The sequence below is a fragment of the Acomys minous genome (assembly GCF_964271855.1).
Source record: "Acomys minous genome assembly, chromosome: 15".
Taxonomy (NCBI): domain Eukaryota; kingdom Metazoa; phylum Chordata; class Mammalia; order Rodentia; family Muridae; genus Acomys; species Acomys minous.
In genome coordinates, this window is record NC_140497.1 from 25,672,354 (window position 1) to 25,794,834 (window position 122,481).

Below are 122,481 nucleotides of genomic sequence, written 5' to 3' on the forward strand. Positions count from 1 at the left end.
TCGTCACTTCTCTTTGAGTATAATTTAGTGCTTTTTTGTTTCCCCACAGAAGAGGAGCACTTGGCATTAGCAAAGGCACTTGGATAATTTAAACAAACAAACTCCTGACGGGAGGATGAGAGCTTAATTCCCCCACCCTGCCCCTTTCCTCACTGGGAACTTCACTGCCAGCTTCCGAGGAGCCGAGAGCAAGGGCTACGTGAGTACTTGCACGTCTCTGCAACCCTGTACGTCTGGGCACTCCCGCTTAGGTCCCTCATCTCCTGACTGGAGTCTGCTCTGACTTAGAACGCCTTCTCTATAGCCTATAGTTCCCTCAGAGAATTTATGGGGGGGACAATTCAGGTATTTACACATCCTTCTCTGCGCCTCGAGCTATGTCACCTAGTTTCTCAGCATTTCCCAAGACTTTCTTTCCCCGGTGCCTCATAAAGATACTCAGCCTTTCCTTGCATTGCCATTCTCCCTCTTCCTGCACATTCTCCCCAAGCCTGAAAGGTGGTCTCGCCTGTGGCTGATGTGTTTGCAACTAGAGGATTGTTCTGCATTCACACCATCCCCCCCCCCACAAGTCTCTTTAGGAACAACGGACCTGAAAGGCACTTGTAAGAAGTCCCTGCCCCTAATCACAGTGTTGGTGATATTCCATGCCAAGGCAGTACTCCGTACGCTCTGTGAATAAGCCCCATCGTCTACTGTCCATGAATATACCCCCTCAGAAGTAAAAGACCCTTTGTAATTATTTCATTGGTAGTACTCAGAAAACTTTCCATCTTAGCCAGGCAATGGTGGCGCATGTCTTTAATCCCAGGCAGAGGCAGGCTGATCCAGGCCAGCCTGGTCTACAGAGTGAATCCCGGGACAGCCAGGGCTACATAGAGACCCCACTACCTTATCCTCAATCCCTGAACTTTGAAGGTATTTTTTCTAAGTAGGCGTCTCCCTCCCTTCCTCGCAGCAGACATCACAGGAATCCAGGGGCTAAGGACAGCTTGGCTCTTCCCTCTGTGAGAAAACATGTTTCACTTTCAGTACAGAAGCAGAGGGTCACTCTGAGCTTGGCTGATGACACACAAGGCTTTTGCTCCGATAAAGCTTTCCTTGGATGCAACACTGCCTTGTAGTTAGAAGGTTACTCAGAGTCATTTGTGAAACAAATTTTATTGACTGTGACTCAGTGGAAAGAATGTCATGTGCTGGCTTTGCGACGCTCACTGAGCAGGAAGGTGTTTTTTTTTTTTTTTTTTTTTTTTTTTTTTTTTTTTTTGCCAGCTAAGGCTCCTGGCTCAGATGGGATTCAGGGAGGAAAAAATATACATGCGTGGGAAACCTAACCAAGCACGTATCGGCAGCACATGGTGCCCTTTGCCACACTCCTGATCACTTCCCGTGTCGCTCTCAGGATTCTGAAGATGAATAAGCAACACTGCTTTTCCCCAACAGTGATTGAGATCACCACTGAGGGCTTCATGCCCTGTTAATGATGGCTTTGGGGCTTTTTAAGAAGGTACTAATACAAGAAGCACCCAGCTATATATGGGCACATCTAGTATGTACCGAATAATGGTGTTTCATGAGGTTTCTAAAGAGTGGGCTCCTTCATAAAGAGAAACAGTAATGAGTGGGCGATCCTAAAATACAGGCTTTTTATCATTTTGCTCCCATCAGTAGAGCGCTGGTTACGTCAGTGGGGGAGGGGGAGCGGCAGAGGTGTGGACCAGCCTGTTTAAGGAATAAGAGGTTTTCCCATAGCACATATTTTTGTGTCATTAGAATTGCAATTCTTCAGCATCATTTGTTGTTGTTGTTATTGTTGTTGTTGCTGTTGTTGTTGTTTGAGATAGAGTTTCTCTGTGTAGCCATGGCTATCCTGGCACTCACTCTGTAGGCCAGGATGGTCTTGAACTCTCTGAGATCCAGTTGCCTCTGCCTCCCCAAGGGCTGGGATTAAAGGTGTGAGCCTTCACGCCTGGCTAGCATTTTTTAGAGGTCTTCCGACTTGGATCATTAGAATAAAGTTTGAATGTGGTTAAACCCTTGTAATCATGTAAACACACACACACTCACACACATACACACAAACATTTAAAAATAAAAAGAATAAAATCTTGCTTTAAACCTTAACCTGGAAAGCCAAATGCAGATTCAAAGTCTACTTGTTATCCTATAAAGAACCCAATACATGGTCTCCTCTGCCAACCTCTGGTCTCTGAGAACCCACTAGGGCAGCACACCGAACCCCTGAAAAGCCTTACAAAGTCCTACTCCTGTGTTTACCTCTTTTGGAAGCAACTGGGAAGCAAAGCTGAGACTCTTTCCTAGATAGAGGGTGTCTCAGATTTCCGTGGTGTCGGTGCCTTGCATCCCTGGAATGAGCTGATAGATTATCACTTGTGAGGCACTTGTGAGATAGTTTAGATACTGCCTTTGGCAAAGATAAATAATAAGAATCAACATTATTCTTATTATTTATTCTTATAAATAACTCTTGATTCTAAACCAAGGATGCAGTCAGTGAGATAAGGTCAAGAAATGAGGTTTATGGCCCCAAAGGCAACGGACATTCAAACTGACTGACAGCAGAAACTCGAAGGAGGACTGCACATTTTCTTCTTGGTGAGAGTAGTGAACAGAAATGTGAATTTTGAAGGTCAGACAAGTGTGAATTCCAGGCAAGCACAGGGATGGTGGGCAGCTGGCTAACACATCCGTCTTATAGCTGAGAAGAGGGAGGGAGGCAAAGTTGTGTGTGGATCTTAATGCAAAGGCCAGGGCCATCTCCGGAGGCCAAATCACGGTGTGTGCTCCCCCGGAAGACTGCAGACTCAAACCCAGTGGCTCTCAACCTTCCTGATGCTGTCACCCTTTAGTGCAGTTCCTCATAGTGCGGTGACCCCCAACTCTAAAATCATTTTGTTGCTACTTCATTACTGTAATCTTGCTACTGTTATGAATCATACTGTAACTATCTATCTGCTATGCACGATAGTTAATATGTCACAACCGATGTGTTGAAAACCATTGGTCTAGCCTTGGCTTCTCTCGCCGGTGCTGCTTTATCTGGGCTTCCTATGTCCTGACACGCTGACTCTGAAGAACACACAGAAAATGGAAGATCTGGGGAAGGACTGAATCTCTGATTCACTCAGGTAGAGTGAGAAAGAGATTTACATCATAATGCTCATTCTGGAATCTTCCAGAGTTTAGTTTGTTTATAAGAGGCAAAACGTCACCCAGTGTGAACTCAAATTCCAGGCCTTCAGGGATCTTCTTGCCTCAGCCTTCCAAGCAGCTGGGTGTACAGAAGTAGTCCTGGCTGGCCCAGCTGGGTCTGTGTTTGTGTTTGTTTCTTTTAAAGAATGTAGATTAGTGGTAACTCAGGAAAAGAGACAATAACATTTCCATTCCCTGAGGGGATGGAAATACCCTGATTGGCTGCAGTGAAAGTTGCATGTCATGTATATGAATTATGTATTTTTAAAAATTGGGTGTTCTGACTGAACAGATTATACTTTAATGAGAAAACTGTACTAGTATTTCATGCAGGATGAAACATTTTCAACATAATAGAAAGTTTCCAGATCTAAGAGTGTTGAATTTAGGGATGAATAACGCAGCCTTCGATGTAAACTTCTCACTTTAAAAATAAGTCCATAAAGAATTAGCTATCATGTTATATTATTGAGTTGTCTTAACACTTTAATTTCCTTGGGAGACAATTTTATTTTACAACGCAAAACCACAATAAAGTCACTTGTCCATTAAGAAAAAAATAATTGGGTCTTGTCAGGGGTTCTGTTTGGCTTTAGTCTCCGGCCCCTGGAGGGAAGGAGAGGGTGTGGCCCCTGGAGGGAAGGTGGGGGGGGGGCGGTGAACTAGGAAGAACTTTGGCATAGCATCAGCACAGAGCCAAGAGATGAGGACCAGAAAGTGACCTTCAGAAAGAAAGACATCACCAGAACTTAACGAAACAACCATGGGAAACTCAGTGTGTGCACGCATATGCTCACACATTCACACTCACACCCACCTCTCTACCCCCACACAGACCCCACATCTACAGCCCCTGGATGCTGCCATTTCTTCAATTATGTGGATCTTTTGTCTGATGCAGCTCACAAAGGGACAGTGGCCCATGGAGTGTGTGGCTGTTTAAGCACCCTGGGAGACACTGGCCTTCTTGAGTCTCTGTAGAAGGGGAGAGCTGACCAAGAGCCTGACCGGTCCGAGAAATGCCTTCCTGTGGGCGGATTGGGAGCTGATTAGTAGGAGATTTTTCTATTCCTTTGCATAATTAGGACATACTGACTATACTTAAACTCTTAGGTGTCCCTCAGATTGAGCACACAAGAGCCAGCACTCTCAGGAACTTCGCAAGTACCCGTTGCCTTTAATTATGTCAAAGAGAGAGCTTATAAATTGGGCATTTTGTGACGGGTGCACATCCTACTTCCAATGTAATAACTAGACTATGAATTCCAGAAAAGGAAAGGAATTTCTCCGAGACCGAAGCTTCATTTAGTAATGACTGTGTCGACTCCACTGATTAGTATTCATTTAACTAAGATGGCTAAGAAACATTTGCTTAGCAGAGGTCCACAACAGAGCAACCTTCTGCTGAAAACAATGCCCTGCATCACACTGTGTAAATGCAAGGACTTTCTCTTGTGAGGGCCAGTAATTGTAGCAACAAATGTGCCAGGAAAGATGTGTTGCTTTAGGTTACAGACACTGGAAAATCAACAGACCAAAACACCCAGGAGAAGTAGGCAGAGAAAGGGTTGAGTTTGGTTACCACGAAGTCCCTGGGGAGCCGCAAAGTAACAGAGTACACAGTGGTACCCAGGCAAGGTTGCCTCCCCATTCCCAGCCAAGCTGCCCAGATCACCAGGCTCCCCTGCCCAGCCCTTCACACTAGTCTACCAGTGTGTTAAGAGGAACTCCAAATGAACTCAGCTCCAAGTTAGAAACATAGCTACAGAGCCATGGTGTTGTTTTAAAAACTAACTTCGGTCCATCGCCATGTCACCCACTGGAGCCAAATTCTTCCAGATGTCAAGCATTCACTTTCTGTGTGCATTAGCAGGGATGGAACACGCTGATTAAGTGGGTTAATTGGTCCTCGTGTGTACTCATTATAAATGCTCTCTGGGTGTAAAAAAAAAAAAAAAGTGGTCGGGAAAGGCGCCAACTGATCTTGTCCTCCTTGTCCCTTGTTGCTACTTCTGAACACAGCCAGCATCCTGCTTGGCATCTTAAAGCAGAGCACAACAGAACACTTGGGTGTCCTCCACTTAGACTCAGCCACCATTGTCTCTTTCACTTCCATCTAGACAAGCAAATTTTTGGCTTGATAACTTGTTCCCACTAATCAAAATCCTTTTCTGTATGTGTGTGTGTGTGTGCATGATCCTCACAACCAAAGGAGGCTGACCTGGTGACCTTCACTCTCTCTGGAATTCTTAGGGAACATGACTCAAGAAGGAACTTCAAGTGCCCATAACATCCCAACCCATAGGGTCATGTTCTATACAACTACAAATAACATGGATTAAATAAGGTTTGTTTTTTTAATTAAAACACACCACAGTAAAGAAATATAAGTTAAAATAAGAACTAGTTTTTAAAATTCTTATTATAACAATTAACTAATTTTATATATATGGGTATTTTTGTTGGCATATATGTCTATGCACCGTGTGCATGCAAGCCTGGTGCCCATGGCAGCCAGAAGAGGGTACCAGATACCCTGAAACTGGAGTTACAAAAAGTTGTCAGCCTCTGTGTGGGTGCTGAGAACCAAACCTGGGTCCTCTGGAAGAACAGCCTTGTGCTCTTAATCAACAGACCATCCCTCTCCAGTTATATAACAAAATATTTTAAATTAGGTTATTACACCCAGGTTCAGAAACGATGTACATGGCATTCTAACATTTGGAGAAGCAACTTTTTATTTTTCTATTTCTTATTTTTAGTCAGTTCTTTACTTTCATCATTTGAGTCCCAAGGATCAAACTCATCAAAGGTCATCAGACTTAGCAGCAAGTACCTTTACCCACTGAGCTATCACACTGGCCCATGATTGCCAAACTTTCTATAGGAAGACATTGGGCACAAATCTCTTATGAGCCCACAGTGTTTGCCAAGACAGCAAACACTTACTTGAACCAATAAGTAAAATTTGACAGCAATGAAGGTTATTGAAGGTTATATAAGGATAGACCAAATGCTATAAATGATTGTTTTTATTTGCCATTTCTTAAAATGGATGAAAGTACTACTGTTGTGTGTTCTTGTTTTGTTATGTGTGTTGTGTGTTGTATATGTTGAGGTATGTGTTTGCTGGGGCTCTGTCTTAGGGTTTCTATTGCTGAAAAGAGACACCATGACCATGGCAGTTCATATAAGGAAAACATTTGATTGGGGCTGGCTTACAATTTCAGAAGGTTTGTCCATTATTATCATAGTGGGAAGCATGGCAGCATCTAGGCAGGCATGGTGCTGGAAAAGGAGCTGAGAGTTCTACATCTTGATCCCCAGGCAGCAGGAGACTGTGTGACCCACTGGGCATAGCTTGAGCATATGAGACCTCAAATCTCCCCCACAGTGACACACTTCCTCCAACAAGGCCATACCTCTATTTAAATTTTTTAAATTTTAATTTATTTAGTTTTTTTGAAACAGGGTTTCTGTGTATAACAGCCCTGGCTATCCTAGACTTGATTTGTAGACCAGGCTGGGCTTGTAATCACAGAGATCCACCTGCCTCTGTCTCCCAAGTGCTGGGATTAAAGGCATGTGCCACCACGCCCAGTGAGGGCCACACCCCTTAATAGTGCCACTCCCTATGGGGAAGCATTCAAACAAATGAGTTTATGGGGCCATTACTATGAAAGGACCACAGGCTCCAGTCCAGAGTTTGCACATGGTAGCTAAGTTCTCTACCACTGAGATACACCTCCAGCCTGATAACCCCGTCTGCACTCTCATGGGTAAAGCTGATTCTAATTTTAAGTCTCGATATGTTCAGAAACACTAATGAGAGCCCTTTGTGTATGGAGTAAGCCCTGAGATCGTAAAAAGAAACTGATCCTGCCACATCAAAGACATGTTAATGAGGATGGGGAAGGGGTGCTCACGAGGCCTCAAACCTAGACAGAAATCTACAGGCAACTAAGGAACGCTGAGGAGAGAACTAGTCCTCCTCAGGGAAGAAAAGCACACCAACTAGCTCTCCAAATACCAAATAGTCATTTCTGAAAACATACCTTTGAATAACAATATACATACTGAGCAAGCAATATATATATCATAGTAATTATACACAATTTGAAAGAGAGCCAGAAGGAAAGGGAAAGCTATGTAATTATATCATAATCTAAAACAAGTAATTTAAAAAAGAACAATTAAAAATTGAAAAAGAAAGAAACTAAGAGAAAAGAGAGAAAGGAAGATAGAGAAAGAAAGAAAGAAAGAAAGAAAGAAAGAAAGAAAGAAAGAAATTGGTCCTTGACCCTCCCTCTTCCCCATCTCACACTCCTACTCTCAGGAAATCTCAGAGACCCTGGGCTTTCTCACTCACCACCTCTAGCAGCGAGGGCTTGGAGTATTTGAAGCATTCTATCCATCCTGCTCTGTCCTTGACCCCTCTCTGGCCTTTTTATGATGCAGCAGGTAGCCAGGAGGCTCTTCTTAACAAGAGGCAGGGCTCAGCACACCAGAGCCATCTCCATCTCACTTTGAGAAATGGTCCAAATTCCTACTGCGCCTCCAGGGACCCTACGCAGTCACCCATCTGCCCTCTTGGAGCTCAATTCTTCTCCCTGTGTCTGTGTCTCCCACTCTGGCTTCTTTGTTTCTTTTCCTACTCAGAAACTATACCCTGGTCAAGACCTCTGCTGAACCACCAATCCAGGCCTCACTCCGCACTGTCTCACATCTTTCACGTCTCTGCTCAAGTGTCCCCTTCTCACTAAGATGCCTTCTGACCTCCCCCATTTAAATCTGCAGCCTCTGTACTCCCTGGGGCCCTCTGGCCTCCTTACTCAGCTCTCCTCTTTCCCTTAAGACCTACATCTTTTCATTTACTACACAGCAGCGTATTGTATTCACTTTATTCCTCTCCTGACTAGGTGGGATACTTCAGAAAAGGAACATGTTTTGTGCGTTGTTTTTCCCTTTTCCTGAAAGAGTACCAGATATACAGAGAGCCAGTAGGAAATGATTGTTGAGTGGATAAGTATGAACAGAAGCCAAAGAAAAGATTTTCTCTCCTCTCTCTCTCTCTCTCTCTCTCTCTCTCTCTCTCTCTCTCTCTCTCTCACACACACACACACACACACACACACACACATATGCTCTCTCTCCTGGATTTGTAGACCAGGCTGGCCTTGAACTCACAGAGATCTGCCTGCCTCTGCCTCCCAAGTACAGGGATTAAAGGTGTGTGCCACCACGCCCAGTGATAAAGTCTGATCTTTAAGACTAGATACTAAGTTACTGCATTTCCAACATATAAGTAAGTTATTATGTGGCTATAAAGTTTTTTTTTTTCAAATCTGTTACTCAGTGCTATCAGGGCTTCCTTTGCAGTGAGGGTAAGAGACTACAGCAAGTGGAGGGGATAAAGAAATATGTTTCAGTGAGTCTGTGGTCACAAAGTGCTTCATGTGAAGAGTGAATCTGCAAAATGGGTGTCAAAGTGGCAAGATAACCTTTAACCATGAAGGCAGCAAAGGTTTTACACAATTATAGCCCTCAATGTTGACAAAAGAACAGAGGAAAAAACACACTGTCAGCAAATGCAACTCTTCCAGAAAATAACTTAACTAACAGGTCAAAAGTCTTAAAAATTTCAAGAACTTGTGGGAATGTTTCTTACGTGTGCAAAAAGAAAAGCTAAATGAACAAACATTTTTCTTCTATTAGTGCTTCTAAGAGAAAAACTTGGTGTCAGGAGAGGTGGCACACATTGTAATCCCTGCACTTCCGGGGCAGAGTTCAAGGGTACCCTTGACTCCCTAGGAGGCCAGTCAGGGCTACATGTTCCAGAAAAACAAATTCCACAAAAAACAATGACAGTGCAAGACTTGAAAACAACTTGAGTAATTGACAATAAGAATACAATTAATCAAACTGTGTTTCTTAAAGTTGATCTGTTTTAATGACTCACTGATAGCTTAACAACACAGAGAACTCTAATGTGGTGCTATGTGATAACTCCCTGCCTTTGACTTTAGGCGGAAGGATGGGAAGGAAGGAAGTCAAACATAAACATATGCACCAGGCCAGAGCTGAGACCACACACTCTTGGCTTTCTGACTAAAAAAAGAACATCCTTCTGATGTCAAATGCCCAGGAACCCAAGTATAACAAGTCAAAGCGACCTACCTTGAGACCCCAGAGCGCCAGAGAACACTGATGAAGTAGGTCCATGAGTGATCCTTATTTCAATCAACCTAAACCATGTATAGAGCCAAACGTGTAAAAGTGGACCTGGGGGAGGAAGAGTGCCTTGAAGAACAGGTGGAGGCATAAGAAGGTACTGTAGGCATCATCCAAGTGTGTAAAACCCACAACTCCCAGGCACCCTGACCCTAAGCTGGAAGGTTGGACAGACTGGGCAGATGAGCTGAACTGGAGGCTATCAAGGTCAAGGCACAGAACGAGAGGCGAGAGAGCCAACGGAGAAGAAGAAGGCCAGGGAAAGCACCAAGGAGACAATGCATAAAAGAGGAGTCCAGCTGGCACACATGGGCTAAGGCACCAGGATGTACTGTAGAGATCATGCCAAGGAAACAGCAGAGGGGCAGCGAGATGACTCAGCGGCTGAGGGCACTTGCCTTGCAATCCTGGAAATGTGAGTTCAAAACTCACATAAAGGTGGAAGAAGAGAACCAACTCCACAAGAAGTTGTGCTCTGACCTCTTCGCCTGCCCCCATATGTATTGCCATGTGCTTACACACACACACACACACACACACACACACACACACACACACACCACATCTCACACACTATTTAGCTTAAAAAGAAACATCAAGAATTCTTTCAAAGCTCCTACCATACTATGACCATGAAAACCAAAAGATTTTGTCAACGTAAATTATCTAACTAATGCCTTCTCTGAGTTCTGATTTAGTGTCTGCCCAATCAAATTCAGATACAGTGTTGACTACAGGGGCATTTTATGGGTCTTCATACATGTGTAAGTCTGTTCAAGCATAAAACCAGGAAAAGCATCTCTCTCCAGTTAAACACGCAGTCCCCTGCCTCAGCTCTTTTGGTGTACCAAAGTAGAACATAAGGGTTCATATATACGAAGCAAGCCATCTACTGTGGGCCATATGTCAAACACCCAGCCAATGCATGCTTCCCAGGCTCCTAAGACTTGCCAAAATTAAAATCATTTGATTTAAAACTTTTATAAATACACAAAGGTATAGTGTACAAACACGGAGATTTCAGAACCAAAAATGGCCCAAACTCTCAGTTTTACAGCTAAGTGTTTCTAGGAGGACAGATTTTGAAACTTTTCATGACTATCATGTATCCTTTTTTTATTTACTTGCTTATGCATACTTGCTTGCGATCACCCTAGGTAGCCCAGACTGGTCTCAAAGGTAGAATCCTCTTGCTTCCGTCTTCCAAGTATTCAGATTACAGGTATGAACCACTATGCCCAACCTGTCGTATTTTCTTTTAAAAATCAAATAGAATTCTACAGTGTGATTTGCATTCGGCTGAAGGTTTGATCTTTGTTGGGTCTAAGAAGGCAAAAGGCCTTCTGTGTTTTACTTCTATAACATTTCAGGGAAATAGGGTGACCTGGGTTTTGGTTAGAAAATTGTGGGAAGTTAGCATTGGGGAGTCTAACTGGGCCCTCTATCTTGTTTACTTCTTAGTTTAAGACTAGAACTATGCAGGCATCTGCCCTTGGGCCTCTCTAATGAGTTCTGGTTTTTTGTTGGTTTGTTTTGTTTTTGTTTTTTTTGTCTTGAACCATCAAGGGAGATTTTTCTGGTTTTGTTTTAACCTTTCAATGGTGAAATTGAGCACACATACAAATGGGAATGTACAAAATAAGAACACATAGCACGGTAATGCCCTTGAGAGGTGTATAATCACCATGAAGGTCAGTAGATAGGAGTCGACAGCACTCCAAAAGCCTTGTTACCCGGCCCCCCCAAACACCATGCATCCTCCTTTCTTGATATTTGCCCCAGCAGTGTGGCTTCCAAGCCAGCCATTGTTTTCACCCCCACATCATTATTTCCTGGAGTGGTCTTCCAGTTCCACGCTTAGTGTTGAGGTCTTTATTTTAACTGTGACATGAAAGGAAGTGTGTACTATATAGTCTTGGTGACTGGTTACTTTCACAATAGCCCATTTAAGACACGTACAGTCCACGTGATTGCATTTGAAGTTCATGGACTTTTCCCATTTGAATGATTGATCTGTGACTACACCACACTCTGGCACATCTTTTCTTCTAGGGCAATGAGGATGTTTTTTATTTTATTTTCCTTGTTTAAAAATGTGGTCATGTGTCTTTTCATATACTGTGGGTTATCTAGAAATCCTTTGGAACCATGGATTTTTTGTTTGTTTGTTTTTGTTTTGTTTTTTACATGGTTGTCAAATTTTCTTTTTTTAAATTTCTTTTATTGTATTTTGTACATATACAATTATATTATTACACATATATACAATAGATTACCTATAGCAAGAAGAACCATGACACAATCAGGAATTACATAAAAATGTTATGTTCTTAGTGTTTTGGCTATTTCTATTTAAAGAAGACATCTTTCCTATCTTGATGCATCTAAATTTTCTGACTGTAAATCAATCTCCATCACATGCCATTATCAACTTAGAACACCTATCTAGACCTAAAAACATCTTAGCCCCTAAACAGTTAAGCTTCATTGTAAAACTAAGCTATCTGGTCTTCAACTCCCTCAGAGACTTGAGAAGGAATAAACTTGATTATCTGAGTATGCTGGGAGTACAGGTTAGTGGCTTTCCAAATGAAAAGATGACAGGGACAGTTTTCTACCTGAATAGAAACCCAAAATGTTGGAGCATCTTCTTCAGCCATTCTGGCCCAATATATCTGATAGAGGTATTTGTGAGGCAGGAACTATCGAGGACTTGCTTACCCTGTCTTGGTAGAGTTTGGCTATCCATGCTGCCTACATCCAAGCTTGCTCTTTTTTTTAGGCAGAATTTTGTCTGTGGTAGAAATGAGGACCTTTTGCGCAGTGGCTAGTTTGTCACATTTGAAGCCATCTCCATAAGGAGGTTCTTTGATGCTCATCATCCTCTTTGAAGTAGGCTGGGTGTTGCCAGAACTTAACCTATCTCGTTGTCAATGAATCTTTAAAGTAATAAAAATGTTTTAAAATGCCATATTCTGTATGTCTCTGGGGTTTTTTGAAGACCTTATCGTTCTATGGAGTCATATCTATCTGCTGCACCTAAAATGTATATTCTTGTGATAAAAGTAGACTAGCAATTGACATGACCATGATTTAATCTACTAACATTTAATTTGTATAACTTATTTGGAACCATGTTTTTTGTTGTTTTTGTTGTTGCTGCTGTTGCTGTCACTGCTGTTCTTTGATCATGGCCTCACTAAGTAGCCAAGGCTATCCTTAAACCAATTATTTCCTCACTTTTACCTCCTACGTGCTGGGAATCCATGCTTGTGCTAAACAGAAATAGTTCAGAACCATCTTCTTTTCCCTTTTTTTTTTTTTAAAGACATAAAGTCTCACTACATAGCCCAAACTGGCTTCAAATTCATTATTTTCCCACTTAGCCAAGGCTAGCCTCATACACATGAGGCTGTTTCTACCCTGAATGTAGGGACTCTATGCTTGTACCACTATAATCAACCCAGAACATTTTGAACTGTCTTTAATTTTTTTCTTTTAGATTTTATTTACTTTTACTTTGTGTGTATAAGTGTGTCTGTGAAAAAACATTCATGTAGTGTCCAAGGAGGCCAGAACAGAGCAGTGGAGCCTCTGCAACTGGAGTTATAGACAGTTGTAAGCTATGCCATGTGGGTGCTGGGAACAAAACATAAGTCCTCTAGAAGACAGTCAGTGCTCTTTATAGTTGAGCCATCTCTCCAGCCCCTTGAACTATCTTTTAAAGCAATATGATGATGATGTGATGATGATGATGATGATGATGATGATGATGATGATGATGGAGGAACCAAGCAAAGGACCCTGTCTCAGATTCTCCAGAAAGAGTCAGCCTTGTCCACACCCTGATTTTAACTCAGTGAGACCCATATTGGGCTTGTGAGTCCAGAAGTATGAGATGAGCACCCCACATGGCCTCCAGCACCAGGTGTGAGGAAAGTTGTCATCTCAACAGAAAGAACTCATTTTGATTATACAAATACTTTGTTTCAGATTGAGGTATAATTTCCCTGTGATGTTATGCATAGTTCCTAAGCCTATAGTTTGATGACTTTTGACATCCAACCCCTCAGCTCAAGACAGGGAGCATTCCAACTACTCCATAAGCTCTCCTCATGTCTTCCTACTTACTCTCACACCTCCTTGCCTCCAATGTGGGAAAACACTTTTTTAGTTTCTAGTCTCAGACATTTGTTTTGCATCTTGGGAAACTTCACATAAAAGAATCACACAATATCTACTCTGTGCTCGACAAGAACGTCAAACATGAATTTACAAGGACTTTACAAACGTGAAATACAAGGTTCCAGGACAAATTTCGGTTCTTCTACTCACCAACTTCGAGCTTCTCCAAGGGTCAGCCTTTCAGAGACTATAGACTGTCTACCCCACTACCATGTAATGAAGATCACAGATGAAAAACAAACAAACAAAACACCCCATTTTGTTATTTTTGAAATGGTACATACTTATAAACACTAATTTCCAACTCAAAAGATAAATCAGATGCTAGCAGTCTTTGGGCAATGAGATAATGAGTGATTTTTCATTTCAAAACATTTTTCTTTGCTTCCTAAATTTACACATTAACATCAGAGTTTCTGAAAGAGAGATTTTCATAGTAAATCAGTACAGGAGTATTTAACAACTCATAGTTTATACCATGTCTTCCAGCTTTACTAGGGTATAAGGAAAGGAAAACTGCACACATTTAGAGTGTACAGCATGATGTTTTCATTTATAACACAAGTTGCCATGATCAAGCTACAAGCTACTTAGCATATGTCGCCTCACACAGTTGTTCCCTGTATGTGAACATTTATAATCTAGGCCCACCAAATTTCAAGTACGCAATTACGGTTATCAAGGGCTGCCATTACGTGATAAGCTAGCCCTGCAAAATGGATCCTGCATCCTCCGATCAGCCCTGCTCATGTCCTCACTCTCATGCCCGCCCCATCCCCAGCACCACTCTCTCTGCTTCTATGGCTCTGGCTGCTCTAGATGCCTGTGGATGTGAGCTTATGTCTCATTCCACTTAGCACAATAGCTTTCATGCCTCTTGCATCTTGCATCTTATGAGATTTTTGATTCATTGTTTTGTTTCCAATTTGGGAAGGGTCTTGCTATTATATACAGGCCAGATTGGCCTCAGACTCACAGACCTACATACTCTAGGTGATAGGACTATGGGTAGCAAGCTCTTTTTTTTTTTTTTTTTTTTTTTTTAAGGCTGAACAACTTCTTTTCTTCTATTAGAACTTTAGATGAAATAATTATAGATTTAGTTTTTTTTTCAGTTAACAATTTCAAGTATGAATTGGTGCAAACTAAGGGATTATGTTCACGTCTACAGTAGAAACTTCACAATGGGGGATCTTGGACTATGGTCTTGTTATTGTAAATTTTTTAGATTGGTATATTTTATTTTATGTGTATGAGCATTTTGCCTCCATGTATGTATGTGCCCCTCACGTGTGCCTCAGAGGGCAGAAGAGAGCATCAGATTCTCTGGAACTAGAGTTAAGGAAGGTTGGGAATCCACCATGTGGGTGCTTTTGACCACTGAGACACATCTCTAGTTCCTTATTTTGTAATTTTATAAAGAGTAACTAAACTGTGATGAAAGTGTTGTTTCCGTAATGCTATATAAGAATAAGACATACTTCCAGGCCCAGGACATCAAACTGTTCACAGTAAAAATCAAGGGTAAGCTCCATGGCCCTCTTGTTTATAGTTCAAAGAGCCTACACTGGTAGCTAAGCCACAGCAATTAGATACACATTTTCACATGGGTCACAATGGCACACACCCTCTGTCTTGTCATCCTGAACCAATTAGCCCTCCAAGTGCACATTCTGATGGTATAGAACGTCACAACCACCCCTATTACTCTACTTAACAAATACCACTTAAGAACTGTCTCTATGGAGCTGGGCCTAGGGGTGCTCACTTATAACCCCGGTGCTTGCAAGGCTGAGGGAGGAAGCTTGTTAGTTCAAAAGGATCCTGGGCTTCAAGGCAGGGCCCTGCCTCAAAGTGAGCAGACAAACAAAATAGACTTTTTAAGATGACCGAATAGTAATCCTTTAACCTTATAAAAATAATTTGTCTTTATAGCACAAATAGCTGGATATTAGTGATACCAACCCAACAGCAACTACTAAATGAAGACTTTACTCTGTAATTTATGGCGCTCGCTTGCTGGTCATGCATCACACACTCAGTACCGCACAATGCAGAGCTGTCTGTGCCTGCAGCAAGCGGAGGGCACTGTGGAAAGAGGAAGAAGGCAGAGGCATGGTGCGATGACCCAAGAGGAAAAGACTCCCTGGGAGGGGGCTGTCTGTATTGCCCCTCTCCTCATCTAAAGAAGCCAGACAGAGACCAATCATTTGCCAAGAAGTGTAGAAGGCAGGAGTTCAAACCCTTAAGAGTCTGTACCCAGAGCAGCTCCAAGTCTGCTCTCTGGACAGAGGTCGGTACAATAAAAGCCAGCACTAATGGGGGTTGCCATAGCAGTGGTAGGCACTTCCTGGGTGGTTACTATCCACTAGGTGCTGTTTTAAGTCCCTTATAAACATCAATCTTTCATTTCTCATTCTAAGGCTCTCAGATGGAAGCTATTGCATCCTTTTTTTGGTGAGCCTGGCCTCTCAATCACTGCAGCACTCTCTCTTTCAATGGACAGAAAATGACTGACTGCATTTACAACTGGCATTCTGAACAATGGGGGAAAGAAAGGGTTGAAAATTCTCATGATCAGTATACTATATCACTCGAGAGAAAGAAGTGACCATTCAAACACACACAGAACATGTGTAGGTGAACAGAACACGTGAGGAAAAAAAAAAAAGCATCTAAATCAGGTATGCAAACTGAAGGGCTCCAGGCAGAACTAAGAGAGAGCCCTGCCCTAGACAGGAAGGTCACCGGATTCCCCATTCCCCATGGAAGGCAATGGAGTTTACATAACTACCATCTAGCTATACCACACACTTAAAGCAACAGTATAGCTAGGGACATATAGCTCCTTACACAGCCCTCGTAGAGCAGCATTAGCCAAAAGGTCTGCCACTCAAAAGCCCCAAGAAAAGAAGCCACATGCAAAGATTATTAAAGTGTTGTATCAGAACCAAGTGAACCAGGTCGGACCGGAAGTGAGGCCATTCAGAGAATTGCACGTCACCTCGTCACCTCGAGTGCCGCCTCCTACAGCTCTGTAGCTGCCAACAGGGAAGCTAGGGCTCTTGTGAAGGAAGAGAGAGGCTTAGACTTGTGAGTGCTCATGGGGAAAAAGTCCTAAAGCTCAGGATCCAGGCTTCCCTGCCTCCTGCAACTCTGACCTGCTTGAATGACAATTTCTCATAACTGACTGGTTTGCCCCTACCCTCTGGGAGTCAGGAGTTTTCAGGGTTGGGTCCCATGAACAAACAAGCAGACAAGGCTTTTAGAAATTAGAAAATGTTACCCTGATGTGAGAATGGCTTTAGTTTTTGGGCACTCAGGACATCCTAGGCAAGGGCACATCTACCTACTTATCTGTCATCTCTCCGCTCACTGTCTATTATTTACCAACACACTATCATCTACCTCTTATCTGCCTTTACGTACTTATTGTCTGTCTTCGCTTCCTGGCTCATTCATCCTTAAAACATCCTTCCCGCGAGGGACACACTATGAGCTCTATTTTACTAATGAGAACCGTGGGAGGTGAGGCAGGTTACCAAGGCAACAGTGAGTGTTCTGGTATGAAAGCGGGTCCAGAACTCACCCCAACCACATGAATCAGGCAACACTTGCATTTCACGGGCCGTCTTCGGTGACACATGCTGGAGATGGTTACCTCTCGTCCTCTATTCTCCTGCCAACTCTCAGAACCTAGGTTATCTCCGCCAAGATCTTCCGTTTGATACAGGACATCCAACAGGCCTTTGTAAGGCTTAGTGTTCTGCCGCTTTATGAACGGCTTGCTTTCAGTATTTCAGTATTTTCCCCTCCTCCAGTTAAGAAGGATCAGCAACCCAGAAGAAGTATCTCCTGGGGCTCAGAAATTAAGAAAAAAATCAAACATCTTGCTGCCTGGGAGTTTGGCTTGGGAGGTGAAGACACTAGCCGCATAGGCCCTGATAACCTGAGTTCCATTCCCAGAACCCATGTAAAAAGCTGTATGTGGTGGCACACATCAGTAACCCCAGCAGCACGACTACAGCAGGATGGTGGGTAGAGTCAGGAGAATCATCTGGAAGCTCAAGAGCCAGCAAGCCTGGAACACGCAGCCCAGCGGGGAGGCGAGATCCTGCCTCAGCGAGGTAGAAGGCAAGTATGTTAGGTTTTCACCCCTGACCTCCACTCACATGTTGTGGCATGTGAGTTCTCTCTCTCCCTCCCTCCCTCCCTTCTCCTCCCCCAAAGAATATTTCAATATATTTTTAGGAATCAAATTAGGGCCTAAGTTCCACCCATAGGACTGCAAACAAGTAAAACCAAAATCCATCTAAAAATATATATATATATATCTGCTTTAAATAAAGACGTGCCCCAACCCTTTATTTGCACAACACGCCCCCTCCCTCACTGTGATCCCTGGATTCTCATGACTGCTCTTCCAATGCAGAGCTTCCCAATATTTACAGAATGAACCTCTGATCCTCCTGGGATCAATTAAATGGATGGCTCTGACAGGAAGGCCTGCCATCAGTCCTGGTCACAGCTGCCCGGGAGACCCTAGAGTGCAGGCGAGGCTAAGACAGCCGCTTTTCAGAAAGACTAAACCTTGTGTTTCCTTGCTCACATCAGTTTCCCTGTGGCCCTTACGGACACTTCCACGTGGTGCTCTAGAGCCAGAGGAATCTCCGTTCAATGCCCAGCGGTTCCACTTCCAGCTTTGTGAGTTTAAAGAACATACTTGTCTTTGGTTTTTCTGACTGCTAGGGTATTGAGGACAAATTCTCCTCTTGGACTTCTATGAAGGAGTCAAGCTAAGACCTTTGAAGCATATAGCAGGGTACCAGGTGTACCTGTGCTCTCATATATGCACTCATACACCCTCAAACACCATTTAAATCTCAAGCATCAGTTATTATGAATCTATTCTTCAAACGAAACATGAGCCCAGTTATTACAGAAAGCTGCTTTGAAGCCAGATGATGGAGAATGATGCAAACCGACTCCCCCTTTCTCCGAGTGCTCTGCAGGATCCTCACAGTTCCCGGAGAATGACACTGAAGACCCACCTATGACCTGGGATGCAGAGACATGCTGAAACCAATATGGCTGCTTGAGTTACTTTTTTTCTGTCTCAGAATTGCTCTGTTCATTTCCCATCTCTCTTCAGGCATCTGCCAGCCAGCTGGCTGCCTGGGCTCAGGGCCATCGTGTCATCGCCATAACAAGCAAGGCAGGGCTGGTTGATCCAAGCGCTATTTCTGGCCTCCAGGTTATAAGAGGAATAAGCAGCTACCACCTGTGCTAACCTGGAAGCTGCTCCCATACATTTCCAGCCCTCTGCAGGGATGAGTTTGGGTTTTAGGTGTGTGGCAGTGGCCACAGGTTTGCACGTGGCATGCTTCTTTTGCAATAGTAGAAAATACTAAAGTGCCCTGTGCAGGAAGACCCTAGGGCATCCTAGCCTGACAAAGATCACCCTTTATGGGACTGTGACTTCCCTGCTCCCACCAGGGAACAGATGTGCTTTATCTTTTTCTTAGCAGGGTTGATTGTTTTTGCCATAAGGCAAACCCAAGTAATGAAAAAGCCCAGCTCAGCCATGTGAGACCTCTGCCAGCCTCGGGCTGATTCAGAGGGGCGGCAGCAGCAGGCACATATTGAGATCAGCGTGAGTAAAGCTGGCTCTGCCTCCAAACTCTGATGCCACAGAATTGGCTGTTTCTGTTTCCTGTGGGAAGGCTGATTTGAGCCTCGCTTATGTGTACGTAGCCTCCACTGCCTCTTTTCATTTCTTCCCAATACAGCATCTTTAATTCTCCCTTTTCACAATGGACTACTCTGTGTACCAAGCTAGTAAACTACTCCACAGCAAGAGTATTTTGGTTTTGCTTCTGAGTGAGAGGCCATTCCCGGCCTTGTTTGTGAAGAGAGCTGGTTATTTCCTACCATTGAGTGTTTAAAGTGTATGCTGCGAGCGTTCTTCATGGATGTTTTAGTAGAGCTTGGAGTAGTTGGCTCTTTGTCCACATGTAACAGGAGCCAGTCTGGCCTGGTTGTAGCTACAGAGGGGATTTGTCGCAGGATAAAGGAACACACTATGGAAGCCAGGAGAGGAGTGTGGCCAACTCTGGGAAGGCACCAGGCCCTGCATGCTGTCCAGGCATCTCTGCCACAGCCTGTCTTTACTTCTGCCTGTGCTCTGCTTTTTTTCTGTGTGCTCACTGGCATTTACTGCCTGTCTGCAAGTAGAAATGTCACTCAGAGAGTACTATCGTGTCCATTGAAAATGTGTTACGCATGCCTAGAATCTTCCAGCACTGACTGCCAGGGGTGTGGGTGTGGGTGGCGACTCAAGATGCGTCCTACTGACTGCCAGGGGCAGGGTGGGGATCTGACTGGCCAGATCCCATCAGCAACGGGTAATGGCAGTGGGTAATAGCTCAGAGGCTGCCCATGCAAACACAGGTTCTAGATTTGGCCCGTTTTCAAATTCACCTACTCCTCACTCTGCCTGGAACTCTGAAATAAAATTCCTCCAGGGCTTCTCATGATAAATTAGATAAAAGCCACAGAGTGGTACCAGGGAATTTTCCCCTTAAGGCCCAAGACAGATTGCCCTTTAAGCTGTCTTCTGCTTGTAGATGATACTTACTATGATAGGGCCATGAACAACTCATTTCACTGCAGATGTACATTAGCGGGGAGACGTTCCTTAGAGAGTGGGCTGTAGAACCAGTCTAGTCGGCATGTGGGCAGCCAGCTCACAGTCAGAGCTGATGTTCCGAAGTCATAGAGGCTTCCTGGTTCAGGACTCTGATGCCAGAGTTCAGGTATGGGTCTCACCAAGGGAGTCTGGCTTCATGTCAGCCAAGTAGATGATGACGCAGGTGCGGGTCAGCCTGAGTCCTGACAGGCTCAGAATCTATGCCCTCACACGGGAAGAAAGGCAGGCCTCCCCTGGGAAAATACTTTATTAGAGAATCCAGTTGTGTTTGTTCTCCCATGGTTCTATGTCCTCAAAATGCTATTTTAGCTGCATGGTAAATTATTATCCTTTCTTCTTCTAGTATTTATTGGCATGTTTCTCAAGATTCAGTTTGTATTTCTACTCAGAAGTTGCTCTGCTGACAACTTGGCCTGCCAAATACTGCTTCTGTCCCACCAATGTCCTGAGTTCTTAATCACCTTCCCTCAGCATGACCACTTGGTGGTGGCTATTTGGTAACTCCATCTGCTTGGAAAGCGGCCAGCAGGGCCTTTGCTTCTTACTGGATAGATAGATGTAGCAGATGTGACTGCTTACCCGCCCACTGGCTTCCTTCCTGTCCCTCACCTTCCCCTTATTCCCACAGCCAAAGTCACTTCGCTTTCGTCAGTAAGCCTGACTCCATTTCAGAATCCGGAATCATCCACTCTCACAGGGAACTTAAGACACTCTAGACTCGCAAGCCTGGATCTAGTGAGGCATGCTATTTGGGACAGCCTTTGGTACCATAGTGAATTCTGAAGCTGTTTACTCACGTCCCACTTGGAGATACTCTCGTTAAGTCAGCAGTTATCCCCTGGGCATGATTCAGATGCTAGCTCACTCAGCTCCCACAATAGCCCTATTAAGTTTTGTAGGAAAAGTGGGAGTTCAGAAAGATTAAGTAACAACTTGCTGAGGCTGCACCACTGGTGTCGGAGTCAAGGTCAGAATGTTGCCAGCGTCATGCTCTTAAACACAATGCTGTTCCTGAAGAGTCTCTTGAAACCTGCTTTCCATCGCAGTCTTTCCTGCCTTACTTTCTCAGTTAGCCTGAGATAATCTAACTAGCCCGTAGTTGAATATAATCAATACGGTTATTATTGCATATTACTGGACTGAATATTGGTAAAATAAAAAACAAAAACAAAAACGACTCCCCGCCCCTGCAAATTGACTAATCAGATTTATGCACCCCTTCACATTCAAGATCACTTAAGAACTAGAAGAGGCTAAAGAGGTGACTGACACTTGGGGGCCCAGGGCAGGCATGGATTTGAAGTCTCGGTGTATTTAAGGTCACCCTGTGCTACACAGCGAGCCCTTGTCTCAAAAGCAAACAACACAGATGAGGAGATGCACTTAAACACCAGGCAGAGAAAACCATCACTCATTGCAACAGAGGACAGCACCCAAGTGTCATGCAGACCGGTCCAGAGCCTTGTGGACTGAAGAGTATGCACCTGGCAAAGACGAGGCAGCCCACGAGCACAGGCTAATTTAAGCAGGTTCAGCTACAGCTCCTGGAAACAAACACCTGCCTCCAGCTTCAGTAGTTAACACACCCTCATTCTAGGTGCAAAGTGAGATCGCACCTAGGCTCTCTGGCCTCACCTGGCCCTGTCCGTAGTGTGGAAGCGGGGAGTGCTGGCATTCAAAAAGAGCGGGGACCTGGCAGGTTGGAGGAGGAGTGGTGTGAGCTGGCCCTGCCTTAGCTGTGTGTGTCGCTGGGGGAAAAGGGTCGAGGGTGAGAGAATACGCATGAATTGTTTCTTTATGTATTGACTCGTGACACCCATGAACTAGCCAAGAAGCTAACAGAGAAATTTCTAGAACTTCAGAGGCCGGAGCCACTGATTTTACAAAAGCCTTTGCCAAATCTTGAGCATCACCAGGAGAAAGGAGTAATGTGAGGACGCACCTGACACATGCACGAGGCACTCTGGGTCTTCTGCTGTAGGTCTCTCTCTGCCTTGCGAAGTGCTAATGCAGTGGATCTCAACCTGTGGGTCAGAGCCCTCTGGGGGGGTGAATGACCCTTTCACAGAGATCACCTAAGACCACCAGAAAGCATAGGTATTTATAACTCATAACAGTAGCAAAATTAGTTATGAAGTAGCAATGATACGGCTGCGGGTCAGCACAACACGAGGAACTATACTAAGAGGGTCACAGCAGTAGGAAGTCCAAGGATCATGGCTCTACTGCTCCCTTTACGATTCCTCCTCCTTTGAACAGTAGGAAATACAGTAGGAAATGTCTCCCCAAGCTTGGTGACTGGGACAAGTGACATTAAGGAGAAGGGTCATGAAAAAAATGTGGCAGCAGAATATGGTTTCTGAATAGCTGTCTCAAGACTAAGAACTTGGGATTGGAGAGATGGCTCGGGAGCTGGATGCTTGCTGCTCTTGCAGAGGACCTGAGTTTGGCTCCCAGTAATTATGTCAGGCAATTCACGGCCACCTATAACTGCAGCTCCAGGAGCTATGACACACTGCAAGCATGCACGCACCCACCTACGCATGCACGCACAGTCACACACAGACGGACAGACCTTTAACAATGACGATATTTTATACTTCATTTAAAAAGGCTCTGCTGGCCGGGGGTGGCAGAGGTGAGAGGAGGAGGGGGGCTGGGGGAGGGGCGTGGTGCACTCCTTTAATCCCAGCACCTGGGAGGCAAAGGCAGGCAGATCGCTGTGAGTTCGAGGCCAACTTGGTCTACAAAGGCAGTCCAGGACAGCCAAGGCTACACAGAGAAACTCTGTCTCAAAAAATAAAAAAATAAAAATAAATAAATAAATAAATTTTTAAAAAAAAGGCTCTGCTTCCTTCTTGCCTCTCAGATCACTAAATGGTAAAACACAAACATTGCCTGGAGTAAACAATGTAGGAGTTAATAGATAAAGTTTATTACACTTTACCCATCTCTCCTAAATTTGAATCAATGTAATGTCCAGAGGTCCCACTGCCCTCACAGTACAGAATAGATGAAAGTTCCCTTGCTTTCCACATATTTCAGGCAAGGCAGCAAGAGTGCAGCTCAGTTGTAAAAAGACAAAGGCCAGCAAGTGATGGAGAGCTATTGTGTTCCATTACTACTGGTGTGCGTGGCTTCCACACAGCTCACGACTGAATAAACTCCAGACTGAGGCAAGGTGAATGTGCATGCGCAGGGAGGTGCACCTGACAGGAGACCAATGGCTAGTCCTGGCCAATGAACAGACATCATGCCACTTATGAGGCAGGGGAGGTTTGTTTCCCATTGTGTCTAGATTCTTCAACTCTTTTACCAGTGGTCATTAAATAAGTTCTCAGTAAGAACTTTTATTGATGTAAATTGAAAGAAAAAAAGAACACACTACCAATACAAGAAAGCAAATAAAACCACTTTATAAGCATATATTAAGAACTAGAAATTCGGGGCTGGACACAACTGCATACACCTTTGATCCCAGCACTCAGGAGACAGAGGCAAATGGATCTCTGTGAGTTTAAGGCCAGCCTGGTCTAAAAAGCCAGTTCCAGGACAGCCAAGGCTATACAGAGAGACTCTGCCTCAAAAAACAAAAATCAAAGAACAGAAGAAACAGAAAAAAGAAATAGACAGAGAGAGAGGGAGGAAAAGAGGAAGAGACGTGGAGAGGCAGAGAGGGGGAGAGGGAGAGAGAATGAACCAGAAATTCAACACCATGCCAAGTCTCAGGATGTGTAAATGCAGGGTTGCTGAGACATCTTCTAAGGGGCCCTGTGGAAGGGTAAACATAAAGGAATTTTCCTCTAAATCTTGAACTTTTGTATATAGTCTTCCAACTAAGCAACCTAAAACACATACATGCAAAAACTAATGCATCCTGGCTACACACCAAGGCCCGAGGCATTAACATGCCGAATAAAGGCAGGGGGCTCCGGCAGTTTCTCAGACATCTGCCCCACTTAAGACATTTTTACCACGGCACTGGGAAAATGGCTCAGTGGCTGAGAGATTTGCTCTACAAGTATGAACATTTAAGTTCAAATCTCCAGCATCTACATAAATAACTTGGGTGTGGCTTCATGCTCTAGTGAGATGTCTTGCCATGGCCTCTGCATGCACACCCACCTATTCACATGGTTGTGAGCACACATATATATACACACTCCTTTTAATAAAAGGAATTAGAGATAGGGATATTTGTTAAGATGTTTATTTAAGATGAAGATACGTAGAAAAGTGGAGCAAAAGAAATTATGATTTTTATTTAACAAGCTGGCCACTTCCACCTCCAATATCCTTACTAAGAAATACACCTTAGTTTTTTGTTTGCTTGCTGCTTTAGATAGGGTTTTGCTATGTATGGCCAGATACTTGCTACAGCATACACTGGTCTCGAACTCATGGCAAAGAGTACCCGGCTTTGGCTTCCCATGCTAGGATTACAGGCATGTGCCACCACACCTTTATTAAGTGAATCACTCTAGTGTGTTCTTATGTGTAAAGACACCAGGGCCAGGGTGGTTCCAGGTGTTGTCACTTGAAGGCTGGTGTTCCCCTCTTTTCTTTTTGAGACTAGGACTCAGTGTCCTGTAGCCTGATAAATAGGCTAGAACGAGTGGCTGGTCAGAGAGCCCAGGAACCATCCTATTGCTGAGTGCTGAGATTACAAGCACGTGACCAGCTTCTCTTACTGGGGATCATACTTAGGTCTTCCTCAGCACTTCACTATCTCAGCCATCTCCCCAGCCTCCTAAAGACATCATTCCCTTATTTTATGTAATAAATTATTTGCTTATTAGGTGTATTGGGGCTTGGCACGCGGAGGACAACTTTCAAGGGTGGTCTTTCCTCCTTGCGCACCTTTACGCATCACTCTGGGTGAAGTTCCACCAGCCAGGCAGCAAACACCTATAAGAAATACTGAACGTTACCATGTTTTACTTGAGTAAAATTGTCAATACTTAAAAACTGACCAGGGTTGAGGAGATGGTTCAGAGGCAAAGGCTCTTGCTACCAAGCCTAATGACCTGAGCTTGATCTTTGGGTCCCACATGGTGCAGGTAGAGAAATAGCTCTCCCAAACTGTCCGGATGTCCACACTTTATTAACCCCCACCATGATAATATAAATAAAATATAATAGTAATAACAAGCAGTTAGAACAATGTCCAGTACAACTAAGGACACAATTCAAACAAACCCAAACTAATGCCCTGCCCCCCAGACAGGGTTTCTCTGTGTAGCCTTGGCTGTCCTGGACTCGCTTTGTAGACCAGGCTGGCCTTGGGTTTACAGAGATCTGCCTGCCTTTGTCTCCCTGAGTGCTGGGATTACAGGTGTGCACCACCACCGCCTAGCACTGAACTCATTCTTAATGGTTGACGCTCACATGAATATGAGCAGCACAAATTGGACCTGGGTGGTTATTAAAAAAAAAGACAGTAAGAGGCAGGAAGTTGGAAGGGGCTGGGTCCAAGAAACAAGAGAAGCTGCCAGGTGAATATGATCAAAATACATTGTGTGCATGTATAAAATCTCAAGGGGGAAAATTATAAAAATTATTCTTAAAACAATAATTAAAATAGTATCTTTGGACCATCAAACTATATTCTGGTGGTTTATTATTTTCATTGTAGCACGGAATATTTTTCTAGACTATCATAATTTTCATTATGAACTGAATAAAATCTACTCACAAAACGCTTTTGAATCATACTGCAAAACATTTATCCCCACCACAAATACCAGTTTACTTAATCTTATGGAAGGATTACCACCGTCTACTAGCAGAAAACACACTAGATGACAGCAGTCAGATCAGCTTCCAGCATCAAACAGCATCTGGCTGAATTAGTAAAACCGTTTTCATTTACTTCCTGATTCTACTGAACACCTCAGTTCAAAACATGCACTGTTACTGAAAGAAGACATCTCACTCAGGGCCCTTGGGCCCAGCTACCTGCTGACTACATGACAACTGCATCCAAAGTATGGACTTGTTACAACTTGGAGAAACAAACACTGGGTCTTCTCTGTTAAATCTACCTGAGTTTAAATCCTCACTGCTTTGTACAACTTTCTTTTTTAAAAGATGTATTTATTTTACATGAATGAGTGTTCTGTCTGCATGTATGTATGTGTCCACATGTGTGCCTGGTACCCTAGGCAGTCAGAAAAGAACACCGAGCACCTGGAACTGGAGTGTGGATAGTGGTGAAGTACTGTGTCAGCCCTGAGGCTCAAAACCAGGCGCTCTGCAGAAGCAACATGTGCTCTTAACCACCGAGATATCTCTCCTGCTCCTTTCAATGATAATCTATATTGTTTTTTGATGGTTTTCATGATTTCAGAATCATTAGCATTTAATTCAAAAGTCATTTTTTTCTGACAAAGTTAGTCTGATTTGGTTGAGTTAATGATGTCCACTTGAACTTGTAATATGATGGATATTTACCATACAGAAAATCTGTAGTATATAGTATAATAAACTAATTCAAAGTACTAATTACATAAAAAATATTATACATATACAAAAAGCATTTTGAAAGTAACAAGTTGGACTATTCCAATTCTTTTTGAATACACTGGGTTATGCAGTTCCCTAATTAAAGACCAGTTAGGTCTAATTAATACACACTGAAATCTTGGTAAAACCACCTGGATTTGCATTCCCAAATCTGAGAATATATAATTCTAAGTAACAAATGCTTCTAGCCATATAATCTACAACTAATTGTTTTTAACATCAACAAAAGACCAAGAAGACCATTATTAGCTGATGACTTTCTAAAACACAGACCACAATGTTATCTTTGGCACAGGATTTAAGAAACTGAACAAAACTGTCCTGAAAGTTACCTCCATTCCTCCTCTGCTTTATGTAGGGACTGTATTCACACTTATATGGATACAAGTTTTAAAAATTAGACATAGACTAGATTAGTAGCATACACGAGACCCTGGGTCCAGTCCCCAGGATCACCTCAAAAGGAGTATTCTACATTTTACATTTCCTTAATATAAAAATGTTTAAATACTTCTGTAGCTTTCAAGCACAGAAGTAAGCAATACAAAGGCAAAGCCAGTTGGCCCAATGGGAATGTCTCCTGCCCTCCAGCCCTGCCACCATCCTCAAACACAGGAGCTGAACCCTGCAGTGAAAGCCACAGTGCAGTGACTGCATCAAGGACTTCCTAAGTGGAGGGATGTCAATGTTTATGCTTTGCTGATTTTACCCTTTGTATGCCAGCACAATGTAAAAAACAGGGTTTCCTTCATCTGCACTAATACAACCCTACATTTCCATCAATCTTTTGGGTTCAACATGGGCATTTTACTGTATTAGAAAATCTTGCAAAGGGAGTTAAAATAACTGTAACTTAAGGGGGGAAAAGCTATACTTTAAGGTTTTTTTTTTAAATTATGTATATGCCAGTGCATGTGAATGCAGTGGCCCATGAAGACCAGAAGACGGTGTCTAGATTCCTTATGGCTGGACTTACAGGCATTTGTGCGCAACTCAACATGGTTGCTGATGACTCAACTCGGGTTCTCTTCAAGAGTCCTATGTACTCTTAACCACTAAACCATTTTGTCAGCCCCTCTCTATGTATTTGCTATATGGATAATGGAATTAATCTCTATAGCATTTAGAGTCCATCAGACATAAAGAACGATGACTATTTTAAAATGTATTTAAGGTAAGGTGAATATTTTATCTACTAACAAGGTCAAACCTGGGAAGTGCCTTTAATTCCATCACTTAAGAGACAGAGGCAGGTGGATTTCCAGAGAGTTCAAGGCCACTTTGAACTACATAGCAAGTTCCAGGCCAGCCAGGACTACATAGTGAAATTTTGTTTCAAAAACTGTAAAAAACAAGATTGTGCAATGGAATAAGTTTCCTTCTAACTCTTTTTTAAAAAAGTATTTATGCAAACCAAAGTTGAAGAATTATTGCTCTAAAACAGAAGACAAGCAATGAATGACCTTTTCAAGGTTAAAGATACTTGGATAGTTTTAAAATTAGCAGTGCAGAGACAGACTAGGAATGAACAGCATTTGTTTGCTTTTTCTGGCACCTAGAGGGAAAACAAGGTATTGATAGGAATTTAATATTTCTGATTCAGGACTCATAGGAACAAAAAAATGAAAACTTTATCTAGGTAGCCACTCTTTCTTCAAGTATCAGGATTTAAGCCATCTACCTTTTCCAGTTTAAGAGAAAATGGCCCTAAGGAATGTATGTATCATGACTATTTTTCAATTACATATTGCATGTTGGGGTCTGAGGACACAATATCCAAGAACGTACACAGGCAGTGAACATGATCTTTGGCAGCACCAATCAAGGGTCCCATGGCCAAGCAAGGGCCCCGTGGGCACAGAAGACATCATCAAAGTCAAGTCAGGCTCCGGGAAGGCTAGGCTCAAACCAGTTCTTAAAAACCAGAAGCAGGAGACCAAGCTTGACGGACTACTTTCTGGGGACAGAAGTAGGAAAGCATCATGTGACATACATAAGGTGGAGATAGGAACTAGCCTAGGGCAAATGGCTGCCATCAAAACTGGAAAATGTAAGAAACCAGACAGGAAGTTCTAGATGCCAGGAATCGGCTTTTATCATGTGAGAAATGTAAGCTTCTGAGAAAGAAGTGCAAAGCAATGCTTTAGAGAGATTTATGAGTGCAACAGGTAGGAATGGGCAGTGTCTCTTAGCTTCAGCTGTCACCTTGACACAGCCCACAGTTACCTGAGGGAGTCTCAAGGGGAAAGTATCTGGATCAGACTGGCCTGTGGGCATCTCTGAGGCATTTCCTTGATTGGTAAAAGATGTAGGAGGGCGTGGCCCCCTGTGGGAGGTGCTTCCACTAAGCAGCTTTCTTCACACTTCCTTACTTGGATCCTGCCCTGACTTCTCACTTGTAAGATAAAATACCTCCTCTGCTCCCAGGTTAATTTTGGCCAAGGTATTTATCCCAGCAACAGAGAAATCAAAGTAGAACGCAGCACTATGACTTGAATGTATAGGCCATGGCTCATGTCTTGGGACCACCACAAATGCCTATGTTGATGGTATTGAGAGGTAGCGCCTTTGGGAGGTAACCGAGGTCAGATGAGGTCAAGAGGCTGGGCCCTCGTGATGGATTAGTAGCTTTATGGGTAGAGAGATTGAAGCTGGTGTGCTTCTTCAATTTTCTTGCTACCATTTTCTCTGCATCATGCTGGCATGGCAAGAAGAAAGGGCCTTGCTAAATGTACCACCTAGGCATTGCCCTTCCCAGCCTTCAAAACATCAAGAAACCAAGCTGCTCTTCTGAAAGTATGTGGTACTCTGTGTCAACATCATAAAGTGGACTTAAGACAGTGAGACAAAAGTCAATTAAATCTAGCAATGGTTGAGGATGTGATATGCCAAGGCTGTATACTAGACCAGGGGAGAAAAGACTAGGAGTCTCAATAGTATTTCTGGACTAAAGTCAAGTGGCCCCACTGACTAAGATAAATCAGTGTAGAAAATAAGCCAAGTTCAAAGGAGTAGAGGGTCAGCAAGCAAGAACAGCCCCCTGCTATGGACACTGTCACACAGCAAGCTTATAAAACTTACTTTGTTCTCTTGATCAAACAGGAAAGGACTTGTATCTGAAATTGTTATTAATCAGATCACACGAATCTGGACTGGTCAATATTCATTCAACAAACAAAAAAACCCAACCAACACCCAAAAGAGACTTCCCTTGAGGACACCCCCTTGGAGGTGTAAAAGCAGACTGTATGTGAAGCTTCAGAACCCATTCGCTTACCCGAGTCTTGACACACAACCCAGAGAAATAACTGACGGTTCTCTGAATCCAAAGGGTCTGTACCTACAGCTTCAGTGAACCAGACTGAAACCAAGGTTTAAAAGGAAACACACTGGGGCTGCAGACATGGCTCAGCAGCTAAGAACACTTGCTGTTCTTGTACAGGACCCCGGTTCAGTTCCCAACACACATACAGCAGCTCACAACCACCTGTAGCTCCAGTTCCAGGGAATCTAATGCCCCCTCCTGGCCCGAGGGCAACTCCACCACACATAAAACACCACAGCTTTAAGAAAGAAATGTATCTGTACTGAACAGAAGCAGACACCTTCCCCCAACACGACTGCATATAGATATTGCCACAGCATTCACCCGAGTGTAAGACTCTGGCGATAACTTCAAGCGTGTGACAAGTACAGGCTCTATGCCACTATGACAGCAGGGTACATAGGACTGTGGCATCATGACAATTAGGCATCCACGGGTGGCAGGGAACACAGTACCCTATCCCCCAATCCCAAGCTTAAGCCTTTTAGCCTCTGTCTTAGTAGACATACGATACCAACATTCCTCCCAAGAATACTGGAGTAACTTTAAAAAAAAAAAAAGTCCCTGTTTCTTCAAAGACTCACAGCTTGACACGTTTGCAGTTAGACTTACTACAACTACAACAGTGCTCACTGTAACTGCGGCTGTGCTCTGGCATTCTGTTTTAGGGCTCTCACATTATCAGTCAGCTTTGTTTTGTTGTCTTTAATTTATCAAGGGAGCTTAATAATGCTTTCTCAGGGAGAGGTCAACATCCTTCTGTAGAGGACTAAGCAGACTGCCAGCGAGGCTTGTAGAATGAACACTCACCTCTGCTGCTGTAGCAGGAAAACACAGAACACAGGCAAAGCGCTGCGAACGGGAGATGTTCCACAGTTTTGTTTACAACATTATCATTTTATTTCATGGAATCGCCATGCTACAAGTCACACTGAAGGCACGGTAGCACTCACTGGTAGTCCCAGCACTGAAGAACTTAAGCCGGTCTAGACTACACAGACACATCCTGCAAAAAGCACACGCACAAACACACAAGTGCTCTTTGGCTTTCAGCTTGCCACGTGGCCACCAGATCTGGATCGTGGTTACAGTGTGCTGATCCCCTGCTCTGGGGTGAGGTGGTCCTGTATGGGGGCAGGGAAAGCTGAAGCGGTTCAGCACTTAGGACAAGAAGATACTCGCTTATTAACACTGGGATCAACCATGCGTGCAAAGCGTGGCGACACGCACTGCTGGGATAAGTTAAGGGGTGCACGGCCCATCACCACGGACCCCAGTCTTCTCTAAAGCACCTCACCAAGTCTTCAGACGTCACAAAGGCCATGGGGCCAGCTCCCTTCTGAGGTGGGTGACTTCTCTGGTGCTCCTTCTTGTACTGACCATATGGGGTCCTTCTTCTCCAGAAATCTTACTACCTACCTTCTCCAAATTACACTTCCTGTTACCTCCCCACCCTCTCCAAGTCATTAGACGTGTAAGGGTAATATTCAGAAAGATGAACTAAGGTGCTTTCACCTTTCCAGAAATTACTGTTGAAACAAAGGACTCTTCAGAGATTTACTAAGTACTACGTTAGCATGACTCCCATGGTCTTTCCTGTCACCCTAGCTGAGAAAACTCTACTGCAGCCAAGCAGGTCTCTAAATGGTAAAAAGAAAGGAAACAGGAAGTCAGAAAACCTTTCTCTGGGGCTGGAGAGAGGGCTCAGGGTTGAGTGACAGCTGCTCTTGCATGATTCAGGCTCCCCACGGCCACAGTAGGGGTTTACAACACCTGTAACTCCAGGTCCAGGGCATCTGACACCCTCAGGCCTCCACGGGAACCTAAGGGCACTTGATGTACACAAACTCACAACAGCACACATACACATAAAAACAAATGTTTAGAAAGAGAAAAACACTCCATCCTTTTGCTTGCTCCATTCAGAGGGAGAAGGGAAGAGAAAGAAAATAAATTATTCTCAGAGTTGATGTCAGCATTTAATACAAACAGGAGACAAAAATCAGATAAAACATAGCTGAGTATATATACCAGTTGGTGTGGACTTGAATTTAATACAGAGGGAAAATTTTTCAATGTGTCCAAACAAGTGAAAGGAAAGCAAGGAAATCAACATGGCAACTGATGACTACAGAGAAAATAAAGGCTTTAAGTAACTTAATAATAGTATTGGTGTAGCTCATTATAGTGCTAACAAGAATCCAGTGTCTTTATAGCTGACACCAGTCTCCCTCCAGCACTCTCCTCCCAAGACTTACCCGATTCTATAAAGAAAAGTCATCTCAGCAGAAGCCTGAGTCAGATCCGAGGGGTCTGGTAGAGATTCAGAATGTGAGTAGAGATGGCAAAGTACTTAGAGCCAAAAGAATTCTAAAAACTTGTATTGTTGAAATTCTTTTTGTTTTTGTTTGTTTGTTTACCTATAGGATCTGGTTGTTTGTGTAGCCCAGGCTGTCCTGGAGCTGAGCAGACCATGCAGGCCTTGAACTTATAGAGATCCACAAAGAAAAAGTAAAAGCTAAGTACCTGATTACTTGTCAAGAAGAAATGTAAGCTGCCTGATTCAAAACAATAGCTGAAAAGCTAGGAACACATTAGTGTTTCCTGCTTTTCTCCAATGTTCCAAGTGTAGTTTCAGCTGTTCAGTAGCAACTACGCAATGTGGTAACAAGCAATTATGTTTCTAGGGCATGAACCCGCACCTGTGTCAACGTGGCTGCTACGGGAAAATCACCTGGAGACTGAGCCTAGCAGGCCGCTCGCACTCACAGTGATGGGCTACTTCCCAGCCCTCTGCTTCAAGACAGAAGCTCACCGGCTCAAGAAGCCACAGCCCATAGGGCAAGTTCTCACGCCACCAAGAACATTTACTGTTTTTCTCCTATGCACAGAGTTGGAAAACACAATAAAATCTACTTGATTATATTAACCATAGAAATAATGTGGCATCACAATTATTACTAAAGGTTAAAAACAAACAAACAAACAAACAACAAAAACCAAGCAAATGTGAATAAAATTGGTTCATGAAAAGCTTGAGAGGGCTTTCATTGCAAAAGTCCACACTTTCAGCCTCTAGATAGGTTTGTTTACATCACTATCTCTAAAGCACAGGTTGATTTTGGAAGCAGGTCACTCACTAAGACAAGCCAGGTACTTAACTAGCTATGGCACAAAACATTTAACCTCACAGCACTGAACACTGATGTCAATGTTCATCAAGAGACGTAAGTCAACCTCGGAGCGGGACAAATACACATTCACAATGGAGAGGGAAGCCAATGAACAAATCTTTAAAAACTCCCACTGATTTGTACACTATATCTTTCATAATTTCACTTGTATTTTCTACTGACACCTTTTGGAGCGAGGATCTCATTATGTGGTCCAGGGTGGCCTCAGATTGGCCCCTGCCATAACTCCTGAGTATGTGGCATCGGGCCGGCTCTTGTACGTCATTAATCACATCAGCAACTAGACTTCTAAGTAGACCCTACAATCTATTATGAGGTTTCCAGTTATGAGATGAACCTGGCAGCTGTGTCCCAGCACACTTTATTGCATCCTGCTTCTGTTTTGGATGCACATGCATGTGTTTGTGTGAGTGGTCCAACAGTGTACATGTAGAGGGTAGGAGGACACCCCTGACGTCATTCCCAGTCCACCATGTGGGTCCTAGGGATCAAACTCAGGCTGCCAAGCTTGGTGGTAGACACCTTTAGAAACAACTACACGGCCTGAATATATGCAGGCAATGTTCCAAAAAGAAACACCTGAATTTGCTGTTCAGCAAGCACTATGCTGAATGGACCGTGTGTGGTGCACAGGACTGTGAGACACTGCTGTCGTCTCTACCACCTCAGATCCTTGGTTTGTTTGCAGCTCATGCTGGCTGAGCAACTTAAATCATGTGCTATGTTGTGAGGCCTACTATGGTGTTGTCTACACTAACTTGTCATCAATCCCTAAACAGTACAACCATCTGTTTATATTTTATTAAGTATAAGCTATCTAGAGATCACTGAAATATATGGGAGTATATACGCGTGTTATATACAAACATGCCGTCTGAAGTACAGAACCTGTAGGATCTGGTACCCACGTGGCATTTCTGGAACAAACTCTCAATAATAACCCTCAACTTCACCTACAGACTTAAAAAAAGTAAAAAGGACCATGTTTTAGATAAAATTCAATGGAAAGATAAACACTACCTTCCAATCCTTTTTACACTGTCAAAAACATATTTAATTTAATGGTGTTAATGTAGAAATTCATTTCAAATTTAGTAAGACACGACATTCAAGGAATAAACCAATAAAACTTCCCATCTTAAAACCAAAGGAACAAATCTTGGACACCTTACATTATAAAATTCAATTCTAAGCAGGAACGGTTACTGTGTAACAAATACTGCTCATATCAAAAGTGCTGGTGGCGAAGAGTTTGGTGTGTCTTCTCCCACAAAATGCTTGGGTACATACCCACCTATCTGTAACTGTAGTAAATCTTAAATGTTTAAGGTGCTTGAAGGTTGCACTACTCAGATTCATCTGCTACTTCATCGTAGCAACAACTGATCCAGACAAAAAGGCAGTCACTTTCTAGTGTGCGGCATTTGTGGAGCTGGAGCGCCCTCTACTGGTAAGGAGCAGGACACGCTCATCAACTGTCCTCCGTGTATTTTTTCATTGATTCGCAGTTCGCATCCATCCTGAAGCATCCGAACTGCTATTCTAGCAATGTTCTTGGAGTCATCGAGGCCACTGTGAGGCCGCCCATCATAATCCATCCCTAATTTTTCAAGCATTATTGTCAGTTTGGTTTGGCTTCTGGGAACCTGGAAAATAAACAGCTTAGTAAGTAATTTAGGTACTCTGAACATTTAAATTGAAAAAGAAAAAAACAAAGCCAGCACCTATTCTAGTTTTCCCAGAGGAAAGCAATTTAGCTGAGGCATAAAACAAAACCCTCAACACAGCAATTATGAATACGCTCAAGAACTTTAACGAAGAAATGAGTGAGTGGCTGAATGAAGACCAGGAAAACATAAACAGATGGATGAAATAATAAAAACGACTCAAGACATGAAAACAGAATCTAAAAGAGGAACAGAATGACTAAGAAGTCAACGCCGAGCATGGCGGAACATGCCTTTAATGCCAGCACTCGGAAGGCAGAGGCTTCTCTGTGAGTTCAAGGCCAGTCTGGCCTACATAGTGAGTTCCTAAACAGCCAGAGCTACATAGTAAGATCCTGACTCTAAAAAGACTAAAGGACAAATAAATTTTTAAAAAATGGAAATGAAAAGCTCAGTAAGTCAAAATAAAAAGCTCAGGGGAACCAAAGTGGAGAAGAGAACTTCAGGCCATGAAAACATAGTAAAAAAGAAAAGATAACCAAAGAAAAGGATAAATCTTAAAACAAATAAACAAGACAAAGAAACAAAAAACCCAGGCACAAAATATCCAGGAAATTGAGGATGAGAGACTACACAAAGACCAAACCTACAAATAATAGGTACAAAGAAAGGAGAATAAACCTAGGTCAAAGGCACAGAAAACGTTTTTAACAAAATCCTAAAAGAATTTCTTAAATCTAAAGAGATGCCCATCAAGATTCAAGAGGCATGTAGAACACTACATACACAGGACCAGAACAGACTCCCCACGGCACTGCATGTAGAACTCTACATACACAGGAACAGAGCACAGACTCCCCACGGCACTGCATGTAGAACACTACATATACAGGACCAGAGCACAGACTCCCCACGGCACTGCATGTAGAACTCTACATACACAGGACCAGAGCACAGACTCCCCACGGCACTGCATGTAGAACTCTACATACACGGGACCAGAACACAGACTCCCCACAGCACTGTAAGAATCAAAACAGATGTACAGAACTAAGAAAGGACATTGAAAGCTGCAGGCAAAGACCCGTCACATATAAATGCATGCAACTAGAGTAACATCTGACTTCTAATGGAGACCCTCATGTACAATCCCTAAAAGACACCAGGCACCAGTGCAGACTACCACACCCAGCTAAATCATCAGTCACAATCTCAGGAAAAAGAAATATGTTTCTTAGAAACTGGTACATAGGTGTGGGTCGGTGTGCCCATGGGCTAGAGAGCTGGATGCCCATCTTCCAGTCCTAACCAAGGTATTGACCAGTGGGGAGTGAACTGACAATGGGTAATGCTGAGAAGGGAGCCCATGATGAGGAAAAGGGAGATATTTCCAAGCTGTGGGACAGGGAGGCACGCTAAGACCGAAGCAATTCTCAGTGGTCTCAGGCGGTGAGCTGCTGTTTTGTAATCCAAAACAGTAAAGTGAGGAGGCTGTCACTGCAACCAGACTGACTGAACTTATGAGGGCTGGAGCTGCGTCATGGCTCACTTTTTTCCTTTCAGATATATCTTGAATGTTCTGTAACATTTAAAATATATATGTGTGTATATTTTAAATTCCCAAAATGTGTGGCAAGAAAAATCCACAAAAACAGGGAATTTATAAAACATCATCAAAGGACTAACAAGCCACAACCAAGCCATGTTAAAGTAGCAACAAAAAGCTGGGACTTGATTTAAAAGGAAAAAGGGTGTACAATTGGCAGCACACTCTCCCAAGTGCCTGGTAACTTACTGCTTACGAGGCAGCCAAGTGGAAGGAGCCCTCTGGAGACTTGTCCTTGGGTTACCTAGCAATGTTAATGATGCACATATCGTGTGACCCCCAGTCCCATGCCCAGGTTTATACCCCAAGAAAGTAAATACACGAAGACACCAAAGACACAGGCAAGAATGTTTGCAGCAACACTGTTCAGAAACTCCTAAAGTAGAAAAAACCACTCTCCCTGCACTGCTGCTGTCAAATGTCATTTTCAATACAGTTTTAAAGAAAGAGCACCTTAAAAAATGAAGCTACTTTAGACATACTTCATCAAAAGATGTTGCAAAGAGAGAAAGATGACACAGGATCTGAGACATGACAGAAAGCAAAGGAAAACTCCCAATGGGGTTTCAGAAGACTGAAGGACAAACAAGTTAAAACTACAAGATTAACGACTCCAAGAAAGTATGCCTGAAAGCCACAGACTGAGTCCTGAGAAGTGTCAGTTTGCCTTGTTGAGTACCAGATCTCTTGCCAGCCAGGGGTCGCGGACAGGCCTGCAATCTCAGCACTCTGCAAGAGCTGTAGCTCAGCATGAGCTACACGGTGTGGCTTCCACACCATTGGAAGAGCGAGAGAAAGTGGGTTTGTGTGTAGTCTCCACAGTCACAGGACATAAGCCTCCGACAGTGACTTGATTATAAGGAGGCAAGGGGGACAGGCGTTTGGGGGCAGGGGTGTTAGTAGAGCTGAAATACTCTTCACTGTAGGAATTCAACAGGTATGTCAAATTCAAATACAACATACACATGCAACTGAAAAGCTGCGAAGGTCTCATAATACAAAAACAAAACACAATAAACTCCAATACCATTTGTCCCACAAGCAATCTATGTATGAATCTCTGCCCAGTAAAGGTAATGCACTAATTGAGAGTAAAGGAGGGGAGAGGAGCTGAGGTTCTGATCAGAACACAACCGAGATTCTAAAAAGTAACAATGAAATGGCTTCATTTCTGTAAAAAAACACTTTTTAAAAAATTACAGGGGAAGGCATGACAGCTCAGCTGTTTAATTTGTTGCTCTTGCAGAGCACCCAGACTGGGTTCCCAGCACCCACATGGTGGTTCACAATCATCTCTCACTCTTGAATTTTTGATCTTAGCCATTCTGATGGGTGTAAGATGGAATCTCAGAGTTGTTTTGATTTGCATTTCCCTGATGACAAAAGAAGTTGAGCATTTCTTTAAGTGTTTCTCAGCCATTTGATATTCCTCTGTTGAGAATTCTCTGTTTAGTTCTGAGCCCCATTTCTCAATTGGGTTTTTGGTTTTGGTGGTGTTTAATTTCTTGAGTTCTTTATATATTTTGGATATTAGACCTTTGCCAGATGTAGGGTTGGTGAAGATCTTTTCCCAGTCTGTAGGCTGTAGCTTTGTTCTGTTGACAGTGTCTCCTGCCTTATAGAGGCTTCTCAGCCTCATGAGTTCCCATTTATTAAGTGTTGACCTTAAGGCCTGGGCTGTTGATGTTCTGTTCAGGAAGTTTTCTCCTGTGCCAATGTGTTCCAGGCTGTTCCTCACTTTTCTTCTAACCGATTTAGTGTCTCTGGTTTTATATTGAGGTCTTTAATCCATTTGGATTTGAGTTTTGTGCATGGTGATAAATATGGATCTACTTGCATTTTTCTAAGATCAAAAACTCAAGTGACAGCACATGCTGGCAAGGATGTGGGGAAAAGGGAACACTCCTTCATTGCTGGTGGGAGTGCAAACTTGTACAACTACTTTGGAAATCTATCTGGCGCTTTCTCAGAAAACTGAGAAAACAAGATCCAGCTATTCCACTCCTTGGAATATACCCAGAAGATGCTCCAGTACACAACAAGGACATAAGCTCAACCATGTTCATAGCGGCCTTATTCATAGTAGCCAGAACCTGGAAACAGCCTAAGTGTCCCTCAGTAGAAGGATGGATAAAGAAACTGTGGTGCATTTACACTGTGGAATACTACTCAGCTATTAAAGACAAGGAATTCCCGAAATGTGTTGACAAATGGATGGAACTAGAAATGCTGAGTGAGTTAATCCAGAAGCAGGAGATTGGGATAGATGTTAGAACATCCTAATGGGACTCTAGGTGAGAGAAGTATGGGAAGATGGGGAAATAGAAGGATCCAGAGGGTCCTAGAAACCTACAAGGAGAACATCAGGACAGGCGGATCTGGGCCCAGGGGTTCTACTCAAACTACTGCACCAACCAAGGACAATACGTGCAGTAAACATCGAACCTCTACTCAGATCTAGCCAATGGACAGGACATTCTCCACAGCTGACTCTGCCACGAACTCTGGTGCCCCATATTTGACCACTTCCCCTTGGTGGGGAGGCCTGGTGGCACTCAGAGAAAGGATAAGCAGGCTACCAAGATGAGACTTGATAGATAGCCTATGACCATACAGTAGGGGAGGAGGTCCCCCTCAGTCACAGACATAGAGGAGGGGAATAGGGTGAAAGCGGGATGGAGGGAGGATCGGGCGAATAAAAGGGATGGGATAACAACTGAGATGTAATCTGAATAAATTAACTAAGTAAAAAAAAAAATCATCTCTCACTCCAATTCCAGCGAATCTAACAACATCTCCTCTAAAAGCACAGGCAAACGTATAGTGCACATATATACATGGCAGGCAAAACACACACATAATAAAAAAAAAATTAAGTCTCAAAAATTTAATACCTATACAAAACTATAGCCAAATATATATGTAAAATAGAACAAACACAATTAAGAGTACAACTAATAAAATAAAATATTTACCTTGTAAAAGTTTCCATATGACTTTCGAATATTGATCCACTTTTTAGCGAAAGGAGGGTACTTGAGTCTGCTAAGTTGGCACTGGATGTTTAAGAACTTACTCATATCCCAGGAACTTATAAAGAGAGAAAAAATGTGTAATGCACATGCTATGCTATTACTACAAAAAATATCTTACGTTGTTCTGTTTGTGCTTTACTTACATTAACTTTCTCATATTCACAAAATATACCAAACTTAGAAAGCGTGGTTCCTAGAAAATACTTTTAAGCATTAAAAAGGAAAAAAGTGTAGTATTTTCTTCATAAATCAATTCTTACTAGGCTCATCTTGATTGCTTTTCTGGTTGCAATTCTTGTCCAAATTTCTACCTTGCTGAGTTCTTCTGTGTAACTGCTAGGGTTACATGTTATATCAAATTAATCATTTTAGTTATGTTCTCTACTAACTCAAAAACAAATTTTAAGAGTTAAAATATAATTTGGCCTGCTATTTCTCCACTACTTTGAAGGCTGCAGCACACAGACCAGCCAGAGCTACAAAGTGAGACCTTGTCTCAAAATAAAAACAATCTAGGTTAGTATTGAGTATGCAATGTGGAAATTGAGCTAATTTAAATGTGGCTTTTCTTGGGCAAAGAGTCATAATAACAGCAACTTCAGGGGGAAATTTTATAAGCCCTCAACTCAGCTACTATAAAATTAAAAACAACTGCGCGTCCTAGGAGCCCATGCTTCTCACCAACTCTGAGCAGACTGCCCGAGCTGCCTAAATTACTTCTGGAGGCATCAGTTACTATTTTTGCTACTACTCTAATTAAAACAACAACAACCCTCATATCGATTTTCAATGATCCATCCCAGAATTTAAGATTTTAAAGAACTCCCTCTACTGTGATATACAGAAATGGCTGTCAGTGTTAGCAGGCACACTGTTCATGTTTAAAATCAGTGAGTTTTCTAAAGATGCCCGTCAACACTTTTCTAGATGTCTAATATCAATGATGATGTGGTTAAGTCCCATGTGCATGCCCTGTCTGTGTGAGCAACACCCTGACATAGGAGCACACCACCACGACATGAACACAACAGAAGCTGTTCATGGCTTTTTCCTTCACCTTTAATGGCACTGTGGTACAGTGACCTCGGAACATCTATAACCCTTCTTTTAACCCTCCAGACTTTCCTATATAAGGCTTTCATTTCTCTTCTTTTTGGGGGGATGGGTTGTAAGTAGATTTTTGAGATAGGGTCTCAACATACAGCCCAGGCTTGCCTCAAATTCACTATGTAGGCTCTCTTGAATCCCTGACCCTCCTGCCTCCAATTCCCAGGTGGAGTGTCCTGACACCCAGCTCTCATTTCCTTTCCATTTAACAAGTAACTCTGGACTTGGCACTACAGAAAGTGTTACGGAAGTCTATTGGGTAATAAAAGGACATGCTCTGAAAGGACTCCAACTTCCTTACAAAAAGATCACCCATCAGATAGTTAAGTCAGCATGGCAGGTAGACATCTCAATGGCTGCAAGAGATGCAAAGACCACTGTGAGTGGTGATGCCAGGGTGAAACAAAAGCACAGGTGCTAAGATATAGAACTTCCCACAGGGAAGAAAACATGAACTGGGCAGACAAAGGGTAAGTCCTCCAAATGAATGGGCAGCCTGAGTAATGGCGGGTAAAGCATGAATGTGTGTAGAATGTGTGGCGATGAGAATGTGACACAGCTGAAGGTCTCTGTGAGCAAACAAATGCCACGACAGACATGGGCTTCCAAGCAAATGTCACAATGGACACAGGGATATAGGCAAAGCTCTTCACTGTTAAAGAGGATTTGAAAAGTACTTCCCCACTTACCCATCTGTTAATATGCAGTATTTGTACTTGGTTCCTAATTCCTTTGACTTCATCCATTCAATTACTTTTTTCAGGACCTGAGGGAAAGCATCAGCTCTGTCTACCTGATCCTGAAGATACAGAGAGTGAAGTTAGCGCAGTTACCACTTGAAGCCCTACAGCAAACCCCGGCATAAACTGGAGGGAAGCAAACAGTTGTGAACTGTTCAACTTACTGTGGTCTCCATCCCTTGGATCTACTTACCACCTAAATTTCACCTGAGACAATTAAGAAATCATTTAATAGCCAAGAAATTGGGATGGCCTTCAAGTGAGTGTGTAATTCTCCCAAAATTAAGAGTTAAGATAGTCCCGGCTTGTCAACTTGACACAGGTGACCCAGAGTTAACTGGGAAGAGTGAACCTCAACGGAAGAACTGCCTGGATCAGAATGGCCTGTGGGCAGCCTGTCCGGGAAGTGTCCTGACTACTGATGCAGGAGGGCCACAACCACTGTGGGCAGAACCATCCCTGTGCAGGTGCCTAGGGAGCCTGCTGTATAAGAAAGCAGGCTGAGCCAGAGCCAGAGAGCGAGTGAGTGAGTGAGGCAGTAAGCACAATTCCTCCAGTGTCTGCTACCATTTCTGTCCTGACTTCTGTCAAGAATGAACTGTGAGTTCAAAGTATAAGCTGAAATAAACCCTTTCCTCCCACGTTGCTTGTGGTTACAGTGTTACAACAACCCAGGGGCTCTCTCAGTGATAAACTGACTCTTTGGACAGTGGGCAAATATTTCACCTAAGCTACAGCCCCTAAGAATTTTCCCGCTCTCAAACCTTATACTTGTCCACACTACACTGTGCCACAGTATGTGTGTGGCACAGCAGACCACACTGTCACAGGGCTGGACTTTCTAAAATGTCAGTCTGATGCATTTTGTTTGTCTCTTATTCTTGCTTTCAGGATCATAGAACCCTTCATGATTTGCTTGCTCTGTCCAGCTCACGCAGATTCTCAAGAGCCCACAGATTTGAGCCGTCCTACACTGAGGTCTGCCCCAGCACACCCAAGATGCCCATTCCTTCCTTTCTGCCCAGTATGTATAGAGATGCAGCCCAAGCTCATCATAATGAAGACAAAGGCAGCCTGATCTTCCAACACAGATGTGAGCCCTCTGCACGGACGTCTGCACAATCTAAGAAAGCACTGACCTGTCACTCTTCCTACCCAAACTGTGACCACTGGCTTATTCTGTCTGATCCCCTGACTTAGAGACAACTGAAGCAGAAACTGACTAGACAGTGGGCATGAAACTGTGTGGAGAAGATGAACAAACTAATGAAGAAAGCAAATAAATTAACAAACGTCTACAACTAAAACAGACAAACCCAGAGACTGACCACCAACTGTAAACAGGCATGTTCTAAAGCCTGTCTATGAGCAGAGCACAGCAACACGGATACTACTAATGCTCCTTTTACAATGATTGCATCATTACAACTTTAGGGGGTGGGTAACAAAAATGCTACCAAGTGTAGTGCTGACTCTTTGGCTCTGACTACTGTTTCTGAGGTAAGGGCCTTCAAGTGCTGCCCAAACTGATCTCAAACATCTGTGCTCATGAAAGCCTCCAGTTTCATTACTGCACTCACTACTCTCTCAGCACGTGAGCCTATAGCACACGCCATTGCATCAGCTTTTTGGTTTGTTTTGTTTTTAAATCTTTATCATGGAACAGTGCCTATAGAGACCAGAAGAGGGCATTGGATCCTAGGTCTGGAGTTACAGTTGTGCGCAACCACGTAGGTGGCTGCTGGGAATGAAACCTGCATCCTCTGGAAAAACAGCCAGTGCTCTAAACCCCCGAACCATATCTACAACCCCCTTTGTTGTTGTTTTAATTACAGTATGAAAGACTTTTACCAAGCAAGGAAAACAGCACATTAAATTGTTCATAACATTATTTTTTAAACTACCCACAAAGTAAATCACTGATTTAAAATTTAAAATTTGAAATAAACCACCAATAAAACCAACAGAAATTAAAACACAGAATAATCACCTGAGTAATTCCTGTAAGACTGATGCAGAAATCTGAAAGCTTCGCATTAACCTCTGGCCTCACATACTGCTGAAATGTATCTTCCTGCAGGGCAAGGACAGGAGGCAAAGTGACAGTACATGACACAGACACAACAAATCCAACCACATCAGAACTGTATAGCTACTCAGAGCAGATCACTGCAGAGTTCCTAAGGAGAACACCCTCCAACAAAAAGCACTCTGATATTTAAATGTGAAGACGCAGCTTTAAAAACAAAAGTGTCTGAAAGCAAGCCTTCAAACCAAAGCTGAGGTAAACATTTTTTTTGCCACATAAGATGTTGATAGTGGCCACGTGGATGCTAGGAATAGAACCTGGATCCTCTTGGAAGAACAGCCAAGTAACTTAATCATTACTTGGGGGTTTTGTGTTGTCCAAGGCAAGGACTCACTATGTAGCCTTGGCTAACCCTGAACTCATCATGTAGACAAGGTTAGCTCTACCTGTCTCTGCCTCCAGAGTGTTGGGATTAAAAGAGCAAACAGGCACACTCAGTTTTAATTTATTAATTTAAACATCTTAAATTTATTTATTTGTGAACATATGTGTGCAAGTACCACATCACAAATGTAGAGGTCAGAGGACAACTTGGGAGTCGTCATTTGTCTTCTCCTACCATGCAGGCCCTCAGCCTAGGCAACAAGTACCCCTTGAGCAATCTTGCCAGCCCCACTGTTTGTAACTTTAAATAAAAATCTGTCAAAGGCGTAACTGCTTTTGGCATTACAATCAGATAATACTAAATACACCACAACAAACAATGACATAAAGTTACACAGAGTCTGCTTGGTGGTGAGCACCTTGAATCCCAGTACTGAGGAGACGGAGGCAGAGGGATCTCTAAGTTCAAACCCAGACCAATGTATATAGTGAGGTCCAGGTTACATAGTAAAACCCCATCTTAGAGGGTGAGGTGGGGGTAAGGGTGGGATGTGGGACCACTTTCAACAACATGTTATATAGGCCTATTCATATATGGACCACGTACTTAAAGAAAGAGTGGCCTGAGGAAGAAGGTCCACAAACAATGGCTCCATCCCTAAATGGGATAAACAGGTGGGCTTTACTTAAAGGTGAGACCTAAAGCTCTGTGGGGCTCTGGGAGGGGACTAGCTGGATATCTGCTGGAAAATGGTTGGCATTTTTGAGAAAACAGAAGCAAATTGGTATAGCAGGAATGGACTGAGTGCAAAAGGAAGTATATAAAAACAGGAGACAACCCAAGGTAAAAGGAGGATAGATCACACATGGAATATTTAAAATACATTTTTTTATTTGAAGTTAAATCAGGAGTCAAGGCAAGGTTTTGAAAGGGTCCCTTGGGCCACTGTGTTGAAGCTGGCTGGTAACAAGGATGGAGATACTGACCAACTAGATGAAGAATTAAGCAGGCAACAGAAACAGTAAGATCGCGCCTCAACGAGTGGAAGCAGAGAATCAACTCACCAAGTTGTCCCCTGACCTTCACTCATGGGTACAACACATGCACACACATGCACCTTTATAAACTTTTAAAAGAGAACACACAGCTTAAAAATCGATTGCAGTGAGCATAAGGGAGGAGAGGAAGGAAACTAATAAGGACAAAAAAGTGTATGTAACGAATATGAAGAGTTTTTCCATAAAGAAGAGGGTGGCCGGCAGTACAGTGGAATAAAATGAGGGTTTTCTTATGGAGGGACAGCGTGTGATGAGAACACATCAGACGACAACACATCCTAATGTCTCAATGAGGGAAGGACAGTGCCAAATCAGTGCCCTGAACCGAGAGAAGAAATGACATCATGAGTCATCTGCCTTCACAGCTGCCATTTTTCCTTTTCATTTGACTACAAATCTGTTTTGGAGAAAGCAGATTTAGAAATGGGCTGGATTATGCAGGTGGCACAAAGAGTAAGAGACCCTGTATCACACGGGGCGAGGGGAGACTACCTCCCTGAAGCTGTGTCACACGGGGCGAGGGGAGACTACCTCCCTGAAGCTGTGTCACACGGGGCGAGGGGAGACTACCTCCCTGAAGCTGTGTCACACGGGGCGAGGGGAGACTCCCTCCCTGAAGCTGTGTCACACGGGGCGAGGGGAGACTACCTCCCTGAAGCTGTCCTCTGGTGGAGGGGGAGAAGAACGAAACTACAGAGGCTTTGAACAGAAAAGTTACGTATTACCACGTTCAAGGCCTTGCTGTACTTAACAAATAGACTGATGAGGCATTTTGATATCTCCTTACTCAATTTTATAAGGTAAAAAGTATTATTTCGAGGAGTTCATTCAATGATGTCATGAACTAACAATGCAATGCCAATAATTACCTAGGACATATGTATGGCGTGGAAATTAAGGTTTAGCTGTTTCCCCCATGGATTAAGCACTCAATTGCTAGAAACTATCCTCTACTCTCACTGCACATCAGAACCACCTAAGGAACTTGAATAACTTTATTGATGCCAGGGCCCCTCACAGAACTAGATTCTTCTCTCTGGGACCAGCACCAGGCACCACTTCCCTAGAGAATGGTATCTACTCAGATGTTCTAAATAACAGAGAAACAACAACAACAACAACAACAACAACAACCCACAATTTTTGGTCTGGAAAAGAAGAAAAGCAGTTCCTGGAATTGCTTCAATATGGTTTTCCTATTAGCCACGCAAATACAGAGCTTACCACAATATGCAAAAATCTCCCTTTACAGTTCTGTGTCTAGCTAAAACGGCAAACAAGACCCCCTGGCTTACTAATGACCACCAGAATAGTTGCTACTAAAAATAAAATGAAAAGGCAGCAATTCACTTACGATTTCTAAGGTGTGTGTATTCAAGAGAACAATAGGAAACTCAATGATTTCATGGATGAACTCAGCTGGGTTTCCCTCTTCACACGTAGCTTCGAAGTCAATAATACAGATGTAGTCATAGTAACTGTCCACACAACTGCTTTCTTTCAACATCAACTTCTGCTTCTTGTAGTAGTTTTTCAGTCTCTTCTTGAGAACATCCTTGACTCCTCTAAAAAACATAAGATCAGGTAAATGTTAGTCAAGCCACAACTCCTGAAGGTGGGCACTGGGTTGCATAGCTGCAGCCACAGCGTAACTGACAAATGCTAGCCAAACAAATATTAGGAAAGAAAAACTCAAAGCTAAGTTAGCAAAGAGCCAATGAAAACAAAATGCTTAATATGACAAAATCTTCCTTCACAAGGTATTTTCTTCATTGTCCTAGTATTTTAAGCCATAGCCTTGCAGGTAGGTACACCTAACACTGCCCTGTATGGTAAGTCACACATGATATAAGAACTGAAGCTAACAGGACAAATGTAATGTTGAGTAAGAAAATTTGGATGAATCGAACACTTTGTACTCTTTCTTCTGGCATTCAAAGGGTTAGACAACTAAACAAATAAGGGTACGAAAGCATTATGGCCCAAAGTTGAATGTCTTATGGCTACTTCAAAAGTAAGGGAGGCCATCTCACCCTAGAACATGCTCTAAGGGAACACTACCATACTTAGTAAGAATCTGACTAAACCTAGGTTGTTCGATTTCTTGGTCACATCGCCAATCAGTGACTTAACACTTACATGTTTTAAGCTCTTTGCTTTCCTTCCTAAACTGCCACATAAGCACTGAATAAGAATCCTACCTATGAAAACACCAACCAGTTGCTTGCTTTAAGACACAATATTTTAGTGTTTTCTTTCTTTTGAGACAGTCTCCTATGCAGCCCCGGCACTAGGCAGCCCAGGCTGGCTTTACATGTGGACATCCTCCTGCTTCTGCAGTCTCCTAGGTGCTCAGACTAAAGGTGTATACTACCATGCTTCGTTTTAGTGTTATCTCTAAACCTTACCAAAACCTAGAAAAGCCCCTCAACCCTGTTCATGATACTGAGTCACCTGTGAGATGTAACCAAATTATTTTTATTAATTTCTTTTATCTCATTTTATTTACTTACTGTTTCTCTAAAGAAATGGCAGTGCAATTCTGATGGTGGCACAAACACTGAACTAACTGCCCAGAGTAGAAGCTCTCCTCTCTCACGTCGACCTTGCTCTGCATATCCCAACAGGCTGTCCTCAATATTTCTACAATGGCTTCTCTTAGTTTCTTGGGCTATGGCAGAGGCTGCCATGATCACAGCAACAGCACACTGCCTCACCTCACTGAAGAACTGAGCACTAAGGCAGGCGTGGTGGCGCACGCCTTTAATCCCAGCACTTGGGAGGCAAGGCAGGCGGATTTGAATTTGAGGCCAGCCTGGTCTACAGAGAGTCCAGGACAGCCAGGGCTACACAGAGAAACTCTTGTCTCAAAGAACCAATAAATTAACTAAAACAAAACAAAACAAACAAGAAAACAAACAAACAAAAAAAAAAAACTGTGTGGACCATCTTCAGTGCCTTCCTTCTGTCTCAAGGAAAAAGAAGCCTTGAGCATAGGGTTCCTTCACTTGCCTCAACTTACCATTTCAGTATCACTGTCAAACATTCCTTCTCCCCACAGCACGCTGCTACACCAGAAGCTATGATTATACAGCATTGTGTGCCGTAGTCTAAATAATGTGGCATGCCTTTGAATTCTTTTAATTGTACAACAAAGAAAGAACATCTGACGGAAAACACACAAACAGAATAGAAATTACAAGGTTTTCTTGTTTAGTTTTTACCTTCTTTTTGCCTGAAACATGCTCCTTCCTTTTCCTATTTGGCATAGTTTAACCATCGCATTTCTGAATTCCTGTTACAGACACACTGCTTTGCACCCTCAGCTGTGCTTGGCCTGAACCCCAATACCCTGACAACACTAATTGTGACATTTGTGTGTTTTCACAAGACTGAGATTTGCAGAGTGGGGGGAATGTATCTGGGTTTACCTTTATAGCGTCAGTGTCTAGTGTAGTGCTTAGAGTTCAATACAGGCTTGTTGAATAAATGTATAAACACACATTTAGACCTTTAGCTCCCATGCAAGCCAGGAGTAAGCAACTGATCTTCACACCTGGGAAGAACAAAACTTTTCTCAGACAATCTTCTGTAGGCCACAGGTTGTGTACTTTCATAACGGAAAGAATCAAGAGAAAATACAGTAAAAATGTTCCTTAAAATTATGATAGAGATGATCCGGAAGGGAAAACAGGTAGGTGTTCTTTTGAAAAGTGGCACAATTCTATCTGGAAACGAGTGGAGGCCGTCACTTAGAAGGAAGAATTCTGACTGCCCTGAAACAATGTTTTCAACTATTATATATAGCCAGTTTGCTTTTCTTTGATGTTTATCAAACACTACACGTGTTTTTGGATGCTAAAAGCTATTCTTGCCACATACCTCAAACTTTTAAAAAAGTAAGTGGGGAGAGTTTTGAAAACTATGGTACACTTTCTCATTCAATACAGGTGAACGTGATGGACATTATCAGTTACTTCAGAAACTAGAACAGTGACTGACCATAAGTGAATGATTTCTACCTGATTTCAGACAAGCCTCCTTCATAAAATTATCAGTAACTAAGGAGAAATGTCTTCTATCGTTCCAACTAAATAAGCAACTATAAAGCAAAATTTCCAAGACCAGCATGGTGAAGCAAGCCTGTCCAACTAAATAAGCAACTATAAAGCAAAATTTCCAAGACCAGCATGGTGAAGCAAGCCTGTAATACTGCACCCAGGAGGCCGACGAGGAGGGCTGTGCGCTCGAGGCCAGCTCAGACCACATGAGACCTTCTATCACCAGTAAAAATTAAGTAAACAACTTGCTACAACAGATAGGATTATACAGCTATACATTGATAGTATATTTCTAAAATATTCACAAACTTTGATTCGGAGACCTTCTTTTGACATCTAAAGGAAAGCAATGGAATTGCACGCCAAGATTCATGCTAAAGAATATAAATTACAGCCATGATCTGAATATCTCACGGGAGGAAATTTTTATGTATTTCTTTATTTTTACTATTTTCAAAGTGAGCACCTACTCCTTTTGTAACTGGAAAGTTAATCTGGTTTTTAAGAACTACTGCTTCAAGTAACAAGTTAAAAGTTAGTTATAATTACCTTGTTTCAAGCTTAAATTCTGAAAGTTTAGCTCTGAGTTCCTCCTTACTCATTCTGTTAATACAACCATTTGCCATTGCAATCTCTTTGTAAACTGGGTCGCTGAAGTCACTTCCGTTGGAGGTAATGAACTTAGATCCATCTGTTTCTTTGCCATCAAGTCTACATCGCTGCTTTTTCTATGAAAAGGGGGAGAGAGGTGATTTATAATTAGTGCAAATAAATTTTTAAAGATGCAAACTCCTAAAGGTTCTACATTCCACAAGTACAGTGAGAGGTTTCCCCATGGTGCCAGTGGAGGAGGGCAGGAAGATGAAAGATGTGCTTCCAATATAATTGGCTCCACACTAGCCTGAGTCATGAGATTCCTTTGAGGTAATGAAGCTAAGTAAAAAGAGGACAGATACTAGACTCACAGCCTTTGCAGGCAGCAGCTGACTGTTTACTAGCAGCATGGCCTTGGGCTATTAGCCTCTGATCTGCAGTTCCCTCACCTATACAAATGTAGTTGTCCCAGATGGTATTTGGTAATAATAAACAGTATTTAGGTAGTATTTATTCTAAGTATGAGATTGTATGAGCGGACTAGCTACTAGTAAACGGTGATTTTCCTTATGATCATCAGGCTGTAAAGCTGATCACAAACAATGCCCCCAAACTTAGGAATAGGCCATTTAAGTGACCATTTACATCACTGTGCTGTGCACATATGAACCAATGACTTCCTGAGAACTTTTCAGCCTGGCTTTATTTCACAAAGTAACAGAACCAGCCCTAAAGGAAAAGAAAATGTGGTAGTCCAGTCCTAAGACCTCCTAGCTCTTGAACCAAACAAACACTCTGTTCAAAGCTCACAATTTAGGACACATATTCTATCAGTTATTCGAATCTACAATGTTGCCTTTCTGTCACACAACTCCAGTCTATTTTCCTCTTATGCAGACCTAAAGCAAACACACTAATTTCTAAGGGATTTTTAAACTTAATTATTTTCTATATACAGTGCTACAAATATGTTATGTTTTCAGAACTGTCAAAAAAAGTTTGCTATTAACATATTAATGTGTATTTACTTGGTCATAATTTACTATACGGTCCCCAAGTGAACTTTATTAATTACGGAATAAAGAGGAATCCCTGCCTTAAAAATGATCTGGAAGGACCAAGGATTAGCTCCCACTCTCAGCTTTCAGCTCACTGTGGCAAACACTGTAGTGTACTGCTAGGTGCTGTGCTAGTTCTCACTGCCTTGAGAAATTTCAATGCATGAATTGTTGATGAGCAGGAATAACCTTGTCAAAAATACACATTACAAAACAAAGACCTTACTTTATAAATTAATATACGCTTATACAAATGTTTTTAAGATTACCCTGCACTTTGACCAAATAATTAGCTTTCATGAACACTTAAATTCCTCCTTAGACATTATCAGGATAATTTATTCCTTATATTTAAACTCACAATGAGTTTTAAACTCCATCTTTATTCTTTGCTCATGTAACAAAACTGTCAACATTAAAGAATACTTTTTAACCAAAACTGACATCTTAGTTAATACATACAAATTCTCTTGACTAAATCCATTCTCTGATACACTTAGAAGAATTCTTATCTAAAATCTATAGCTTCAAAAACTTGCCACACAAACACAGCTATTCTCGACATATAAATGATGATTTCTACATTTACTTCCACTGTCAAGGCCCAACTCCAGCCTTGATTTTGTGAAAACTGTTTCTTCCCAAATTTCAGGCATACACTACAAGTTCTCAAGGTGTGTGTGTGTGGGGGGGAAATAAACCTACAAAGGAACAAGAGGTATTCAAAACCCCACAAACAGGATTATCTGCAAATACACATCCCTTTACTAATTTAACACCCAAGATTAGCACTAGCATGTACTCCAGCCTCTATATCCATCTGTCATGTCACACAACGGCTTGGCCAGATAAGATGGAGATGGAATCACAGCACTGGAAGACTCATTTTCACAGAATCTTGACATTCTGTAATTTTTAGGTACCCAATTAAGTTTCCATTATTACAAGCAAGACATCCTTTTACACTATGGAAAAGGATCATGAACTTTTACGCTTATTTGCTACACAGTAAAGAAATACTTTAGTGTAGAACTTAAGGACAGGTCTGCACACTTTCCTGAATAAAAATAAAAGTATCTCATAAAACTGCTCTTCTTTTTCTAATAGAAGGGGGTTCTCTATCTTCCCCGTTGAAAGCCTTTTTAAAAGGAACACAGCCTACTTGGTTCAAAGTTTTATAAAGTAACTAGAAAGCAACCACTTGTAAACAAAACCTGTTTCCACAATCCTACTGCCAAAAACTATGCCTACCTATTTACAAAAAGAAAAGCTTTTGCATCTGCACACTGAAACAAAAGTGTCCAAACATTAAAATGCCTCTTCTTTCCTTCTATTGGGTGACATCAACTGCTGAAATTAGAGATGAAAATTTACTACTTAAATCTCAAAAACAAGAAGAAACTTTGTGTGGCTGAAATCATGGGGAAAAAATGATACATGTATTAAGAGTACTTAACAAGGTTTTTAACAAATAAAAGCCTCTAAAAATCAATCTAAAAAGACCCAGATCTCCAAAGCATTCTATCTCAAAGTTTCAGGAATTTGAAAGACAAGAATATTTGACTTCTCATAAAAATCAGCTAAGCAAATTAGCTTTAAAACAGACTCAGATGATGTTATTGAGAGCATGTATTAGAATGAAAGAGGTGTCTTTCCCGAGAAGGCAAATGGTAACTTCTTTCAGCCTTAACTACCAACATAATTAAGGGAATAAGATGAAGCTATAAAGATCCAGAGAAGCACGCCTGGGACACTGGAAACCCAAGATCCTTAAGGAAGGACACAGGAAAGGCAGAGTGGGCAGCAAAGAAAAGATACGCAATACGAAATGTGCAAAGGCGGCAGGGGCAACCTGAAGAAGGCACTGAATGAGTGGAGCAAACCAGATACACTCAGACTGCTAAAAGATCACTCTAGAGACCTGAGAGATACTTAACCATTAAGAGCAATTTCTGTTCTTCCAATAGGACCGGGGTTCGGTCCCCAGCATCCATATCTAACCTCCTCTTCAGGTCTTTGCAGGCACCTGCACACATGTGGCACCCATTTGCACACATACACCTTAAAAAACGAATTTTTTTAGGGCTATTTTGACCACTACACGGAGGTGTAAATAGGAAGAACAAAGGCAATAGGAAGCCTCTCCTGACATTTTAGTTTTGAGCCCAGCCTTTCACGGCCCAGCCATCTCTCTAGCCCTACGAATACCCTGGATTTCTAGTGCTCAACTTCTATTACGAAACATCAACGGGTTTTAGCATCTCGCTCAACAAACCGGCGTCGCTAGCTAACACTAATCCATCAAGATGAGTAAGTCTGGGGAGCGTCTTACAGTCTTGCCGCTGTCGTGAGAATGTACCAGCCAGGTACCAAATTACTTAGAAAGCCGTTCCTGGCTGGGTTCTGGGCGAGATAGCAAGGGATCGGGGAAAGACGGGGAGACCTCTGAAACGGGTGCAGATGGCAGTGGGTCGGTCTGGGGCTGGGAAGGCGCAGGAGCTAACTCAGCCAATCAGCGCCGCGAAGCTGACGGAACGGCCAGGCGCCCGCCGAATGTTTACGCAGCATTCTCACTCGGAACTTCCCGCCCGACCTCCTCCTCCTCCTCCTCCTCCCTCAAGCAGCGGGTGCTCGCCCCGACAGGGATGAGGCGGGCTAGGGAGCGAGCGAGGCAGCCCCGCGCGAGCATCCTTACCTCCATGCTCAGCGGCCGGGACTCCTCACAGTCCGGTCGCGGCGTCTTCTGCTGCGCCGCGTCACCGCCACGATGCCGGTCCCGCTCGTTCTCCATGCCTCCTCTCGCGGCGGGAAATGGCCCCTGACGCTCGCTGTCACTCCACGGAGCCGCCGCGAAGCTGCCTTTCTCCCTCGAAAAACTACCGCGCTCGCGTTCCCGCGGCGGCGGCTACACAAACTCCGCCGGACGCCTCCTACTTCCGGGAGCGTGGGGCGTCGTCACGCCGCGCAGGCGCAGTGGGCGGGAGGCGGGAGGCGCGCGCGCGCGGGAGCGCGGCGGGAAAGAGCTCGAGTGTAGAGCGCTGTGGGTAAGTGGGCGCAGATATCCCGCAGTTTCAAAGATGATAGTGCCCATTGCCTAGGACGCGCATGTGAAGCTGCCCTAATTAGTGTTTGCTGCAGGTTGTAAGGTCTTTCTCCCAGTAGTTTAAAAATCCATTTATTTTCATACTGCTTTGAAAACGGCCAGTGTGGGCTTTGCCCTTCTGCAGATGCATTCCTCATGTCTAGACAGCGCCGGTTTTCTCTCGGCCATTTACACTCTTAAGTTTACAGGATTTCCCTCTTTCCGTTGCTGTTTGGCATTCGGTGACTTTTTCAATCACTTCATTTAGGAAAAGTTTTATTCATTATTTCTCACCACCACCGCCCCCCCCCCCGCCCCGCCTCCTTTGCGTTCATGGGTGTTTTAACCTGCACGCTTGTCTGCACTGCGTGGGTGCAGTACCCGAGGGGGGCATTGGGTCCCCTGGGATGGGAGTTAGAATCAGTTGGGCGCGGTCATGTAGATGTTGGAGTTGCAAATGCTTTTGAGAGACAAAGGAGAAACCACCACACCAACGGAAGTGTCCGGGCAAGGCAAACTTTACCCTTGATCAAGTAGGTACGCTCACAAGAGTGAATACACAAAAGACAAGAAGTGCGCTTGGGGTTTATTCTAACTTAGGTAGTGGCTGTGTCTCTTCCTCTTTGCTTGAAAACCGTTCTCACAGTCTTGTTCAATTGACTAGTCTGAAAAGAAATGGAGGAAGGGGAAAGGTCACCAGGCCGTCAGATTCCTAGAATATGAGAGCAAACAATGTTTCTTCTCAATCTGGAGAATTGAAACCTTTGCAGAAAAGTTTTACAAGGTGGGGGGAAACGAAAAGATTTTAATTCTTTGTCCTAAACACAAGTTTCATAGTATTCATAGAAAAGACTCATATTTGATATTTTTTTTACACTGAAGATTGGACCAAGGCCTCTGGAAAAGCCACCTCTCCAGTCCCAAATACTGCTTGTTTATTTTTAAAATATTTTCTTCTATGTGCATGACTATTTTTGCTCACATGTACATCTATGTACACTGCGTGCATGTGAAATGCCAACAGAAGCCCCAAAAAGGGGTGTGTGAATCCCGGGGATTGGAGTCACAGATGGTTGTCAGTTGCCATGTGGGTGCAGCGAGCCGAATGCTCCTCCCCTGCAGAGCTGCAAGTGCTCTTAACTTCAAGAGCTTATTTCTAGGCTCTTCATTGGTTCCTGAAGTGTAGCATTTCTCTAATTCTTCTCTATTTGGGGCTCATAATAGCGATTAACATTGTGCTTCTGCCTTTCATGCCCTTCCTTCTTTTCTAGTCCCCAGACTATTAGGTAGCTACTCAGCTAGCTGGCTTGAAGGTCATTGAGGATGGACGCCTCCCCACTTCATAATCAGCAGCTTTTAAGACCAGAAACTGAAACTACAGGACTGTGGTTTCTAGTCAGAAGAGAGGAACCTGAGTTGTGTCTCTAGATTACTATCTATCCAGCCTGAGGCCTTAGGGTAAAGAACAACAGCACTTCATTGTTGTCTCCTAATCTAAATAGGCCTGTCAATCACCAGGGCAAGGGGGCGGGGAAAACAAGTCCCCTAGAAAAGCTGCCCATTCTAGAGGCAAGAAATAGTATAAAACATAGCGAAAACAGTTTTGCACTGTGGTCTCTTTGGCCTTTATCCAATCTCACCCATTAATAGTACGTCCTACATAATGGTGCCTTTGGCTATTGACCACACACCTTGAGAATGCTCCATTTACTCTTTAATCATCCTGGGCTGGGAGAGACGGCTCAGTGGTTGGGAGTATGTATTGGTCTTGCAAAAGATGGAAATTTGCTTTCAAGCACCCACATTGGATGGCTTGAAGGTGCCTGCAGCTCTGGCTTCAGGGGATCTGACACTGACACCACAGAGGTCACAAGGACCAGGGAGCCAAATGGACTCCAGAGTGACATCTAGAAAGACCCCTAATCTGATTCTGCGAATCCCTACCTTGGGGCTGTTGATATGGCTCAGTGGGGGGAAGCGGCCACAAATTTCTACCTTATTACTTGGCTGTTTCTGCCTGCTATTTTTCTTATTTATTACATTTTTCTTTGTGCTTTTTTTTTTTTTAATTGAGCCAAACAAAAACTCGGAGATGTTCTGTTGACTTACTTCAAGTATTTGGTCCCATAAGAAAGGCAATCATGAGACCATAATGAGTGAAAAAGACTAAATGGAATTTAAAAGATGGGGCAAGCCACATCCTAGAAGCAGTGATGGGTGTTTACGCATGTGCAAAGGAGGGTGGCTGTCTTGAACAAGTCCACAGTGCTACCTGTAGCAGGACTCCCGCCTTTTTGAGGCCAAAATGCATAACAGAATCCTCGCTTCTCAGAACTTCCTTTGCAGTTTTTGCTTGTTTTTGGTTTTGAGACAGAATCTCACTCTGTAGCCCAGGCTGCTTCAGCCTCCCTGGTACGAGGATTCCTCTTCCATTTTAAAACGGTCTCTCTCCCTCTGCCTTCACAAGTAGAGGCAGGTCTTAGTTACCTTTTTCGGTTGCTGTGATTAAAAAAAAACAAAAAAACAAAAACAAAAAACAAAAAAACAAATCCCGGTGAAAGCAGTTTCAGGAAGGAAGGGATGCTTTGGCTTCACAGTTTGAGGCTGTGGTCCACCACGTCAGGATAGTCAAAGTGACAGCACGAGCCTGAGGCAGCTGGTCTTAGTGCATCTCTAGGAAGAGTGCAGTGAGTCTGGTGCTCGCCTGATTCCTCCTTTTCTTGCAGTCCAGGAACAAGCCCTTGAAGTGGCACACTTAGGGTGACTCTCCTGCCTCAGAGTCGTTAACCTGAGGTGTAGGAGGGTTAACACCATCCCTCACAGGCACACCTAGAGGATTCTCCCATGGGTAATTCTAGGTCCTACCAAGTCAGCAATCAAAATAAACCACCAAACCTTATTCTTATGAATGAAATTTTTTTAAAAGGCTTTTTTGTTTCCATTTTTTTTTAATTTTTGAAATTACGATATAATTATGTCACTCCCTCTTCCTTCCCTCCCCTCCCCTCCCCCCACCCCCCACCCCCACTCTTCCCATGTACCACCTTCCTCCACCATCCTCTCAAATTATGGCCTCTATTTCTTTAATTGTTTTTGTTGTTGATGATGATGATGGTGGTGGTGGTGGTGTGTGGTATTCCTAAATATATACATTCAATACGCTCAGTCTGCTAAAGCTACATCTTAAATACCATTTCAGGGCTGACCACTTGGTGTTCGATAACCGACTTGGTAGCTCTTCCCTGGAGAAGACTATTTCTCCTGGTCTCAGTACTCCTCATTTGCCTGTGGTCCTTCGTCTAGAATCGAGACTCCATGAGATTTTTTAATTCCATGTTACCATGTTTATTACTGTCATCCTTGTTCAAGACTTACTTAGGCAGCCATGTACCAATAAGGCTTTGTGGGTGGAGCCTCTTTGACATTTCTAGGAGATGAAATCTCACAGCAAACTTCCTGATCCTATGGGTCCTAAAAACCTTTCCATCCCCTCTTCTGCTCTGAATCCCCAGCCGTAGGTACAGGAGTTGCATGGTATATCTATCTGTTAAGCCGGGAACCACAAAGTCACTTGTTCTCTGCGTTTTGATTGGTTGCAGCTTTCTCTGTTGGAAGCAGACCTCCTTTCTTTGATGAAGTGTGAGACCTATACTTATCAGTGGGTATAAGGATAAATATTTAGAATGTAGCTAGGAATTGTGCTGGTTTAGAAAAGTGGCAGTTGCAGTTTCTCTTCCAAGTCCCATCACTTTACTAGTCCTGAGTAGTTGTCTGGGTTTGCAGTACCAGGCATACTTTCCCTCTTGATGAGTGGGTCTTCAGTGGAATTAGAGAGCTGTTGGATTCCACTAAGGTTTGTATGCCACTCCTGTACCCTTGGGGATATTGTGTCATGAAGTTGTGTGTGTGTGTGTAAGAAACATCAAACTACTTGGAAAAGCATAGGTTTTCTCTGACTGTAAATTCTATGTATGTGCACTTAGAAAATTAAGAAAATATAAGCGGCTCACATCTTTAAATATCAGTATGCAAGGTGGGAGGGGGGGCAAAGGTGGGAAGTTCCTTGGAATTCAGAGCCTAGTCTAGTCTACATAGTGAGTTCCAGGCCAGTCCAGGCTACATAGACCATGTCTAAAGAACAAACCAAAACAAAAAAAGAAAGAAAGAGAAAGCTATCTTTGCCCCCTCATACTCCTCCCACTTTGATCCTTGAAGGAAAGAACTGGCCTTGAGGTCATGAGAGCTGGAGTGCCATCCTTGCCTCTCACTGGCTGCAGCACTTGGAAGATTGAGCCCTGCACCTCAAGGGCAGCACAGTGGAGCTGGCCCTGGTGGTGAAGGTGCAGGTGAGCTTACCACAGGACATGAAAGCTGGAGAGCTGGCCCTGCCCCTTTCTGGGATGGTGCTAGAAGGTTTACCCTGGTGGTGTGGGTGCCGGAGACCTGGCAGGCTGACCAATTCAGCTACTGGATCCAGGCCCAGATCCAGTGCTTTGAGTTGGCCCATCCCAACATCTACCCATCTATGATCTGCTGGAGTGTGTGAAAGGCCTGTTCCTGCAGATCCAAAGTTTTAGGATCTCCATGACACAGAGCTACAATAGAGTATCTGAAAGAAGTCCCAGTGAGGATCCAGGATTGACGGAATAGCAGAAGCCAAAGGCCTCAAACCAGACCATTGACCCTTTTGAAAGTAAAGATGTATGGACAGACGGGTATACTGTGTGACACACTACAGATTTCACAACAAGACTTATTTTTTTTTTTATTTTAATTTTTTTTTATTCTATCTTATTGGGGGGATGTTGCAAGAGCAGAGGACTGATATGAAGGGATGGGGAAATGAGTGGAATTGGGGTACATGATGTAAAATTCACAAAAAATCAATAAAAGAAAGTTTTGTTTTGTTTTGTTTTAAAAAGAAAGAAAAAAAAAGAGGAAGTTTTGTTGAGTTGAAGTTTAACACTACCAGATATCAGGTTGTGCCAGTCAGAAAGTTAATTTTTTGAAGTGCCAGCAGAGGGCAGTCAACTCTAAACTTCCTGCATTTAATTAATAATCAGTTTTCCTCATTGAAAGTTCTAACACAGCAGGCTGTGGTGGTGCGTGCACACCTTTAATGCCAAGGCAGAGGCAGGCCTATTGCCATGAGTTCAAGGCCAACCTGGTCTGCAAAGCGAGTTCAGGACAGTCAAGGCTACACAGAGAAGTCCTGGCTTGTGAAAAACCAAAACCAAAAACAGACTTTCCGTTTCAGTTTGAGGTGATAGTAATTGAAACTTGATAAGCACAGTCATAGAACATTTACTTAGTAAGCAAGAAGCCTTAGGGTCAATCTTCTATACCCCCCCCCCACCCCGCCAAGAAATTGTTAGTAGGTGTAGCCAGTGGAAAGTGTATATGAAAGTATTTACAGTTTTAAAAGGTTTATCAGTTATTTTATGTTCTTCCTTTAGATAGGAAATTTATTCTTTCTTTCTACTGTGAATTGTGATGGATGATGTTTAGGATGGGAATAAAACCTTTTTCCTATATTTTGACACTCTTATCTTGCTTAACAAGAAGCATACATAAACAAAATAGGATCAAATATGTTTTCTATTACATTAAAAATCTTGGAAGAACAGGATGAATTCTGTAAAGACAGAGGCGTCAAAAAGAGTGCTTCACAGTACAACAAGACTTTAGAAAAGAAGTCCAGTGTTTGAATTTTCTTATGAAATTGGTGAATTGTCTTTGTACATTTTTCTTTCCTCTCTCTTAAGCACCATAAAAATAGATACTATGTTTTAAAATCTAATTCCACAAAGGCTAGACTAAAGGACAGGAGACCACAACCACATTTTGGAAGTTGGAAAAAAAAATTATGTCAGTAGTATGTTTAGCAGGCCCAAGAAAAGAAAATCACAAGCTAGCAGTAGGAAAAGCCAGCCCAGCCGCGTCTTACAGCAAGATCTTCAGAGGAGTCTCCAGGGTTTTAAGATGAGCCTAGGACTGCAGATAAACGGAGGGGAGCTAAGACTTGGAAGACTCGGGTGAAAGTGGTCTCAGAAGGAACAGGAGTCCCAGACCCTTGCTCACCTGCTAGGCTTCTGGCGCTTATTCTCACTGAGAGGGGAATTAATGGATTCCTTGAGCCCTACCCTTGCAAAGCTCTTACCAAGTTTAGTTCCCAGTATGGAGCAGCAGGACTTTGCCCTCCAGGGAGAAGAAGATGGAGCAGTGACTCTTCCCTTAGGGCCTCTGGCCATCTATAAAGAGAATACACAGGTTGCTTAACTGTTTTCAGAACAGCGTCGGACTGTGTAGTGCAGGCTGGCCAGACACTCATAAACCTTGTGCCTTGGCCTTTAAGTACTTGCATTACGAGTATGAGCCACCGTGTCCAGCTTGTTCACTGACTCTTAAAGGGCTCCTAAAGCCACCATAAATTGAAACTGGCATCAGTTAGTAATGCCTACCGAACATCATAGTTTAATCTGGCTTCTGTAAACCTGCTTAAAAGACTTTATTAACCTACAGCTAGCAAAACCATCTAACCAGGGCCTACTTTATAATTAAGTGCCGAGTATCTCATATAATTTAGTAATACTGTAGGGGAAAAGAATACCCCAGTTTAAAAAAAAAAACCATCAAGGAATGTCTGGCACCAAGTTTCTCTTTAGCCTTCTCCACATCACCCTATTCTGAAACACAAGCTTTAGCTACAGGAAGGTGCTAGGTGGGTTTTGTCAGCTTGTCACCCTGGAAGAGAGAACCTCAGGCGAGGATGTGCCTTCATCCGATCAGCCTGCGGGCACGCCTGTGGGGCACTTTCTTATTGACGGATGTGAGGGCGCAGTCTGCTGTGGGTGGTGCCTCCACTGTGCAGGTGGTCCTGAGTTGTATATATATATATAAAGAAGAAGCTAAGCAAGCCTTAGAGTGCAAGCCAGTATCGGGGTTCCTCTGTGCTCTCTGCTTCAGTTCTTGCCTCTGAGATCTTGACTGAGCTCCTGCCCCTGTGGTGGGTTGTCACCTGTGAGCCGAAGTAAATGTGTTCCTCCCTAGGTTGCTTTTGGCCATGGTGTTTATCTGGCTAGAACAGGCATGTCGTTCCACAGCATCACTGCGGAGATGCCCGATGCTCTGGAATATGCTGTTGAATAGAGGAGGCCGGCGACGTTGATTTTGGTTGTTACCTGCACTTGCTTTGTCCTGAGCAAGACCTGATGGAATTCTTTTTCCCTTTGAGTCCCACGAACATCTCTTTGAAGATGCTCATTCTATCCCAGACATATTCTGCTTTGAGTGACTCAGAAGGTGAAGGCAAAGCATGGTAAACTAAGGAGTAAATATATTGCAACCCATTCTGCCTGGCCCGTGTCTGCTGCTCCATTCAATAGTTCTGGCAGACATCCCTACGGCATTGAGTTTCTAGGACTCACAGCTTTGCCCATAGACTTGCAAAAGAGCAGTAAGCTATCAAGGAAGAAGAATCCAGACCATGACTCAGGGCCATACTGTCACTCAGATGTGACAGTTCTTGAAGCCTTCATCAAACATGACAATTCTCCCTGACAAGGCAGTTCTTCGTTTGTGTTTGTTTCTTAACTTTTCAAAACAACATTTTCAAAACTAAATATTCAGATGTAAATCCTCAAATGAAAACTTTCTTAAAAGCTGGCAAATGGGAGGCATGAAGGGGTCTTCTAAAACACTGAGCTCTATTTCTTATTCTGGATGACAGATATGAAAAGGACTTATATCATCATCGCTGTCATATTTTTAAAGCTTTTGTGTATATGATTCATTATATAATTAAAAGAATTACAGAATAGAAAAATATTGTTCCCAAAATGTTACCTACCCCTCACTTTGCTTTTAAATTATGTAATTATAAATTGGCACTTTAATGAAACTATGGCAAAATATAATAATGAGGAAAGGGGTTTCCGGGCACAAGAGACAAGGACCTATTTGAAGAGAATGCAGAAACATTTAAGTCAGGGTGAGACAGCTTGAGAGAGTCTGGCACGGAACAGTAACTGAAGTTAGTGGAAGAAAACCATCCTGTGCAGGGAAACAGTGTGTGTTTGGGGTTGATGTAAAATGCTACCCATAAGCTCGTGACCTTGTATACTTGTTTCCCAGTATACTGGGCAACTGACTCTGCTTTGTTTGGTCATGAAACTTCAAATGGAGCCTCAGTGAAGGAAGTGGCTCACTGGGACAGGCCTTGACACTTCATGGCACACCTTAGTTTGTGTTTGGTCCCTGCTTCCTGTTTTAACAAGATGTGAAGAACACCATGTGTTCCACCTACAGATCCTCAAGGTAGACTGTACCCTCTCAAACTGTGAGCCCACCCCTCCCCAGGTTGGTTCTTTTCAGGCAATTTGATGACTGTGACAAGAAAAGCAGCCACGTAATTCTGAGAAGAGGAAGGTTAGTGTGTGTCTTGGCACATTTTAAAATTAAAATGATACAAGGTTATAGGATCACCTAGGTATAAAAAAAAAATGCTAGGACTCTAGGAGAACAAAAGTTAGACCGTCCCTGGGCATGGTGACACACATCTTTCATTTCAGCACTCAGGAAGTACACATTGAGGGATCGCTAGAGCCAACCTGGTCTGTGTAGAGTTCCTATGGAGGTTACACAGTAAGACCTTGCCTTTAAAATAACAAAACAAGGACTGTTCCTCAATGTCTCTGGTTTGTACGCCAAGAATTTTAAACTCAACTAAGTTACCTATTAAGTGTAATTAAAACAGAATTGATCAAATACTTCTGAGTACATTAAAATATTCTCAACTAATTATTCTGAACAATTAAAAATAATTAGATTTAAGTTCAGGATTTTATAATTTAGTGTTTTGTTTTGTTTTTATTCTTGAGTCAGTGTATAACTATGTCACTGAAACTGGTCTCAGACTTACTATGCAAGACAAGCTGGCTTCAGACTTATAACCAACCCTTCTTTATTGACTGGTTGAGACTACAGATGTGCACCACACGTATGGCTGCTCTGTGTGTGTGTGTGTGTGTGTATGTGTGTGTTTTATAGGAGGTTCTTTGTTTATCAAAATCCATGGCCTGAGTATTATGAAAGCCACATGAAAGTGGCTTGTGCATTTTAGTGTGAATAAGGATCATGTGAGAATCTAAGAAGGTAGATTTCTATTTCTCATTCTGAGGAGCCTTGGAATTTTTTTTTTTAAGGAATATCTTTCAACCATTGAGTTTGTTATTTGGCAATTCGTTGCACGTGTGCCGTGCACTTTGATGGCCGTCTCCACCCTTTCATCGCTCCCTCCCATCCCTGCCAACCTCTGTCCTACTCCTGCCAGTCTTTTTGCCATGACTTTTGGTTTTGTTCTGTGACTCATTTAGGTTAACCAGGGCCATCTGTGTGGCCATTGGATTGGAGCTATCACTGGGTGGTCAAGTAGTCACACTACTGAAGGCAAAGAGTTTTAATTTTTATCTTATACTGCGGGATTTCACACTGGATATGAAGGCTAGTCACTTGGTCCCCAGCTGGTGGAACTGTTTGGGAAGGATCAGGAGGTGTGGCCTTGTTGGTTTCACTGGAGTCAGGCTTTGAGGTTTCAAAAGCTCATGCCATTTCCGGTTAGCTCTCTCTGCTTTATGCTTATGGATCAGATGGAAGCTCTCGGCTGCTGCTTCAGTGCCATGCCTGACTACCTGTTTGCCATACACCCCACCATGTCTCGGACGACTCACCTTCTATAATTGTAAGCCCCAATAAACTCTCTTCTTCATAAGTTTCTTTGGCCACAGGGCTACAAGACAGTAGAAAAGTAATGAGGGGAGTATGCCTGTATCTGGATTATTTACCTAGTAAGCATACATAAGTCATACACTCATACATGGGTCACCTTACTTACCCAATTTGAACTTCATCATGTAACTCAGTGGTACAACCTTCAGTTCTGTTCCCAGCTGTGATGTTCCCTCCAACACAGTGAAATTCAGAAGTAGTGAGCATTAGTCCATCGACATAGGAGTTTTGGGGGAACACAGTTTATGACACAATAACAACCCATATTGCTTGGTCAAGCTGTTGTCTGTCAAGTGGCTGCACTGTAACAGAATCGTACCGTTTGAAACTGATATTTAAGGGAGAAGTGTATAGAAGCCATGCCAGTACTTTACCAAATTTCAACCCACAAGCTTTAGCATCGATTGACAATCCCTGTCCCAATAGGCTCTCATAATGTGAGCCATTCAATAAATTACTCTTCCCTTTCCATCATTCCTTCTATAGTTAGCAATCTACAACAAAGATGAGCCTTTCCACCTCAGTGATTTGATCATAGCAGTATGGACTGCTGGTATAAACGCTCACTACTATCCCTTCCTCCCCCCCCCCCCTTCTGCTTAGACAACCTAAGCTATCCCCTTCAAGCTGGTTCTTGGGTCTGCTTTGTATGTTCGTGTGTGTGTGTGTGTGTGTGTGTGTGTGTGTGTGTGTGTGTGTGTGTATCACTTCCTTACTTTGTTGTACAATGTGCAAAAATATTTCAAGGTCAGAATGTGTTTTCTTGGCCTCCCCAGTGCACTCCTACTGGAGGGTGACAGAGCCGTTGCCTCTAAGCTCACTCATGAGCAGAAGGTGCGGTTATACATGTACTCTGCAAAGCCAACTCTACCTTTATCAGTAAACTGTATCTTCACACTTACATCATAAATCACAATCCAGCATCATAAATAGGCTTCCTTCTGTAGTCTCCCACAGTGAAAAAATGAAATACAAATTTAAACTCTCACTTTCATTCTTCTCAATGTAATTGTTTGTCTGCTTACTCTAACATGTCTGCTATCCTGAGTCGATCTCTATTCTTACTAGAGATCAAATTGATAAAGGTTACAGCATTTCTTGTTCCCCACGTTAAATCACAGGTGCTCAATTGTTAAAACAGTCATAGTCAAGCTCCTAGAAATGTAGCTTTCAGTTTCTAAATAAATTATGATCTCAGTGTTGTAGGCACTGGGGTAATTTTTCTTTTGAAATATATGTTGATGGAAGTCATTAGAATGTATTTTACTGAAGTAAATAAAATCACGAGGCTCTATTTACCTTCTCATCAATATTTGGCAATGTAGCTTCTTCTATTAGACAGAATCATCTTGGTTCCTGGGGGCATGGGGAGGTGTGCCTTCTCTTCAATCCAAATCCAAACACAGCACAAAGTTGGTTGCTCTGCCTCACTAATTAGGTATTTTTATTTTTAACATAATTCTTGTAGCTATTATAATTTTACTTTAATTTTAATAAAGCTTATTATAAAAACTCACAAATAAATAAAAACGTTGCAAAATTAACAAATCCAAAGTCTACACAACTCAGTTAAGTTCTACACAGAGTCGGCATTCGGAGAGGAAGCTGGGAAGCTTCGCATTTAGTTGGACACTTTCAGTATTAAATATATGTGATGTACTATCCACCACCCAACACCACAAAAACCATGGAAGAATTAGCATTGAGAAAACCATTACTTATGTCCTATTTCATAACTCATGTCCATCACCTGCATCAGACTTTCCTCATCCCCTTATATTTAGCCTTTCTTATTCTCTTGTCTTCATTTTGTACTGTACCTTCATAGTAAATTAATGTTGTTACCACTTTGTACATACTTGCTCACTGAATTATTTTTAAAATATTTATTTTATGTATATGAATATTTTGCCTGCGTATATATGTGTGTATATACATATGTATACGTGAGTGTATATATGTGTGTGTGTATGTATATACATACATACACACACATATATATAAACACACACACATATATATATACACACACACACATATATATACACACACATATATATACACACACACATATATATAAATACACACACACACATATATACACACACACACACATATATATATATATATATACACACACATATATATATACACACACACATATATATATACACACACACACATCATGGAAATGTGGAAACCAAAAGAAGAGGGTATCAGATGTCCTGGACTTGATTTTATGGAGGTTCTGGCCTGACATGTGGTTGGTGGGAATCGAACATGGGTCCCCTCCAAGAGTAGCAGGTGCGTTTAACTACTGAGTCATTTCTTCAGATTCTACTCCCCACCTCCCAGCCCCAGTTCTTGAATAGTTATGTGAACTGATGAGACTGAGGCTGTGCTGCCCCCTCCATGGAGGAGAAAGCAAGGCTCCAAGAGATCCAGGTGTTCAGACAGTCTCTTACAGCTGGCAGGGAAGTTTGTTCCCTCCAAATTCAGCAAATTGCTCATCTTTGTACGGAAAAGGAAGCATAAAGAAAGATACTGCTATAGGGCACAGTGGCTGCAGGCCTGTAATCCCAGAACTCAGCAGGCAGAGGCAGGTGAATCTCTGTGAGTTCGAGGACAGCTTGATCTACAAAGTGAGTCCAGGACGATCAAGGCTACAGAGAGACCCTATCTTGAAAAAAGATATACATACATACATACATACATACATACATACATACATACATATGTTGTAAAAACAAATTATGTCTTTGTCAGTTCACAAAATATTTCAGATTTTACTTATGTTAGAAAATTCATCCATGAAAAATAATTCGGCATAGCCAGTACCCTTCAGTTACCCTATTATATTTGCTGAAGGAAATGATAACACTCTATTGCCAAGTGATTTGGATGTTAATCTTAACTCTCTTTTTTTCCTGTGGAGTGTCTTGACTCTATACCCTTTCATGTCCAATAGAGACCAGAACTGCTGCCTTGCACACTTTTTCACACCATCACTGACCAGCAGTGAGGGGGGTCACAAGTGTAGTGATTTGCTTAAATCCAACCAAGCTAGTCCACTCCAAATAGATGAAAATCTCTCATACAGTGGAAATAAGCTGGAAAGCCAGTCCACCATGGTGCCACTGTGGTAGCTGTTCCGATCCACTCTCATGTCTTGTTTTGTGTCCAGCAGTGTTAATAGCGGTTAGTAAGCATTGCTCCGGGTTCTCTTGTAGAAAACACGTAAACATCCAGCTCCTTCCACAGCTTGATCAACCACAGCTTGAAGACAATAGATGTCACAAAACAAGTTGAGTTGCAGTCACCTCAGGAAGCTTAGAAGTGAAATTTGATTGGTGGGCTGGGGATGTTGCTGGTTGGAAGAAAGTTTGTCTAACATGCACGAAGCCCTGAATTTGACCTCCATCATATCTTTAACTAGGCATGGCAGTACACACCTTTAATCCTATCACTGTGGAGCTGGAGGTGGGAGGAGCCATTCAAAGTCACCCTCAGCCAGGTATGGTGGCACATGCCTTGTCCCAGGTATTAGAAGATGGCAGACAGATCCCTGGGAGTTTGAGGCCATCTTGGTCTAGGTAGTGAGGTAGGACAGCCAGAGGTACACAGTGAGACCCTGTCTCAAAAACAAAACAAAACAAAACAACAACAAAAACCCATCAAATTCATCCTCAACTACATGGTGAGGTATCTGCTAGCCAGAAAGGAAAAGACCAAAAAAAAAGAAGAAGAAGAAGAAGAAGAAGAAGAAGAAGAAGAAGAAGAAGAAGAAGAAGAAGAAGAAAAGAAAGAAAAAGGAACAAGATACAGAAGCTTTGACTCCTTTAGTCAAAGTCAAGTGAAGTCACACATTACTTAACCACATGGCTGCTTTCTCAGAAATCTGTCCTCAGTTTCATCATTCTTCAAACATCACAGTATATGCTTACACACAGCTGGACGACACAGGCCAACCATTCCACATAGACATGTGGCCGACATGAGGCGCATGCAGCTGCTGCCAGTGAAGCATGAGGTATTTTAATAAGCAGGAGTACGTGCTACAATAATGATATGAAACCAAGTTGAGTAAACACAAACCAGCAACTGTCATTTATTACCACCATCAAGCATTATGCGGTGTACCTAATTATATGTGCTGTGCTTTTATGTGAGTGGTGGCGTACAGGACGTTTGTTTACACCACAGGCGCAGGAGTCATGCAGTATGTATCTCTGGGAAATTGCCTTTTAGCTCCATCATAAACTTCTAAGATCAAGCCATACTGGCCAGTCTACTGTTGGCAGAAGAGTTAGCATAACTATAAAATCACTGAAAAGGAGAGAGGCTTTTTTTTTTTTAATTAAGAAAATGTGTTTTCTACGTTGGGCACAGTGGGCTGGTAGGAATGCTTCCTTCTTTACCTCAGGCCAAGAAAAGTTTCATTCGGGGTCTTGGAGAGCTTGATTTGTGTTCCCTACCGTGCCAGAGCACAGTGATCTATTTTTCATGCATGGGAAATCTAGAGGGGCAAAGATGCCATTAGCCATTTGAAAGAGGTTCGCAGATGCTATGAGGTCATGTTCCCCCTCCAAAGTCTGTCGGGGCTAAGAACCCATCCTGGACCAGGAGCTTCCAGGAAACCCCAGGCAAGGGCTAGGCCTTCCTGAGCTTCCATAGAGATGCCACATGGAGTGGAACTGAACAGACACGTGCATGTGCATGGCATGGAAAAACATAAGGCTAATGGAGCAACAGCTAATCAGCAACCAGGAAAAACCACACAGCTTTCAGTACGAGAGGCCATTTTCCAAAGAACCAGTTAAAGCAGATCTTTTCTACCCACTTGCATCCTTAACCTTCCTTTCTGCCCTCCCCCACCCTTACCTTCCCTTTCTGCCCACCCCACCCTTACCTTCCCTTTCTGCCCACCCCACCCTTACCTTCCCTTTCTGCCCTCCCCCACCCTTACCTTCCTTTCTGCCCTCCCCCACCCTTACCTTCCTTTCTGCCCTCCCCCACCCTTACCTTCCCTTTCTGCCCACCCACCCTTACCTTCCCTTTCTACCCTCCCCCACCCTTACCTTCCCTTTCTGCCCACCCACCCTTACCTTCCCTTTCTACCCTCCCCCACCCTTACCTTCCCTTTCTGCCCACCCACCCTTACCTTCCCTTTCTACCCTCCCCCACCCTTACCTTCCCTTTCTGCCCACCCCACCCTTACCTTCCCTTTCTACCCTCCCCCACCCTTACCTTCCCTTTCTACCCTCCCCCACCCTTACCTTTCCTTTCTGCCCACCCCACCCTTACCTTCCCTTTCTGCCCACCCATGTCCTTACCTTTCAGATGATAAACTATAATCACTAGGTTGGGAGAACAAGATTGGGGAGATAAAGTAGGAAGAGAAGAAAACAGAGGTTTGTCTTCCTACATTGGCTTCTCATCAGAAGATCCCAGCACCAGGAAACTGGATGAAATCAAGAACTTTTATTGTTATATGAGCCACAACATCCTAATATTATGGGTTTTTATTTTTACTTTTTGGTGTTTAATCTCCTTTAGAAGAAGCATTAATGAACCACCTGGCTTTTTCATTTATGGACAGAGATAGATCTTCTCCCACTGAATACATTTTAAATGGACGAGAAATAAAATAGGCTTCCTTTCCCATCAATCTTGCTTGTGATACAGTCTGCTAATATATGGATTATTGGGCCATTTAATCCTCACCAAATGAGGTAAGTCTCTTTTAAGAGAGAGAGGAAGAGAGGGAGGGAGAGAGAGAGAGAAGGAGAGAAAGAATATGTGTGTTATGTGTTCATGTGTGATTATTGTTTCACATGTATGTGTACACATATGAGTGAATACACATATGAGTGGAAGGCAGAGATTGACATTTGTTATCTTCCTCAATCACTTCCTAACTTATTTTTTGAGAGAGAGTCTCATGCTGAACCTGAAGCTCATCAAGTCTAGGTTATCTGGACGTGAGCTTTGGGGTATGTTTGCTTTTCTCTCTACTCCCCACATCCCTACACAGTGTTTACAGATGTGTGTTCCTATGTCCCACTTTTTTTTTAAGATTAACTTTATCCACCCCATCCTAATTAGAGTTACTATTGCTCTAACAAGACATCCTGACTAGAAGCAAATTGGGGAGTTAAGGATTCATTGGCTTACACTTCCACATCACCGCGTATCATTGGAAGAAGTCAGGACAGGAACGCAAGGAGGGCAGAGGCTGATGCAGAGGACATGGAGGAATGCTGCTTACAGGCTTGTTCACCATGGCTTGTTCAGCCTGCTTTCATAGAGAACCAAGGACCTCCACCCCAGGGATGGCACCACCCACAATGGGCCTGGCCTTTCACCACTGATCATTAATTGAGATAAATACACAAGTGTGCCTGCAGTCCCATCTTATGGAGGCATTTTTTTAGTGGCAGCTCCCTCCTCTCAGATGACTTTGCCTGTGTCAAGTTGACATAAAACTAACCTTTGTGCTGTGTATGTGTGTGTGTGTGTGTGTGTGTGTGTGTGTGTGTGTGTGTGTGTTTATGTGTGTGTGTCCTGGAGCTGGAGTTACAGGCAGTTGTGAGTCACCTGACCTGGGTTCTGGGAACCAAACTCAGGTCCCCTAGAAGAACAAAACGTGCTCTTAACAGCTGAGCCATCTCTCTAGCCCCCATGCCCAGCTTCTATGAAGGTTCTGGGAATGGAACTTTGGTCCTTAATGTTTGTGTGGCAGGTATCATACTGATTTGTCTCCCAAGGCTCTGATAGAGGCCTGTTTTTATTCCCATTTTACATATAAGGAAGTGAGTTCAGAGAGACCAAATGGCAGAAATGAAACTTGATTGCAGATAGTGGCTGCTGCATATGGCTTTATGGCTACAGAGAGTAAATATCATAAATAAGGGGCAACCTGGCCTGCTGTTTAAAATTCATCTTGATATAGTAAACACACTTTTAAATATATCTTCCCATTGTTCCTTTTAATAAAGACCTTCTCTCCTCTGCATGTGTTGCCTAGGGTCATGCTTTTCTTTCTGGGATCATAATACTATGAAATGAGTGACTCTTTATTAACTATAGAGCAACCTAGCAACCACTAGGTAGTGGGTGATCAAAATAGGTCTATATGATTTTTTAAAAAAGGACAGAGTTATTATTCCCCTAAGAAATCTTTTATCAGTCACTCTATTTTCAGGAAAACTGAAAGCAGAGTGAAAATTAATTTAGAGAATATTGGACAAGGTGTTGGAGAATGTAGGACAGAGAGAGAGAGAGAGAGAGAGAGAGAGAGAGAGAGAGAGAGAGAGAGAGAGAGAGAATGGCACTCTCCAGAGGCCAACAGCTCTTACCTTCCCTGCGCCTGAACCGCCGAGTGTCCTAGAGCCTTGGGTGCTGCTGGCCTCCTGTTCTAGGTGATCACTGGTTCTTTCCTTCTATGGAGTGGGAAGGGAAATGCTTCCTTTTCCTCCTTCATCCATCCACTCATCTTCCCCTGGAGCAAGGGAGTGTGAGAGACGACGTGAAGGAAAGCAGATAGGAGAGAGTGGAGAATCAGCAGCTCCTTTCTTACATGGAGTCAGAGGCACTCCGTGATGTCTCAGGTAGTCAGGTATGACATCCAGAAGTCCCCAGGACCCTCTTTCCTCCTGACACCAGCTACAAGTTAATACATTCCCAGGAACACCGAGCCGACACACTCACAGTTTGGTTGTATTATAGACAAAGTACAAAAGGAACACGGACAAGGTCCCCAGACTTCCAAATGCAAGGTTTTCCCAGTTGAAGTCCAAATGTCACTGATTCCTCCCAACAGTGTGTGATAACTGGGAAAGCTTGCCCAAGCCGTGGCGGCCTTGCAAGGGAGCACAGTTCCATAGATATAGCTGTCTACCTGCATAGCTAACCTTAGTCACCACACCCTGCAGAAGTTAACCTGATGTGCATGACCCTAAGCTTGCACTACATTACATTGTTAGTGTAGACTGTCTGTTGTGGTCCAAAGCCCTCTAGTAAGAAAACAAATGATTTGGCAGCACATACTGCCAAAGAGTTGAGGACAAAGCTTGGGTCTTTCTTCAGCAAACATTAATACTCTACTTCAAACCAAGTCTTCTTTTCCAGACACCACTGTTCTGGTTGCTTATTTAATCCCCAAAGCCCTTTTACTGAAGAGCCTATGATGTTTGCTTTCTGTCATTGTGACAAAATACGTAAGAGAAGTGACTGGGGGTGAGAAACTTTTGTTTTTGTTCATGACTTCCACAATTTTTCACTTTGGCCAGCTGCTCCGTGTTGCTCTCTGGCCTGTGTGGGTCACAACATCATAGTAAGGATGGTGGGGAGGGGACATTCGTCCTGTGGTCTCTGGGAATCAGAGCGGTCAGTGGGGGGGTGGGGTGGAGTAAGAGCCGCGTCACAAGACCGCCTTCAAAAGAACACTGAAAAGGACCTAACTTCCTTCCATTAAATCTCGCCTCCTAAATATTAATAGAGAGAGTGAATCATGAACATGGGGCAGTGTGGCATGGCAAATCCATCCTGATACAGTGAGCACACTTCCTTCCATTAAACCTCACCTTCCTCCAGCTGGGGATCAGGCCCTCAACACAAAAAGCCTTTGGGGAGTGTTTAAGATCCAAACAATAAAAAATCTAAACAATAACATCTAGACGGCTTCAAGGGAATTTTATTTATAGGTCACAAAATAAAGTAGTCATTTCCATATGTGAAGTGGATTGGCACTCAGTATATTTTATACAATGTTTAGTAATATTTAAAATGTACAGATATTCAGGTTTTCTCATTTAATCGTAACTTCTCCTATTGATTGAAATTAATTATGCAGCAAAAGCATAACGTAGAAACATTAATTCAAGAATAGCTTATGTAGTCATTTTAAAATCTAATGTTTATTAGGATCTAAATTAAATTTTAAACTCATTGTAACAGCATAAATGAGTAGTATGCTACAGATTTAATGTTGTAATTCTTGCCTTTAATGCATTAAAAATGAAATGGAGTCATTATATTAATGTTTTGTTTCTACTATATTTAAGCTCCTAAACATAGATATTTTCATAACATATATTAAGAATAGTATTTATTCAATAGCTAAAAATTCAAATGACATCTTATTGACCCTTTCTTTTAATATCAAATTCCTTTAATAATTCTAGAGGGATTTTGTTGGTTAAATAATAATACCTTTATGAAATAACACATATCTTCTTGAAGTAAATTTGTCTATTTGTTATTTTTCCTCAGTAAGATTTTAGATATAAAATGTTGATTCTGTTAATATTCTTTAAAAATAATAAAACTGGTGCCTTCTGGCCTGCAGGCAGGCAGAGCACTGTATACATAATAAACAAATCTTTAAAAAATGTTGTTAGAATACTGTACTTCTATAACAAAAAGGTCACACAGTGCAGGGCTCCGAGACTCCCCAGAGTGCTTCTCTCTTATATAGGTGTTTCTTGGTATGGGGTTCCATTCTAGGAGATTCCCCAGAGTGCTTCTCTTTTACATAGGTGTCTCTTGGTATGGGGTTCCACTTGGGGTGAGGATTTATTGAGCTCATTGTTCTGAAGCTCTACCATCCCCAAGACTGGACTCTTAACTTTTTATGGGACAAAGTTCTCTGCGACAGTCTAATAAATCTTATGGACCCTTCGTTCAACTATCTTTTAAACATATAAATGCATAAGACTACAAAAGGTACCACTTATATTGAAACATATTCCCTTAAGTGCATATAAAGCAAATATGTGGACTACCACTATATAGGCTATAATAGAATGATCTAGAAGCTCATCAAATAACCATCTTCCTATCATACTACTGAAAAGCATCATGATAGTCGGAAGTGTCTTCAACATCTGAAATGTGATACAGAAACAGAAACTCTACTGGCCTTTGAATTACAAGTACTCTTAAAACCTAATTAATAAATTAATACTCTTAATACTGTAATCACTTCTTTTCCGCACTCATGAAGATGTACTTATGTGCGCATATACATATTTTTCCCATTTCTACTTACAGATCATTGTTGATGTTTAAAAAAAAAAAAAAGCCCAAGTGTTTGATTTTACCAATAAAGACTCAGGAGCCAGACGCTGGGATGAAAACCTACTAACTCAGAGAGGCAGAGAAAGCACTCAGCTGACCTTCCTACTCAACTGATGTCCTAGAAGAAAAAGGCTCCTTCTTCTCCGTGCTGTCTTAAAAACCCTTCAAACTCAGTGCCCCTCCTTTCTACTTCCTGTGTTTCTACCCACCCTCTGGACTTCTTATTCTCTATATATTCTCCCCTGTGTTCACTCCCTGTCAACTGGTTGCTTGCTCTGCCTCTTGACCTAGGAGTGTTAACTTTATTTAATCCTGTTTACAGAAAGCTCTTGGATTAAAGGTGTGTGTTAGGGCTGAACCAGACCACAACTAGAAACAGATTTTTTCCAGTACATGATCTTGGGGTTAACAGTGTGATCAAATATCCTGCAACAGATCACTTGGTATATAACTCAAATTCCTTGATTAGGGCAAAATCATTTTTGGGAAATTAAAACTCCAAGTTTCAAAGACACTTAGGGAAGTAAGATCAACATGTCATAATCACTCGTTTTTATATTCTACCAATGAAAGCCTAGCCCCACAGCCATTGTGGGGAGCCAGGCCAACTTGGATTTCTCATAGGCCGTGGGGAAAGGACAAGGAGAACTATAGTTCTGTGTTCTTGTCCAGGAGCAGATTTGGCAAGGCCAGTCTAGGGCTGGAGCCAACGCCCTGAAGGAGTCACAGTTGTGGTTTCTGATCACCAGGCTCTTTCCCCCTGGGTTGTGGCTTCAGCCCTTAGAAGCAGTGTCTGAGATACTCCATGTTCTATTTGCCTGACTTAGCTCTCTGGTGACCTTGGCCGTGCCCCTCGCTCTCCCCATCACCCCACAAGTAGTATATATGATGCTGTACATCTTCATACATTTGCTTGGCATAAGTCTGCAGTTTTTGCAAGACTTCCTGGTCTCAGATATTGCATTTGTGTATTTATTTCCCATCATCTTTAGTTCTCATCTCTGCTCCTGCCATTCATTCTGCTGGATCCTTATTTCTGCAGGTTTGGGTCAAAACATAACAGACTAAAACCGGAATGAGGATGGAGCGATGGCTCAGTGGATAAGAGTGCTTGCTGCTGTTGCATAGCACCCAAGGTCAGTTCTCAGCACCATGTTAAGAGGCTCACAACTGACTGGAACTATGACTCCAGGAGATCCAGCGCCTTCTTTGCCTCTTCTCTGGTGCCTCCCTGTGTCTGTCTATCTGTCTATCTGTCTGTCTGTCTGTCTGTCTGTCTGTCTACCTGTCTCTCTCTCTCTCTCTCTCTCTCTCTCTCTCTCTCTCTCTCTCACACACACACACACACACACACACACCAATACAATATTTCTAAAAAAGAAAACTAGAAACAGTTTTTAATTAGTTTGTCACTTTGCCAAGAATGAAGGTAAAAAATGCATTTGGGGTGACAGTTTCTGTAGTGGTAATATGTATGTCAATAGTATTATTATTAACTGTCAATAACATATTGTTATGTATGTCAATAATATAATGATAATAGCTACAATATAATATAAATTAAATATTATTTTAAATTAATATATTAATATAATATGACAATAGTAATATGAAACCCCATTGGGTTCACTTGAGGCTCACTCAACAGAGTGACTGTATTGTAGGCAGTTCTGCCCGATCGCTAGTATTTGTTCCCCATGTTCAGTTGTATTACACTCAAAGTAGATATAGATAGATAGGCCACTTCTAAAACTAGACAGTAGAACAGTTGCCACAACATTTAACTACTGGGCATCCATAAACCTCTAGCTAAGAAACAGGACATGAAACTCTGGTGACAGTCATAGGCACCATTGCTGGCCAGGAGTGCGGCACGTGCTTACCTATCCTCTTCTTCCAACCAGCCTTCTCAGCTGTGTCTCCCAGTGGGATAAGCACTGGTCTGCATGGATGGGAGACAAGGGCATTTATTGTCACCCTCCTGGAGACCAGATGGCTACTTTTGAGAGGATTCGCCTTCTTTTCTATGAGTCCATCCTGAACTTGTTCTTTGGGGATACTGCCCCACCCTGAGAAGCAGGATGGTAGAGAGAGCATCTATAGGTGTGTAGTGACAACAAGGGGTCAGCATCAAATTACTAAAAGCATTGCAGTAATGGCTGTGGCAGGACCCTCTGTATTATGCTAGCATCAGCAGGGGCATTCTATGGGTCTAGGGTCCCCCTACAGGAACTGATAACTATGCTGGTGGCTGGTGCCTTTGCCTGCCTCTTAGACTCCTTTGGTCATCTCAGAGCCTGCTGTGTAGGCATCTCTGCATGAGCTGTGGCTCCCTAGAACCTTCTATTTAGTGCCTTCCTCCATCCTTAGTTACTCCAGATGGATGCTGTTGCTTACAGATGTGATCCCTGATAGATACAGTTTGGGCAAGTCTAGTACCTTAGTACATTCAGGTCTCTCTTTCAGGAAGGAGCTCATTCCCCTTGTCCCTATATGTGTCTCAGCACACCAGACTGCTCAGACTGAAACCTGAACCTGTGGCCCCAACCTCGTGTGTGTGTGTGTGTGTGTGTGTGTGTGTGTGTGTGTGTGTGTGTGTGTGCAAAGTTGACTTAGAGTGTCCTTATTCTCCATCTTATTCATCGAGGGTCTCTTGTTCTAACCAGAGCATGGTGATACAGCTACTCCATCTTATTCCAAGGATGGCTGTCTCCCTTCCAAGCACCAGAATTACAGGTGAGCTGCAACGCACACACAGCATTCATGTGGTTTCTGTTCTCACGCTTGCTGCGTGCATGGCAAGAGCCTTAAGCACTGACAAATCATCTCTGCCCAACTTCTTTGCTCTGACATTCCACATCCATATGCAACTTTGTAAAAACACACATCCTCCCATTGTATCTGCTTGCTCAATACATGCATGCATGCATGCACATTACATTAGAACAATGAGGTTGGTTTTTTTTGTTGTTGTTGTTTTGTTTCGTTTTTTCATTGTTGCTGCTTTGTTTTCCTTTTGCTTCTGAGACTGAAAGCAAGGCCTCGAACTTGGTAAGCACACACCTTCCCAGTGCGTTATTCCCCTAGACTCTGTGTGTGATGTGTGATGTTAACCAGATGTGTGACACTAAGGTCATCCCCTCGGCCAGCATGGGTAGACATCACTACTGAATAAGCTGAGATGACTGTTGTCAAACCAAACAGCAGAGAGGACTGTCCTTTAAGAATTAGATTTAGGGCCAGTGCCACAGCTCAGTGAGTAGATGCACCTGCTGTCAAACCTGATGACAGGAATTCTGTCTCCACGACCCACTGGAGATAATCTGCTCTTATAAATTGTCATCTGACATCTGCATGCACATACACATGAGTGAGTGTGCATGTGTGCACACCCACCCTCCCCTGAGACATACAAATAAATAAATAAATAAATAAATGTAATTCAATTTACTGGGAAACAGTAAATCATCACAGTGAGAAAGCTTGTGGCATAGTAAACTGCTGAGCAGGTTCAACAAGGTTGAGGAGGGGAAAGGTTTAAAGATAAAAAGGATGATTACATAAGATATTTTGAAGTAACAGTCCTTGGCCACACAGATCAATAAGGCCTTTGTGCAAGGTTGTGGTTGTTTGGAGGTCAGAGTACAGCTTTGGGTTCCCACATACATGTGTACACACACCAAACACACACACACACACACACACACACACACACACACACACACACACACACACACACCCTAATAGATGGTTTTTCAGCAGGAAAAAAGTGAAAAAGCATAATAGGACCAGCAAACAATATTTTTGAAGTCTTCCCTAGATGCCCCAGTGTGCAGCTAGAATTGGGAATAGCTGTTTCACCTCCTTCCTCTCGATGCAGTCTTTCTACCCTGCACATGTCCTCTTTACTCATGGATACACTGCAGATGGGTGTGTCCGTGCATTGTGTATTTGCACACAGGCAAATGGCACTTGCTTGCAGAGGGATGTTGTGCTCCAGCTGACATGCAGATAGGCAGCTGTTTGGAGATGGGGAGACTGAGAATCCTTCCTCTCATGCTGCTCCCTTCACTGAGCTCACCACTGCCTGTGCATTTGCATCTGTGTTATGCTCCACAACTGGGGGCTTAAGGACGGAGAGCCAGGCACAGTTACAAGCTGGAGACATAGCACCTTCTATCTGTACATTAACTCACTGCGTCCTTCCTCACCGCCTGGCCAGGCCACAGGGTGGTATGCCTTGTATGTCGTCAATCTGCACCTTTGACTTCTAAGCCAGTCTGGTTTCTAGCAACTTAGTCTGCTTTTATTTTATTCAAATCTCAATGAGTTAAGCATGTAATGTTCTGTTTCAGTACTTTTGAACAGTGATTAAAATATTAGCATGGTATTGGTGGCTCTCCACAAGCTGACTGTAAGGCCTCTTTGCTGAAGATGACACTCACATAACTCACTGAACATGGAGAAGTCAAGCTGGTGCCTACTTAAAGCCTTCACCTCTAAGGACTAGTGCTCTTGGTACTGGAAGGTACTCTGCGCAGTACCATAGGAGAATGGTAAACACCACCCTGGCTACAAACCCCGTGATCTACTATGATGATTTACCTGTACGGCATGCTGGTACAATAGGGGCACAAATGTTGTGGGAACATCCAACCACTCTCACATTATAATTAAAGCCCATTCCCTGGGATGGAACCCATGGCCAACATTGCCGGGCTAGCCAAGAGCCTGAGACTAGATAGGCCATGGATCTAGGGGAAACCAAATACTGTTGTGCTAAAGGAATGTAGCAGCAAAACTACTACTACTTACAACATTCTGCAATGCCCTAAGTCAGCGTCTGACTCAGCTGAGAAGCTCACTCCTGCAGTAGATGTAAACAAATACACAACCACAATTAGAGAGTGAGAGACTTTGAAACGCTCAGTCCTGAGTGGGAAGTCTCCATCAAATCCCTCCCTTCAGGGGACTCTGTGAAAGAGGAAGACTGAAAGAGCCAGAGAGGACGAGGCCACCAAGGAAACAAGGCCTTCTAAACACAGCAGGACCAGTGCACATAGGAACCCACAGAGACTGTGGTAGCCTGCATAGGTCTGCATAAGATGGGGTCTCAGTGCTGGGAGAAATAGACACAAGCCACCATTGTTATGAAATATAATGATGTAGTGAGGGGGTACCATGATGGGCCCATGCCAAGGTATGCCCCTGAGGAAATATGCCGTGCAACGGATCTGGTATAAAGAGGTTTACTGGGGGAAGGGAAAGGAGTGACGACCTGGAGCAGGGGTAGAGGCAGATGAGTGAACATGTAGGCAGACAGGTGCAGAGAGGACAGAAAGGGACAGAGAGGAGGGGGGGAGAGAGAGAGAGACAGAGAAAGAGAGAGAGAGAGAAGCTGAGAACAGAGAGAGGGAGAGAGAGAGAGCAAGAGAACTGGGATGGCAGAGGTCCATTTATATGGCAGCCCACACCAATGGCACCTGACTGTGGCAGGTGATAGCAAGATGTTGCTAGGTCCCTGAGGGCAGGCCAGCTGAGTTGCCTGCACTGTACCAATCATCCCTAATACTGGCGATGTCTTCAGCTGATAACCACTCACAAAGGAAAGAGTAGTTTTCTCCAAGAGAGTCTCATTAGATACACAAACCCAGTTATGAGCAGGAAAGCAGGCCCCAGGCCTAGCAGTACATAGCCAACGGGGGCGGAAAACTCAATGATACTTTTGGAGGTTTCTTTTCTTTTCTTTCTTTCTTTCTTTTTTTTTTTTAAACTTTATAGATCTTTTGCTCATATTTATTATGGTTTCTGATTTTGTTTTTATGGTGTACGTGTGTGTGTGTGTGTGTGTGTGTGTGTGTATGTCTCAATGTCTGTATAGTGTTTCTTGTGCTCTTCTTTGACTTTTTTCCCTGGTTTTTTTTTTTTTTTTTTTTGCCCTATTTTGGTTTGTTTGTTTTTATTTTATTATTATTTTTAGATGTCTATTTGTATTCTAATGAGAAAAGGAGAAAGAAAGGGAATGGATTTGGATGTGTAGGGAAGTGGGAAAGATCTGGGAGGAACTAGGGGAGAAGAAAACATAATCTGAATATATTGTATGAATAAAATCAGTTTTCATTTAAGAAAAAAAGAAAAAATAGTAGCTTGATGTCAGGGATGTAGTTCAATGATAAGAGTATTCACCTGATATCCATGATACCAGGGATTCAGGCCCTAAAGTGATGATGATGATGGTGGTGGTGGTGATGATGATGATGACGGTGGTGATGATGATGGTGATGATGATGTTACCACAGTCTGGGATAGGCCTATTGGTAAAGCACGATTCTGCCAAATTTTAATAACCTCAGGCATATATGTAATATAAATAAATCAAGCACACTATTGATGGTTATCTGAGCCCATTGCTCAAGTTCTCTTAACATAAACACAGATTATCTTTTACAATGAGATAACCATTTATTTCTATTAACTCAAATTAATGCTCATCAAAAATAACTCAAAACTCTGAAGCATTGTATTGACTCCTGGGAGTGTTTTAACTCTGGTGCCCCTTTTCTGACCACATCCTCTGGATGGGGAGGCCTGGCGGCACTCAGAGGAAGGATAGCAAGTTACCAAGAAGAGACTCGATATTCTAAGAGCATATATAGGGGGAGGAGGTCTCCCTCAATCACAGACATAGGGGAGGGGAGAAGGTGGGAAGTGGGAGGGAGGGAAGAATGGGAGGAAACAGGGGAAGGGCTAACAATCGAGATGTAATATGAATAAATTAATAAAAAATGTAATAAAAAATAAATAAAAATTAAGAAAATATTTTTAAAAATCCTCTGTGTGGTTAGTTAGCTTGACTCCTGTATAAAGAAGGCAAATAAATGTTCTGAACACGGTTGTATTACAAACTACCAGGGTTTCTAAATTTTACTTCCATCTTGGATCATCTGTCCTAATGCCTGGGAACATCGGACCTTTACAATGTCTCACAGTTTGGCATATTCTACATGTCATATAATTGAAAGCATACAACATATAACTGTTTCACATTCAGATTGGTAGTATGTGTTTAAGTTTCTTCAATGTTTCTTCCCAGATTGATAGGGCACTTCACTTTACTATTGAATAACATTTTATAGTCTGGATGTACTCAATTTGGTTATCCTTTTACTCATTCAAGGCCATCTTCACTGCATCCAAGATTGGCAGCTATGAAATAAAGATACCATAAACATCTATGTGTGCGTTTTGCACACACACACATTTTCAGCTCATTTGGTTAAATACAAGGAGCATGAATACTGAATCACATGGGAAGGGTCCAGCTAGTTTTATAAGAAACTGCCAAATTGTACTCCTAAGTAAGCGTGCCAGTGTGCATTGTCAATAGCATTTAGTGGGGTTCCATCGTTGCACATCTTCACTTGGTACCCTGAGTTTTACTCACTTTACTAAGGGTGCAGCGATGCCTCAATGTCTTTGCACGTCCCTGATGACATACTCTATGTTCTTATATGCTTATTTGCCACACAGTGAGTCTTAGCATAGATATCCCTGAACTGCTCAAATGATATTCAGCACCCTCTGCAATCCCAGTTTCAGGGGATCTGATGCTCTCTCTCTTCTGACTTCTGAGGAAACCAGGCTTGAAATCAGTGCAGAAACATACATGCAGGAAAAACAACCATACACATAAAAAGAAAACAAATCTAAAAAAGACAGTGTCTTAGTTAGGATTTTGTTGCTGTGAAGAGACACCATGACCTTGCAACTTATAAAGCAGAACATTTCATTGGGGCTGGCTTACAGTTCAGAGGTTTAGTCCCTTATCATCATGGTGGGAAGCATGGTGGTGGGCAGGCAGACATGGTACTGGAGAAGGAGCTGAGAGCTCTACATCGTGATCTGCAGGAAGCAGAAGGAGACTATGGGTGTAGCTTGAGCACAGGAGACCTCAAAGCCTGCCCGCTGTTGTCACACTTCCTCCACCAAGGCCACACCTCCTCATAGTGCCACATGTTATGAGCCTATAGGGACCATTTTTATTCAAACCATGGTGTGGGGCTGGGGTTAGATTAACAGAGTCAGGTAGATACATGTTTGTTTCTATGTGTAGGGTCATGAGTAAAGCGTCATCTGCAGATGCAGACTGATACATGTGTCTGGTGTTGGCAGGTAAACTATTCCAAATCTGTGAATTTTTTTTTTAAGTGACAAACAGCTCATACAGAAAACTGTTCCAAATCTGTGACTTTTATAAAAAAAAAAAATGACATACAGCTCATACAGTAAGCCAAGCAAAACAAAGTATCACGTCATCCCAATTATATATGGAGAATGTTCACCACATTGAGCGAGCCCTAATGTAAAACTGTGGATGCTGTGATGTGTCAGTGGTCAGTCATCAGCAGCAACACAGTGCCTTTCAGGAGAAGAGTGTTGATGATGGGTCACTGATAATGAAGGAAGCTCTGTGCGTGTAGTGGCGGGCTATATGGCAAATCTCTAAATGGTCCTATTAATTTTTCTGTGAACTTAAAACTGGTTCAAAAGTTGGGCCTTAAAAGAACTATTAACTACAGTATGCTTATTGTATTAGTTACTTTGCTGTTGCTACAACAAAATACTTTAACCTAGAACATAGAAGAGGAAAGGTTTATTTTAGCTCCCAGCCCCAGGGCATAGTCCATCACCAAGGGAATTTAAGGCAGAAATTCCAGACGGGCCTACTTGCTATTGCACACAGTATTACATCTAGCCAGAGAATTCCCTTACAGCCAAGGAATTACAGTAGAAACCACAGAGGACTGTTGCTTGATGACTCGCTCATAGGCTCATGCTTAACTAGTTTTCTTATACTAGCACCTGCCCCAGGAGTGGTGCTACCCACTGTGAGCTGGGCCATTTCTAGCTCCTCTCTAGGATGACTCCAGGCTGCGTCAGGCTCCTAGTCAGAGTTAACTAGGACACACTCTTCATTTTGAAGATACCAAAGCCTTACTTTTTAGGTTAGACCCAGGAGAATCATGAACCGTAACTGTATATCTAACATAAAAATTTAAGGTAAGCTTTGAAGTATAAAGTGTGCATCTGTTTTCTAAATATCAAGTTTGAGGTACAAAATTTCAGAATAAATTGAATATTATGCAATTATATACAACACACACATTTATATGTGCACCTACATTTTTATTTTATTTTATTTTATTTTATTTGGTTATTTGGTTTTTCGAGACCGGGTGTCTCTGTTTTAGCCCTGACTGTCCTGGACTCACTTAGTAGACCAGGCTGGTCTCAAACTCACAGAGATCTGCTTGCCTCTGCCTCCCAAGTGCTGGGATTACAGGCGTGCGCCACCATGCCCAGCATGCACCTACCTTCTATGCATAGTGCATGTGTATGGAAGATGTAGCTGTATGAAATAAGAATAAGAATTGGATCTAAATTGCAGTTATTTTCTTCTGGTATGCAGAAAAGAATATACGTTCAAATGTTTTGTTCTGAGTTAACATAGTTCAAAACATCACCGTGAAAATATGGCTATTGTACAGGCTTTTCTTCAATGTCTTTGAGCTGCATCCTGCCTTCCTCGGGCCCAAGTAGAGATGTCAGTTTGTCACTACAGCACCTAGCTTCCTCCAGAACTTTCAAATGTCTCCGAATCCAGTGGAGGCCTGATCTTTTGTCCAAATTTCTCTAGAACCAGCCTAGCTTGCAGGGATTGGTCTACATGTGAATAAAAACAGGTGAAGAGCTGCAAGCAGATTGCAGCCTTCCATACTTTAGACACCCAAGGAATGAAAACAATGTGTGTAATTCAAATATAACAAATCCCAGATCCCTGACAGGAAAGGGTGTTTATTTTTAGGATTTCAGCAACAACAGATTGAACAACCCAAGTTGCATGTATGTGGTCCGTCCCAGGGCCTGTTTAAGACTAGAGGTTTACATCTCCATTTGGATTGACAGCTGGGCATGGGGCCACACACCTTAAATCTCAGCGTTCTGGAGACAGAAGCAGGTAGATCTCTGTGAGTTCAAAGACAGCCTGGGCTACATGGTAAGCTCGAGGCCAGCCAGAACTACATAGTAAGACCCTGTGTAATAGCAAGTTAACCAAAAGAACTCTAGCCCTCTGATTTGCATACCAGGCTACACGTGTGTTTGACTAGCTCAACAGACTACCACAAGCAAACATATATTAACTTTTTGTAGCCATTGCTAGGAGATAGATTATAATCTCATTTTATTTTATTGATTTTTTTCTTGTTTTGTTTGGTTTTATTTGTTCAGGGAAGAAAAGTAATTAAGGAACGAGTTGTTCTGTGAATTTGTGTCAAGAGTACTTGGCCTATCTAGCTACTGCAGCAGACTATAATTATGACTATATTGCATTTTTGTTGCTCTTTGTTGTATTTTATATGTAGCTACTTTGAATTGTGTTATTACTATTATTTTATGAGTGTGTGTATGTGTGTGTGTGTGTGTGTGTGTGTGTGTGTGTGTGTGTGTGTGTATGTGCACATGCAGGTAAGAGGTCAAAGCTGGGTGTTGACTTGAATTATTTTTCACCTTATTTTGAGACAGGGTGTCTGACTGAAGCTGGATTCCACTGAGTTGGCTGCCCTGGCTGGCCAGCAAGCCCCAGGAATGCTTCTGACCCAGTGCGGGGATTACAAGTGTGTGCTGGAACCCTTGTCTTCATGCTTGCATGGCAAGCAGCTTACTGACTGGGTCTTCCCCAGTCCCTTGGTTTTGTTTCTGTTTTTGTTTTTGTTTTTTAACATTTCATTGAATATCCCAGAGGCAATGCCTACCATCCTCATTGAAGTCTGGCGGTCATATTTCAACTACTTACTTGTTTTATTAGGTAGTTTAAAAGCACATTTGTTCCCTTTAACATTCTGGTCATTTTCCTTTTAATTTGGCAGTGAAATTGCATCAAGGGGTGGAATCTAAGCAGAAAGCATCCCGAGCAATTGACAGCTGATGGGCGTATATCTTCACACTTCTCATTGGCAAGGGAGAGTAATGAAATCCTGTCATTGATGTCAAAGCTTTCCAGCTGTCTTTCTGCACATAGAGATCTCAGCCTCTCAATATTCCATCAGCCAGATGATCCATTTATGGATTCTATTGATAGAACATAAACAAGTAAATCTGATGATGTTCATTCTATGGAGAATAGGATCTATTCCTTAAAAAAAGGAAAACACGCACACACACACACATGCACACACACACACACACCAAATATAGAACAGGCTTGCCATCCACCAACTTGGTTATTAACAGAAAGGGCTGTCAGCTTTTCCCCCACTAGGTGCAGTGGCCCACTGATTGTTTGCAGGGTATAGAGGAGAGGGTCACTTGTCCATCTTCTGCAGAAGCAGACTTCATGCCTATTTTCAATCAGTGAGGAAACAGCACCTACTGTGATGTAGGCAAGCTGGTCCTTTGTTTATTAAAAGCTTAGCCCCCAGCCTAACACAAATGGAGATAAGGGAAGTAGGTGCAAGCTGGGTGTGATGGCCTACACCTTTAGACCTAGCCCTTGGAGGAGGCAGAGGCAGGTGGATCTCTGTGTGTTTCAGGCAAGCCTGGTCTACATTGTGAGTTCCAGGATAGGAGGAGGAAGAGGGGGAGGAGGACAGGGAGGAGGAGGAGGAGGAGGAGGCAGCCATAGTTGGAGGTCTTAGATAACTGGGTCATGCCCTTGAAAGGATATATTGATGCTCTCTTCTTTCTCTTTTTCCTTCCCAGATACAAGATAAACAAGTTTTCCCAGAACACTCTCACTATAATGTGCTGCCCAACCACAGCCTGAATGCACCAGGGACAGCCGGTTATAGACTGAACCTCCAAATGTGTGAGCCTGGATAGTCTTGTTTTTCTTTAGAAGTTGCTTTATCTCAGGCATTTGGTTTTTGTTGGTTGGTGTTTATAATTGTTTTAGGATGGGTTCTCAAGCTGGCCTGTGACTTTCTTTGTAGCTCGGGCTGACCTCAAACTTGCAATTTGCCTACTTCTGCTTCTGAGGTGCATCAGTTTTTTATTTTGTATTATATTTATTTGATCACAATAAAATAAATAGTGATAGTTATTTTTTTACATTGGCATATACATCTTCAACATAATCCTTGCACCTATGGCTTTGGGGTCATTATGTATGGGGGAGTGAACAGGTTATAAGAGCCAGAGGGACAGGAAGTTTGTGAGATTGTGTTTCCTATGAATGTCAGATGCTACCCCTATAAAGGCTCACCATCATGGCTACCTAAATATGAACTGAACAAGGACAACACCAGTAGACACACTAAGTGAGTGGGAGCAAATTCATGAGGCCTCGACTCCACACAGAAAAACTATAGACAACTAAGGAATGCTGAGGGCTGGAGAAATAGTCTTCTCTTGGGAAGAGCACACTAAACAGCCAGGTCTGAAAATATATACATACAAATAACATTATACAGACTGAACAGGTTGTAATATATATATATGAAAAGAGAGAGAGAGAGAGAGAGAGAGAGAGAGGATAAATGTAGAAGATAGCAAGGAGGACTCAGTGCTTCTCAACCTTACTAATGCTGTAACCTTTGAATACAGTTCCTCATGTTGTCATGCCCCAACCATAAAACTGTTTTTGTTGTTGTTTCATAACTGCGATTTTGCTACTGTTATGAATCGTAATATAAATATTTTTGGAGATAGAAAGTTTGCCAAAGGGGTCACAACCCACAGGTTGAGAACCACTGGCCTAGAGAAAGTAAAAGGATTAAAGGAAAAAGCTTCAATTATCATCTCAAAATTATAATCTCAATTAAAAAAAACTACTTCGGGGGCTGGAGAGATGGCTCAGCGGTTGAGAGCACTGGCTGTTCTTCCAGAGGCCCTGGGTTCAATTCCCAACTCCCACATGGCAGCTCAAAAATTGTCTATAACTCCTGTTCAAGGCGATCTGGCACCCACAAACAGATGTACATGCAGGCAAAAAAACAACAATGCCCATAAAAAACATATTAAAAATTTCTCCTATCTGTTTCTGGAACAGAACTGACTCCCATTTGCTCAGAGATGAATCCATTCATGCTTATCCACTTTAGCTTTCTTATGTCAGTTTTCAGCCCAAGAGTTCTTTAAGGTGGCACTTGTACCCTGCTGCAATTGCCAGCATCGCCACCAGCACCCATACCTACACACCAGGGGCTGCATCTTGCTGAAACCCCTCTGCCACACCCTATAGTGCAGGCTCCCCTTCGTGCCTCTTTAATCCATAGCCAATCTGTGTTCCAGGGAGAAATGGAGAGAAACACCTGTCTCTGGACCAGGATCCAGAACTTGCCTGAGCCTTGAGAGGCTTGAGTTTTTTCCCAACACCCTCTGGCTCTCCTATAGGTTGAATATCTTATCCCCTTGAGCATGTACAAAACTTTAATCCTTAACGTCTAAGTTAATGGTGTTTTTAAAAGTGGAAACAATACAAATAGGATCCACCATGAGTGCTTTGCATAGTGTGTGTATATGTGTATGGTACATATTTATTTGTGGGTGTAGGTGAAGGTGTGTTTATGGCACTGCATGCACATGGAGGTCAGAGGTCAACCCTCCAGTGTTGATCTTTACCTTTCTACCTTGTGTTAGAGACAGGGTCCCTTCTTCGCTGCTTTAGCCAGGCTAGCTAGCCCATGGGCTTCTGGGGAGTCTCCTGTCTCCACTAACATCGCCCCACAGAGTCACGCTAAAATGGCAGGCGTTGTGCTGCTGCATCTGGCTTTTTACGTGGGTTCTGGGCACCTGAACTGGGTTGGCGAGGCTTGCGTGGCTAGCGCTTTTACCCACTGAGCCATCTCCCTAGCTCTCATGAGAGTTTTCTAAAAGTGCTTAGGTTAGATGAGGTCACTAGAGTGGAGCCACCGTAATTGATTTCAAGTGGCTTTCTAAGGAGAGGAAGAGAGACTGCACGCATAAGATACCCTGTGCTCTCACCAAACTGTGATGCAGCCGCGGTGGACAAGTGGATTGTGGGAGCCTGCCGTATGCTACCGGGACTTCCTTCAAGCAACAAAAACATCTCTTTTCTTTAGAAAGGTCCTGCCTCGACTATTTTGTTGTAATAATCACCTCCTGCCCCTACCATCACCAAAAAGAAAGAAGAAAAAAAGGAACAAAGAAGAAAGGAAAGAAAGACAGACAGACAGACTGATATAGACTCCAACTCATTTGTGCACATGGGCTTAACACTAGTCCAAGAACTTGGAGCAGGAACTCACTGGACCAGCCTCTCTGATATTTCACCATCTTCTCTGGGGTTCTGCACAGAAAACAGCTCCACTATATGCTTTAGTCAAAAATCAAAAGGCAAAAATGGCAGCTCCTTCAAAGAAGCATCCAGAGAGTGGATGGATGGAGCTAGGTTCCCGCGCCAAAACCTCGTACACAGACAGCCAAGAGGAGCTGCTTACGATAATGAGCCTGGTATTTTTCCAGGGAACTTTGGTTCGCAATAAATGCTGACAGCATATTTTCTATTTCTTCCACACATAACTTGTCGATCCAGTTACTGTTATTTATTAATATGCCCCAGGGCAATCCAGAGCGTTTGTGAGAAGATGAGCCCCACCCCCACCCTTTTCCTCACCCCCACCTTTGTTCCCATCCCCAAACAGCCTGCTTCCAGGAAGCACACAGTATGTACAGAGAAGAGGATGGGGGAGGGCTTGGTCTTCTGGGGGTCGAGCAACCGGATGAGACAGAACTTCCAGTGTATCCCTCAGGCTTTGAGAAAGTCTTCTCGTGGGTGGAATCAAGGCCCTGTAAAGATCTGTTCAAGACCTAACTCAACACAGGTGAATGGGATCTTTTGGGAAATGGGCAGTACCTCTTTGCAGATGAGGTCATACTGGCTTAGGGTGGGCCCTAAATCTCATACCTGCTGTCCCTGGAAGAGAAAGGGTGGGGAAATTTGACACTGGAACACACATGAACAACAGAGTAAAGTCATGTAATGACAGGCAGAGGATGGGTGATGCAACTCCAAGCTAATGTGCACTGAAGGCTCCTAGCAGCCTCGTGAGGCTCAGGCCTGGAACAGACTTACGCTAGGAGCATCAGGCACCCTGATTTTAGACTCCAGTCCTCATGAACTCAAAAGAGCATGTTTTCATTCCTCATTGATGTTTTTGCTTGATCTCTGTTATTTTACTTTGTCACTGATATTAAGATGGAATTTGACTACATTACCTACAATGGCTGAGAATTCCTGAGCTCAAGAGATCTTCCTACTTCAGCCTCTGAGGAGCTAAGACTGCAGGTCCTCAGCATCATTGCTGGCACATTTTTAAGTGTCTACATCGTTCTGTTTGTTATAGTTGCCATAGCAATCCTAGGAAACAAATCGGAATCCATGAGAGAAGCTAAACCTTGTTCCATAGGTCTATAACCCCTGCATTGGGAGGCTGAGGCTGGGACATAATAAATTCTGGTCTACAGAGGAAGTTCAAGGCCAGCCCCTGCAACTTAGAAGATGTGTATGTGCTGGATAGTTTTATGTCAACTTGACACAAGCTAAAGTCCTCTAAGAAGAAGGAACCTCAACTAAGAAAATATCTCCATCGGATAAAATTGTAGGCAAGTCTGTAGGGCATTTTCTTAATTAGTGATCAATGTATAAGAGCCTAGGTCATTGTGGGTGGTTCTATCCCTGGACTGGTGGTCCTAGGTTCTATAAGAAAGCAGGATGAACAAGCCATATGAAGCAAGCCAGTAAGTAGTTTAGCCCCTCAATGGCCTCTGCATCAGCTCCTGCCTTGAGGTTCCTGGCCTGCTTGAGTTCCTGTCCTGACTTCCTTCAATGATAGACTATAATGTTTTTGGTCATGGTGTTTCATCACAGTGATAGTAATCCTAAGACAGTATAGCTCAGTACGTGCAATGACCTGGATTAAATTGACCTTCAGTGGTGCAAAACAAGTAATTGATGAGTTAAAAACAAATTGTTTAAATATGAAAATATTTTCTTAAGGCAAGGCTAAGAAAGCTGTTTGGTTTGTTATCAACTGATGAAAATATGAGCTTGGTGGCTTATTGATTCTACTTTTTTCTTGGGCCATTGCAGTGTTTGGCATAGACATTGTCCCCCCAGCCCCAAGATAGTACAGAATAATTCATGAATGTGTATCTCGCTTGTTTTCCTTTTGTTTTAAAATCCCAATGTATTGCCTAATATCATTATATTGGTTTATGTTTTTATGTTGTTGCTAGCTCTTTTATTATTGTTGTTGTTATTTTGGACTAAGAAAAAATTAATAAAAAGCAAACCAAAAAAAAATAGACTCTAATAACTGGATAAGCCTGTCTTTGTTTTCTCCAGGGACAGGAGCTGAAATATGATTAGCCCAGATTATTAGCTCTGAAAGAGGGTAGATTAAATCTTGAGCTAAACTGACCTCCTCATTTCAGAGGCCAGAGTTCAGTCTTCTCATTTCAGGCTTGGAAAATGGAAGCCTAAGGTCAGATGACTGACTACTAGTAGATGCCCCCATCTGTGCCCCTGGCTGTTCAGACACTTTGCCTACGGAGGATCAGCTGCTAAGATTGGGAGCAGCACTAGTTGGCATTTCACACACTGTAATAAATAAGAATGTAACTTGAAAGTATTTGCTATTATTAATAATAAATAATTCATTATGTGATAGACTCAAGAAGCCACCCACTTACCTTTTGTTTGGCAGATTCCCTAAGGAAAAGCTCATGGAGGAGGGGAGCCTGGGCATGAGGCTAAGGTCCTATGCTCTCAGGCTCACTGGCTACCACTGAGCTATACCTACATTCCCTCCAAACACCCTCTTGAGTTACCTTACCTTTTGTTAATTACAAAGCAGAACATTTTTTGTTAAACCCCAGCATTTGGAGGGAAGATGCAGAAGAGACCATGGTCACCCTCAACTACCTATCGAGGTAATTGAGCTACCTGGGCTATGTGAGACCCAGTCTAAAACAAAAAGAATTTCAAATGAAGAGTATCATAAGTATGTAAGAGAGAGAGAGAGAGAGAGAGGGGCGGGGGAAGAGACAGGGAAAGGGTCTAGCACATTAAAAAATATATATAATATATCCTTTAAAAAAGAAGAGAGTACTTTAAAAAGAAAAAGTGTGTATTTGTAACAGTAACGATTCTTAAAACAAAATAGCCACACAGTCACGACTACAATTACAAGTTCCTTAATCTCCTCACATATCTGGTCCAGTACATCTGTCACCTATCATCACCATCCCAGAAAGTGAGAAAAGAGTGAGGGAGATTCAGTGTGTGAAGAGATGGTGAGGAAGGACACATTTTTTTTTAAAAGCATTAATAGAAGATTCTATTTCTGGATTTACAAGACCAGTTAATAGCAAGAGGACATAGTTGAGTGAACTGAAGGGAATGAAAGATAAAGGGTAGAAGGAAGCCCAGGGAGAAAGTCGGATTCCTTTCCAAGGGATTAGACACACTGTGTGGCCATCTCCAGAAACAGCTGCCAGCTGCACACCGTCGTCATCAGAAATGGCCTGAAAGCCACAGTCTGTGCTCATCTTGCACTCCTGTGAAGCGCTGTGAGCTCATGCCTGTGAGAGATCACACACAGACACACGGGACTCACTTCTGAATTACTGTGGCTGAAGCCCTTAGACCCCTTAACCTGGCCCCTCCCTGCTGCTACCGCTGTTAACTACCTGATGTGAACTTCTCCAATCACATTCTTCTCTCATGCCTTAAAGAGTAACATGTTTTTATTTATTTTTTATTATCAACAGGTGTGGAACAGAATAAAAGGGTGAGCTGAATAGCACTCCTTTTAAAAACAAAATAATCACAAAATAATCAATAGATCTATGCTTTAAGAACATTGTGAGAGAAGTGTTCTCACATACACTAACTATGGAATGTAGATTTCTATTAGAGTCAGTTTTGTAGCATGCAAAAGACCCTAAGTTCAACCCCTAGTATTAAAATGATAAGGATGGTGATTATGGCATCAAAGACAAATACAAAATACTAATTGCTGGACGACTGGGGAAAGTACTTTGGAAGGTGGCATTGAGATCCTTAAAGTATTTGGGGTTTTTTTTGTTTTGTTTTGTTTGTTTGTTTTTTTAGTCTGGTGATTCTAACACTCAGCAGTATTGAATAATAAAGTCTTTGAGCCAAAGAAATAGACCATAATATTTTTAATAATAGAAAAATTAGAAATTCCCCACACACCTTACAAAGTAATGCGGCTTGGGTCCAGAGAGATGGCTCAGTAGTTGAGATATTCCACTCTTGTAAAGTCCTGAGATCCATTCTCGGCACCCACATGGCAGCTCACAACCACTGCAACTCCACTTCCAGGGATCTACACACACTTTTCGCCTCTCCTAACATGTGTTCCACATGCATACATGCAGGCAAATCACACACACATACATGTATATATGCATACATAAATATATGTAACAAAATAAACAAATGTTTTAAAAATTATATAATCATGTATTGGGTAATGTTGTAGCTAATAAGAGAATGTTTATATTAATGGGAGAAAATACTTACAATCCTATGTTAAATGGAGAAAAACAAGTTGATACAAAGTCATACAAACAGATCTCTTTAATATGATTTCTGTAAATATATATAAAAACTACATCATGGCTATAATGGCCACTCTGGGGTCAAAATATGATAGTCTACTTTTCTTTCTTCTCTTTATATTTTTATACTTGACAAAACAAGTATAGGAGAACACTTGTGTATATTGTCATGATGTATTTGGTAAACGAAGTAACATGATGTTTTTGGTGTAAGAAGTAACTGCCGGGTGTAGTGTTGCATGCCTTTAATCCCAGCACTTGGGAGGCAGAGGCAAGTGGATCACTGAGTTTAAGGCCAGCCTGGTCTACAAAGTGAGTCCAGGACAGCCAAGGCTACGCAGAGAAACCCTGTCCCAAAAAACCAAAAAGATAAAAAAATCAAATAAAATTAAAGAAATAAGTAAAAAATGGAGAGAGAGAGAGAGAGAGAGAGAGAGAGAGAGAGAGAGAGAGAGTGTTATGGGAAAGCCAGTAAGTGACTAACATGCAATTATAGGACAATTACTCTGAGTATATAACTATTTTAAATTACGATGCCATAAATCATAATCTCAGTATTATATAAAGGTAACTTGAATGAATATACCCATACAAATGTGAGCTGAACATTACCTGCATTGAGAGTTCCCAAAGGACAAAGGTAGGCAATGCTGAGGGCAAAGTGAGGGGAATCCTGGTAAAAATCCAGCTGCCAGGGGCAGGTGTGGTGGCACACAGCTGTATCCCAGCACCTGGGAGGCAGAAGCTGGTGGATCTCTATGAGTTCAAGACCAATCTGGTTTACATAAAGGAAGGAAGGAAGGAAGGAAGGAAGGAACCTTTCTTTCACTTTCTTTTCTCTCCCACTGTTTCTCTTCTTGTAATAAGAAGCATCCTTGGCCTGTTGATTCTCGAAATGTCCATTTTCCCCGATCCTGCTCTCATAACTACTTGGAGATCATACTGAATTCACTACCTGGACGATTGCATTAGACTTGGCCTGGTCTCACTGCCACTCCTTAACAGTTGTCAAACTGCGGCCTCAAAGCTATACATCTGGTGAGATTTATGCCCCAGCTTCCACTGTTTACATTTACGTGCCAAGAATTATGTTCAGAAGTGAAGGTGCATTAATGGACAAAACAGATCATGTTCCTGCACTCAGAGAACTTAAATTCTAATAGAAATGAATAATTCAGGCCCACACTTGGATGCCTCTTCTAAGCCCTGACCTTCTTGCCTTCCGCCATAATGCTTTTATATCAACCCACTCACCAGAGCCTAACATTTCCTTCCTCCAGCTTTTTTGTTCCAATACTGTTCAGCTTTTTGTGGTCAAGCTTAGGCACCACTTTCCCTCTGAAGTCTTTTATGAACTCCAAACTTAACAGTCCTTGCATAACACCCAGAATATAACTTTTTCTTAGTCCTCCTTACTCTGTTAAACTGAAATGTATGTTTCTCCTTCATGAGACTTCAAGTTCTTTGCAAACAGAGATATTGTCTTAATGATTTATGTACTTTCAGTGCCCCATGAAACAGAGATAGGAAAAACAAGGGCACTAGGATTAGTAGAATAAAACAGTTGCCTGTGTGGTATCGGTGTCCTACGTCAAGGCTGACAAAGCAGGCAGCACTGGGAGGCTTCTTCATGTAGGTTGTGAGTAAGAAGACCATGAAAAGAAAAGAGCGTAGGCTGGAGAGATGGTTCAGTGGGTAAAGACTTGTCTTGAAGCATAAGGACCCAAGTTCAATGCCCAGAAGCTTTGTAAAAAAAAAAAAAAAAAAAGCCAGGCATTTGTAATCCCAGAAGTGGGAAGTGGGAGACTGCGGCTAGCCGGCTAGCCGGTTGTAATGTGTATTATATTGGTAAATTATCATGGGCTGTTTTGAGTTCACCAAAAAGCTGGTTATAGAAACAGGGTATTCCCAGAACGCCATCTCATTTTAGACCCAAGCATGTTTGTTTCAAAGCGTCCTCCAAGGTCCCTTATCTGGGCATGGTCTGGTCCCGTTAACTCTGTGATGGGGAGGAAATGGAACAACAAATGACTCAGGAGTCAAACCACTGTCTTTGAGAGCAGCTGGGGCGTAGAATATCTGCAACAGACATCACTGTTTATGCCATGTTATGAAACTGTTTGCCGAGGGAAAGAGAAAATGAAAGTTCAGACACAAGGAGCTCATTCGTGGATAAAAAGCTCAAAAAGCAACTCCCGCTGACTGACTCAATCTCCAGAGTCAGCTTCTGCGCATGCCCAATTCGGTGAGGTTTTCTGTGTTCGTTGCCATTTGTTCTTTTGCTTGGATCCACACTCAGCGGGACACTGTGCTCTGTCTGGAACCCTCAGAGAGCTCCAGCTGACTGTTTTAACAGGGTTTCCCCAGTCAGTTTCTCTGGGGTACCTCTAAGCTCCTGATTGGATGATGTTACCCTTCCTGTTGTTATTTGCTCCTGCGTTGGAAGCTTTCCCCAAGGGGACACTTGCTCTGTCCAGGACTCCCTCAGGAACGTCACCTGGTGGCCTTGAAGGGAGTTCCTCAGCAGACTTCTGCTGGGTATTTTGAGTGTCAGGCATGATACTGTTCTGCTGCCTCTCTAGATAACTATCTACATATTATTTATTCCTCCACTTTGGCTTATTCTATACTTGTTAAACTCACCCACTGAAGATGCAAGGTATGGCTATCGTAGATCACTCTCTAAACCGTACGGAACACCAGATAACCAAACCGGCGAGTGAGATCTACGCCATTGAGAAATCTTATCTAAGCAACAAGAAAAAACAAAACTAACCATAAACTGCCCTAGTAGAGGTTGTGCTCTAGTCTCTGCTAGCGGTACATTACATATACCTGCACCTAGTGAGTCTCTCTCTCTCTGTCTCTCTCTCTGTCTCTCTGTCTCTGTCTCTCTGTCTCTCTGTCTCTCTCTCTGTCTCTCTCTGTCTCTCTCTGTCTCTCTCTCTCTCTCTCTCTCTGTCTCTCTGTCTCTCTCTCTCTCTCTGTCTCTGTCTCTCTCTCTCTCTGTCTCTCTGTCTCTCTCTGTCTCTGTCTCTCTCTCTCTCTCTCTGTCTCTCTGTCTCTCTCTCTCTCTCTCACACACACACACACACGTGCACACATAGAAAAGAAGGAAGAAAGAAGGCTGGAAGGAAGGAAAAGGAAAGAAGGAAGGAAAAAGAAGAAAGGCCAGCTGCTTGGCAGAGCATTCGGTTGGCATACACTCGGTCTGGAGCTTGCTCATGAACACACTTGACTCTTCATTAATGTTAAGTTACTTGTGAATATGATGATGACAAGGGTGTGATCCTTATAAAGCAAGATATTACTTGCTCTAAATAGACAATGCTTTGCAAAATACCAAGTCAGGTTCCTTATTGTCTCATTAAGGTTTATCACTGGCTCTCCAAGTTTCTAATCCCTGTTGAAGTATGGGACTAGGAAATATGAGTGCTCTGATCCAGAAATATGATCTCCCTCCCAAACAACGATGAGGCACTTTTGCCTAATTTATCCATTTTCTTACCTTATGATATTACTTAACATAATTGGCTGCTAGACCTTTTAGTAAGTAATCAGGAAGCATTAAGTTATTAGCTAGGATCAGAATAGGCACACGGGCAATTATACTCAATCCTTAAATGGAGAGACATTTACAGTGGTGAAACAGCGTATTATTTTAGTGAATAAAGAAAATGGGTAAAAGCATCCAATCAGAATCACTGGTTAAGCACTTAACCAAACAAGATCCAGTCTTTTAGAGTGATGGCTTTCAGAGTGATGGCTTTGAGGGTGAGGAATGAACTGAATAAACAGTACAGCCAAAGAGCCACCCTGCAATTAAGAAGTGGGGTTCAGAAGAGGATCTGGTACCATATTTCTTCTAAACAGAAACACAAAAACCAACCCAAACATGTCCAGATAATAAAAAGTCCTTTGAGGATAACCGAAGGGAAAGATCAGAGGTAAGAATGGATTAGTCAGGCACGGTTAACATTGTGATCGACCCAAACCAGACTTTGAGGGATCATACAATATAAATTGATGTCTTTATGCACTTAATGAGTTCAAATTCCTGCTCAAATAATGGTGCTGCTAAGATATCTTTCATGTGGGTACTCGGTTCCTTCCATGTGACTCTATCTGACTGAATTCTGGGAATCTTTACCATTCAGCAAGCAGACACAGAAACAAACTGGAAGGTCCCTCAGGAGTCAGTCTCGAATGGCAAGGCAACACTTTAGCTTACCTCCCATTGACTGTGTCTCAGAAGTTCCTTTCTTTGGTTTGGGTCACGTCTCAAGACTGGGCACAGCTCGTTCTGATGAGGAGGGCACAGAAGCTGAAGCAGGACAGCTGGTCACATCACATCTTCAGTCAGAAGCAAAGCATCAGTGCTTACTTGGCGTTCCCACCTGCCCCTTTTTATTTAGTTCAAAAACTCCAGCTATAGGAGGAAAAGAGGCCTCTCATTCATTGTGCTTTAGTAGCATTCTTAGTTCAGGCTTTCTTTGTCCCAAATTAGTTTGCTTTTTTTTTTTTTTTAACAAATTGGAGCCCTTAGTGTATGGAACTTTGACTCTGGAGGACATTTCTAATTGTCTCATTGCTCAATCTCATATATATATATATATATATATATGTCTTTTTTAGTCCATCTGACTAAAATCAGTAAGCAATAGCCATACCACAGCCTGAATATTATATTGTTTTGAATTTTCCTCTGCCAAACAAAGTAGTTCATTATTGTGGAATTCAGTCTCACCTAAGGTTTCAGGGTACCAGCTGAATGCAGCCAGACTCTTCTTCGGCAGGATGTAGCAGAAATGCCCTCTAATTCAGATCTCAGTTAAGTCCTCAATCCTCTTTGGAAGTTCCTGGGCATCTCTTTTTCAGTATTTTGGTCATCCAAACTCCCACCACAATGAAGCAGTAAGTTCTTCTCACAGAATTCCAGGTGAGCCCTGTAGTTCCCAACTCCTCCCATTCTTCTATCAAGCTACTTCCAAAGATTGAACAACACCCCCATGGTTACATTTATCACACTAACTGCCTCTCTTTGGTACAATTCTTTGCTACTTTTCTCCTTACTGAAAGAAAATATCCAACAGAAACAACTTAGGGAGGGGAGGGGTTATTTGATTTGTTTGTTTGTTTGATTTTGGTGGGGAGGAGGAAGTTGGTTTGAATAGAGCAGTGTCACAATTTGAGCATCAGTACATCATGACACGAAAGGGGTGGTTGTCAGAGCATGAGGCAGGAAGTCACATCACAGCTACAGTCAGGAAACAGTGATGAGTGCTGGTGTTCATCAGGCTGTTGCATTTTTCCTTTTATTCAGTCCTAGATGCCACCCCATGGGGTAGTGTCATCTACATTCAGAATGAGTCTTTTCCCCTCCATTAAAGCTCTCTGGAAGGACCCTTGAAGATATACTCAAAGGTATGCCTCATTAATGTGGTGTTTAGTTATCTAATCAAGCTGACAACTGAGATCAACTATCACATAGACACATAATATTTATTACAAAGAATGCTGGGAAATGTAGTTGATCTGTGTGTCCAGAAGGTAAGTAGAAACATGGCTGAATATTTAGCTAGTTTTTACCATCCATGGCAGTGGGAGCCAAACATCATCTCACTTATGTTCAATGGAAGAAACAAAGCATTTCAATCCTTGCATTCTCAGTAAGATGATAAGAACATTGGGGGAATTTCTACCCATGCAGTTCTCTGAATTGAAAGACTGGCCAAAAAATTGCAGTGGGCTAATAGCCATCATATCATCCTTCTGAAACTGGTAGTGGAGTCAGCTGTCTCAACAGTGCAAGAAAGATTGGGTTTTCTAGGCACTGAGAATGGGTCATTGATGGTATGGTGGTTTGACTGGGATTGGCTCTCATAGACTCACTATTTGAATATCTGGTACCCAGTTGGTAGACTATTTTGGAAGGATTAGTAAGTGTGGGCTTGTTAGAGAAAGTGTGTCATTGGTTGGGAGGGGGCGGGTTTTGAAGTTTCAAAAACCCACATCAGGCTCGGTCTTGGTCTCTGTATCCATCTTGCAGAGCAGAAGTCAGCTCTCAGCTACTGCTCCAGCTCCATGCCTGCCTGCTGTCACACAACTGTGTGAAGCTGTAAGGAACCTCCCAATGAAATGCTTTCTTTTATTAGTAGCCTTGGTCATTGTCTCTACAGCATTAGCATGGTAACTAAGACATGTGGCCAGCTCACAATGTTTTCAGAGGGGTTTAATACCACAAAACCACAACTGGCAGTGTTACTGAAACTTGGCATTGGCAGTTGGTAGTTGTTAGAGTTTAGAGCACATATGTCCTTCTCACTCCCAGAACTCATGTAATATAAGGTTGATCCTCAACTGGTGGCACCATTTGAGGAGCTGTAGCAACTTCATGAAAAGATATGGGTAAAGGAAGTTGGTCACTAGAGACAGGTCCTTGGCATTTTATTATCCCTGGTCCTTTTTTCTCATCCCCTTGACTGCTGGTAAGCCAAGAGGTGAACAAATCTCTTACTTCACACCCATGCATTATCCTGGTATTGTGTCTAAGTTCATGGAGAGATGGAATCTCTTGAAGCTGTGAGTCAAAATAAGTCTTTGCTTTCTTAAGCTGTCCACATTGTGTATTTGTTAAAATAGTTGGTAAAAGTGTTTGGTAAAAGTAACCAATACAGCAATAAACATTCCTTCCTATCTTCTGTTCATAGCACAAGTGTCTGTAACAAAAGACAGGCTAACATGAGAAACCTTTACAGATTTCAATAACTTTACATGACATGAGAGCCTTCCTAAGGAAATGAAGACGTGAAGAAATGGATGAACTAATGCATTTTTTAAATGCAAACTTTGATTAAAAGGTAGCTAGCCATGGAGATGTGTGATTAGACAAAGGAGGTCTGATCTAATAGCAATAAACTTGGGGATGGGATTTGGGCAATGCTTGTTGGTTCAGATTCTTCTTGGAGTGTTCAGAGCTAAAGCTGTTCCTTTTGTCTGGGAATAGGGAGGGGGCCTCTGAAGTGAGTTTACAATCTGCTTCAAGGAAAAGGGCAAGTGTAAGGGCAACTCCTGCTTCTGCCAGTTTTCAAAAAAAAATTTTGGTTTAAAATATTGTGGGGTATCCTGGGGCCCATAAACAGCCACTTGAGCCATTTTAATCAAACCAGAGCCCCGATCCTGAAAAGCAAGGACAATATAAGAGCACTGGACATTCCCTCCACTGTCCTTTGTGACAGTCCACTTAGATCCTTTTGTACCGAGGGACATGATTAATCCAATGGCAGAAAGGGCAGAAATGGAAATAAGAAAGACTGGTGGGCCTCATAGTCCACTATTGTCGGGGCACGATGGAGATATTTATTGAAGAGAGCATGTGTTTGGCATCTGTAAAGCCCCAAGTTCAGTCTCATGAAGGAGAAGAAAAAGGATGAAGAGGAGGAGGAGTCTACGTATATAGTCAGTATTCTGACATTACAGCTCTGACTCAATTGTGTCTCCTGCATGGGAGGATGGAGAAATAGAAGGATCCAGAGGGTCCTAGAAACCTACAAGAAGAACATTATGACAGGCGGATCTGGGCCCAGGGGTCCTGCTCAAACTATGACACCAGCCAAGGACAATACGTGCAGTAAACTTCAAACCCCTACCTAGATCTAGCCAGTGGACAGGACATTCTCCACAGTTGAGTGGAGAGTGGGGACTGACTTTCACACAAACTCTGGTGCCCCATATTTGACCACGTCCCCTGGATGGGGAGGTCTGGGGGCACTCAGAGGAAGGATAGGCTATCTATCAAGAAGAGACTTGATACCCTATGAGCATATACAGGGGGAGGAGGTCCCCTCAGTCACAGTCATAGGGGAGGCGAGTAGGGGGAAAGTGGGAGGGAGGGAGGAACAGGAGGATACAAGGGATGGGATAACGATTGAGATGTAATATGAATAAATTAATAATATATACCTATATGTATATATAATTGTCTCTTCTGCTAGCACAGTCTTCTATTTATTATTATTATTATTATTATTATTATTATTATTATTATTATTTTGCTAGAGAACATCTCTAATAAACAAACTAATGCCAAACTAATCATGCCTGGCCAACCTTTCAAACAAGGATATCTATTAGTGTGGCTGTGTAGCTCGGTGGTAGATTGCTTGTGTAGTACACATGAGAGCCCGGGCTCAATACTCAGTACCACACACAAAAAGTACACATATGTACACACAAATTCCTTGATTTTGTGAAATGCTTATTTATTTAGTATTCTTTGCTTTGCGGTACTACAATAATTGTACTCCCGATCCTCAGGTTGCCATTCTCAATCGGACTCTCCTGAGCCTCAGGGAAAGAAAGTTCAAGAAACTTGCCATGTGAGATTGAAATTGTGAAATCTAGAATATTTTCCCAACCCACCGTCTCGTGTTCTGGCCAAACCTGTTCAGTCATGTTTTCCACCCTTTGCTAAGAGGTAGGCTGGGTGATGACAGCCTGGAGGAAGCTGAGGGGGAAGGATAAACAGACAAGGACAGGCATCCAGGAGTGGGAATAGAATCGTAGGCTTTGTTCTCTCCTCCACCTCCCCAGGCCACCTTAACCCTATTAAATCTGGAAACATGGATCTCATGACAATGCATCACTTCAACAGACGTTTGTTTATTTGGATTTGCCATGTTATGGTCGTGAGAACCATGCCCCATCGGACCGAAGCATGAAACTGTGAAAATCATTGAAATATCATTTAATAAATAACAGATAATGGATCAACTATTGAATTGCTCTAAAAGATGAGGATCCTGTTACACACACACACACACACACACACACACACACACACACACACACACTTGAGAAAAAGTTCACAGAACAGTATACATGTTCATAGCACAGCATAACATAATGCATGTTTTGATTATCTCTGTGTGGGGAGTATATGTATTATATATGTAAATGAGTGTGAAGGCCAGGGGTTGATATCAAGGGGCTTCCTCAATCACTTGCCACCCTACTATTTTTTCAATTAATTAAAAAAAATAGTTCTTTGAGAGGTTTGTTTGTTTTTTTTTTTATGATGGTTTTTATTCTACTTTGTCTTTTGGGACAGGATCTCTCACTGACTCTGGAACTTGGGAACTCAGCTGGATTGGCTGGCTAGCAAGCTCCAGTGACCTCCTGTCTCAGCCTCCCAAAGTCTTGGACTACAGGCACATGGACTGCCCTGCCCAAATTTTTACATGGGTGCTGGTGATCAAATTCAAGTCCTTACACTTATGTGGCAGGCACTTTACCAACTGAGCCTTCTCTCAAGGCCCGTGTTTTGATTCGTTATAAACCATTAATACCAATAAGATATGGACATACAGATACACAAAAGACTTAGCAGGGTTTAGAGCTCAGGAGCTCTAACTTGCAAAGGTTTGTGCCAAATCTTGGAACTTATTTGTTTATTATAAAAAGAGACTCCCAAACACTATGTGATATAAAACCTGACTCATTCCCTATTTATATACATGACCTGAATCATTCATTGGTATCCATACATGTGATGAACATGGTATTGCAGGAAGCCGGGGTGTGAAGCCTGTGTATTTTTCAGTCACACCCACAGAAGTCCTTTGTGGTCATCTCTTCCCACGTCAACCATGCCAGTCAACTTTTGTTTTCCAAAACTTATCTCCAAGTGACATCTTTCCAATTCCTTTGGTGTCCACATTGGTCAAGTTTGATTGGATTAAGAGAGACATCCCTTTGTGTAGATCTGTGAGGGCATTTCCAGAGCGCAGTAGCTGGTGGAAGATGGCTGGCCCTGAATGCAGACAGCACCATTTCACAGACTGCAATAAAAGGGGGAAAAGTGAAAGCCTGCTAAAAGCCAGCATGTCTCTGTTCTTTGCAGATGTGCTGCTGTCACCAGGCCATCCTTGTCATGATGGGCCGGATGTTTAGACCATTAGTCTCCCTTCTGTTGGTTGTGCCAGGCGTTCAGTCACAGCAGTGAGAAAAGAGGCTAGTATAGTCTCTTTGCTCTCTCTGTGGCCCTCTTGTTCATTTTCCAATGAAAAGGCAGAGACTAAGATATTTCTTATATAAGTTTTTGGAGCAGAATTTGTCTTTCTCCTTTTCCTCCTCTTTCCCCTTCTCCTCCTTCTTATTGTTCCTCTCTTCCTCCTTCTCTTGCGCTTTCTTCTCCTCCTTCTTTCTGATAGGGTCTTTAGGGTCTTACTATGTAGCCCAGGCTGGTCTTAAACTTGTGACCCTTCCACTGGCATCCACAATGCTGGGATTGAAGATATGAAGTACAACTCATAGCCAGAGATGTCATTTCTTAATAATAATAATAATAATAATAATAATAATAATAATAATAATAATAATGATGATGATGATGACGACGACGATGACGACGACTCACAGCCAATCAACACAAAATAAACCCAGCAGTATTTTTATGGACTTTTCTTTTGTAGTGTTTTTTGGACATTTTTTTTTCTTCTTTGTCTTTTGCTTATTTGATTTTCATTTTTGTTGGGTTTTTTTTTGTTTGGTTGTTTCTTGCTTTTTTTTGTCGTGTGTGTGTGTGTGTGTGTGTGTGTGTGTGTGTGTGTGTGTGTGTGTGAGAGAGAGAGAGAGAGAGAGAGAGAGAGAGAGAGAGAGAGAGAGAGAGAGAGAGAGAGAGAATATAATGTTTGTTGGGTAAGGAGGTTGTGAGGAGCCAAGGGAAGGGAAAATATGATGAAAATATATTGCATCATATAAAGATGTAATAAATAAAATTGCATAGCAGAGCAAAATTTTCTAAAATTTTTAGAGTTAGAAAAGATAGCTCAGTCAGGAAGTGTTCATCGCATAAGCATGAGGTCCTGAGTTCTGCTCCCTAGCACCTGCATAAAAGCTCAGGCACGGTGGGTCATAGCTATAATCTCAATGCTTGAGAAATAAAGACAGGGAAATCCTGGGTCTTGCTAGCCAGGCAGTCTAATCAAATTGGTTTAAGAATAGGTTAGGAGTAGAGCATTTTCCTAGTATTTATGGGACCTATGTTCAACCTCTAGTATTGCAGAGGACAAGTGGATAGAGTTTGCTTGGGCAGATACAAAGATTGCATTGGCTAAGGCATTAAGGATAACCTCAGAGGCACCAAAATAAGTACATAGCATATTAAGGAACGAAAACAAAGCACTTTCTCTTATATTAATTTGACCTACATTTTTACTGTTCCCATAGTATCTTCTGTCTGTCTGTAGTTCGTGGCTACTGGCCTGCTTGTAATCTGTGTGTCATGTATGTGTATCTGATGTCTGAGTGTTCAGGTTGCCTATCTGGTTTGTCTGTGCCTGTACTTGTGCCCGTTCCTAACAAAGGGCTTTGTTCTGTACTTATTGAACCAACGCAGGAAATATGGCATGGGAAAGGGATGAAAGAATCTTTACAGGAGTATTTACTAGAGATTTACAGGGTGAGGAGTCATTTAACTGACCCTAACTGACCCGGATGCACTAGGTACTGCAAGTAGACATTATCAAGCTGATTCTACAGGTTGTTTCCAATATTTAAGGTGGATGTTTATTGTATAAGAGCTGTTTCCAATATTTTGGCTGCTTTCAGCAAATGTTTACCACAGTACACATATGCACGCGTACATTCTTTTGGGGCTGGGATATGGAAGAGTACATAACTTAAGGTTAAAGCTATGTATTAGCTTAGGATGTAATAGCTGATTATATGGGAGACCCAAGGCATGAGAAGGTTGGCTCTCATGTTCTCTTAAAGGCAGATTAAATTTAAACAGGTTTTGAGCACACAGTAGGCTAGCAAATTAAGTGCCTAGTCTTACGTGATCTTGAAGCCTATTAATTTTGCTGTGAGGTCTGCCAAATGTTAAGCCTTTGGGGGAGGTCAAGAAATATTTTTATAAATATATATCCCTATATGAAATATTCAGGGAGCAACCACTGCTTACTATCTGAATTATTTCACTTTTCTGAGATCTGGAAAATTTGTGCCAGACTCACATGACTGTCTGACTGCAGAATTGAATGCCAGAGAGCAGAGCAAAACACAGAGCAGGATTCCTGTCTTTAAAAGGCATCTCTGTTTGTGCTGAGAAATAAGTTAAGTACACCTTTCAGCTTTTCGTAGGTATAAGAGCTCTCACTGAATTAGAGTGAAACGTATTATCAGTGTACGATTTTTTAAAAAAATCAATTATTATAGCGTTAAAGGGGACTGAATGTACTTCTAATGAGGAGAGGAGAAGAGTTGACATGAAGCTAAGGGCAAATGATTAAAAAAAAAATAACTGGTGGGTGGTGATGTGGAAACTGTAGAGGTGAGAGTGCCGGCCTACTCCATATCAACATGTCCCATAGGGAAAGCGGAGCCTGGCCTCCACTGACTCTGCTGCTGCAAGCAGGCCTCTCCCCTCACAAACGGGGTCTCCTTCTACCATGGTAATCCTCTCCATCCTAAAGAGCTAGCCATCTCCCCCAAAATATCAGTCTGTTATTTCTGTGCTGTTCTCTCTTGGTGCTGTGGTTTACATATGGAATGGCCACCAAAGACTGATGCTTGAAGGTGACATGGTGGCATGGGGTACGGTGGCACTATAGGGAAGTAGTGGGGACTTTGAGAAACAGGGTCTTATGGCTTTGGAGGCAAGCACTTGGAGGGGACTATGGTGCTCCAGAACCTTCTTTTTTCTTTCTTTCTTTCTTTCTTTCTTTCTTTCTTTCTTTCTTTCTTTCTTTTTCTTTCTGGCTATTTGATGAGGATTTTGCTCCACCGTGGTAGGCCATCTTGCTATGGAGCCAAGGCTACAGGCCAATAGATTCACATCCACGGGCCAATATAGCCTTTTTTGTAAGTTAATTATCCTGTATATTTTGTTATAGCAATGAGAAGCTGTAATGATTAGTTCGGGGTTACCAAGTCGACAGTCATTGGGTGGCACAACATGTGCTCACAGTTTTAGCTCGCTGAGTGCTGTACTTGTTTCACTCATTCGAATGTTTAACATGGGACTCTGTGAAAGGAAGAGATAAGACCACCCAACCAGATCTTACACAGAAACAAACAGCTGCTGTTTTAGCAAGAGCAGATAGATGACGAGCATATGAGCTACTAATTATGGAAAATGATACGGCAAAAATAAACACAGTGCGGTGTTAGGAAAGAATGGCAAGTGGTGGCGCACACCTTTAATCCCGTCGCTCGAGAGCCAGAGGCAGTGAGAACTCTGTGAGTTCAAGGCCAGTGTGGTCTACACAGTGACTTCCAGGGCATTCAGAGCTAGACAGTGAGACCCAGTCAGAGAAAGGGGAGGAGGGGAGAGGGAGGAGGAGAGGAGACTGGCAGACAGACAATGAAGGAGAGGTTCACATCTAATGTACTTGATTATATCTGATAAAAGCTACTTTTCACAAATGCAGCTTCATTTACAACTCCGTTGACTTGCTGGAATTACCCAGAACTACCACTCAGGCCAAAAAAGGCAGGACAGATATAGTATGGAGTAAGGCCCAGCCGGGAGGCGCCATTTTCCTCTAATGATCACACACTGTAGAACCCTTGGTGTCCTGCCTGTCTCTTTCTTCTCTTCACAACAGCACTTCTAAAACCAGAGTGTTCTCACCACTTTTACATACCATCACAGCGCACATACTTGTGTTCTGACTGATGATGTCAATGCCCCAATGATGCAGAAAAGAGAGCCAGTCTTTATTCATCCATGCTCCAAAGTGAGAGCATTGTCCAGTGTCTACTGGTCATAGGAAATTTTGGCAAATTTTGAAATCCGCACTGACCATAGAGCTACAAATTGTGCAGGGAAACTTCTAGGCAAGTTAGGCAAGTGATCAGATTTGGTGTGCAAGTCAAAGATGTAGAAATTAGCAGAGCAATTTGTTCGCAACCATTAATTTAGTTTCCTTGCCTTTGGTGGCTTTGGCTGGCCTCACAGACTAGGAAAAAGTAGGATAAAAAAAAAAACCACAAGAGGAAAAACTGGATTATTTTTCTAGAGGTATATTTATACATATACACATACATGGATACAAACAACATTCCTCAAAGTTATTTAAAGGGATATATGATTAGATAGATAATATTTAGATAGATAGATAGATAGATAGATAGATAGATAGATAGATAGATAGATAGATAATCTTATATTCCCAGAATCCCTGGGAGATCTGAAAAAAGTTAGGTCCCTAGTTCCCACCTTTAGAAATTAGGTAGTTTTAGATGGCCTTAGGTATAAATATGGTTTTAACTTCTCTAGGTAATTCCAATGGTTAAAGAGATAGAAGACCATTAAAGGCATCCTGTCCTACTTGACCATGTACCAGAATTACCCAGAGGGATTCGCATGGTTGCCCTGGCTGGCTTCTGTCGTTTCGGCCCTGACTTTGTTGGTGGATATGGTTTTGGCCGCCTCCCCCACATTCATTCACAGCTTTGGATTTTAGTGTATTTGATTTTTATATTTTGGTTCCTCCTTCTCAAATGCTACTAGTCATAAGATCCAGCTGTGGATCTTGTTTAAAATGCAGGTTCTGCATGCTTGCCTGCAGCTGGGGCTGGGGGAGGGATGGAGAATTGCTCAGCAGGTGTCAAGTTTCCATTTCTGTAGGGTAAAAGGAGTCTTGGAAATGATGTGAATACACTTGAACCTACTTATCTGTATACTAAAAAAAAAAGCTAGTATGGTAAATTATATATCATATGTACTTTATTATCATCTTTAAAATGTGAATTAAATAGGTATGGGCACAGGGCAGGATTCTGCATTTCTTGTAAATGGACATGTAATGCTAATGCTGTTGCCCAAGAGACCACACTGGAAACCAGTATGTCCTGGGTGCTTGACATCACAACCATTCTTCATCACCATGTCCAAACTTCTGATCTAATAGGATGAGGTTGGGCTCAGGCAGGGCTGGGTACTGTAAATTCTCTGAGAGCAGTTTCCTATGAGAGCGTGAATTCCAAAGGTGATGTGGATAGATTGATCATTCACAGACACGGACCACTGCTTCAGACATCTCACTTCTTGTCCAAAGTTCAAAGTTTTTGTGTGCTTTGCAGCTCTGTAGAGCACACTAACTTTCCCCCAGATCAGCTCACTAGGAATAGAGATGATTCCCCTATTGGAAGAGGGAGTAGACTCCTGAATCCGACGAGGCAGAATTCATTCCAGCAGGCTGTGTGTTCATGATTGTCTTTGAGCAGCTGTGGTACTATATACCTCAGAAGATCAGGATTCCATGGCTGACACATCTGGACAGATACCTCGCAAGGCCCCTGTGCTGTGACCAAATCATCCCTCGTCCCGCTCAGCCCAGAGCAGCAGGCAGCCAATCCACACATATTCATGGCAAGTCTCTGAGTCCCCAAAGGCACACTAGGCTTTAGCTCTTCCATCTGGAGGATTTACTATTATTCTCACCCTTTTATGGGTGGTAAAAACCAGAACCTTAGCTGAATTGGGTAACATCCTGAAAGACACAGAATGGAGCCTACAGATAACAGAGCCAGCATTTGAAACTAGCTTTGTCTCCCAAGGTTGCCCAGGATCTCCTCACTATGGAGACTATGTTCCAATGGGCTAGGAAGCGGGGCCAACAGTGGACCGCTGCCCGGGAGCCCAGATTAGCATTTAAACTGTGTCAGTGAGGCCTGCAATGGAGTCCTTCATTCAAAGCACAATTCTTCAGTGCCTACTGTCCTGAAAAGTCATTCTGTAGTGCAGATTAGACTAACTTATACTAAAGAGTAAAGGAGGCCTAGACTTCCTAAGAAGTATAGGATTTTTACAAAAACAATTTGTTAACTTAAATGAGCTCCTGGTTGCTAGAAAGTGTAGCATGGACCAGAGAGATGGCCAGGTAAGTAAGGGCTCTTGTCCCCAAGCCTCATTGCCTGATACCAGTTTCCAGGTCCCACATAATGGAAATAGAGAATTGGCTCTCATAAGCAGTCTTCTGAATTCTACACTTGTGAGCACTCCCTCCCTCATGCAAAATCAGTCAGTGCAATTGAAAAACAAATTAAGAATAAAGAAAGCATAAGAAAACTTCATGGGCTGTGGTTGGAGTGCGGCATTGAGGTACTTTTCTTCAGAATCCTTAGGGTCCTTGGAAGGGAAAGGCATCTTAGACCATCTCGTCTCCTTTTGCTTTGTTTATAGATCAGTGGTGCTCAACCTTGGGTCACGAGCCCCAAAAGACCTTTGGAAAACACAGATATTTGCATTACGATCTATAACAATAGCAAGATTACAGTTATGAAGTAGCAACAAAATAATCTTCTGGTTGTGGGGGCGGGTCACCACAGCCTGAGGAACGGTGTTAAAGGGTTGCTGCATTAAGAAGGCTGAGAACCACTGTTCTGGATGAATTTTCATCAGACAATTTTACAAACATGGTTGAATATAAGTTCCCACAACTGCTTTATACATTCTTTTCTCATTTGCCTTCTGCACGTACCTTGTACTAGAGAGTACAAAGTAACTGGTGATATTGTTAATAGCGTACACACACACACATCCATGTATATTCAGTGTATGTCAAAACATTTATTTACTAAGTTCTGGCTGAATCCTTAAAATATACAAATCAATATAAAACATTTGGCTTCGAAGCACTCAGCTCTTATGGGTTCATAACTGTCTGTGTGATAACAAGGCTCTGGAAGAGATGTTTCAGCTAGGACTTCCAAGGTGGCATTTGTAAGTGTTTACTGGAATAAGAAGCAAGCAGGAGTCTTCTGGGTACCGGGCAGGGAAAGGCATGCAAGAGCTCACAGCAAGTGGTTTTCCATGGAGCAAAGTGCAAGCAAGTTCAGGGTGAAACTAAGGAGACATTAAGGTTCAAAGGAGATGAGCAGAGAGCAGAGGTGAGCAGATGGAGTGACCAAAGGCCACAGAACCAGCCAGACATCAGTCCAGAGCCAGGGCTCTGAGGCCTGCAGGGAAGGGATGCCACGAATGGTCTGGATAATTAAGAGACTAAGTTTGGTGGCACTTTATCATTCATAGTCCTGTCTTTGTAGATGACCTCTAGTCTGGGGTCTTAGATTCAGAATCCACCCCAGAGAGATAGAGAAGAAATATGAGGACAAGAAACTCCAGAACTGAGTCTAAGGAATAGTAATTCTTTAAGAAGTATAAACATCACAATTCATCCGTAGAGTTTATTTTGGCAGTGTTGAAGCCAAGAATGCCAAGCTTTTTGTTTGCTAACAAGACTTCTACCACTGATCTACAACCTGGGCCTATAGTTATTTTTTTTTTTTTAAGTATTAGTGTCTCTAAAGTGAATGAAATTAGTGTGTGGGTGTGGGTGTGGGTGGGTGTGGTGGGAGTGTCTTGTTTATTTATTGTTTGGTTTGTTTGCTCTTTCTGAAATAATTACATGACCATTTCTGAAAGTGCCAATAATGACAGCCAAGGGTTAATGCAGCACTCTGTCCCTGCTGTTAACCTCTTTCTTAGCACTAACTTACTGAACTGCTCTCTCTGCTTCCTCTCAGAGCTGCCAAGAGTGCTGTCTCAGCATCCAGAGGAGTTTTCTCAGGCTTCCTGGCAGCCTCCCTGGACCACGAGGTCAGGGTCGCCTGATTCATGTTTGCCCACACTAAAGAGGGCAGAGTGGGAGCCTCAACCTGTTTTTTTAACTGTTGATGCATAACAAGTGGGGACTTCTCTTCTTCTACCCAATGGCCACCAACCACTTACCCTCACCATACACACTGAGGTGTTATGTTAGCATAACATAGTGACGGGACTTGGAAGCTCTTTGCCCTGAGAAGGTTACTTACATTATATGTGAGTTTTCTCAGTCATTTGCCCTCAGATGAGGAGAAGAGCAGTTGTTTTCTAGGGAGCCAGTATATGATCTGGAAAAGTCTTTGGACTCCATTTTTTAGGGGAAGAAGCTAAGGCCCCAGTAAGTTAAGTAAAATGGATTAGGTCTGGTCATGTAGCTGGTTAGTAGCAAAGTTGAACTGCTAAGGCAAATCTTAACCTGTGGCCTTTTTCTTTAGGCTTTTCTATGATATATGCTTTCTGTCTTGAAAATTATCTTAATCTGTTTTTGTATATGCTGACTTGCTAGCACCACCACAATTAAAATTCGTTTAATTCATCTGAATTGTGGTATGTCATAATTAGCTAGTTGTTTGGATAGATTAAGAAGGCATTCATCATTTAAACAAGACTGTCTCAGCTCTATTTAGACCCATTTATTGCACTTCCAGGAATTCATCCTGAGGAAGCATTTCAAATGGGAAAGAAATGCTAGTCATGCAGAGATGTTTATAAATAGTTTGATTTAGATAGCAGCACACAAGAATAAAGAACAATTTGGCAACGATTGAGCCAGTCTCAACTCAATTAGAATAATGCGTGGTCACTAAAAAAAAAAATACATAAGGAGGCATTCAAGAAGCAAACAAGTAAATAGTATGCTTCATAATTATATACTATAGAGACTCAAAATTGTTTTTATATTACATTATCTCACTTCTTTTCACAATAGCCCTGTGAAATTAAAGCACCTATATCCATTTACGTGTCTCATGTCACTCATGAAATATTCAGCACATTTACGACAATAATTTAAAACCATAGGCAAAGTATTCAGAATTAGAAATGTAAGTTGCAAATAGTTGCTCTGTTAAAACAGGTGTTTAGCTGTATGCACACATATGCTTGTTCTTGCAGAACTCCTTTAAGTCCTGAGTACTACCAAGATTAGCTCTCTTAATCGTAGAAGCTATGTCCTTCAATTTTCTTATTATTTCTTATTATCATCATAATCTTGAGATTATCTATGGCATGGGTTCATTTTGCTTTGTATAGAGTCATAGGAGTCGTGTTAAAGCCTATATTTGTCTATAGAGGAGAAAACCACCAGAGGCAGCCACACAAGTGATTTGGACATCTGGTCTACCAACCATGTTACCAATTCCAACAACGTCTAGAACCCAGAGGATCCCATCCTCATTCTGTCTTGGGTGGCATTCATTTGTATAGCCACTAAAGAGTTCTTCTTTGAAAATCAAGGCCATGAATCTCTGGTGGGAAGTTTTAGGGAGATTTCAGGACATCCCCAGTGGTAGTCAGAGTGACCTCATAAGTAGGTGTAATAAGACTCTGAATTTGTACTCATAGTAACATGACAAATCAGTCATCCTCAATATTTAGTGTTTCTTTTTTGTTCTATTTGAACCCCAGTGTCTTTTCTAAGATAAAAGCCTTATTCCGTGGGAATGCTGATTCCTAGTGCTAGAACTGCTGGAGCATAAAGGAGGATCATGTTTCCTTGTCAACATGAGTGCTCATGCTCCTGTATGTCCCGCCTCCTCTCACGCAGCACAAACAGCTTCCACTCAGAGCTGATCTTTAAAGGATTGGCTCCTGACTGCACATAGGAACAGAGGGGCTCACAGCTGGAAACAATGCTCAGATATGACTGGATGCCTAAAGACACTGTGTGTGTGTGTGTGTGTGTGTGTGTGTGTGTGTGTGTCTGTCTGTCTGTCTGTCTGTCTGTCTGTCTGTCTCTGTTTTAGTGTCTTAGCTAGCCAAGTGTGCTGATGCACACTTATAATCTCATCACTTGGAAAGCGGGGGCAGAGCAGAAGGATCTTGAGTTTGAGGGCAGGCTACAAAACAAGGGCCCATCTCACAAAAAAAAATATGTAATTCCCCCCCCTCTCTCCCTCTCCCCCGCCATGTGTGTGTGTGTGTGTATGTGTGTGTGTGTGTGTGTGTGTGTGTGTGTGTGTGTGTGTGTGTTCTACCAGACTATTTCAGGTCTTGTAGATGAAGGGAACTTTCTAGAACCTCAGATTAACCCTGTTCTAATCAGCCATCTCTGAGCTTCAGCCTTTTCTTCCCCTTCTTTGTAGTGAAAAAAGCTGTGGGTACACACAACCTGCTTTTCTTTCTTTGAATGACTCTGGCATTGCCCCACCAAACTGTCCATGCCACAACGTGGGAACTGGCCCACAGAAGCTCTCTTTGAGACCTCAGTGGGAACAGGCCAGAGCCCTGAATACTGTTGTTCAGATTTCTCTGCTCTCCTGATTCAGTGTGGAGTTCTCCCTGCAGCCCTCACTGCTGGCATTTTAATGCATTCATTCTGGAGAAAGTCCCAGATGAGGACAGGAATTGCCAATTAGTACCCCAACGTCCCACCCTTAAGTGGAACAACTCACTTGTCACCTCCTGAGATTTCCACAGAGATTAAACTTCAGCTGTCCCTAAGGAAAGCTTGCATGGTAATCTCCCCTTTTCTTGGTTTCTCTATTCTCTTTCACTTTCTCATTTTCCTACCACCTTTTCTTGGGATTACCTGCCAAATAAACAGTTCATATTCAACTTACCATTTCAAGATGCGATTATAAAGTGTCCTAAAAGACACCACTGAAATCCTCTCCTGAAAGTGAGTCCTTCTGGAGGCTTGTGAAGGAAGGCCTTTGGCTGAACACAACCAGAAGGTGAGAAAATTGGTGGATGGAGCAGCACAGTGAAGCCTGGGGCCTGACCTGAGGCAAAGATTATAACAGACAGCTGAAATGAACACAGCACTGTGGAGGTAGACATCTGGTCAGCCACACTGTTGGGATAAAATGCCTGAAAGGTCTTGGAACATGCCCACCAGGATATTTTGGGTCTCGATAAAATTCTCGATTTTCTAACCAGCAAAAAATTAAACATATATATGCATATAAGAAGGAATTATGCTTTTTTAAAAAGTTTCTATTTTTATTGGGTATTTTTCCTGCAGTATATTCTGATCACAATTTTCCCTCCTCAAACTTCTACCAGAACCTCCTCACTTCCCCACCTGTGCAACTCCACATCCCCTCTCTCTCTCTCTCTCTCTCTCTCTCTCTCTCTCTCTCTCTCTCTCTCTCTCTCAAGAACAAACAAAAATAAGAAAAATATCAAGAAACACCCCCCCCAACACACAAAACACAAAAATGGAAACCAAAATGTACAAGCGAAAGGTCAATAAAAAGAAAAAAGAAGCTAAAACTAAGCAAAGTGAGATTAAAAAGTCTACAAAAATACCAGGGCCCTACCATGAGGTATGGTTAATATGCTCAAGTGAGACTCTATTGCAGAAAAATAACTTTTCTCTTGCAAGTGGGTGCCAATTGGAGATAGCTTCTTGGCTCAGGGCAGGAGTCCATCCATGTCCACTTCTCCCTCTCAGTGCTAGGACCCTGTCTGGCTTGAATCTGTGCAGGCTCTGTGCATGCTGCTACAGTCTTGGTGAGTCCATATGTGCATCAGTCCTGTTGTGTCTGGAGGACAGCTTTTCCTTGGAGTCTTGACTCACCACTGGGTTTTACAATGTTTCTGGTTCCTCTTCTGCAGAGATGACTGAGGGGAGGAGAGTGATGAAGACATCCCATTGAGGACTTCAAAGTTTCTCACTCTCTGCAGACTGTCCATGTGTGGGTCCCTGGGTTAGCCCATCTACTGCAAGAAGAAGCTGCTCTGATGATGGCTGAGCGAGGCACTGATCTGAGTCCCAACCCTGTGTGGCCACTGGGAATCCCTGGTAGAAAGTGTTTCTGGCTTTGGATGAAAGAAAGGACTGGGGACGGGCTGGGTTCACACCAAAAGGCAGAATGGAGTAGAGTCATGCTTTTGTTTGTTTGTTTGGTTGGTTGGTTGTTTGGTTGGTTGGTTTTGTTGTTGTTGTTTTGTTTTGTTTTTTGACACAGGGTCTCTCTGTGTAGCCATGGCTGTCTTGGACTCGCTTTGTAGACCAGGCTGGCCTCAAACTCACAGTGATCTGCCTGCCTCTGCCTCCTGAGTTCTGGGATTAATGGTGTGCGCCACCATGCCCAGCTGAGTCATGATCTGTAATTAAACAAATCTTTCTAGAAAAGATGTATATAAATTTGTGACACAATAACCTAAAAACCTAATTTAACCTTTACTGTTTCTTTTTAAAAATTAATTAATTAATTATTTTTTTAATGTACATTGGTGTTTTGCTTGCATATATGTCTGTGTGAAGGTGTTAGATCTTGGAGTCACAGACAGTTGTGAGCTGCCACGTTTTTTTTTTAATGTACATTGGTGTTTTGCTTGCATGTATGTCTGTGTGAAGGTGTTAGATCTTGGAGTCACAGACAGTTGTGAGCTGCCACATGGGTGCTAGGAATTTGATCTGGGTCCTTTGGAAGAGCAGTCAGGGCTCTTAATCACCGAATCATCTCTCCAGGCCCCTAAGTTTCTTGTTTGTGCATGTTTTGTTTTAAAACAGGGTATCAAAGCCAGGTGCAGTGGCGCACACATGTAATCCCAGCATTCAGGGAGGTAGAGGCAGGTCGATCTCTGTGAGTTCGAGGCCAGCCTGGTCTACAAAGTGAATCCAGAACAGCCAAAGCTACATAGGGACACTGTGTCTAGAAAAACCAAAAACAAACAGACAAACAAAAACCAGGATATTGAATAGCTCATCTGCATTGGGTGGCTATGTAGCCATAGATAACTTGGAATTTCTGATCTTTCTCCCAAGACCTGAGATGAGAGAGGCATTGGGACCACCAAGCCTGTTTGTGTGCAGTGCTGACACTTGAGCCACAGGTCTTGTGTATGTTAGGTGAGCACTACTGACTGAGCTACAATACCAGGCCTCTAGTCATCATTGCTTTATAAATCCCATTTATTTATTTATTTATTAGTTTATTTATTTATTTAATGTGTATGGGTGTTTTGTCTGTATGTTTGCCTGTGTACCACATGCATGCTTAGCGCCCAAGGAGACCAGAAGAGGTCATTGAATCCCCTGGAACTGGAGTTAGAGATGTTCGTGAGCCACTGTGTGGGTGCTGGAGATTGAATCAGGATCCTCTGGAAGAGCAGCAAGTGTTCTTAACCACTGAGCCATTTTTCCAGCCCTGAGTCAATCATTACTAACCCATGACCCTGTATAAAAATGGTAACGTGTCTATATAATTTTCCACACAGTGAGAAAAACATGAATGTTTAGTTTTATAATCAAGATCAATTATAAAATCATGACTAGTTTATAAAAGTTCTACTTAGGGGAAGCAAGAATAAAGTGTAATTTCAAGCCTCGCCCACTAGTAAATAAGAGAACTGAAGAATTATCTACCCATAAAAATAAGGTTAGTTAGAAACAACGCATTATACATTATTGGGTTATATATTGCCAGCTCCTTCTCGCTTCAGAAGTCATTTTTACTCCCAAAGAAAGTTATGGCCTAGCCATCAGAATCCCTAGCAGGAATGAGGCAGAAGATTTGCTTCTCAGACACTGTGGTCCGTTCTGGAATTGGAGCACACTGTATAACAGCCATGGCAGATCTTTCTCTCCATGTGATCTATAGATCTCTTATAAGACATATTTCATAGCATGGTAGAATAAGGAAAATGTCGGTGTGGACCAAATGAGCACATTGGATTTCCTTTATTGTAGTAAACTATGCACAACATAAAACTTACCGTTCTGACCACACCCAGTTGACTGGCATTGCCTGTTAACTTTGGTGTGTGGCCATCAGCATCAGTCACTGGACCCTCTCCAACCAAAACTCTGCTCCCGTTAGACATTTCCCCCTTGTCCCTCCCTTCAGCCTCAGAAATCACAACTCTACACATCATAGTGTCTTCAAGTTTCCTTCATGCTGTAGCATGTGTCAAATGTCCTTCCCTTTTAATGGCTGAGTAATAGGCTATCATACATATATATACTTGTGCATATGTATATATTCATATACGTGCATATATGTATATTACATTTTGTTTATTCATTTACTATTGATAGATGCTTGAGCTGTTTTCATCATTAGGTACTATTCATAATTCTACTATAGAATTTGATGTATAAAGTCTCTGCTTGAGTCCTCTGAACTTGACTATTGGTTGCAATTCCATTCCTAACACATCCAGCCTGACCAAGCAATAGGACTTTAACCTGACCAAAAAGTTTTCTTTCAGATTAGATTCCAACTCAATAGCTACTACCAAGAAATCACACAGATGGAATATTTTTTATATTATCAGAATATGGGTATAAACTGGGGAGAAAAGAAATGTGTGTCTTAATGACAGAGTACAAATACTATACATCTCAGCCACCGTGGGCCTCGCTTTCATGCTTTTATAGGTATTTCTTTAGCATCATGGGAGTAAACAAAGAATTGAGGCCCTGGGAGTTGGCAAGAGTTTTCTTCGAGTACTATTTAACTGCAGTGAAAATTATTTTGTTTAACACCTACTTCAACTTTTCTGACTCATTCTGTGATTTTTAGCAAACTGCTAATTTTCTTACTTAAAAGTAAATTCTAAGAAGTCTACTATGAGTTACATAGTTGTTATATTCCAGCATCTAGGAACTTTGACAGGTATTTGTTTTGGCTCTAAATACTGTCAGATTTTTTTTTTTTTTTTTTTTTTTTTTTGCTCATAACCTGAGTGGTTTCCTATCAACACAGGCTATTCGCCTTGTCAGAGAGTGAGAGGACAGTCGGTAAGATGAGTGCCAGCCCATGTAACTACAAAGGCAGTGCTGCTTTAGAAACTGCAGAGTGAGTGTGCAGCTCAGTCAAGCTTCTGCACTTCAGCTTGGATTTGAGACCGTTGCTAGGTAACCATTTGAACTGGACACCTAGCAACTATTAGCTGCTATACTCCATTTCCACTCTTTCCATGAGCAACATTTTTTTATTTGCCAATGTAGAGTAACATCAAAATTCTCAGGGAGAGAGGGGGAAAGGAAGAGAGAGGTGGTGTGTGCGTGAGAGAGAGAGAGAGAGAGAGAGAGAGAGACAGAGAGAGAGAGAGAGACAGAGAGAGAGAGAGAGACAGAGAGAGAGACAGAGAGAGAGAGACAGAGAGAGAGAGACAGAGAGAGAGAGACACAGAGAGAGAGACAGAGAGAGAGAGAGAGAGAGAACTTGTGAGCCTCTTTAGGAAAACAGTAAAGTGAGAATAGCATGTCATTTACTGGTGACTCTTAACAGTGTCATCATTTTAGACCTCAAACTTGTACCTCCATAAGCAAAGCAACTATTTCATTTTACATTTTAAAAAATTTTTATCTACAGTTATTTATTTTATGTGGGTGTGGGCATGCGCATGTCACAGTTCATGTGTACACATCAGAGAACAACTTGGCTCTCTCTTGCCCTATGTGGGTCCCAGCTGTCGAACTCAGATTGTCCGTGTTGGAGGCAAGCCCCTCTTCTCACTGAGCCATCTCACTGGCCCACTGCTTCACATTTTTACAGGCTATGCTTCTTGCCATCTCTCCACAAATTTGGTAAGTATGTAAACGTGAAATACACGAGACAAAAACTTAAATTTGTATTGTTGTTGTGGCGCCTTCCTACAACTCCTGCGGCATGGGTGTGGCAGCTTGTGCCTGTGATCCCAGCACTTAGGCGTCTGAAAGAGAACCAAGGCTAGCCTGGACTAGCCTGAGCTACAGAGCAAGACTGTGTTAAATAAATCGAAGCTCTTGTGAAGATGGCGAGTGATCCTACTCAGTGCTGTGTGTTGTTCCATTAGACACGATCTTTCGTGAGAGCCCACTTCATGTCTGTCCTAGTCAGGGTTATTATTCCTCTGATGGAACACCATGACCAAAGCAACTTGGGGAGGGAAAGATTTATTTGGCTCATACTTCCTTCCACACCATAGTCCATGGTTGAAGGAAGTCAGGACAGGAACTCAAACAGGGCAGGATCCTGGAGGCAGGAGTGAGGCAGAGGCCATGGAGAAGTACTGCTTATGAGCTTGCTCCTCATGGCTTGCCTAGGCTGCTTTCTTATAGGAACCAGGACCAGCATCCCAGGGATGACACCACACATAGTGGACTGGGCCCTCCTCCATCAATCACTAAATAAGGAAATGCCCTAAAAAGGCTGAGTACAAGCCTATCTTACGGAAGCATTTTCTCAGCTGAGGTTCCCTCCTCTCTGATGACTCTAGCTTGTGTCAAGCTGACATAAAACTAGGCAGGAAGAAGCCTCAAATTGGGTGCTTAGGAATCTTTCAAGCATTTTACAAGGGAATTATAAGATGAAAAGTTACATGGCTTCATGTTTTGAGGAATACTGGGGGTATGAACAGCAGGAAAAGATATAAGTGAAATCTGTATTAATTAAGTTCATCTAAGGGGCAGAAAATTCAAAATCAGTGTGAATTAAACAACTTAGGGGTTTCTTTTGGGTTCTGTGTCAGTTCAGCTGTGATGGTAGCCCCTCAGTGTGAGAACGGAGGGAGGGCTTCTTTCCTTCTTGTTCTGTCATCTTCAGCCCTCATCTTCAGCCCTAGGGTCCAAGATGGATGTGATACCCCAGGAACGATGCCCATCTTCATTCTATGCATAGGAAAGAAGAGATGTGATGAAAGGCTGCACCCCCTTTTATAGGCACTGCAAGTTTCCACCCAACTTGTACAATCTGTGAACGGTTTCTTTTATCTTTAGTCTGGCAGACTGGATTCAATTCTGGAATTCCAAGGCTCTGAAGCCCCTTCAGCCAGGTGGTCTTAGTCTTTATGGCAGGGCATTTGGCCACATCCTGGATCCTATTCTGGGAGTGCTTCACTTCTTAAGTGACATACATTTGCATATGCTGAGTCTCATTCTCTGTGCTACAAGTTCAATGGTTTTTTTTATCTTACATAATTTCTAATATCAATAGAATTTATTATTTAAATACTATTTGAATAAATTATACTTGGTAGTTTAATATCTATTTGCTCAGGGTTGCAAAGCTATTAACTGGCAGCATTAGGCTCAAATTCTTGTGGGTGAGTTTCCAAAGCCTCTTTTCCATCATGCTTTTAAGAACTTTAAACTCTCAAGGGTCAGGGAAAATAGGTTAGGTCTTAGATTTCATTCCCAGCATCAAAAAGTAAACAAAACAAAATAAAATAAACTCTCATAGCACCCATGAAAACTTTTAAAAATTTTTCCTGAGTAGAATTATGTGTCCCATGTTCTTTCCAGGCATCAGGTCAAACCTCTAAAATGTGCATTTGTTTGGTTTTAAGAATTGCCATGAAGTAGGAATATCACATTGACAGTTGATTTAATAACTGGTTTAATGAAGAGCTGATTTTTAAAAAGACTCTTGATTTAATAAACAAGGGCATAGACCAGTGGAGTTGTGGACCTCACAAAGGGTGGGCAGCAGGAGCCAACCTCCTCTCCCATGGTTCTTTCTTCCTCTTATATAAATGTCATACATTAGTCAGCAGCTATGTGCTGACCCATCCCTGCTGTTCCCTCTGGCCCTTCCACCTCGTGATGAAGTCACTATGGCTTCTCCTCTTGGTGCTGTGCAGGCTAGTAATGGCTGAGTTGGTGTAGTGGGGAGGGGAGGAAAAGAGTATTATCAAAAACTGCATTTCAGAGAAGACATGAAAAAAAAAAAACCAGACAAAATTTTCATCAGAAACACACTACATTTTTTTTTCTCTTCCAAGGCTTGCCACTGCAGTGCATGCTGGGTGGAGAACACTGCCTTTTCCTTCTTATCTCTCCTTCCCCATGGGTAATAGAATTATCTAATGATACCTGGCTTGTAGCCACACTGAATAATGTCTTTGAGACACCCTGGAAAATGACTACAGTTGATAACGCTGCCTTCCATCCACCGACAATAATTTCCATGTGGCTAGCATGGGTACTAGAACTGACAAGTAAACGAATCGTTGAGGGTGGGTGCCAGTCGTCTCCGAGGGAACGAGGGGGAAGAACCTAGAAGGCTGGAGGCAGTGGGCGAGTGGCCACATCTCTGTGAATGCTCGCTAACCGAATATAAATGTGAAGAGCTACATATAGGAATGCTAGGTCAGAGGTGTGCTGCTTTGTGCACACAAATTTCCTTTTTCATTTTGCTCTGAAGCAAGGGCCCTTAGCAGCAACATCCATATTTAGCAGAAGATTTGACTTCCAGAACTTCTCTATAGTGAATGGGACTTGGGATCCTTTGAGAAATGGCCGATGCTAGGACAAGGGGGGAAGGGTGAGAAGGGGGAGCAGCTAATGTAGGAGGGGCTAGGTGGGGCATCATGTGGAAGAAGAGACTAAGAAAGTGCTCCCCCTTCTTTCCAACCCTCTGAACACAAGGAACTTTGTCCAAAGGCCAAAACAATAGAAAGATTGTGAAGCTAAAGACGTGTTGGATTATGAGTCAATGTATTAATTAAAAAAAACCTTTGAGTCCGCACTATTGTAAGTAAATGACTAAATAAAGAGGAATTTCATATGCAAATACCCTCTTCAAGGAGGTTTGCATAGCTCCTTGCAACTTCAGTGTGGGCTATGGAGTAGTTTCTGCCCCAAGAGCGCAGAATAGAAATTGTGGACACAGAACATTTGACAGCCCTGCCTCATCCAAGTGGCTAGAGGTCCCTGAGCAGTGAGAGGTCATGTGGATGCTAGGTAACCATAGTGCCTCTGTGGACCTTTCTTACAGGAATACTTTCTATCTGCATTCTAATGAGAAAAATACCAGACAAATCCCACTGAGGGACACCTTTGAAACTTCTTAAAATGGCTAAATCCCTCCAAAAGAAATCAAGCCTAAAGCTAGACATGCTGGCAGTGCCTGTATTTCCATCACTTGATGGCTGGTGTGAAGGAGTATGGGATCAAGGGGCAGCCTGGACAGGAAAATAAACATTCAGAAAGAAAAGACGCGCATGTGTCTGTGTGTCTGGGGTGGTATATTAGTTACTTCGTGCATTTCTGGGGTGAAGCAACCTCAGAAAGTTGGAGTTTTTGAGGTACAGTCAGTTGTGATGGGGGAATTAGGTGCATGCTCATAAGACAGCTGATCACATTGCACGCGCAGTCAGGAAGTAGAGAGAGATGAGTACTGCTTTGTACTGCTGCTCAGCTCACCGTCTCTTTTTTTATGCAGGTCAAGACCCCAGCCCATGGAATGGTGCAGCCACAGGATGGCCTTTTCTAGAGACTTAGGGTAGGTCCAGTATAGAAACTCCCACATACGAATGCCCAGAGGTTGGTTTCTATGGTGATTCTAAATCCCATCAAATTCATCTTGGCAATCAAGGTGAACCTTCCTAGATGGGATTCTAGAACAGAAACAAAACAAAACCAACCAAACAAACAAACAAAAAGCCGCAATAGACACAAGCCAGAGAAGTAGGCACAAAGCATTTTGTCAGCCATGGCTATTGATGTTACTGATGTACTACCATCCTATTCCAGTCCCTGTAATGGAAGCGCCATGCTGAGGTAAGATACTAACAATAGCAGAAATAAAATATGTGATATATGGAGACTTCATACTGTCTTTGTGAATATAGTGACTTCAAACTATAATTGTAAAACTAACTCTAAATAAAGTTTATTTTTAATTTTTCATTATTTATAATTTATCATCATCATTATTATTATTATGATGATGATGATGATGATGATGATGATGATGATGTGTGTGTGTGTGTGTGTGTGTGTGTGTGTGTGTGTGTGTGCTGGTAGGTCATGGCAGCTGAGGCTTGAACTCCAATTAGCGTGCCAGGAAGCAAGCACTCTTACCCTCAAGCCACTTCACTGCCCCTCCTCAAATAAACTTTAGTATTAGATGCTAGACACATGAACTATATCTGGCACATTACAAATATTCCCTTCATTAGTGATAGCCTGAAGTTCTTTGTCTTTGATATAATTCTCCAGTTGCGGAGAACAAGAGACTTGCCTGCCGTGGGGACCTACACAGTGGGGTAGCAATGTTGAAAACCTTTTCGAATTCCCCTGTGATGTGAGTTTCACTCTTGAGAGAGAATATAGAATATATTTGTAGAAAGAAAGCAAACAGAATCTTACAAAAAGTCTCAACTGTGGAACAAATAGAGACGGGGACATCAGAGAGCAGGAAGACACAGAAACACAAAATCCATGTGCAGCCTCGCTGCGCGGATGATAACAGCAGTGATGCCTGGCAGGCCGATTAGTCACAGGCCTGCTCTAACGATGATTACAAAAGTCAAACTGCTTTTATGGGCAACACCCAATGAGCCAGACTAAACAGGAGGAATTGGGGAGTGCTTAGCTAGGGGTGCTGAATGATAACACCAGTCTGGTTGTTTCTAAGAGCCTACACCAAATACGAGCCCACACAGCCTGCAGCCAAGCAGAGGAAAATGACTCCCCAGATAGCTTAA

General features: G+C 42.5%; 2 protein-coding genes and 1 long non-coding RNA gene across 14 annotated transcripts; 1 reads left to right on the forward strand and 2 right to left on the reverse strand.

Moving 5' to 3' along the window:
- Positions 1–32,154: 32,154 nt before the first annotated feature.
- Positions 32,155–53,648, reverse strand: ERI1 (exoribonuclease 1). Its single transcript, XM_084760134.1, has 7 exons — positions 53,418–53,648; positions 49,620–49,798; positions 46,364–46,574; positions 43,528–43,611; positions 41,487–41,596; positions 39,631–39,745; positions 32,155–35,028 (listed from the first exon to the last, which is right to left on the reverse strand). Exons 1-7 carry the CDS (start codon positions 53,511–53,513, stop codon positions 34,786–34,788), a joined length of 1,038 nt encoding a protein of 345 aa, XP_084616260.1. The 5' UTR covers positions 53,514–53,648; the 3' UTR covers positions 32,155–34,785.
- On the forward strand, positions 53,534–121,684 carry LOC311585199 (uncharacterized protein; the record flags this gene model as incomplete). 12 transcript variants are annotated; one of them, XR_014775130.1, is made up of 5 exons in its annotated part: positions 53,534–53,766; positions 74,713–74,806; positions 76,337–76,406; positions 84,255–84,346; positions 85,431–85,786. XR_014775130.1 is itself a non-coding variant. In XM_084760137.1 (3 exons), 2 exons carry the CDS (start codon positions 53,534–53,536, stop codon positions 85,492–85,494), a joined length of 297 nt encoding a protein of 98 aa, XP_084616263.1. In that variant the 3' UTR covers positions 85,495–85,536; positions 87,752–88,918. The 12 variants fall into 12 exon arrangements, 3 of the variants coding, with proteins under 3 accessions (XP_084616263.1, XP_084616262.1, XP_084616261.1); XR_014775126.1 differs by lacking the exons at positions 74,713–74,806; positions 76,337–76,406; positions 84,255–84,346 and adding exons at positions 97,603–97,703; positions 121,215–121,684 and having other exon boundaries at positions 85,431–85,536; XR_014775127.1 differs by lacking the exons at positions 74,713–74,806; positions 76,337–76,406; positions 84,255–84,346 and adding exons at positions 97,603–97,703; positions 117,567–117,586 and having other exon boundaries at positions 85,431–85,536.
- LOC311585201 lies at positions 67,972–89,010 on the reverse strand. Its single transcript, XR_014775135.1, has 5 exons — positions 88,908–89,010; positions 84,526–84,800; positions 70,949–71,091; positions 68,924–69,051; positions 67,972–68,106 (listed from the first exon to the last, which is right to left on the reverse strand). It is a non-coding gene; the product is annotated as an uncharacterized lncRNA (long non-coding RNA).
- Positions 121,685–122,481: the final 797 nt, after the last annotated feature.

Bases quoted from the DNA above. Each gene is read 5' to 3' on its own strand.
- ERI1 (XM_084760134.1), bottom strand. From the start codon at position 53,513: ATGGAGAACGAGCGGGACCGGCATCGTGGCGGTGACGCGGCGCAGCAG. The intron at 49,799-53,417 runs GTAAGGATGCTC...CCCTTTTCATAG, and splicing joins CCCGGCCGCTGAGCATGGAG to AAAAAGCAGCGATGTAGACT. The intron at 43,612-46,363 runs GTAAGTGAATTG...CTTGCCCTGCAG, and splicing joins ATACACACACCTTAGAAATC to GAAGATACATTTCAGCAGTA.